Source organism: Lates calcarifer, linkage group LG10, assembly GCF_001640805.2.
Source record: "Lates calcarifer isolate ASB-BC8 linkage group LG10, TLL_Latcal_v3, whole genome shotgun sequence".
In the NCBI taxonomy this organism is placed as follows: Eukaryota; Metazoa; Chordata; class Actinopteri; family Centropomidae; genus Lates; species Lates calcarifer.
This window is the reverse complement of record NC_066842.1, coordinates 26,355,088-26,499,266: the sequence shown is the minus strand read 5'-3', so window position 1 is coordinate 26,499,266 and position 144,179 is coordinate 26,355,088. Positions and strand designations below refer to the sequence as shown.

Here is a 144,179-nt window from a genome sequence, read left to right as displayed (position 1 = left end):
TGGTTGTGGTGTGTAAACAGGACATATTGTGTTTAAGTGTCCCTTTCTTTCTCTGTGTATTTCAGCGTCTGGCTCTGTTAACCCTGTTTTATTTTGAAGAATGTGTTTTCTATCACCAACTGATTTTGACAGAAAAGTTACTCCTGATTAAAACTGCTCTAAAACCTGTTTGAAGTGAAAACTGTTGAACTGTGAATCCATGTCTTCTATGTGCTGTGGAGACAGTTTGTAGCAGGATTTTGACAAAAAGGTAAGTCAAGAGTTTGATAAACAGCACAAATGTTTACAAATCACAATATATATATAACATCAAAGAGGAAATGAAAGAGGCCACACACAGAGACAGTATCTTTCTCAGCTGTTACAGTAATACTTACCATTTGTATCTGCAACTTTGAAATAAAAGCATCATATTTTTTTAGATGTTCAAATGTTTTCAGCCTATGGAAGCTCATTTCCACCGATATAAGAAAAAAACTGCTCACATTAAGTCAAAGAGATAGTAAGTCATAATCATGAGATGATACACTGAAATTGAGATAATAATTTGGAAAAGTCTGCATGCACTCCAGTGGCGCACCAAGCTGTCTCTCCAGCAATATTGTTATCCTAAATAAGGTAACCATGACACTGACAAGATGTTTCCAGCTGCTGTTCAATGAAGATTGCCACTTCAGCCACATCATTTTTATTCTGTCTACACAAGACCTGCTTCTCTTTTCAAGGGTGTGTTTGCTCCATATAATCCAGTGTGAATCAGCAAGCAAATTAAGTATTTCATCTGTTGTAAAGCCCTATTTAAAACAGTCTTCAATGTGCTCACGATCCATTTCACTGTCAAGTTAAATAGGAGAACTCACGCCAAAGAACTGCTACTTTGAGTGTTGTGTGAAAGTATTTTATAATTTTGACATTATCTCATAATTATGACTTCTTATCTCATAATTCCATTTTATTTCATAATTTGGACATTATCTCATGATTTCAATTTATCTCAGAATTTCGACATCATCTCATAATTACAATTTTTTAATCTCACAATTACGACATTATCTCATAATTCCGATTTATTATCTAGTAATTTTGACATTATCTCATGATTTCAGTTTATCTCATAATTTCGACATTATCTCATGATTTCAGTTTATCTCATAATTTCGACATCATCTCATATTATGATTTTTTAATCTCACAATTTCAACATTATCTCATAATTTCAATTTATTATCTCGTCATTTTGAATGATTATCTCAGAATTTTGATGTTATCTCATAATTATGACTTTTTATCTCATAATTTCGACATTATCTCATCATTTTGACTTATCTCATAAATTGGACTTCTTATCTCACAATTATGACTTTTTATCTCATAATTTTGACTTTTTATCTCACGATTTTTATCTTACGGTATTCTGTGTAGAAAAGGTAACAGAAACTGTGGGCCATATCCTCATGTTCCTCATTCCTGTGAGTCGGCCACTCTGTCTGCAGGACATCAAAGACAAAAAAGTGAATCTACCTGATGTAACATTTGACCATCAAATACATTATTTTCACAATTTTGATGAAGAGCCACACTACAGTTAACATTGTCATAGACTAGCAAATAAGATTTTTGTCTGTTAAAAGACCGTGACAATGAAGAATGGCTGTCTTAAATCAAATTCAGGAAATACTCAACAAGGCCTAACAATAAGATTGGGAAGAGTAATTAATTGCTCCTTACTTAAGACATTTACATTCATGTCAACTATTACAATAACTGAACATTAGAAAATAACTGAATATAAGAAAAAGCTGTAGCAAAACGCTCTCCTGATGCAGGCACTCCTTTCACAACCCTGAACATTAGCATAGCTTTCAGCCTTCTGCCTGAGTCCAGCCCAATACATGTGAGTGGCAGGTAAATCAAGCAAATGTATGTGTCAAAAAGGCAGCCCACTGCCTAAAAATGCTGTAATGGCATCTAAAAATTGAAGTTTGCTAACAATATTTTTCAACACTCCACAGTGACAAGCTAAGTAGTGTTAGCATTAGCGAACCACGCAGTGCTAATAACCATGTCATGTCGAATCATGAAAAAATGACTGGCTGTAAAAATATAACACACGGTGGCTAACAACGTTATTAATTAAAACCAGTTCGTTGTATGTACTTACTTAGTTTCCATCACTTTCTCTTGCAACGGTCACGCTCACTCATCCAGCTCTGGTGGGGGGGTGGGGGTGTAGTCATGGGACTGTTGGAGTCTGGAAAGGGGTGTCCCTCCCTCACTTCTGACTAGGGATGACAGCTGTTTCAATCTTAGCTTAGCTCACATCAGGAACTTGGACTCATTACAGACCTCCAAAGCACTAATCAAGATCCACCTGTTCAACCTGGCATTTACATAACTACAACTTTATTTAATTTACTCATTTCTTTTTACTTTTTCTCTTTTCTTTTGTTATATTGTTAAGCGTCTTTGAGTGTCTTGAAAAGCGCTATAGAAATTTGATGTTTTATTGTTATTATTATTATTATTATTATTGTTATTATTTATTATTATATATTATTAATGTTAATAATAAGGTGGCAGTGCAAGTAATTTCTAATTATATCAGCAGGTGTTGAGTGGGGTTGTAGGTCAGACTCTACAGCTCCAGAGGCAGAAATACCTGCAGAAAGTGACAGAAGAGGAGACAGAGATGGAAGAGCACACAACTATGGGAAAGGGAAAATATTGAGTTAGTAACATATAACTTTGGATATGAATCCATACTGAACAGAGAGAGAGAGAGGGAGAATGAGAGAAAAGCTTTATGTGTCATGGGGAATCTCCCAGCAGTCTAGGCCTATTGCAGCATAACTAAGGGATGGTTCAAGCCTGAGCCAACCCTAAGTATAAGCTTCATCAAAAAGGAAAGTTTTAAGCCTACTCTTAAAGGTACACAGGGTGTCTGCCTCCCGGACAGAAATTGGGAGAAGGTTCCACAGTAGAGGAGCTTGATAACTGAAGGCTCTGCCTCCCATTCTACTCTTAGAAACTCTGGGAACCACCAGTAAACCAGCATTCTGGGAGCGCAGTGTCCTAGTGGGATTGTAGGAAACTATGAGATCTGTACAGTATGATGGTGCCTGACCATTAAGGGCTTTGTAGGTGAGGAGGAGGATTTTCTATTCTGGATTTGACTGGGAGCCGATGTAGAGAGGCTAACACAGGAGAAATATAGTCTCTTTTCCTAGTTCCTGGCAGTAATCGTGCTGCTGCCTGGAAGTAACAATTGCATGGACTAGTTTTTCTTCATCCTTTTGAGACAGAAAATGTCTACTTTGGCAATATTACACAGGTGAAAGAAGGCAGTCCTAGAAGTTTGTTTTATATGTGAGCTAAAGGACATTTCCTGGCCAAAGATAACTCCAAGATTCTTTACAGTAGAGCTGGGAGCCAGGGTAATGCTGTCTAATGTAACTACATCATTAGAAAAATGTATTTTTCTGACATGTGGGACCAATTACAATGACTTCAGTTTTGTCTGAGTTCAATAGTAAAAAATTGCTTGTCATCCAAGTTTTAATGTCCCTAAGGCATGCCTGAAGTTTGGCTAACTGATTGGTTTCGTTAGGCTTCATTGACAGATGTGCTATTATCTGCATAACAATGGAAATTTATGGAGTGATTCCTGATAATGTTGCCCAAGGGAAGCATATACGAAGTGAAGAGAATTGGTCCAAGCACCGACCCTTGTGGAAGTCCATATCTAACAGCTGTTTTGCAACTTCTTTCTCCAGGATCTTAGAAATAAAGGGGAGGTTAGATATAAGTCTGTAGTTGGCTAGCATGTCTGGATCAAGAGTGGGTTTTTTTAGAAGAGGTTTGATTACAGCTACTTTATACAACTGTGGCATATAGCCTGTTAATAAGGACAGATTTAACATATCTAATACAGAACAGCTGACTCTATGGATGCTGTGTTGTGATATAAATCAGTGTTGGTTGAAGGCAGGATGTGATTAATTTTGTCTTTAATAGTAGAAATTTTATCATTAAAAAAGTTCATAAAATCATCACTGCTGAGGGTTATAGGGATGCATGGATCGACAGAGCTGTTACTCTGTCAGCCTGGCTACAGTGCTGAAAAGAAACCTGGGGTTGTTCTTATTATCATCTATTAATGATGAGTAATAGGCGCCTCTAGCATTACAGAGGGCCTCATTATATCTTTTAAGACTATCTTGCCAGGCTAAGCGGGATTCTTCTAGTTTGGTGGAATGCTACATTCTTTCAAGCCTACTTGTTATTATGCTATTTGTTTCAGTGTACAGGTTTGAGAGTTGAACCAAGGAGCTTGCATCTTGTCCTCATTTTTAGGGGGCGATATAGTCAAGTCAAGTCAAATTTTATTTATATAGCGCCAATTCACAACAGAAGTTATCTCGAGGCACTGTACATATAGAGCAGGTCTAGACCATAACACTATCAATAACACTAGTAAATGTTTTAATTATTGTCGCATCATGGGTTGAGCTGGATCATGGGAGCAGCAGGAGACTCTCCAGCTCTGGAGGCAGAACCCTGCAGTGAGAGACAGTAGCAGAAAGAGAGAGAAGCACAGCCTGGGCACTAATGTGCTTGAGGGAAGAACATACAGTTAAAGTGATGCAGTGATATTAAGACAGTTAATAGTAATCTCGTCGGCAGGACATCATGGACAACATTTACTAACTATTAATCTTAACTGATGCATTGAGACTGACCCAACCTGCCAAGGGAAAAATGGTATCCTGAAATAGGAACCAGAATAATATGCTAGTTAAAAGTTAAGGCATAAAGATGAGTTTTTAGTTTGGATTTAAAGGCCTCAACTGAGTCAGCCTGTCTAATATCAATAGGGAGGTTGTTCCAGAGGAAGGGGGCCTGATAGGGGCCTGATAGGCCCTGCAGCCTGCTGACTTCTTTTTGACTCTGGGGACAGATAGCAGCCCTGCACTCTGAGAACGCAGAGCACGGAAGGGAATGTAAGGGTTAAGAAGATCAGACAGGTATAAGGGGGCTAGCCCATTTAGAATTTTATAAGTCATTAAGAGAACTTTAAAGTCTGATCTAACATGAATAGGGAGCCAGTGAAGGGAGGTTAAAACCGGGGTAATATGGTCGAACCTTCTCAATTTGGTCAGCATTCTAGCTGCAGCATTCTGAACCAGACTAGCCATATAGTCTAAAGTAGTATGCAGGGAGTCTGCAACACTGTCTGTAAGATGATTAAGCTGGGAGGGAGTGGCTTCTGCTAAACTGAGATAGGGCACTGGACTTAGGTTAGTGGGAATCATTTTGAGGAGGGGGAGGATATGGTGCGAGTGCCCTCTATTGGAAAAAGCAGGTATTTTCTCTATTTGCCATATATGGTAAAAAAAAAAAAACCTTTGCATAAATCATCAACTATATGCATGAAAAAAGGATAAAATATGCTAGACATTAAAATCCAAACACAAAAAATGTGTATGGGTGCTTCAAAGGGTTAAAGCCAAGAAGGAAATGGAGAATGAATTGGTATCAAAGCAGGAAAACCAAGTATAATTCCAAAAAATGTATCTATCTGTATATACCAGTTGGAAGATTCACCCCAAAGAGAAAATGTGATGAATTCAACTTGAATGTCAAATGTCAGCTGAATGTCTTGTCACACTTTTTTTTTTTACTTTAAAGTGGCAGTAATTTATTTTCTATTTTATTTTCAAGTAGCAGAAAAGCTGAAAACACAGCACTGATTAACTGTATATAAAGTTCTTGAGACCTGTGAGTGAGACCTTCACAGGCTTCCATATATACAGTGGTATACAGTATATACAGACACCCCATGCATTTGTGAAATACTGCATTAAGAATCACTCTTAGGTCTTCAAGTGCAATTTCTTGTAGTACAGTCACAGCCAAACTACTAGACAAATCCTAAAAAAGCCATTAAAAACTTTAAAATTGATTGGTTCCATAAAAATACATAAGAAATTTTGAATATTGGGTCATTTTGGTACCGGTGATCCACTAATGAAGGTCATGCTTTTTATTAAAAGACACAGTATTTGTTGCCGTGCTACATGTCTATATAAAGCCAGCACATTTGTAAGTTCTTCAAAGACAAAAATGGCTAAAACAAGGAACCTAACGCAGGAAACACATTAGAAGATACAGATTCTCAGCCAGGAAGGGTACAGCTACTGCCAGATAGCCAGGAAGTGCAGATGTAGTCCTTCAGCAGTTGGATACACTCTGCAGAAATATAGACGAACCAACAGCTTGGAAGACAAACCAAGATCTGGGCGCCCGAGGGTTTCTTCAGCAGGAAATGACCGCATCCTGATCTGCATGTGCAGGGTAAACCACGGAATGACATCACAGGAGCTTCAGCAGCAGTGATCAAACCAAACTGGTGTCCAGTGTTCCACCCGCACTGTACGTGGCCAACTTTTAGATCGTGGCTTAAGGTCCTACAAGGTTGTCAAGAAGCCTTTGATCAATGAGAGACAGAGGTTAGCCCAGTGTTGTTGGGTCCAAGCACACAAGAACTGGACAGCCAGGAACTGGAAGAAGATTCTTGGGTCAGATGAGTCCAGTTTCCAGCTTTATCCTCCTCCTGATAATGTGAGGGTACGCAGAAGGCCAGGTGAAGCATTATCTCCAGCATGTACAGTACATGGTTTGGGGATGCAGGAGTGCTGCTGGTGTTGGTCATCTCACTGTCTGTGATGGCACATTGAACTCTGCCAAATATTGTGTCATTTTCGAAACCCACATGCTCCCTTCTGCACGTGCACTGTTCCGTCGAAGTCAAAACTGGATGTTTCAACAAGATAATGCCCCTCACCACACATCCAGGTAGAACTTGGCTGCAGGATTCCTTTCAGAATCCAGTAATGCCAGTGAATACCAGCAAAAAAACTCTCAGGACCAGGGTGGAGAGGCTTTTGTCATCTTCTCCAATTAGGAGTTGAATGATTGGGTGCTTTGGATCTAACACCACAGGATGTATGATGCAGAGGTTTTCACCTCTCCTCAGATGGCCTCCAACATGGATCAGACTGGTGACAGATTCAAACTCAGGTGAGAGGGAACACAGGCTTATCCGACTGGAGAAGTGTGTACTCTTCAGGGAAACTCTGTTGTTGTGCAGGTCATAGAATGCAGTTCTCAACCTCAGTACGGTAATTTCTGGACTATAAGCCGCTACTTTTTTCACACGCTTTGAAGCTTAAACAACGATGCAGCTAATTTATAGATTTTTACGGGCTAACGAGCTTAATATTATAGATAAGTGTGGCCTGTATATGTACTTTTTTTTTTCTTTTTAATTTTAGTGGGTGCGGCTTATAGTCAGGTGCGCTCAATAGTCTGGAAAGTATGGTATATTCAAGGGGCTTAGAGGGAGGAGGTTGTGATGTCAGCAGGAGTATAACATGAAGGACTATTCTATGTGACTATGTGACCACAGAATGCTGGTTTCCTCCACTCAAAGGCAACTTTCTTGGGGGCAATAGGAGGCTGTATGGGCCACTGATCCGATGGTAAGTGTAGGAAGGGAGGTCCTGTGGTCCAGCGATGTGGCACTACTAGTTCCAGCAGCCATACCTCTGGTAAGGTCATCTGCTGGTTTCAAGGAGAATGAAACATACTTCCAATCTGCCGGGTTAGTCCAAGATCTCTATTAGTTGCTTTGCGACAAAGATTTTGTAGCGACAGGTCTCTGAGTGGATCCAGGAAAGCACAGTGGTGGAATCTGACCAAAGGACTGTGTGACTGAGCGGAAAGGTTTGTTCTGAATGGAGCAGTTGGGATAAGCTGGGCTCCAGAGAAGGCAGCACACAATTCAAGGTGAGGCACTGTAAGCTGACATTTGGTTGCTACTCTGGAGCAGGCCATGACAAAGACCAGGTGACACTGGCCTTTCTTATCCACCTCCCTCAGATAAGCCACAGAGCCATATGGGATCATACTGACTAGCTAGGACTTTGTATACATTCCTGAGGATCAAGGAGGAGTACTTTACTGGTCAGTACTTGTAAGCAAGGCTGTCTGTAGAACAGTGCCACACCAGGGTTCCACCTTGAGGTTCTGAGTGGTTTCAACCATAGCTCTGAAGAAGCAGATCAGGCACTGGGGGGTAGGTGCTGAATGACTGCAGGATTGTTGCTGGCCCATTGATGGATCTCAAACCCACCTGAGGCCAGGTTCTTGGCCTCATGGGCTGAGGGAAGACTGTGTAGACAATTGCCCACATAGGAGGATTGGGGGACAGCCTGGAGAATGTCTTCATTACCTGGTTGTGAATTCTGAACATGATGCTGTAGGGCATAAATGGCAAAACAGGCACTGCTGGTGGACTCTGCTTCAGCCTCCAGCAAGGTTGCAAAATCAACAACATTGTATGAGGTTCCAGCTTAGCCAGAAGGCTCACATATTCTATCTCCACTTGTTGCTGCAGCCAGCGCATGGGAGTAAGGATATGGGCTGTTGGCATAGGAGAGAGAAAGTTGTCAAGCAGAATCTAGCTTCAGGTGATCCAGCAAGATATGATATTTAAGGTTGATGATATTTGAGGTTCCTTTGGGGATAGGAGGTTATGAAGGGCCATCTAAAGCATTGTAAATTCCTGTGGGTCATCATGAATTAAATCAGAAAATGAAGGTCCTTTGTGGCATGACCTGAATGAAGCAGTCTGGTACACAGGTAAGATGACAAGTGGCACCTTTGTTTGCTGTTACAGATGAGGATGGAAGGAAGCAGCGGGTTGTGAAGGCGGAAGCTATGGGGGTATGCCAGCTGGAGTTTGAGTGGGTGTTGTGCCTGTAGGTTAGAGAAGGAAAGGACACCAGCAGTAGCTGATATAGTTTGAGCTTGAGGTTCAGGGGCATCAGGTAAGGAAACTACAAGTTGGGGGGCTGAGGAGGAGGCTGAGCTACAGGCTGAGTCACAACAGTGGGTGCAGCCAAGAAGACAGAGGAGGCAGCAGGCAGGGGAAAGTTTGGCACTAAGCTGGGAAGGAGGTAACAACAGTGCCAGATAGCATATCTGGTTGTGGTAAGGAGCTGACCTGTGTGGGGGAGTTATTCACTTGATACAGCATCCAGGAGGGGGGAGGCACACATGAGGGAACACTAGCCAAGGCACTAGGAAGACCAGCATCTATGGGTTGCTGGCATGGAGATGTGTGGCACTGCATGGTACATAGTGTTTTGTGAAGGTGTCACACGGGGGGCAGCAGAATGCCCTAGGCCAGGGGTGGGCAATTAATTTTTGTAAGATGCCACATAAGACTGGGACTGTTGTGGAGGGCCAGTGCAATAGGATGAACTCGTTTTTGTTCAATATGAATTACAGCTCTCTATAAAAACCAACATATTGTATGAATAGTGCAAGAATAGATGTTACAATTAGGCTATAAAAATGAAATTGAAAAAAACATTGTAAAAACACCAACATATCATTATTTAATCAACATTCACAAATGCAATTTTGAAAATGTGCATTTCAAAGATATTTCAAAGACCAGCATTAAATTAACTTTATACAAAAAAGTTATAAGCACTATTTTGTATGTAGTTTAATTACCTCATTTTCTGCTGCTTTTCAGTTCTTTTTATTGTTCAGTGAGTGAAATTTAGTCTCTGTTGGGCTTCAACAAGTGAAGTCAGGCTGAATGTCTGAAGTGGATATGCGAAGGACAGCTGACAGGTGCTCATCTGTGAGAGAGGATCTGTACCTGGATTTGTTGAACTTCATCACTGAGAATGTTTGTTCACATATGTAGATAGATCCAAAGACAACCAGCATCAGTGAAGCTGTGTTCTTCCTGAAGTCTACAACTATCTGCACTGTCTTCACGGAATTAAACTCCAGGTTGTTTTTATTGCACCACATGAACAGCTGGTCAGTCTCCCTCCTGTAGGCAAACTCATCCCCCCCAGAGATGAGCCCAATGAGGGTGGTGTCATCAGCAAACTTCAGGAGCTTGACAGACTGGTGACTGGAGGTGCAACTGTTGGCGTATAGGGAGAAGGAGGGAGAGAACACAGCCTTGAGGGGAGCCGGTGCACACACATGCTGCCAACAGGAAGTCTGTGATCCACCTGCAGATGCAACACCAAGCTGAGACTGTACCAGAGCTGTGTCCTGTCCACCTTGATGCATGGCACTGAATGTGGAAAGCAGGTGAGACAGAGACCAGGAGTCACAACACTTCTGCTGACACCTGGGAGGAGACACAGGGGAAGACAGAAAAGGAACAAAACACAGGAATCAAAGATTCAAAGAGATTCAAAGAGTTTTTATTGTCAATTTCTCTATACTGGACATACAGAGGAATCAAAAAAACGTTTCTCTCTTCCTAGTTACATAATAAATATAAAAAGTATAAAGGTATAAAAGTATAAAAAAGTAACAAGTGTAGCAAAAATAATAGACAAAGTATAAAGTGGTGGTAGTGCAAAGACAAGTAATGTGCCGATTTATCATCATTAGGGAAACTTAAGGTCCAACGTTAACCCATGACACATTTCATATTTTTGTTGCACTGGCCCCTGCTAAATCTGTGAACCAAAAAAAAAAAAAAAAGCAGCTTCATACAGCTCTATTATATATGGAGTCAACTGTTTGATTGTGTCATACAGTATAAGTAATTAGAAATTTAATTAGGCAAATGAAGATATATATTAATCTGAGCCAGAAAACAGCATCAGACTAAGAGTTTCTCAAATGCAGTACGTGCTGATCACACTTTTTAATAACCTACAGTCAAAAAAGTTCAAATAACAAAAAGAGGGAGAAAAAAGAAAATTATATTATACATACATATTATACATATAACAGAAGTATCACAGTAACTTCAAGCCTGAACTACATCAGCTTATATTCATATTTGATATAATTTACATTTACTGCAGCACTTACACGTTTGATAAACACAGGGTTCTGGGACTTTTTTGCCTCATATAAGACTAGAACTGTTAAGTCAGTGATTCAGCTGCTGTTCGTTCTTCAGACCACCAGACGTCACTATTCTGCTGCATCTGAAGCTTTTTCAGTGGAATACTCCTTTATTCATCCTGTGACCCCTAGTATGTGTGTTAGTGTGGCGATCCGAGGGAGACTGTATGAAAAGCAGCCAGACAACGCCACCCTGGGAATTTCACCCAGAGAATTATGGACTGGTGACGGTAGAGCCTGTAAGGTGCCCAGGCCCGTCCTACAGATAGGTAGGGGACGTGGTTCCAGGGGAGGAAAAAAAAAAACTTTATTACAAAGAAATAACCAAAACACTAAAAACCACCACACACGCACTGTAACAACGTTTTTTTTTGGGGGGGCTAATCAGGGCTGAAGGAGGTGCCAGGCTGTTGTGGCTGTGTATGGTTCTTCCACACGCTACTGAGGCTCCTGTTTGTTAAATGAATAAATTGTTAAATTGCCAATATGTCTTGTTTCTTCAAACTTCAATCAGAGAGAGAGAGAGAGAGAGAGAGAGAGGTATTTGGGTTGGCCTGATTTATAGTACAAGGAAGAAAAGCAGGCAGGGAGTGTAATTGAAAGAAAGATTGAGGATGGAAGGAGGAGGATGAAGAAAGTAAAGTGATGATGCAGGAGAAAAGGGGGACTGGGGAACTCTGGTTTGTTGTTTTTTCTATCTGTAGAGTTATTTGAGGCTGTGGGTATTCTACTGTGTGCATGTACATGTTTGCTTGGGGTTTGATGTTACTGGCAGAGTCTTTTAAAACCATGGGAGGATTCTTTATTTGATTGAATACAAACCCTGTCTATTTCTGTATCCACAAATGAACAGTGAGGAGAGAAGGGATGGCTGCTCCTTCACCCTCCTCACTCCCTACTGACTGACAAGCTCATTAACTGGTTATCTCAGAAAAAGGATGGTAGGTGGGCTTGCAGACACTAAAAAACACTTGTAACAGGTTCAGGCTGGAACTTGGTCACTATTTATGTGTTAAAGCCCCAGCCCAACTGAACTTGTAATGCAAAATTTGAGACCCAACTTGTGAGTTCACCAGACTACTGTACTTTGACATTTCCCCTGTTTTTCTCTTCTCTGAGTATTTGATATCTGCTTGATATGTGCAAATGTTTGGCACAGTCAGAGGGAGGAAGGAAAAATGTAATTATGTTTGAAAGTAACCAAACTCAAACCAACCCTCAGCAAAGCACTGTGTGTTTAGGTTTCAGGTTGGATTCCATCACTGCAACAAAATTCTAGAGAAATGTGGGTGAATTTATGGTAGAGAATTAGATACAATGAACCTGTGTTCAGCAGTTTCAAGACAAAATATTGCATTGTCTGCCTTAAAGTTAGATTTTATCATCATTTAGTCACTCTCCTCTTAATCCTCCTCTTCATCCTCTTGCTTCATCTTCGCTTTAGATGTGTCACATTCCTGGCCAATAATGTTGTAGCTGAAGTCAAATTTCAGTTTTCTTAACACATTTGACATAAAAAATGTACAATATTAAAGATTTAATTTAATATTTGCAAAGACATTGAGACAGCACTAATGTGTCTGGATCACAAGAAGCTGCTTACATAGGCTGTTGCACACATAAGCATTTCTTATGGATGTGCCAAATGATGCACATCCATTGAAATTCAGTTTTTTTTATAAAGCAATCAAATGGTACAGAAATGTATCTAAAGGAATCATTCTGAATTTGGGAAACCATTAACAAGACTTGGATGAGGATCAAATGAAAGCAAAATGCTTTTTAATTTCAGTCATGAGGAAATCATGAATAATCATGACCTATAACCGTCTGCTGCTGGGATCCTATGGGAGCTTTCCCAATCCCAAGGTTCCTAGTTTGATCCCTGCTTCAGACACTGAAATGTCACTGCACTTTCTGCTGTAGAAACTATTCTGCTATGAAAATGTTTCACTTTTTAAGCTTTTTACTGTTTTGCTAATTCAACTGTTTGCAACTGTTTATGCCTTTATGCTATTTTGCGATTTACAACAATTTTGCAATTGTACTATCACTGCAATTGCTTTTACTACCAGGCCCTACACTGTGGACTTCAGTGGCAAGATTGGTAACGCGGCTGCCTACCAAGCCAAGGTCTCATGTTCAAGCCCTGACCCAAACAAATATCAAAAACCCCTCCTGAGAAAAGAAATAATGACAGTAACGATAAAAATAATACTTATTGTTATGCATATTTTGCTATTTATACAATTTTGCAATTTTACTGCCACTACAATTCATTGTAGCACCACACAATATCCTGTGGTCTTACGTGGCGCAATGGGTAGATCAGTTGCCTATAAATCATGAGGTTGCTGGTTTGAGTCCAGCAGTGGACGGGTGGTTATAGCTTTTTAAAAAACAGTATTACTAATATGAATAAAGATTTGAAGAGCAATAGTGTGGATGATGGAAGCACATTTTCTACAGGAAATACAAATTATCTAGTTAATAAAAAAAATCATATAAAATCATACAAGCATAGGATCAAAAAGTTGAATACATTCCTGAAAGTCCAGCAGAAGCTGAACCTTTTCATACCTGAATGATGTATGTAGCATAAAGCGTGCAGGACTAGTTAGGGACCGAAAAAGGTATGGAAAAATAATAATAAAGGAAAGAAGAACAATTAAAAGTGAAAAAAAGAAAGAAAAACAAGAACCATACAAAATATACAGAATATACAAAAAATTACAGAATATTACACAAAATACACATTGTGTATTGTATTGTATTTGCTTTTGGTTTACTCAGACTGTAGAATGAGCAAGCACAACAGTTTGACAGCCCAGTCCAATGTTGTGCTAGACAAGGCAGATCTGTCTCCAATATGCCTACCTTCTGGATTTACATTACATGGTGATTTGCAGAATCATCCTGCCATTCTGCCTTGTTTTCTTTTTAGGGTTTCTACAATAATGAAAAGCTCTCCATACATTTCACTTTGACTGGGTAAGCTGATGAACTGTAGATAGATAGATTGTGACCCATGATGCTAAGACACAGACACTCAGACACACATACATACATAAAAAGGCAAATACACTGTGTAGTGTGTGGTTTATAGCCCCTAAAAATAGTCCTCACTACAGATATGACGCTGTCTGTGATGATGAAACATCAAAAATACTCTTGCATAGATGAAGAAAAACCTGGGTAATGTCAGAATCATACAGGGAATTGAATTATGTTCTATTTCATATCCTGAACATGATTAAATATCATCAAGGACTTGTGTAAAATTATTTAAACTGTCATAAAATATTGTAATGAAATAAACTGAATTGAATAGTCTCTTCGGTTGGGGTGCTGGTGGAACATCAACCAAACTGTCCAGACATAACCTTGGGTTTAAGAAGACGTTAAGAAATACAGGTGGAAAACACAGGTTGGATATAATGTAAGATGTCATGTAATTATCAGTCCTAAGTGAAAGGTGGGCAATAAGTAGCTCCTTGTCAGTCAGGTTTTTAATTCTGAAGTGTGGTCCCTGTTTCTCAAGCTGACTGCCTGGTTGACTGGTTGACATAATCAATCCAATGTAATCCTCTGCCATCAGCTTTATAAAAGTATGCCACTGGGATTAAGGATGTTCCTCATCCCCTGCATCTGTGTATTTGTTTGTGGATATGTATTGTCATACATTACTAACTGCAGATCAAACCAAACCTTCTACCAAACCAACTGGTGTCACTCTGATGGGAGTAAGGATATTAAGGCCAGCTGGTCCAAACCTTGTGCATATGTCTGAGGGGGTGTTCTGAGATTAAATAAAGAGCAGTAGACCCCAGACCCCAGACCCCAGTCTCATATGGAAAAAACATGGGATTTGATGTCACAGAGGCCAAAGCACATACAGCACAGTGTTTTCTTTTGGTCTGCACTAGACTGTCTATTTAATATGAAAGTAAAAATGCTTCCCAGCAAGCTAACATGTCTTCAGCAGATCAAACATTTAAACAACACGAAGAGATCAGAGGTGTTTTTAGAGACCATTCCTCTCTTGGAATAGAGATGCTCCTGTTTGTCATTGTCTGTATCTGTATCTGATAAATGTACCTTTTCATAGGTAAAATGGTTGATGCAGATTTACTTCCTATCCCTGTGTATTTCCTGCTCCTGTGATTGTCTGCTGTGCCCTGATGTGTTGCACCTGTGTCTGATTGTCTAACTCTGTCTTACAGTATTTAGTCTGTGTGCTCCCTGCACTCTGTACCAGTTCATCTTCATTCTCTGTAGCAAGTGTTCCAACCTTTCCTGATGATAGGTCTCTTGTGTGACCTCTTGACAGTTTTTTGACCCTGCCTTAGCCCTTTTTGATTTGTCTGCCTGTTTCTGATTGTTGTTGGACTGAGCTATTTTTCCCAGTCCCTGAAGTTTTGGAACCCTGTTTTGTCTCTTGTGCATTTGAGTCCCTGCCTTGTGGTTACCAGTCATTACACTGTCAAAGATAACACACATGCAATGACATGGAGTTGGATGTAGCCAAACAACACAAATGTGTAGCTACGTGCCTAAACCATTTAGAAAATTTTAACCTGTAGAGCAGAGCAGCAGTGATATCCAAGCCTGAGAGACATACATGAATGGATCAGTTTAGTGGTGCAGCAACAGTACTAATACATCCATCCATTACCTATACCGCTTATTTGTTAAGGGTCTGGGGGCTGGAGCCTATCCTAGCTGTCATTGGGCAAAAAGCGGGGTACATCCTGTACAGAGTGCCAGTCCATCGCAGGGACAACATATACAGACAAACAACCATTCACACTCACATTCACACCTATGGGCAGTTTAGAGTCACTAATTAACCTAATGTGCATGTGTTTGATCTGTGAGTACCCAGAGGGAACCAACACAGGAACAGGGAGAACATGCAAACTCCACACAGAAAAGCCCCAGGCAAACCAGGGCTAGAATCTTCTTTGTGTGAGGTAAGAGCACCACTGTGTCACCCGGTACTAATACAGCTATGTTGTTCTATTAAGTTGTTCTTTAAAATTTCATTAATTTTAAAGAACAACTTAATACTCCCTTTTAGCTTGAACATCAACCCTTTCACAAGTTAAAAAAGATTTCTTTTACTATTATGTTTTTAGGAACTTAAGGCTCTGTGGTATTAACTAAAAATTAATAATTTGATTAGGTTTGTTTTTATGCTGATAGTAGTAGTAGTAGTAAAAATTAATTTTGGAATATTATATTGAACAAAAGCTACAAAAAAATATTTCAACATTAAATCTTCTTAGCAAAAAGTGATTGACTTGATAGATACTTGTCACTACTTTAAAGTTTGTCTTGTTCACTTTTGGATAACACACATGTATCAACAGGCTAAGCAGGGTATTCCAGACATCCCTCTCCAACATTTTCCAGGGCTGTGGTCAAATAGTCAAAAAAATCTCCTTTCCTAACCACTTTTCCTTGACCAAGATGGAAAATGTCATGAGTTCAAGGAAAGACATGAAGGAGAATTGATAAAGACTTAGGAAAAGAGAACTGCAGTATTTAGAGAATCCGACTGCACTTATGCTGCATTCCATTTACCTCCGAGGTCGGAACTCAAAACTGGGAGTGATGTCACTCACAAGATAATGGTGTTCCAATTGAGAAGTCAGAAAAGCATGGATGCTCACAGAGCCTTTTATAGTTGCTCTGTCAGAGTACAGACAACTTCAAAACAAATATGCACTTCACCTGGAGAATACCTCAGTTGTTAACATTTGATTTTAATGTAAACACTTGAACGCCATGAACGTTAACCATTTCAAACGTATTCTGGACAAGCCAATGTTATTGCTAACAATTGTTATTGTAACAACTGATATTGCTAACAATTGTTTGCTAACAATTGTTATTGTAACAACTGTTATTGTAACAATTGTTAGCAAACAATTGTTAGCAATATCAGTTGATATCAATGCTCTGCATGGTATTTTGCACATCCAGTTGAAATTTCCGACTTGGAATTGGAAAATGCTGACTTCCAAGTCCAAATGGAGCGCAGCATTACACTAGGCGTTTTTTTAAGTGACAAACTCAGTGCTGTAGGCTGCAATTCAATAAGGTTTCCTGTCCAATACTAATAATATAATAACATGAAAGGAATATACAAGTTAAAAAAAAAGTTGAACAATTCATTGTTAAGAAGAAGTAAGATTGGATTGCATGTTATGGCAGTACCTAGTAATTCAGACAAGACTTTAGCTACACAGGCCCCAAAAGGCCTGAACAGAGGTACACTCCCAGAGTCCTGTAGGTTGACCTTCATCTCCTGATAGCTGAGCAGGCCCTTGTCATCATACAGGTCCCCAATGACATTAATACCTTTCAACAACCATGGTTTAAAGTGGCTTGTTTCCAATCTGTACGTTCATATTGTGCCACAAGCGGGCATCATTGTGCCATTTTATGTTCACCTTCAAGTCTTTCTCAACGACCCTGAAATTCCTGATTGTGTTGGCAATAATAGGGCCACAGTGCAACATACAATATTTATCTTTAATGCCAGAAAATAAGATGTCTTCCAATCTCCTAGGGTGAACTAGGTTCTTCTCTAAAGATTTCCATGAGACAGATGAGCAGCTGTCGAGCCAAGCCATGACAGGGCGTAGGTGGAAGGACTGGGATTGGGGAGGGCGAGCCCGTCCTGCTCTTCCACTAAAAACTTAAGTTTTGGATGGCCGTTATTCCAAACATACCAACATAACAGTTTATCAATTTTAACACAGTAGTCTGGAGAGGGAGAGAGCAGAATCATCATACTCAAGAAATTAATGCAAGGCAAAATGTTCATTTCAACGAGGCAACGAGGCAGGTAGCCTGGTCCAATTTGCAAGATCATGTTCAACTTCCTTAAAAATTTTTTAATAGTTGCTCTTCACTATTTTCTGAAGCAAAGGGTGTATCTGTATGCCCAAGTATGTGATTTGGTTTACTAAGGGAATTTGGCTTAATATTTTGACATTTCAGCTTCATTTCAGCTTCATTTAGAAACATCAGAGCTGACTTTGCTCAATTGATCTTAAATCTTGACCGTTGTTTGAAATCCTCAAAAGCCACTAATAGAGAGTTAATAGAGCTTCCTATGTCCGTCATATATATGAGGATATCGTCCGCAAAAGCTGACAGGGTGTGAGAAGTCTGTCTGATTCGAATAGGAGACATGACTGAATTTTGCCTAAGGTGCTGAGCAAATGGTTCGAGAGAAAGAATGAACAGGCCCAGGGAGAGACCACAGCCCTGTCTCGTACCACGGAAAATGGGAAAGGGTCTGGAATTCAATCTGTTTGTGCTGACCATGGCCAAGGGGTTTGCATACAAAACCTGTACCATCCTGATAAAAGCTTCACCTAATTGAAATTTTTGTAATACAGCCCACAAATATTCCCACTCGACCCTGTCAAAAAGCTTTGGCAGTGTTGAGTGACAGAATAGGACATGGCACATGAAGCTGTTTGGATTCTTCTATTACATGCATTAAACGCCTGATGTTATCTGCAGCAAGATGGCCCTTCATAAACCCAGCTTGGTCGGTGTGAATAAACTTATCCATATAACGCTCCAGGCGCAATGCCAGCAACTTGGAGTAGATTTTCAGATCTGAATTTATCAAGGATATGGGTCTGTAGTTAGAGCATTGTGACAGGTGTTGTCCTTCTTTGGTAACAATGAAATTAAAGCCACATTGGTGTTCGTGAAATGCACCTTTCTCTAAAGCAGTCTGAATGGAGCTCAGAAAAAACAGTCAGACAAGGTCCCATAAGTGCAAGAGCACTTCAGGTGGGATCCCATCAGGACCCGGAGATTTCCCTCTTATCATCTTACTCAGTGCAACTTTTAATTCCTGCAAAGTTACCGGACGACCCAGGTCTGCTGCCTCTTCTCCTTGTAGGGTGGGTTGATCCACCCCTTGCAAAAAATTGTTAAACACTTATGGGTCAAAGCTGCCAGACGACATATATAAGTTCTCGTAGTACGTCTGGAAGGTGTTATTTATTTCTGCTGGATTAGAAACCAGGCCTTTAGTAGGGTGATGTATTGAGTCAATGGACGCCTTTGATTCACACTGTTTTAATTTTAGAGCCAGAAGTCTTCTGGGTTTACTTCCGTTAAAATTATAATTTTGCCTGGTTCTGTGTATGATGAATTCCGCTTGTCTCTGTAGTTAATCGTTCAGCTCTTGTCTCTTTAAAACAGTAACCAGTAGTGTAGCCTGAGAAAGGACAAACAGCTCTTGGTGTCATAGTTAGTATGGAACAGCTAGATGTCCATAACAAACAGAACAGATCTTACGATAAAACCCGGGCCGTAAAAACTCTCGCCTTATCTTCAGGTGCCGGCACTCTCCTCCCGCACAGTCTCGCACTCCTGCCTCATCACCTCCATTTGTTGACGAGCTGCTGCCCACGTTGTCGAGACCCCATGTTGAGACCTTTGTAGAAACTCCTCTGCATCCACCCGAGTAGAGAAGCTGCGTTGCTCACCGTCCAGGATGATCTTCAAAGTGGCGGGATAAATCATGAAAGATGAGATGCCCTTTTCTGTTAGAGACTTCTGTATGTCCACAAATGCTTTCCGACGTTGGCTCGTGTGGGTACTGTAGTCAGCATAGAAACGCAGCAACCTGCTGGCATCTTGTATTGGTGCCTCCCGGGTGCCGTTCAGTATGGCGTTGTGGTCTCTGTGCCAAAGCAGCCGCAGTATCATGGTCTGTAGGATGTGCCCTTTCACATGTAAATATGATGAGCTCTCTCTATCTCGATAGTTTTATTACTGAGTAAGGGTATTCACTTGGGAAGCATTTCTTGGAGAAAAGTGATTGCGTTGTTGCTCTCTCTGCCTGTACTGATTCCTGTGATCCGAACATTGTTTCTCCGGTTGTGGTCCTCTAACAGGGTGCTGGTGGTGTTGTCTAATACCTGACGTTTCATGGTCCACGTGTCGGCTTGTACCCTTTCAACTTTGGACATCAGGCCCCGAACAACATCCATATGGGCAACTAAGTCTCTCTGAAGTTTCTTGACGGTGTCGTTACCACTCCCCACGGCGCTGGTAATAGCGCGGGTAACAACCGTCTCCAACTGGTCACGCTGTTTGGCTAGGGCTAACGAGATAGTTTCTTCTATGTTAGCATCAGTAACCAGTGAGCTGTTAGCATCTTGTTGTTTATGCTTCGCCGGGGGGATTTTGGTCGGCGAGTCAAATAGTTTCTTCTGGCTTGACATCCTATATGGTTCTCACTACCAAATATAACGCTGCCGAGGTCTTAGAGATCAAACTATCAGTAAAAGTGGGGATATCACACGGGAGCTCTAGAGTCTTCCATTGTGTTTGCCGGTCACGTGACCTCCCGAGAAAATACATTTTAATTAATTTTTTTAGAGAGGGGAAGTATTTTAAGAAATTTTGGATTGTGTCACAAGCATAAAAGAGAAGCTCTGTTGCATCTACATGTATAGTGCTTGACAAATTTATTAGACCACCACCCAATGTAAGGTTTATGCCACAGCTGCCCTGAATTAACAGCATTGGTAATTACCAAAATCATTTTTTATGTTTCTGTAATGGTTAATACACCACTATGTAGAAGCTCTTTAACCAAAATGATATTTTTAATACTAAAATGTAATTATTGTTATCCATGAATTTACAAATTTACTGTTTTACAAAAAAGCAGACAAAATAGTAAAGCACATTATTATTTCTTGATTAAGATGTCAAATTATAGTTATTTACTGGCTAAGTATGCTTTGGAGTCAATTGCTGAGACTGGTACTTACAAAATGTGCCAAGGAAGAGGCAGGAAACAAAAGTTAACTGAAGCAGATGTCAGACACCTCAAGATTTTAAGTACTAGAGACAGAAGGAAGACCACTGCTGAACTTCATGCAGAGATGAATGTTTCTAGATCAGATTCTGAGAAAGTCTCCAGAATGACCATAAGCAGACAACTGACAGAACAAGGCTTAAAGGTAAGAATAGCTGCTACGAAGCCATTAGCCAGAAACGCCTCAGATTTGCCAGGGAGCACAAACACTGGTCTGTAGATGACTGGAGGAAGGCACTCTGGACGGACGAGACCAAGTTTGAACTTTTCGGTCAGCATTATCATGTTTATGTCCGCAGAAAAGCTGGATAACGTTTTGATTCCAAATGCATTGCACCCACAGTGAAACACGGTGGAGTATGGGCTTCCATTTGTGGAAACGGTGAAAATTGACGGTATCATGAACAAGACCACGTCGACCACAACATCTTAGTGCATCATGGAATCCCTTCTGGGCTGAATCTGATTGATCGTGTGTTCATATACCAAGACAATGACCCCAAGCAAGTCTGTGGGAACAGCTAGAAACCATTTGGAACTCCATAACAATTTAGTTGTTTCAGTTTATTTGCCAAATAAATAACAATAACATTTTTAGTTTTAAACGAGTTTTTGAAAGATTTCTAAAATATCTATATTTTCTCATTTTTATGACAGGTGGTCTAATTAATTTGTTAAGAACTGTATGTGATCTGCTGTGGCGTAACTGCAACAGTTTGTCACTTTAAATGCTGTTGCTGTAAGGAATTATGGGATGGCATTTACTCCTCTCCTTTCGTGAAGGAAGGTCCATTGTATCCTATGCTAAAGGAGATAAGATAGGAAGCACTAGTGCCCCTTACCTTAACATTTATAGAATTCGACCAGCTCTTATCATTTCACTCATTTAGGAACCCTCCTGCGCAAAAAGGACTATTTGACCGCTCCTCCTGGGGGATCCCAAGGCATTCCCTGGACTGATGCAATATATAATCTCTCCAGTGAGTTCTAGGTCTACCTTATGTCTGCTAACAGTTGGTTGTGCCCAGAAAACTTCCAAAAGAAGCCGTCCAGGAAGCATCCTAACCAGATGTCCAAACCACCTCAAATGGCTCCTTTCAACATGAAGGAGCACTGGCTCTACTCCCTCTGGATGTCTGCGCTCCTCACTTCTCTACAGCTGAGCCCAGACAGCCTGTGGAAGAAACTCATTGCCTGTATCCGCAATCTCATTCTTTTGGTGTTTATTTTAGGTAACTGATGATTTATATTTGCTGGAATGAACTGCAGTGCATACGCTATATCAGAATACAGAAGGTCATAAACACATATGATCCATGTTTTCAGCAGACGAATGCAAACAACAAGACTAGTAATGGTTTTTGATATTCACAAGTAATAAGCTAATAAACATGATACTTTTATTACCTCTTCATTTTCCTGAGAGCAAAGTGAACACCAGAAACACCAGAAAACATCCAGGCCCGGAGTGACCAATAGGGAGAACCAGGACAATTCCCAGTGGGCTAGGCTGGTTGTGTGTTTCTCTATAGACAGTAATGTTCTCCAACAGCCAAACAGTAGGCTTGGTCCGGGACATCTGTGTCCAAACATAAGCATGGGTTCCTCAATCAGGTTTGATCCTTGAGTTGATCCCTCTGCCATGAGACAGAGAAGATGCGATACATGACAGAAAAGGTCTAATATGATGGACAATAAAAAGAGCAAAGGCGGTGCTGAGAAAGTCAGACTTTAAAAAAGGAAAGCTTCAGAAGGCAATGTGGCCAAATACGCCAAACTGAATACATTTTTTTTTTTGTGTGTGTGTGTGTGTTATCAACACAAGCCCAAAGCACACAGTAAATGCACTGGGTGGAGATGATGACACAGGTAAGCTAGCAGTATGAGCTCAAGATGCCAGATGTGCAAAACAAAACATAACATATAACATAAAAACCACTGTTCAAGTTTATGAATCAAGTCAATGTACTGTTTGGTGTCATATAGTCTAATTTATAGGATAAAAAGTTCTTTGCAAATAGTATGTTGCAAGAACTAAGTGTGAAACTTAACCTTGTAGCCCCTCAGCAGCAGACCCTCAACCAGTTTGCTAGTGAGAGTAAGGTGAAGCCACCAAACACGAGCAATGAGCCGAGGACTCCAGAGTGGGCAGGTAGGATTCAATCAATGTTCATATTATAAAGAATACGGTCTCAACCTGTTCTGTAGGAAAAGTGGCCAGAGCACAATAGTTATGATAACTATGAATAGTTATCATAACTATTAAGAGAGCATCCGCAGGTATCTTGAATGGCCACAGATACCACAGATACCAACACATTCTGACCAGTCACCATGACTATTATAACAGCATTGTGTTGGAGGAACTGATCTAATAAACAGTCCTATGTAGGCAGTGATCAGTGTTTGTCAGACTGCTGAAGAAGAGAGTTTCTCATTTTCTTCCAACTCTGGCAGTCCTTACTGTTTGATGTTTGTTGAGCTGGTCAGCTATTTGCTAAAACACAGGTGGTGGTAACATGTACCAGGTCCGTCTACACAACCTGACACATTCTCACTCTGGTTTTGAAGTAAAAAGATAAAACAACAGAGTCTGAGCAAGAAAGAAGAAAAGAAGGTGATGAGAGATGAATAATACATCTGTAAGAAAAAACTGAAATAGGTCAGCATTATACAGTATCTGTGTAAAGCTGCAGGACCTTTCCATCTGTATAGAGAAAGTATCTGATCAAGCATCCTCACGCTAAGTCAACACATCTGTCACTCCCTTTACGTCATATCCTCATCTATCTGTCTCCCTCCAGCCATCCACCCTCCTCCCTGCAGCCACCCATATGCCTCTTTCAATCCCTCTCTGTGCTCAGCTCCACCCCCATTCCAAGTCCAACCACTTCTCTCCCCACCAGTCTGCCAAATGGCATGTTCTTCCACTTACTGCAGTACAAAGGTGGACTGAACCATTGCGCATGTGGTGGGTGGGTGGCAGCAGGAAGGAGTGCTGCAGAGAAAGAGGGAGAGAAAGAGAGAGAGAGAGAGAGAGGCAGCACTATCCTCTCCTGCTCTAATACCTTAGTCCTGTCTCTGTGTGTTGATGCTCTTCACATATACAGTCTGACATTTAAAGGCTATGAATGAATTTCAAGAGATATTTGTTGTAAAGTCAGGACACCAGCGATTGGATGTCAACTTCAATTTGACTCTGTTCTGGTAAGAGAAGTAATTTTTAGTTTAGTTTGAGTTGCTTGTGTTCTATATGATTTGGTTTTAGATTGTTAAAGCTGTAGTGTGCTCTGTGTGTGATGGACAGATCATATTATAAATGATTATTTATTGAGTTCTGGCACATCAATTATCTTTGGATATGACATATTTCAAGATTTTGGAGGACAACCAAATATTTAAAATCATTATAGAGTTTTTCTTTTTATGATTTATATATGTGTAATTCCAGACTGAGAACTTTTGAACAACAGCTATGTACACAGATTGCATTTTATGTACTGCAGAGAAAAAAACACTGACAAACATTTGAAGACAGTGAGTTTAGAGTCCTTAACAAGGTGCAAAATAAATGGGGACAATCTATTAATAACAAGCAGGAAGCATGAAGCCTATTCAGCAGGATTGGTTGCCAACAGCATTATGTAATCAATGCACACACACAAATGCAAATGCATTTCTCATATCACATTCTTTTTCTTTCAATATGTATACTCCTTTTAAAAACATGAGTATTGTACAATGGCTTTACAATGGGTGCTTCTGCAGTTACTGTGGACTCATTTGCTGTGTAACATAGACATCACTGTCAACTCTTCCATAGAGTTGTGGCAAAGCCTCTTATATTGTAATGAATGTAAAGTCACACAAAGTGTACATCTATCAGTGTATTATTTCCCTCACAAAATGTTGTAGAATGGCATTTAAAAGAAACTATTAAGTGTTGATTGACCCAAAAACATCAACAGTTGGCCAACAAGTCCTCCAAACTGTGCCACCTTCCAAAACCTCTCATATAGGACTGTATAGATGGCAATGTCTTTTTGAATTGTGTTATGTATTACGACACAAAAAACAAAACGACGAGACAACAAACGCTGAATACAGGACAATGGGACGGCAATGTCTGTCAGTAAGCCAGCTGGCCCATTGTTTTGATCCAGACTGAAACATGTTGACATCTACCAGGTGGATTGGTACAAGTGCTGTTAGAGCTAATCATGGTCTCCATAGTACTATTTCTCTCAGGATGACTGTAGTATACAAAAATTCAAGTCATTCGACTTTAACTTTGGTTTAAACATCAGCATGTAATTCTGTCTCTGTGAGCATGTTACATGATCAAACACAGTCTCACAAAGCTGCTAACATGGCTGCAGACTCTTAGGTAGGACAGCGCAGAGAAGACAGGAAATGGGGAGAGAGAGTAGGGGAATGATACACAGTAAAGGTCCGGCCAGATTGGGAGTTAAACCAGGGACCAGCTGCACAGGGCATGGAGGCCCATGTGATACGAGCCCTAACTAGTCTAGTCTAGTCTTTTTTGATCTAGTGCCCTTGTCATTAAAACAATATTGCTTGATGTCAGGAGCCTTCCAAAACCATTACAAATTACCATTACAAAATTAATTTCATTTACACTGATAAGATTAGGAAAAAATCAGGTTATGGTTAAAAAAGTAATGTTAACTGCAATGGGGGGTTTGCAGCACTAAAAACAGCACCACTTCTGCCATTGTCCCTGACAGACAACAGTTATAATTCACACAGCCACTTTAAGTCTTTGTCAGATAAATTAACAACACATCAAGGTTTGGTTTAAGGCATTTTATGAAATGATATACGTAAGGTGATATAATAAAATGAATGTGTAAATAGTGTAAAATAGAAGCTTTGTTGCTTTAACATGGAAAAAGTTGGCATGGTCCCTTAAAACCAGCTGATAACGGATATTTCATCATGCTGCTGTACCAGAGTGCAGCTTTCTTCTGCTCTGATTTGAAACAGGAGACTGCATTGTACCTATGTGTGTGTGAGTGTATGCATGAGGTTTCTTCCTGCTGTAGATAGGAACATAATGAATTATTAATCCTGTCTAAAAGACTGGGCTGACTCTGAAGCTTTCTCTTCAGCTTCGTCTTCCTCATGGGTTTGAGCATGGCTGTTTTTGTCTTTCTGCTCACACAGTTTATCATATCAGTTTCTTTCCTAACTCAATAGGTTGAAAGGATTGTCATGAAAACAGACTGCCTGCCAAATAAGAAGTGTAGCTTCTCAAAGCATGAAATTATGATTAATTATCCATCCACTAGATTGGACATCATGCATCACTGGCTATATTTCAACTACATTTCATACTATTGCTGTGATTTTTGTGATTTTGTTGTTCTTGAAAATACTTAATCTGCAGTATCTATTTTGTCTGTGAATCAACTGCTTTAAGTTGTTGTTTTTATAACAAAATAAAACAAAAATAAAATTATGTGCAGATTAGTTCCAATCATGAAAGCAACAGTTAGTGTCTTTTATATTTTGTAGAGCTCAAGTACAGCACACGATAGAGAGGCCTACAGGATAGCGGTGCAAATACCACCTGTGTCAAATGAGAATGATGCTAATGGCAGTGATGATGAATGGCTGCCAGAACAAGAAGTACTGACAAATGCTAGCAGTGGTGTGTTGCAGGGAGTGACAGCTCTCACTCTGTGATGATCTTTGTTGGGTGTGTGCAGTAGGGACAGTGATGTTATAGAGAACGGGCCTGAAATAGAAAAATACAAGTTGATATGAACACTAAGACTGTGTCTGTAATCACTGAGCATTTCACAATGACACACACACAAACATGGTGACAGTGGAGCTGAGGATGTTGAGGGAACTGAGGATGCTGAGAATCTAAGGTGTCAGGAGCAAGATTCAGTATTTTGCATTGCGCTGAACAGTATTAAAATATGTGGACGCATTAGTTTTTAACATTATTAGAAATTCATATTATTTTATAATTTTTAACATAATATATAATTATATTGATTTGTTTGTTAAATACATAGGTCTTCAACTGACAATTGAAATGCATGCAGTCCACTTGAGTGGACATGTGAGAAACTCCTTGAAATTTGTTTCAAATATTTTTATTCATGCCTAAAGAAGAGTAAAAACACTTAGAGACATAAAATCCTGACTGAGGATTTCATAATTCATGCATGAAAGAGTTAAATTAACTACGGTGATTTGTAGATCATGAATTGAAGACACGAATCATGAAGCACATAACTATACAACTTTGTAATGTTTATTAACGCAGTTCAGAATCTATAATTTTATTACTGTAGTTTTTGAAGAAAAACAGTATGAAATACACCTTTAAATATAACCACATCAACAAAGTGTCTACAGTGTCAAAATTACCATATCAAACACTAACATGTAACAACAAACTGGACTAAACATTTATCAGTAACGTAACTGGCATTTATTGCTGGTTACCTCACATTGTGTTAAATTGTACTTAAAAGGCTTTAGAGATAAGAATTCAAACTGGACAGCACAGCAGTAAATACAGTACAAGACATATTTAAGGGTTAGGGTTTATTTTAGTGGCTGCCATTGTTTTATGTTTCTGTAATAAAATTCTGTAGGGCCCAGCTAATCACACAGTATGTACTTAAACATGTATATTCCAATTTCTGATTAAACCAGCACAGAAAACAAAGCTACAACATTATCCTACTAAATAAACTCAGATTAACTTAGTTTCAAGCTTCCCAAAGCTGTTCACCGTTCTCAGAGCTGCTGAGAGAAAATGGCAAAAACTGATTTAAAGAGCAGATAGAGAGCAGTCACCTCTATCTTGTCTCATTTATAACCATTGCATATGCACAAAATGGGACCCGAAATAGGTAATGAATTGAAGACAAGTTGTATGATGATGCCTTTAACAAATTTAGTTTAACATATAATGGTTCCTCAAAAGGCTTGCTGGTTCTTACTTAGACCTTAGACAACTCAAGTACCACTATATCATGAAAGTAAATCAGCCATTTCCTAGTACTAAGATCATGAGGTGGTAGCCATCTTTGCACTAGGAGTTTTTTGGCAGCTGTGAGGCTGCTCAGCAACAGTTTGCGCTGTCACTTATATGCAGTTGAGAATCATCATTAAGAAGAAGTAAGATTGGATTGCGTGTTATGGTGGTACCTAGTAATTCAGACAAGACTTTGGCTACCCGGCCCCAAAAGGCCTGAACAGAGGGACACTCCCACATCATGTGTCTGTAAACTCCTATAGTGTTAAGTTGGCACATAGTACAGTTTGGACTTGGTATCAGTTTTATCCTAAACCTAGTGATAGGTGTATAATAGAGTCTGTGACACACTTTAAAATGAATAATTTGTTGGTTCAGATTCTTGGAGGCAAGAAAGATGTTCTCCCAAACCTTGCTCCAGGAAATGTCATCTTCTTTCAGATCAAAGTCTCTCTGCCATGCTCTGAGCATCAATAGAGTCTCTCATTGTCCGGATAATTCAGAGTAGATTTTCGATACAAAGCCCCTGCGGGGAAGGAAGTTTATCCAGTCTATCAGATGGCTGTATAGGAAGCTTAGCCCCCACTGGTCACACCATATGCTTTAAGTGCTGATCTTATTTGCAAATAATAAAAAGAGGAAGAGTCCTGTAGGTTGAAGCGGACCTTCAAATCCTGATAGTTAAGCACACCCTTGTCATCATACAGGACCCTGATAACATTAATACCTTTCAATGACCATGGTTTAAAGTCAAGTGGCTTGTTCCCAATCCGTATGTTCATATTGTGCCTACAAGGGGGCACATTATGCCATTCTAAGTTCACCTTCAAGTATTTCTCAATGACCTCAAAATTCCTGATTGTGTTGGCAATAATAGGGCACCAGTGCAACATACAATATTTATCTTTTATGACAGAAAATAAGATGTCAGCACAAACCGTGTGTTGAGTGACAGAATAGCACATGGCACGCGAAAGCTGTTTGGATTCTTCTATTACACGCCCTTCATAAACCCAGCTTGGTCAGTGTGAATTAACTTAACGCTCCAGGCGCAATGCCAGCAACTTGGAGTAGATTTTCAGATCCGAATTTATCAAGGATATGGGTCTGTAGTCAGAGTATTTCAACTGGGTCCTTGTCCTTCTTTGGTAACAATGAAATTAAAGCCACATTGGTGTTCGTGAAATGCACCTTTCTCTAAAGCAGTCTGAATGGAGCTCAGAAAAAAACGGTCAGAGAAGGTCCCAGAAGTGCAAGAGCACTTCAGGCGGGATCCCATCAGGACCCGGAGATTTCCCTCTTATTATCTTACTCAGTGCAACTTTTAATTCCTGCAAAGTTACCGGACGGCCCAGGTCTGCTGCCTCTTCTCCTTGTAGGGTGGGTTGATCCACCCCTTGCAAAAAACACTTATGGGTCAAAGCTGCCAGACAACATATATATAAGTTCTCGTAGTATGTCTGGAAGGTGTTATTTATCTCTGCTGGATTAGAAACCAGGCCTTTAGTAGGGTGATGTATTGAGTCAATGGACGCCTTTGATTCACACTGTTTTAATTTTAGAGCCAGAAGTCTGCTGGGTTTACTTCCGTTACAATAATGATTTTGCCTGGTTCTATGTGTATGATGAATTCCGCTCGTCTCTGTAGTAAATCATTCAGCTCTCGTCTAACAACCTGCAGCTCGTCACTGACTGTGTTAGAATAGGTCCTCTTAAGAGCCTTCTCCAAAGCATTTCTCCTCTAATTCTTTGATCCTAAGATTCCTAACCTTTTTCATATGCGATGCATATGATATTGTGAAATCACGTATAAAACCCTTTGTTACCATCCACACCAACCTAGCGTCCTCGATGGAGCCTATATTTTCTTGGAGAAATGTGGACACTTTAGTTCTAATTTCAGAGACTAATGTAGTGTCATTTAGAAGTGAGGTGTTGAAACGCCTCTCTCTTTTTTGGATTTGAAGCTGAGATCAGTGCCAAGAACTAATGGGTTGTGGTTGGCCAGTGTGGCTGGGAGAAATTTAACAGATGTTGTGCAAACCTTTCAAACCACGCGACAACAGAAAATAGAACGACTTATGATATGCAGAGAAACAAGTATAATCTCGACTGCCCAGGTTTTGTGACTGCCAAACATCAAAAAGGCCTAAGTTGTCTATCATTGTATTCAGAGCCGTAGAGGCTGACTGCTGATTATGTGTAAATGAGCTTGTAGGTCTGTCTAAATCAAGAATACAGACCGCATTCATGTCTCCTCCCAGAACTAATTCATATTCTGGAAGATTCAATAATTAGGCAGACAACTTTAGTGTGCATAGACTTCAATTGCAGGATTTATTCTTAACAACAAGCATCACACTTTATAATCACAGGTAATTTATAACAAAACAACCCCCATTATGTGTCTCATAAAAATGTTTACATTGTACCACATATACTAAGTTAGCAATTACCAAATAAGTCTGTAGCATCATAGTCAACAATCTCCATTTTTTCACACACACACACACACACACACACACACACACACAACAAAAACACAGCTCTAACCCTCAAAACAAATTTATATAGACTTGTCCCATGTTCTGGGATACATACATGCATTACTGAGGAATATTACACACGCAGTATGAAAACTTTTGAAAAGGTTTGAGCTGTCACTTGAGAAAGCATCATGCCAAAAACAAAAGAAATCAGTTTGGACTTGAAAAAAAGAATTGTTGATGCTCACAAAGCAGGAGAAGGATATATAAAGTTATCACAGCATTTCCAAGTGTCAACAACTGGAGTGAGAAGTATCATCAAGAAAGTCAAAGAGAGCCACACATAACAGAACAAACCTGGCAGAGGTAGGAAGCGAAAGATCCTGGACCCTGGAAAGAAAACTAGCGAGAGACATGTCCAAAGACCCCAGAACAACTGCCAAGACGCTAGTGAATGGCTTAGCCAAGTTGGGAATTGTAGTCTCAAAGAAGACAATGACTAGAGCTCTACACAAGAATGGACTGCTAGGTTACAGACCAAGAAAAACACTTCTGCAGAAGAGACACCTTCAAGCCAGACTGAAGTATGCTGAGGACAATCTAGAGAAAGATTATGCACACTGGAAGCATGTCCTTTGGTCAGATGAGACAAAACTAGAGCTCACTGGCCATAGAGACATTGCTTATGTTTGGAGAAAGAAGGGAAAGGCATAGAATCATCAGAACCATCCCCACAGTGAAACACAGTAGTGGGAGTATTATACTGTGGGGATGCTTCAGTGCGTCTGGAACTGGGAATCTCGTCAAGGTGGAAGGAATCATGAAGAAAGAAGGATATGTGAAAATTTTGAAAGAAAACCTTAAGCAGTCAGCAGCAAAACTGGGTTTGGGTCATTGCTTTGTCTTCCAACACGACAACGAACCAAAACATACGGGGCGGCTCAGGAGGTAGAGCAGTTGCCCACCAATACAAAGGTCTGTGGTTCGATTCCTGGCTCCTCCAGTCTGCATGCCAAAGTATCCTTGGGCAAGATTGGGCAAAATTACCTCTGATGTGTGTCATCGGTGTGCGAATGTGTGTGTCTGTGCAGAGTGTTGTATGAATGTGTGTGTGAATGGGTGAATGTGATCTGTAGTGTGAAGCGCTTTGAGTGGTTGAAAAGACTAGAAAAGCGCTATATAAGTCCATCTATACAGTCCATTTACCATATGTCGCTCCTGGTGAAGAGCTACTCCCAGAAGACCAAAGTGAATGTTATTGACTGACTTGAATCCCATTGAAAATCTGTGGGGCAAACTAAAGATGAAGGTCTATGTCAGAAGGCCATCAAATGTCTTGAGAGAATTGCCAAAGAAGAATGGACTGGGATTCCTCAGGAGATGTGTTAGAGACTTTCTGAAAACTACAACAAATGACTGCAGGCTGATATCCAGCAAAAAGGATACACAACTGACTATTAGCATCAGGCATCAGGCTAATAATTTTGACCCTGGTAGTTTTTGGTTTTTGTGGAATAATTTTGTTTCTGTGTGAAAAGTAAGTAAGTAAGTAAAATAATTTAAGCATCCAAAATAATTCTAGGATGTTTGAAAAAGCTATATTAAAATTTCTTTCCTCATTCTAACAGCACTTGGGAAATATTTTCGGGGGGGTGTAATAATTTCATCCTTGTCTGTAACCATTAAAATAAGTTTTAAATACACTGATTTTGTTGATATGTGTTTCTTGTAATTGTTAAAATAATTACTTTAATCATTAACATAATTTAAATAATAGTGATGATGCACTGAAGTTGTGTCCCACAACATGCACGCAACCCTGTTACCGAAACCTATTTAGCATGGCAGATTAAGAGGAAAAAACAGTGAGTCACATAACACAGAGGAAATAACATCACCAGGCCATATGCTAACACCATGGGTAGATCAAAGGTAAGTCCTCTCTTCTATTTTTGATATTTTTCCAATCTTTTCAGCCTTGATTGAGTGTGTCACTCTAACCAACACAACCCTGTTAGTCATATTATCAGAATAAGACAAATTAATTCAAAGTTTTCTTTATTTAGTAATATAACTAAGTCTGCCCTTGATGCGAACTGTAACATTACAGCTAGCATCTATTCCTAACATTAGCATTGATTTTCAACCCTGTTACTTGCAACCCTGTTACTGTAATTAGAGTTACAGGGTTGCACTACAGTAACAGGGTTGCATCTCCTTCATTCAGAAGGGACAATCTATTATCTATAGTAAAATTAATTTTAAAGAGTATGGTCTAGACCTGCTCTATATGAAAAGTGCCTTGAGATGACTTTTGTTGTGATTCGGCACTATATAAATAAAATTTAATTTAATTTAATAATTTAGCATAATTTACTTGTTTTAAATGTATTACCATATTTTCCAGAATATACATTGCCATTTTTCTTTTATTGCCACCAGGTAGTATAAGTATGTCAATGTTGCAATAACTACCTAAATGACACTATTAACTGAACTCAGCTGTTTTTAAGTTTTCATGTTCAGATTATTTACAACAGACACTACAACTCCACTCTACACACTCCACTAAGCACTGAAAAAAATGATATTTTGGACTAACCTTAAAAAATGCTGTAATTTGTTACACCTGGATTTATTAGTTTTTCTGAGGTTATATTTATATTTGTACTGTAAAACTGTAAATTTTGATTAAATATCAAACTTTTCATTTAGCCAGAGACAAAAATTTACATTCACACAAAGTAACAAGATCATTTATTTTAAAGACCATACACCATTTTTTACTTTGTTACAAATCAATTTTTTAATTTGGAAACTTAATATTAGTTATTACATCTAAGTCTAGTTTTTACTTTAGAATAAACTAAAATTGCTGTTATTTTGTTACAAGCAATATTATTAACTTTTCTCAACTTAAACTTTTGAATCAGTACAAAAAATTAATCTTAAGCAATATATTTTTTAAATCACATGCCTAAGTGTTAATTAAAATAAATGAATTAACATAAATAAAGACAAGAATATTCTCTTTAAAAGACCTGCATATTTATTGTGAAGTTTTTTTAAAAATGCGTCACATTTTCTACTATGTTCAAAAAATAAACAAATACAAGATGAGGCCGAACAGCATGGCACATGCATGTGCAACTGATTGCAACTCATTAAGGACTTCCACACCTTCAGTGACAATCCGAATGTCCTGTGGTAAATGTAGTCAGTTGATGCAATAAATTCTTCAGTGCTGCTATACTGACATCGAAACATGAGTCCTCCTGCTACAAAATTTGTAGTTCTTGGGGTATTGAGGTACTTATCCATGATCAGTGTATTTCTTACAATGGATAGCGATGAGCAACAAGGTAAAGTGGTAAAAGCATGCTAAATTCAGCGTACATTTAAACTGATACAGATTCTTTAGGTGCCTAAATTACATTTTGGTGTTAACCCTGTCCACTGCAGTACGTTGCTTATGATCCCGCACTAGTACCCTGATGTTCTCCTACAGGAGATGGTGGCCTCCTGGAGGTAACTGACTGACTATGGTTAAATACCTCAAATAAGTCCACATCAAATAAAATAAACTATCCCTTTAAGTGATTAATGGAATTAATGGCTTATCAAGGCATTGTATGCCTTGATAAGGCTGCTCCATTTTTTCCCCAAGGTACATAATGAGGCATTTTAGCAGACACTGTCTGTTAAGATTCGTCTCGAGGCTCTAGGTAAGAGAGCAAACACAATGTTAATATTTTTGTGATATGAGGCAAACTTAGATGTACTGAGCAAGTACATACCTGATCAAGAAGTCTGAGTATATTGCGAGTCTTCACTCTGATAACTTCTCCCTGGTTTCTGATGAACTTGCTGTGGTGCTTGTCCAAGGAAGATAGGAGTCGTGCTCAATTAGTTAGTAGAAGTTAATAATTACTAATTTAGATCATATCTAAAACTACACGAAAGGATAAAAAGAGTAAAGTCACCATATAAAGTAAGGTATCCTTAGTAGCAAAGCAGAAAATCTAGTGGCAGAAAATCTAGATTTAAAAACAATAGTCTACAGGACACAGAAAACAGCTTTGGTCTTGATGGAAACGGCATAAATTACGTAACACTCAACCTCAAAAATGAAGCACTTGACTGTTATTGAATTAACTAATGAAAAATGGTGCATGTCAAATGGACTCAACAGTGAGATTTGACTGGTGAACTGCCTCTGCTAAATTATCTTTTTGTTTGTTATGTTACTTCAAAGGTAAATGTGTCCACAAACATATGGCCAGCTCTCTCTCTCTGTGTGTGTGTGCGTGTGCATGCCACTACCATAAGAGCTTGGTCCCGCTCATAGCAAAAACATGCAGACACATATTATGTTATTGTTGTTATAGTTAATGGCTGGTGATGTCTATTTTGCTGCAGCTGAAATGTTTAAGTGACAATATATTTATGTTTTTATGTTTCTTTGAGGCATTGTGATCTTGGCAAAAAAAAAGAGCTACCAAAGCAAAATTGAATAGGGAGTTGCAGAAACTACAGGATCAGTTGAGGAAAGCTGAACAACAAGCAGAAAAATACAAAAAGCAGCTCCAACGATTGAAAAAGGACCATCCATCTCCAAGTTGCTTCGGCAAATCTCTGGCACATCCTTGAGGAGAACCTTGCTGTTCCATACAGTAGTAGCTGAAGAAGTGTACCAAGTACGCATTCTCAAAGAGAGAGAGAGTGACAGACAAGTAATTGCAGGAATAGTCACCAACAAAATCCTGAAGAAGTACAGGCTGCAGAGATTTGGATTTTCAAGGAGGTGGAGAAAACCTGGAAATGAAAATGTGAGGGAATTGCTGCCACGCTGAGATAAACAGTGAGATTGTTCTTTTCACATGATGATGTCAGCAGGATCACAACTGGAAAAAAACAAACAGTGACAAAAGAAAAGAGGAAAATGCAGAAAGGATTACGGGTGGATTCAATGAAGAATCTGCATTTGAAGTTCTTGGCTGAGCAGACCAACGTCTGTCTATCATACTCACTGTTCTGCACATTTTGCCCCTACTGGGCTGTGCATCCAACACTGGCAGATTGTGAAACATGTATGTGCAAACAGCATGAAAATCTAGGCTTTATTGCCAAAAAGCTTCACCAGATGCACATCGAGACATCCAATTTGGAGAGCCTGACCCAAGCCATCACATTTGACACCACAAGAAAACAATGTATGTATGGGGAATGTGAGGAATGCAGCACTAACACCTATACACTCACAAGCCACTACAGAGCCACCGATCACGTCACCTACCTTCAGTGGGCCACTGTGGACAAAGAGCATAAAAATGGTCCTGGAACAGCCTCAAAAATCATTTAAAAAAACGAATTTGAATGTTCCCAACAAGAGTTGGTGGAAACATTTGGCATTTTGCTCCAGAAGTACAGGCGCCATCTCTATAACATAAGGCAGCAATATGCTTTCTCGGTCCACACACACAGTACAAGCAACGTGGTCATTTCTACCTCTTTTGTACTGAAATTTTCAAGAAGGGGTTTACAAGAGGAACCTGGAACTATTTCGAGGCTAGCCATGGCAAAGGTGCCCCAGATGGTGTGGGTGGCACATTGGAGAGGAGGGCCGACAGGCTTGTCAGCCAAGGGGTTGATATTCCCTCAACATTATCGCCATACCAAGCCCTGAATGATGGACAATCAAAGGTGAAATTGTTTTACATTCAGGAGCAAGGTGTGGAGGATGCAGTGAAAGAAATGCTAGCTGACCTTCCAGCCGTACCGTCCACAAGGGTCCACCAGGTGGTCATTCTTTCACCTGGCAAGTTTCTCTAATGCCGTCAGCTGCATGTGCTCTGCCACAGGGAATCTGGAGTGTGATTGCCAAAAAAACAGGTACTTCAGCTTTAATCCCACACATAATCACACATAAGATCCCATACAAAGCACACCAGAAGAAATGCAATGGCACAGTCCAGAGAATGTGGGGAAATGGTGTGCCCTGGTGTACGACCACACAATCTACCCAAGCATCATCCAGGAGGTGAATGAGACCCACTGTCAGGTGAAATGTATGCACAGTAGTGGGGGAAAATCGTTTTTCTGGCCACTGAGAGATGATCTTCATTGGTATCCCTTCGAGGATGTGCTGACCCTCATTCCTCCCTGAGAGATGGTAAAAGGTAAATGGACTGTACTTATATATCGCTTTTCTAGTCGTATTGACCACTATGCGTCACATTCACCCATTCACACAGCACTTGCACTACTACAAACCGTTCTAGTACATTCACACACCAATGTTACAAACATCGGAGGCAACGTGGGGTTCAGTATCTTGGCCAAGGATACCACGGCACGGACTGGAGGAGCCGGGAATCGCTGACCTTCCAATTAGTGGGCGACCCGCTCTAACTCCTGACCCACAGCAGAATGTTACCTCATGCCACATGGCCATTTAAAGAGCAGTATGGGATACTCTGGCCAGCCACAAAAATAAAACCTGGACATCAGCTTTCTCCAGTATTGATCAGTTCATGACTATTTTTGATATCCTCATTCATTTTAATGCAAGATGTTGCTACTGTAATACCATTTTTCATGTTTGCTATTAATATTTGATCAGATCCAGTTTGTGTCTTGTTGAGATGTTTATGTAGTATTCCTGCTCACTGATCTTTATTGAAAATATGTTATATATTTACAGGTAGTTATAGTTACAGCTATATAAAAGAAAACGCAGCGAACCTAATATTTCAAATAAAAAAACAATTGAATGATAGGCATTGCAGGTTGATATATGGCATAAAATGTTATTAAACAACTTTCCTGTGGTCCTGAGTATTCATTTGTCACATTTATGTTATGATCTACAATCAAAAGTAATGTATCCACTCAACCCTGTTACTTTGCACAACTCTAATTTCAACCCTGTTACCATATCATTTTTATTAAAATAATCTTAAATGATTTTCCGAAACTCATGAGGGTTTGACCTGTTGTCCCTCTAACAGTTTGAACGATTTGATGCATAACAGATTTGAGCAATTATTTGAAATTCAATACTGAAATTAGTAAAAAAAAAAAAATTCACAACACATAAAACAAATAAAACATCTCATAAAACGTGTACCTTTGATGCTTGAGCTGGACGAATCAAATTATTTGATGGTTTATTACATAGTTTTCTTAAATACATGACAGAAAATTATGAAATAAAAGGATTTTTCAAAAGTTTTGATGCCTAAATTGTCCTCCAATTCTGGAATGACCCATCTAGCAACAACATGAACTAATGTTGGCAGCAGCTTGTTTAACGGCCCCCTTTGCTGCTTCGTATTGCTGACATCTGTTCCTGTGTTTTGCTTGCACCACACAGAGAGAAAATGTGCACTTGGGCAGAAACATTAGTTCACAGTCTCTATGAAGTAAAACATAAATCTTCTCCCACCCCCAACCAAATAAAAGTTAGTAAAATAAAAATTGGTTGATTCTCTTAAAAAAAGTGTTGACTATGCTTGGTTGATTCTTTTTAAAAAAGTGTCAACTATGCTTACCATTTCGACTAATCTAATCACAGTACATATTTTAGTGCACATCCCTAAAAAATTCCCATCTCAATTTCTCAAATTCCAGATTGACATCTTGAAATATGTTTATCTGTCTGACCAGTATTTCAGAGCACAATATATTAAAAGTGTGGGGCCCATCGAAGCAGCAAATTATTACATTTGACTTGTTCATTCAAAAATTACTTAAGCAGTTATCAAGTCCTATTATCAAAGTAGATGTCAAGTCATTTGCTGTTGAACTAATGAAATATAAATCCAGTTGTTTGGGGTGGTTGGCTGGCTGTGGAAACAAACAAACCTTCAACGCAAATCAAGTTAATACAATAAATCACCCTCACTAATTCACACACAGACACACACACACACACACACACAGACGTGCTGGGAGGTGTTGGAGCTCTAAATAATGTTAAGTAACAATATTATGTTCATTTGGAGATCATTTTATTCAAGAATTTGATATTACATTAAACAGACATGAAATCTGCTATTGTTGTGTTTTTACAAAAATTACAGAAACAAAAACCGAGGGCACTTCTGTATCAACCCCGACCTCTGGGATAAAAATAGCGGCTGACAACGTTATGAAAACAACCACCATCCTACTGTTTCTGAAGCTGCACAAGAACCACCTCTGGCTCCTGGGACAGAGAAGTAAAGTCAGCATTTTCACTGTAATTGGTAAGTCTGTTACTGAAAATGTGCTTGTTTTGGCTATGTTTCTGCTCTGTACTTAGCTAAAAACTGCTAACATTTATGGAGTTGCTATCGGTAGCATGGAAGACATTCAAAGGTTCTCTGGTTGTTAATATCATATCATGTTTGCAAAGGCAAAGTAATTTTATTAAGTAAATTGCCATCTTCCATATTAGAGTTAAGAAAATCAATCATAGGCTAATTGGCTACAAATGCTATTACTGCTAACATTAGCACGCTAAAACGTATTGGCTTTAAAGATAGGATAACTAATGCAACTGGACTACCAGCCACTAGCTATTCCAACCGTCACTATTTCAAATTAACTGCCATCTAATCAGTCTGTGGCTTGTAAATAAGGCAGTGGACCAAGGGGAGATTTTGTGTATCTAGATGACCCCCACCCCACAAGACATTGTCAGAGGAATAGAGGAACTTGATATATCTACGTACAAGGCACATTCACTTAAGGCCAGACTTTAAAAGACACATCCTTTCATAAAATTTAAAAAAGCACATACTTAGTATACGTTGATGATCTGACAGCTGAGGAAATTCTTAATGAAGTTGCCACCTCCTCCTCTTCCCCCTCATCCCCATCATCTGACAGTGAAGCAGAGGGCAATGAGGCAGACACAGCAAGGTCAAGTCACAAAAAACACATCATCACAAAAGATAGTTCTCAGCTATTATGTCATGCAGCTCTCACACAAATAGACATCATTTGGAACACAGCAAAAACTTCACCAAAGCTCCCTTGGCCAAAAGACCTGACACTTGAGAGTGCTCTAAATATGGTACCAGTCCAGCTTTTTAACTTTGTTGCATGGACATGTGGTATTTCAATGGAACTGTCAGACAGTGAGCGTGTTGAGGTCATGTTAGAAGACAGCAGGAAGATAGTCTCTACCTGTCAGGACATCATTACCTTGAGCACCAAGACGTGGCTCATGCCAAAACAGTGTTCTCTGGCAGTTCTGCACATGACTGACTCAGCACAACTGATTGACTGTTGAATGGTCTTGGCCACTGCTAGTCCACTGCAAGTCCAAAATGAGAGCTGGGACACTGGGTCGGATGTCATTAACAAGACCTAAAATTAGGCTAAGGGCGAGCGCTATCTTTACACTTAATAAATGTCGACAAATGCACTGATCAAAACTGATGTGGACAAGCAGGTGATCAGGGAATTCAACAAGCTGACCAGCTGGATAGTGTCCACCTAAAATCAACCTGAAGAGCCTGTGCCTACAGTCTACTGAGGAAAGATACACTTATGCTGAAAGAAATGGTAAGTCACACAGCCCTAATGATATTCAGCTGAGTTGTCCATGATAGACGTCAGCTTGGCCAACATCCTCCTCTCACCCACCTCCTCAGTGTCCTCCCTGTCCTCTGACCCACGCTCCCACCACTGCATAAAGATGCAGAGCGAGCAGAGTCATATAAGTCCTATCAGTGACCTCACACCGAGACCTCAGTCTCTCAGTAGTGAGTCTGCTTTTTAGTTTTTTTTGAGATTCTTTTTTTGGTACCAGTATTTACTCATTATGATGACTTGTCCAGATCGTCCTAGAACACCACACGTATGACTCTATAGCGCTTTTCTAGTCTTTTCGACCACTCAAAGCGCTTTACACTACAGATCACATTCACCCCATTCACACACATTCACACAACACATGTTCTATATATATATATATATATATATATAAATGTGCTTTCTAAACACATTCACACACCGATATGACACACATCGGAGGCATCGATTTGGGGTTCAGTATCTTGCCCAAGGATACTTCGGCATGCAGACTGGAGGAGCCGGGAACCGAACCACCAACCTTCTGATTGGTGGGTGACTGCTCTACTCCTGAGCCGCCCCGCTGTGTCGTCTGAGAACTTCTGGAGATGGCAACTGTCCATGTTTTTTCTGAAGTCTGACATGTACAGGGTGAATAGGGGAGGGGACAGTACTGTACCCTTTGGGACCCCCGTGTTGCAGACCACCACTATCAGACACACAGTTGCGAGGTGGTGAGGTAGTTGGTGGTCCAAGCAGCCCAGTTATAGTCCACTCCAGCTCCTTCGAGCTCCCCCCTGAGCAGAGATAGTTGGATGGTGTTGAATGCACTGGAGAAGTCGAAGAAGGTGACTCTCACAGTGCTTGCAGTGTTGCAGGCAATTCCAGGTCTGTAGGCAAACTGCAGGGGATCCATCACATCACTCACCAGGTGTCGGAGGTGGCTCAGGACAATCCTCTCCATTGTCTTCATCAGGTGAGAGGTTAGGACTACTGGCCTGAAGTGTTTCAGCTGTTGTTAGCTGTTGTACAGGATGTTTTCCACAGGAGCGGAACTCTCTCCAGACGGAGGCTCAAGTTGAAGATGTGCAGAAAAACCCCACAGAGCTGATCTGAACAGTTCTTGAGCAGTCTGGCACTGATGCCATCAGGGCCCGTAGCCTTCCTCGCCTTGATCATCCTCAACTCCCTCCTCACCTGGTCAAATGTGATGGAGAGGCAGGGAGGGGGAGTGACCCCTGCTGTGAGTGGTGTGTGGAGTGTGAAGGGGGGTGGAGTGGGGTGTTGAAGGTGACAAAGGAGGGGAGGTGTGAACTAGAAGTGCCATTAGGTCTGGGATTGTGTGGGTGGGGGTGGGGACAGGGACAGAGACACAGTCAAATCTGTTAAAAAACAGGTTCAGTTTGTTTTCCCATTCTCTGTCGCCAGATTCTGGGCCTTGTCCACTGTCCTTGATGTGTCCACAGATGGTATTTAGGCCTCTCCAGACCTCTCTGGTGTTGTTCCCCTGAAGGTGCTCCTCTAGCTTCCTCCTGTAGCTGTCCTTGCCCCTTCATATCTCCCTCCTCAGCTCCTTCTGCACCCTCTTCATCTCCTCCTTATTCCCAGTTTTAAAAACCTGCTTCTTCTCGTTCAACAGGGTTTTTAATTCTGGGGTTACCCAGGGTTTGTTGTTGGAGAAACATAAGCACCTCCTTTGTAGGCACAGTGTTCTCCACACAGAAGTTTATGTAGTATGTGATGCAGGTTGTCAGACTTCCAATGTCCTCCACCATGTGGACCACACAGCACCTCCCAATCCGTGGTGTCAAAGCAGTCCCTCAGAGCCATACTGGCCTCCTCAGTCCTCTCCTCACATACCTTTTGGTAGGTGGTTGTTTGTTTACCATGGGTATGTAGGCAGGGATGAGATGCACCAGGTTGTGGTCAGATCAGCCCAGTGGTTGGAGGAGTGAAGAGCTGTATGCATCCTTGATGTTTACATACAGCAAGTCCAATGTCTTGTTGTCTCTGGTGTGGAGCCTGGGGGTGTGATGTCTGGAGTTATAATACGACAGTGTGCAGGAGCTGGCAGGCCGCAGTGTCATCAGCTGAGGGGGAGATGTACGCAGTTATAGGTATAACATGCAAGAACTCCCTTGGGATGTAACTAACTGCTAGCAGCTCAATGTCCCTGTTGCAGAACTGCTTCTTTACCCTGATGTGACCTGGGTTGCACCATCATTCACAAACATCACAGTGCTCCCTCCTCTCTTCTTACTGCTCTCCTTGGCTTTCCTGTCTGCTCTCATGAGCTGAAACCTGTCCAATAAAATGTGCAAGTCCAGAGGGACTTCTTTCAGCCATGGTTAGCGCCGTAAGCTCTTCCATCTTTGCGGGGAGAGATCTCATGTTCCCCATGATGACAGAAGGTATACAAGGTTTATACCTTCTTTTCTTTTCCAGCACTTAACTCCAGCTCTGCAGCCCCTTTTTCTTCTACTTAGCTCCACAGGGATCTCTGGTCTTGTTCCCAAGATACCTTTGTGTTGCTCAGTGCTAACAACTGATACCGGGTGTGAACAATGGAGCTGTGGCTGAAAAGGTCTCAGATGCCGTTTCAAAGAGTCCAAGCAGTAAAAAACACATATTCCTAACCTCGCCAGTTGTACATCTATAGGAGTAAACTTCCAACCGAGGTTGATGACAAAAAAGATGCGACAAAGTACAAAAACACATAAAAACAATGGGAAACACTTGGAGCTACTGTAACTAGCAGCTGACCATGACCTGCGCCATCTTGAAGGAAGGAACATCCTCCTTGAACCAAAGCAGTTGGGCTTTAAGAGCAGCCACTGAAACCACTCTGCTGTCTGTGACACCCAATCCTTTCCCCACAGGGGTTCTCCAAGGAACGACACTGGGACCCGTTCTCTTTACAATATACCTCACATCCTTGGGTCCAAATATTTGCTTGCATGGCTTCTCATATCACTGCTATGCACCCAACTATATCTCACACTCTGCACAGATTTTGGTTTGTTTCTCAGACATATCTACATAACTGAGGGTACACCACCTTCAACTAAACCTCTTGGTGGGAACAAATAGGTGTTACTGGTTATCAAGAGTAGTAAGACTATTAATTTTAAAAATAGGACTATTAAGTGACTAATAATATTCTATATTAATAGGATTTAATTTACATTAAGTCCACCTTGGGGCACCAGATAGCCACTTCATTAAATCAGTCTCAAAATACACTAATTTTGAGTCTTGATTAATATTTCAATTAATAACTACAACCAAATTACCATCAGTACTTAGATGTTGAAGGATTTGGAGTTTTGCAGCGTAGAGGTTGGCAATACTCAAAACATTAAAAAGGAACAGCAAATCAAAAGTATTTATTTGAACAAATACCAAATGAAATAAAACAAACTCTAACCTAGTCTACCAACTATGCACATGTGTGAATATATACTGTGTGTCTGAGGAAACAATGGCAAGATGGCTGACTTAAGTTCTTTTTTCTTAAGCCACATGGCTTAAAACAAAGGAACTGTAACCAAGATGGCAGAATAAAAGGTGGCCAACCACATGTCATGTGGGGGAGGTTAACAAAGAAGCATTCTTTTGTCTAAGGCTAGGTTAGAAGGTGTCAGGAAAAGGAACAGGTTACAAGTGCAGCAAGACGTGAAATGTACCTACATGTGCAAAAATGTAACAATCAGTAACCTGACTATAACAGACAGAACAGCGCTCAAGTAATACATTGAATTAAATTTACTGCAGAGTTTAAAGGCCTATGCTTAGCCAAGCTGTACTATGCAAGGTAATGTAAACTAGGCCCAGTAATGTTAACAGGTCCAGGGGGAAAAAGATGCGTTTTGGTGTGCTGCTCACAAAGTCCTGTTGTTGCCGTTGAAGTCCATTAAAACAGCAGTTGTCCTGGCTGTGTGGTTTCAGTGTCGTTGTCCTTTGTTCTCCTTGCAGAGTTAGCTGGCTGATGCTAACTCTCTCTCAGGCTCCTTTTTCTTGAGAACCCAGCTGGCAGTGTCAGGCCGAGACTAAAGGCAGGACTCAGACGCAGAGATGACGTTAATGAAACAGACTTATTTTCAACCAAAGTTCTCTCACTTGAGTGACAAAGAAACAAAGGCTATAAAATTTTCCTAGGGCGGATAAGAAAACAAAAACAAAAAGTTACTCTCAAAAAAGGAGGAAAAAACAAATGAACGGTGGCTAATAAAGTTAGAACAAATCAAAAATCACTCACAGAGGAGGCAAACAAAAGGCTATGAAAGGATTTAACAAAAATCGCTATAACAACTATGAAAGTACTCTAAGGCTAAGGCAAGAAACTGAGATATCAAAATTTACAAACAAACAAACAAAAAAAAAACTCACTCTTACAGAGGAACAATGGCTTACTGGAGGCAACACTGTGGCTGTGGATTCAAGGCTGGAGGTGAGTCAGGTGAATGGACAAAGACACTCTGGCATAAGACAAAGGAGACACAGACTATTTAAACACGCAGAGGTAATGGGAAACAGGTGGAGACAATGAGTAATCAGGACACACAGGTGACACATGAGGAAGGGCAAGTGCTCTGAAACGAGAGGAGAGTAAATCCTTCAAAATAAAACAGGAAATGACAAGACCAAAATCCCAAGACAAGACAAACCTCACCGCAGTGTGACAGGCAGACCTTGTGTCGTATCTGCTGGTGCTTGATCATAAATCTTTTGGTAGGCTCTTGCATTGCTACCAAAGTTCAGTCCAGTGCAGGCTTGTGCTTCAGAAAGGCCTCATGGAGGTCAAAGAGCAGAAGTGAGAAGAGCAGAGCTCAACTCCTTGTGTGAGGAGTTTGCTGAGAAGAGACAGAGACTTCTTGAGAAGACTTTTGAGAAGACTTTTGGAGAGAAGGGTGCTTCCCCTTTTGTATGGCCAGGTGATATCACAGAATATGGCCATGCAGTGACCAATTGCATCTGGAGTTGGAGATTTCTCACCTAGATGTGAAAAGATGTAATATGCTGGGAGACTGCATTCAATGGCTCTCCTTTGTCTGTGAAACAAAGGAAACCATTTGGTCTTATCCTCCATTTTGAATGGGCTGAATCACAACACTCTCTAAGATTGAACTCTTAGTTATCCCAGCCAATCATCTTTTCCATCATAATATCAACATCAAATCTCCTCTTCTTCTCTCACACCAGCCAAGGTAATGAGAAACCATGGTGAGCAGCTCTTCTTCTCTGACCATGTTGCATGTGTCTCTCAGACATGCCACTTCAGACTAAACAACATAAGAAAAAACAGGTCTTACCTATCTCAGTACACCACCCAGCTCACTTTGACTACTGTAGTGAGCCTTACTTCATACACAATGAAACCCTTACAGATGGCCCAAAATGCAGCGGTGCATCTGGTCTCTGATCAGTCTAAGAGGTCACATGTCACTCTGCTGCTCATTGACCTCCTCTGGCTAAACATGGCCACCTGAACCTAATGATACCTATAGACTTCTGGGTCTGCACCATCTACTTGAACTCAGTCACGCAAGCTTATGCTCCTCAGCCACTGTGTTTCTCCAAGGATTGTTGTCTGACATCACCACCCCTGCACAAAAGGCATTCTTAGTCCAGACTGTTCTGGTTTGTGGTTCCCCAATGGTGGAACCAACTCCTAAATAGTATGAGAGCAGGAGCGTCCCTCTCTATCTTCAACAATCTCTCTAACACATGCTGGACTAGCACTTACCATGCACTTTTGGTGCACTTCTTCACTGGGAGCTCTGCTCCTCCTCTCTGCTCTGTTCCTGCCGGCAGATGAACACCTACTTGAAGCATTTAGATCTTTACATATTTAAACTAGATTTTTTGCTTTCTTTCTTTATTCATGATGTGGTTAAAAGGGGCAGTAAGGTTTTCACGTAAGATATAAGTTGAACACTCAGTTATGAGCAAGTAAATAGACTAGTCCATTGGTCAATTAGTCTGTCAGTCGGTTGATCTGTTTGTCAATCCAATACTTAAAAGCTTTCACTCTTTAAATGTTCAGGCTTGTTTACTGAACAGTCACAGGGACAAAAAAGGCATAACGTAGTAACCTTCAGGTAAGCCTGAAGTGTGATCACATGCTCACTTGCCAGTTTTGTCAGATAAGTCTAACAAATGAAAAGAGAAAGTGGAAATCACATGTTAGTGAAAATTAAAATCCCAGTTGTTGTTGACCTCAGCTAGTGAGATGTTTAAGGAGATGAAGAGTAGACAGCTGTCTGATTGAATGAGAGTGAATGTGTCAAATAGTTTAAAAAGACATTAAATGAGTGGGAAGGTTTCCCTTTCTGTTTTCTATCCTGTGTAAAAAAGTACACACAAAGCTGTCAAAGTAACCTGCAGTAGTATTAGAGTTATCTAGGGTACAGCAGAGGGGATAGAGGCAGGACATGGTAAAACTTAACAAACAGCTGTACAAGTAGAGCAATAAATTCAGTGGCCATCACCCCAGCCACTAATGGTTTACTGCTGTTAGCCTAATGGAGTAAAGGTCTGTCTTCATCAAGGGCCTCAGAGGTAGAAGAAACCACACAACCACACAAGACAGACAGTGCATTTCTTTATGTATCACTTTAATCTATTTTAGCTTAGATAAACAAAGCAGAAAATCATTGGGAATAGCATTTTACCAAATGGTACATCTGAATCAAGTGAGCACAGATACAATGGTAACGTCTGTATCACAGAGTCTAATTGTAATCTAACACTGCACTTCAATGCTTGTAGTCTTTGTAATTCTGAAATCAAAGTCTCTGCTGTGCTCTCACTTCTTAAATCTCATTGGATAAATGCATTAACTAGCGCACTTGTGGCCACATGTGGATACATACTGTTTTAAAATAAAATAAATATGACATGACTGAGACTGAAATTATAATTCCCAGTTTATTCAATTCAATTCAGTTAAATTCAATTCAATTCAATTTTATTTATATAGTGCCGAATCACAACAAAAGTAATCTCAAGGCACTTTTCATTTAGAGCAGGTCTAGGCCGTACTCTTTATATTATGATATTTATAGAGAGAGACCCAACAAATCCCGCCATGAGCAAGCACTAGGCTTTTCTAATTATCTACTCTATATACAACAGGTGATATTACCTTCCTTCTGTGGCTGTGTCCCAGTTTGTTATCAGGTACTGTTGGATATATTACACATATCTTGGTCTCTAACCGTCCTGCAGTGTTGTTGATGATGATTCAAAGTGAAATAATGAAAACCAGGTACAAAGTCCATTTCAGGCAGGACACTCACATCAAGGTTTATACTGTTTATTTCGACAATAATGTTCATGTGATGTTTTGACTGTGTCTCAGATTTCTGACTCCTAAAACAGTGTAGTTTCAAATTTCAACACTTTACCTTGGACAGTTTTTATGTGGTGTGTTTCTGAAGTAGAAAATTTTTCCATGAAAATTGTTATATAACAATTCAAGGTCAATTCAGTTCAACTCAGTTTTATTTATATAGCGCCAAATCACAACAGAAGTTATCTCAAGGCACTTTTCATATAGAGAAGGTGTAGACTGTTCTCTTTATATTATTATATGTACAAAGAGATACTGTCTATTATCTCATTCTCATTCACTATTCACCTCCATTGTGCGCTGACTCTGATTCTGTAATTTTGATTCTGTCTTTTGCAGTCTCTGAGATTTGTTTGGGCAGAGTGAGAGATAGAGCAGAGCAGGCTGCAGTCATTGTCACAGCTTGGTTTGGAGTGTCATCAGGAGGTGCAGGTCACCACAGGGGTGTCGTTATGGGGGTTTGTGCAGCAGTGGTGTCTGTCAGGGTTCTGAATGGATTTCTTAAAAGATGTGAATCTGGCATGCCAAACCTAAAACAGGGTGTTAAGAATCTCTTTAAAAGGATGGTGACTGTTGATAAGACTATTGGATAAGTTTGGTGAGATGTGCAGACCCAAACCAACAGTGAATTGATCTTACTAAAAAGTTGTTGTGTGTATACCCAAGGCCTAATACATTCTCTTTGCCATAAAACTCTACTGTTCCAGTGACACTGGGTGAACTGCCTTACCATCAGCTAGTAGCTTCTGATGGGGGGGAATCAATGGACCTGTCAATTTCCTCATGTTCTTTCAGATATTTAAAAAAGGACTTGTTATTCCTCCCTTGTCACAAGTAGCCTGACACTAATATTACATTTTGTGTACCCCAGGAAAATACCAGTTCTCGTCAATGTGATCCTACACCCTGCGCCGACATGAAATAGAGCCCTCAGCCTCCCTTCCTATTTGTGTTGTCTCAGAGGTGAACGGGTCATATCCACCATATTGATGTTTTCTTTGCCAGGAAGCCAGTCAGTCTCCTGACCAAGAAAAAGACTCAGCTCTTCCCTGCACTGCATATATTCTCTGTCTGTTAGGGGACAAACAAGTGATTGAATTTTTGGGATTTACCCCACTGTACCCCAGAAACACATGCTGAACCATGAAACACACATCATATTGTTGAATAACAGTGAAATGCAAACATTGACGTGGGCATACCCCGAGAATAGCTACAACACAAATTTAAAATATGTTGCTGCAGAATTAGTTACATTATTGCCAGTAAAACAATGACATCAATATTCATTAATTTTATTGGGGTAAATATTAAAAATTCATCAAACAGGTTTGATAACTACAGAACAGACGCCTGTTAACATCATATGACATGTGTTGCAAGCAGGTGAATCATATAAGATTTTTAATCCATGTGGTGTTCCATTATTGTATCTCTTTCTCTCTGTCATTTGAGAATAAATTAACCTGTTTTTCTGCTTTCAGGAGTGACAGTTGAAGACAAGATTTGACTGGACTGTAGAGTCACCACCAGCACCACAACAACTAAAACTAGAAACTGAGACAGACACACAGTGCTAGATGTTCCATCTTGAGCTAATTTATGTTATGAATACCTGCTCTTACCTAGCAAAATTTCAATTGAAGAATTGAAATTCAAACTGCAGGTTTATCTCTCAATACCAGACTAGACATAACTAACGAGTCAAACACAAGAACTGTTGTAAAATCAGGTTTTAACATAGCAGACTTAGTAAGCCAAGATGGCTGACCCCTACCAAAACAACATGTACCAACAGCAAGGGGGTGACAACTTTGGGACATACAGAGAAGGTGATGGTCATGATGGATATGGTTACCGAGCAGACTACCCTCCCCAGGAAGAGGATGCAGCAAGTGATGTGACTGAAGGACACGATGAAGAGGATCAGATGTACGAAGGAGAATACCAAGGGATACCACATCCTGATGAGGTGAAGGCTGCACAGAGAGCTGCACGGTGAGACACAGTAGATTTTTTCTTTTTGTTCATGTGTAAATCAGAAACCATAGAAACTGTGCAGCAGCATTGCTCCAGACTGTGGTGTCACATTCTTAGTCCTCTAACTTTGGCCCCAACCAACCCAAGGTTGGAAAGAGACTGAAATAGAGAGAGTGAGTTCATACAGTGTGTTTGCTGACCTTGGTCTGTCTCACATGAAAGAATCCAACATGGATTGAATGTGTGGTAGATGTGTCCTGTAAGCTTGTCTCCTGTATGAAATGATTGTATTCTCACTGCATTTACAAACTTTGATAACTTGGTCATAGTCACGTCTCTCACCAGTTCTTGACTGTGTAGTTGCTCTGGCAGTTGTATTCAAATTTGCTCTTTATAAAATGTTCTAATGATGTTGTTATAAATTATCTTGGTCATTTTAATTAATATGAAAACCATGAATGTTGCCTGGTGTCACTCAGTCATTTGGTAGAGTGAGTTTCTGTCAGCACCCCAACTCCAGTTCATTTCCAGCATCCTTACCTCAGACCTTCCCTCTAAAACCTGACTCCTAAGGCCCCAGATCTCAGCTTATCTGTAGACACACTTTCATTCCATACCAGGAGTTTTGTATTTTCAACCCATATTCTAAAAACCCCATATATTTGACTTTACAGGTAACCAGTATGCAAACCACACTTCTGGGGCTAATGACTGTTCTCACTGTACTGTACAATTTTGAGGTGCTTGAGTATTTCCACTATTTCTACTTTATACATCTTCTCTTCTACATTCCAGCTAATAATATTGTATGTTTTAGTCCACTACATTTGCCTGGCAAGTATAGTCACCAGTTATTTTCATCATTAAGATTAAAAAAGGTTCCCAGCCCTTTCGGCTTGTGATGTTGGATGTAGTTTGGGCACCTTGTCATATTTCAGATGTCTCTGACTTGTTAGCAGTTTTACTAAAGAAAGATCCCCTATTCAATTTCATTAAGTTTCAATTAAATACCAGTTTGAATCTCAAAGAGGTAAGAAGAGAAAAATCCAAAAAATCAACAGAAAATCATCACAGGGGGCTGTTTTACTGCTGAAGATTCAGTTCTTTCTCCGAGTTCTTTATCCAAAGCTTTGATTGACAAACAGCTGCACACATGCACAGAAAAATCAATGACTGATCAAGTTATTAAATCACACATTTGTAGGTCACCAGTGTTTGCAAGCCACTCAGAACCCATGCAAGTGAAACAAAAGTTGTTAAGTGGCTGTGGAGACAGTTGGATTAATTAAAATAAGAGCTTATCTGTTCAGTCAGATGAGTGTGAGAAATCCATTGACCTGACAAAGCAGAAACACAAATCTTTCAGCTGGAGGTATTCACACATTCACACTTTCTTACAATTTTCATGGCTTCTCTATCTGTGTTCCAGGGCAAAAGGTCAAGCAGCCAGAGATGCAGTCTCTGAACTGGAGGAGTTATCTGAACAGTATGAGGACATAATGGAAGACTGTGGTCATGGGAAGTTCCAGTGGACGCTCTTCATGGTGCTCGGTCTGGCATTAATGGCAGATGGAGTTGAATGTTATGTGGTTGCTTTTGTTCTACCATCTGCAGAAAAGGATCTGTGTCTGTCCAACGCAGAGAAAGGAATGTTGGGTAAGAACTTTATTTAGATTTATTGTTGATAACAGTGTGGTTTCTGCTTTGTGATTGGACTGTCATTGTCCAGTCACATTAAGGTGAAAAAACAGGGTCAAAATTTCTACCTGTAATTTGAGGGGGAACTTTGAGCCTTGAGTTTTACAGTTTCCTGTTCAGTATCTGTACACACATGTTGACAAAGCACAAAAAATATGTAACCTCACCAGTGGAATTATCTGTGAATATCACTTTACGAGCTCAACATTTTTTTTATCCTAATCTGAGCCCATATTTGTGTGGCTGATATTCACCACATGAGGTATCCAGACCAGTAGTTGTAGACCAGAAAAATCAGAAAATTAATTAATTCTCAGTTTATTACTGTCAGAGTCAGACAGACAAAACTGGACCCACAGAGCAGACCAGAGACAGTAGGATGAGGTGAGGCGGTTTATTCACAACAATAAGTGAAGGCAGGCAGAAGTACAAAATCGCAAGGCAAAAACTGAGTCTCAAGAAACAAACTTGGTCAAAATCACGAAGAACTAATCACAGGGAAAACACCGGAAAGCTACACACTAGGATGCAGACAATCTGACAAAGACACACTGGGGAGACAGGCTTATATACACAGGAGGGGAGGAGATAATGAGACACAGGTGAAATCAATGGGGCAATCACACACAGGGGAAGACAAGACACCTAAAATGAACACAAACAGGAAGTAAGGAAAACCAAAAGAATAAAACAGGAATCAAAACAAACTACACAGTAAAGGGACTGACAATAACACAGCTTTATTTCTCATTTTCCTTCATTACATGAAGACCACAGAATTTAACAGACTTGCTGATATAAAATTGTAATTTTATACAAATGACTTACAAATGATATAAAATTGTAATTTTATATCAGCAAGGCCACTCTCCAAGGGAAATCAGCAAACAAACTGGATACTCAAGATGTGGTATTCAAGCTGTTATGAAGAAATGTGAAGACTCAGGAGAGGTCAAGGAAAAAAAGGACTGGAAGGCTATCAGATGAGACTCTGGCTTTACTTGAGAATTTATGGTACATTCAATTCAATTCAATTTTATTTATATAGCGCTATATCACAACAAAAGTCATCTCAAGGCACTTTTCATATAGAGCATGTCTAGACCGATACTCTTTGAAATAGGTATTTACAGAGAGAGATCCAACAGATCCCACCATGAGCAGCACTAGGCGACAGTGGCAAGGAAAAACGTCCATTAAGAGGCAGAAACCTCGAGCAGAACCGGACTCCGGGTGGGCGGCCATCTGCCTCGACCGGTTGGGTTAAGAAAGGGGGCAGGGGGTAAAGAATAACGAGAGAAGAACATAGCATAACACAGGTTCCATATAAGATGTAAGGTGATGCCACTAATACAGTAAGAGTAATGATAATAATAATAATTAAAGTATTAACTGCTGACGTAGCAATAAAACTAGAAGCAGTATAAGTAATTTGCTAATTCTAGCAGCAGGTGTTGAGTGGAGTTGTAGGAGCAGCAGGAGACTTGTCATCACAGATCAGACTCTACAGCTCCAGAGGCAGAAATACCTGCAGAGAGAGACAGAAGACGGAGAGAGAGACGGAAGAGCACAATACTACAGGAAAGGGGAGATACTGAGTTAGTAACATGTATTTATGGGATATGAATCCATACTGATGGAGAGAGAGGAGAGAGAGGAGAGAGAGAGAGAGAGAGAGAGAACCTTGGTGCATCATGGGAGATCTCCCGGCAGTCTATAGCAGCATGACTAAGGGATGGTTCAAGCCTGAGCCAACCCTAACTATAAGCTTTATCAAAAAGGAAAGCTTTAAGCTTACTCTTAAAGGTACACAGGGTGTCTGTCTCCTGGACTGGCCTTCTGGGAGTGCACTGTCCTAGTGGGATTGTAAGGGACTATGGGATCTTTAAGGTATGATGGTGCCTGACCATTAAGGGCTTTGTAAGTGAGGAGGAGGCTTTTGAATTCTATTCTGTTGCTCTGATTTGGTTGCTACTCTCTATATTTATTGTTTCAGTAGTCAAATGCCTTTCATCAGTCACAAACACACACAGCCAAGGGAAAGTCAGTGATTTCCTTCAAGCTTTTATGTAAATCTTCACATTACTCCTGCAGTCTAATTAGCTAATGGGCACAAAGGAGGCAGGAATGAATCAGCTTGTTGGATGGGGAGTGTCAAGTCCATTTCATTTATACAGCACCAAATCAGAGAGACATTATCTCAGGCCTCTATTTATATAGAGCAATTCTGAACCATACTCTTTATAATGTTATTTACAGAGAACCAACATTCCCCTATGAGCAGTACTTAGTGATGAAAAAAATGTCCTTTTAACAAGTATGTCTGTGTAGGTTCTCAGTCATCCAGGTCATGGTAGCCTTAAGTGCAGAGTCGAAGGCAAATGGTTCTTCTTTTATGTTCCTTGAAGACGTTTTCACCTCTCATCCAAAAGACTTCGGTTAAAATGGGAGGAGCAGAGAGCTGAGTGCTGCAGCACTGCTGATGCTGGGGGCTGGAGGAGCAATCCCAGCTGACATTGGGTGAGAGGTGGGGCACACCCTGGACAGGTCACCAGTCTATCACAGGGAAATAACATACAGTGGCAAGAAAAAGTATGTGAACCTTTTGGAACTAATTGGTTTTCTGCATTAATTTGTCATAAAATGTGATCTGATCGTCATCAAAGTCAAGGGTATTGACAAATATAATGTGCCTAAAATAATAACAATAATGTTTTTATTGAGAGCAACCATAAAAACGTCATAGTGCTTAGTGGAAAAAGTATGTGAATCCTTGAATTAATGACCTCAAAAAAGCTAAGTGGAGTCAGGTCTTAGCATACCCGGAGTCTTGTTAAGAAAATTAAGAAAGGTGTGGCCTAGAACTACTTTGACTGATAAAAACTTTTTGAGTTTGCTCTGCACAAGAAGAATACGCTTATGTGAGCCATGCTTCACCAAAAAGTTTTCAGAGGATCTACGATCAAGAATTGTTGATTTACATAAAGCTGGAAAGGGTTATAAAGTCATTTCAAAGACTTTAGAAATTCACCAGTCTACAGTTAGGAAAACAATCTACAAATGGAGACACTTTGGGACTGTGGCTACTCTACCAAGAAGTGGGCGCCCAGTCAAAATGACCCCAAGAGCACAATGAAGACCCATCAATGAGGTAAAGAAACAACTCAGAGTGACAGCCAAAGATTTGAAGGCATCATTGGAAGCTGGCTAACATCTGTGTTCATGAGTCTACAGCATGTAAAACATTGAACAAGCAGGGTGTCTATGGCAGGACACCATGAAGGAAGCTGCTGCTTACTAAAAAGAACATTGCTGCACGCCTGAAGTTTGTGAAAGAGCACATTGACACTCCACAGCAGTATTGGCAAAATGTTTTGTGGACTGATGAAACTAAGATTGAACTATTTGGAAAGAACACGCAGCACTACATCTGGTGTAAAAAGGGCACTGCACATCATCATGAAAACATCATTTTTGCTTTGCTGCATCAGGGCCTGGTCAGCTTGCAATCACTGAGGAGAAGATGAATTCCCAAGTGTATAAAAAATTCTTCAGTATACAACAGAATGGCTTCAGAAAAACAAAATCTGCCTTATGACAAATTAATTTCAGAAAATCATGAAATTCAGAAAGGTTCACATACTTTTTCTTGCTACTGTATAATAACTGATTAAAAAGTTGGTTGTTGGCTGAGTTGTCTGTACACCACAGCTCAGATCAGTATGTCTGTATTTACTACCATGGATAATCATGTGAAAAGTAATTTAAAGTAAAGAGGGGGCCTTAATAGATCTCTACTGGAACATGAACACATTACATTGACTGCTACATTACACTGAATTAACATCTGGTACTTTTCAGTTTGTATTTATGTTTATCATCAGCCAGTCTCTGCAAGACCTTGTCTCTCCCTCTGCAAACAGTTGACTCAGCAGCAGACAGGGTGGAGGGTGTAGCAGAGAAACAAATCAAGGATATTGTCTTCCCAACTGTCTCTCTCTCTTTTGTTACCATCTGTCCATCTTCACCCTCTTATGTCATGCTGTCTAATGTTTCCCTTCTCCCTTTTCTGTTTGTCTATCCAATTTTACTGCGATCAGACAGATAGACTGACCTCATTCTTGGGAATGAGGGATCAAACTGAATAGATTTTGATTCTGACTTGAATTCATCTAAGATTGATCTGAGTTCCCACATATCTGCACTGTTTTCCTCTCTACCTCACCTCTCTCTCTCTTGGTCTCTTTCTCCTCCTCCTACACCATCTTTTCCTTTTCTTTTGTTCAGCCTGTCTTACACTCACCCCCATTCTCCCACCTCTCCTCAGTTTGATCCAGAGCAGCGTTTCTGCCAAGTCTGTGTTTGTGTTCAGCAGACACAGTTAGCGATATCGATATGCTGTCCTGACCTTGGAAAGAGCTGTAGCACTGCTCTAGATTCCAGGGACACAGTTACAGAAAATACACATTATAGCTATCCTTACTATGGCTAGGCCTAAGGATTTGATTCATGCACATGTATTTAACATTATGTGTTTTGTACAGTATATGCGGATATGATTAGTCACACAGTCAGCTCTCCCCTGTAGCATGACCATCTGCATACTGGGGTGTAATGATGCCATTGTGCCAGTATCTGGCACCAGTCAGGGTTATACTGGGTGAAGACAGAAACACCATGTTGATTTTTTTTTTAGGTCTAATTCAGCTGATTGTGACACACTCTCTCATCCTTAACTGTATGATAATTTTTTGTCTAATTGAAATCGACATTATTTAATAAATTGCATAAACCATCAAAAATATGAATATGAACAAACACAAAAGAGTTTTTCTCTTATATTTAAGTCCAACCAGAAGAGGAACACACCCCCTTCATGATCATCAAGCCAATAGCAATTAGCATGCAGCTAATATGCAAACTGGGGAAAAACCTCTTACCTCTTCTCTTTACCTTGTTTAGCCATAAGTTACAAATCTTCTTCACCAGACTAATATCTAATAATTTTATTATTAATATGAGAACCCACAGGTAATCTCTGTTTCTCTGTGCAGGTCTGATCGTCTTTGTGAGCATGATGGTGGGAGCATTCCTGTGGGGTGGTCTGGCAGACAAAGTTGGCCGTCGGCGCTGTCTGACTGTGGCATTAGCTATAAACTGTGTCTTTGCCTTCCTGTCTTCATTTGCCCAAAGCTACGGCTTCTTCCTCTTCTTCAGGCTGCTGTCTGGCATTGGGTAACAATCACAAACACACACTTGTCCTTTAGGTGGTAGGTGATACAGTAGATCGATTGTTTCCATTTTAATTGTTTTTACAGACACATTATCATTAAATGTTATGAATTATAAGCATATGATTTCTATCTGTAAAACATTACAACAAAATGCATTTTGTACATTTTGTAATGCATTATGAATCAGGTATTAGTCATAATTCATATGAGAGATACATTTGTCACAAAAAGAGAGAAAAGAAAAAAAGGTCAAGCTTTACTTACAAGCTGTTTGACTACTGAGCATGTCATTTATTGATGAACTAACCCAAAGACATAGACCACAGTCTCTTGATAACCCTTGCTGATGAAGGGTACTTACTTTGTCTGTTGTGAAACAAAAAGGCCCTGCCCACCAGGTCATCCGATATTTAAAAAAAGTCACCAAAACTGAAACTTGTGTAAATATGAGAAGCCATTTCCATTTCCTGCAGCAGTGGAAACAAATGAAGCCTTGAAAGTTAATGCAAACAGTTTCCATAGGTGTCGCAACCACACCCACTGTCTTCAAACTGTGTTACTCTGATGCATCATTCTCAAGGAAAGTTTTAATCAAAAGCAACTGGACTTAGTTATAGTCTAGAAGATGTTTCACCTCTCATCCAAGAGGCTTCATCAGTTCGTGTTCGCAGCTGACCAGGCTGGGACTGGTTGTATGTTGGTATGTTGGTATGGTATGTTGGACCACCAACATACCATACCAACATACCAACATACAACCAGTCCCAGCCTGGTCAGCTGGGAACACGAACTGATGAAGCCTCTTGGATGAGAGGTGAAATGTCTTCTACACCACAACTGTGTCCAGTTGCTTTCGATTAAAACTTTCCTTGAGATAACTATGACCTGGAGGAATGAGAATATTCACAGGCCTGATGCATCATTGGGACAAACACTGTACTGCAGGAAGTAGTTCTGTATATTACTGTCAGAACAGAGAAACAAAGGTTAATCCTACAGCAGATAATGAGCCAGACAGCTCACGTGATGGAGGATCAGCACAGTCTCCAGACTTAAATGGAAGTGGGTCACATCAAGAAATCCTACCAGTGGTTAGAGAAGTGCAAAGCCCCTGAGACAGTCCAGAACATGGGGCATAAGATGCAAGATGGGACAGCATACACTGAGAGACATAACCAAGTGGCTAGGATAGAGTACAGCAACATCTGTGCTGATGGATCAGAAGTCCCCAAATCCTGATGGGTCACACCACCAAAAGTGGTTGAGAACAACAGAGCTAAGATCCTGTGAGACTTCAAGTTCCAGACTGACAAACAGCTGCTGGCTAACTAAGCAGACAGAGTGGTAGTTGACAAGCAGAAGCGGGCAGTAGTGATAGGGATCCCAGCCGACGGGAACATCAGAGAGAAGGATCACAAGAAGATCGAGCAGTACCAAGGGCTGAAAGAACAGCTGCAACAGATGTAGAAGGTGAAGGTGAAGGTCCAAAGTGGTCCCTTTGGCACTGGGGGCTGTGACCCCTAAACAGGGAGAGTGGTTCCAGCAGATTCCAGGTACAACATCTGAGGAGATACTCAGAAGAACCCTCAGAACCTGGTAGAGGACCTGGGATTGAGGAAAACATACACACATGTGGAAAGCTTGTAAAATTTCAGATGTTTAAAATGTTAATGTCCTGATGGGCTAAAGTTTCATACTATATTTTTTTCATAAAACAGTCAAATTTTGATATTTTAAGTCTAATCCTACATCTGAGGATCAGACTCTGATGCCCGGGCTATAGATATTTTTTCCTCTTTTAACCTTTAAAACTTATTTTCACCAGGATTTCTGGGTAATTTGAGTTTCCTTCACTGCTGTTTAGAGCCACCACTATGTCACATTTCCTATTGCAGCATCATTTGTATCAGAGGATATCATCAATGCAGCTCTTTGATATAGAGATCATGCAACAAATCAAGCTCCACACAGTCCATATGCAGAGTTAGGTTCATGCTTTATTACACACAGTGTTCCTCTACACTTCCACAGCCACACTTATAAAGGAGGTCACACACTGAGCACAGCACATAAAGTGGTACTCAGACACTAACACAACCACCTTCACTGCCTCAGAGGGAGAAGTAACACTCTCTGCTGCAGTAACACATCTGTGTGTTCGTGGCTTATCCTTCACTTTACTTTCAAATTTCACATTTTTAAATTATTTGTTGTAATTACAGTTCTCTTCTTACTCTTTCATTCTGTCTCTGTGTTCTCAGCATTGGTGGAACAGTGCCGATCGTGTACTCATACTTCTCTGAGTTTCTTCAGATGGACAAGAGAGGAGAGCATCTGTCCTGGTTGTGTATGTTCTGGATGATTGGTGGTATCTATGCTTCATTCACTGCCTGGGGCATCATTCCCAGATATGGTGAGAACTTCGATTAAGCATTATGTAGACAGTTATCATAGAGTACTATACAGCATTCATTAATGTCTAATATTCAGTTTTGAGATTGTACATCATACCATCAAATACTGTAGCTGAACCTGAAGCAGAGAAAAATCCCTGTGATTGTGGATTATAGTTATATCTTGCAATAATATAGTACAGCTTGCAGTAAGAACGGAGGGATAAAGAGCTGCATCTGCTTCCTGCAGTCACTCAGAGAAAAACCCTGCTCCTTACAAACATGTAACATTTTACTGATGCTACAGAGCAGTGGGGAGCAACAACTGCAGGAGATGTGGCCTTGTGTGTAACATGGGGGGATGAGTAAAATAGTAAGCCAGCAATTTACTGACATTAAACATGCATACGCATAACTTAAGACATTCAGTTATTCTTAGGAAATATTAAAGTTTCACTCAACTCCTTTGTTCCTTATCTTGTATACAATAAATTCAAATACCTTTTTCAATCTTTAATTCGTTTTGCTAAATATATTTTCATGTAACATCTCTATTTTCTTAAATTGCTAAGTTTAACAAATTGAACTGCTTTTTTTTTTTTTTTTTTAGATTTTTTTCTTTAGACTTAACAATTGTTCTGTTTCATGCATTGCAAAAATGTTGCTAACAAATTACTCACAAAAACTGAGGCAGGATTTTCCAGCAACTTATTTGTTGATGTGTTGTTCATGTAATACAGCTTGTCTTCAGTTGATGCCACACTACTGTAGTCTGTGACCCATCAGCCTCTGACCTCTGACCTGTAGTAATGCTGCTTTCAAGTTATTCTATGTGCATCGTACATCAAACATTACTAATATATTTACTTTATGTATTATTAATAAATTTATATTATTTTCACTGCACTATACTGCTACAGCTTCTATAATTGCTGCAGCTTAGCCACCCATGGATCAGGTGTTACACAGAAGCTTTGTTTTTCTGTTACTACACTGAGTGAAATAAAAACACAAGAAAAACAGCTATTAACTAAACATGCCAATCACTATTAGCACAAAACTTTTGCAACATGCAAGGAATTGGTCCTATATTAAAAAATAAACACATATATTTACTTTCCAAAAATTAAAATGAGTCCTCAGCCAGGCTGTATTTACCTTGAACTTATGGATGTATTTTACTATACTCTCATGCATACACACAGACACAAACTAGCACAATTTGTGTCTTTTGGATAAATGACCTGCAATAGTATCATATGTCAACAAGAATCTATGTCTGCAATAAAAACACACGGGTAGTTTCCAGTTTATTAGTGTTGAAGAAAACTCTCAAGTCCTTAATTCAAGGAGTGCTGTAGTGTAGTGTAGTATTTATTAGCATTCTAGAGTCTGCTGACACACAGAGTGACAGAAATAACACGGGAAGGTGTGATGAACAGCAGGATCAGGAAAGGACCTTGGTTTTACATAGTGCTGCCAGTAGTGATTGCAGACATTATTTAATTATCAAGTCCTTACAAACTGACAAGTGTTTTATCTTCCTCATTAGCTACACCCAGACTGTATTGTGTATTGTGTGTCAGGGTCAGGGCAATCCTGCTGTCGATGAAGGCACCTGCAGCAGTGTGACTGGCCTGTTGCAATTCCTCATCTTGACAATTTACATTCTTATGTTTGTTTGAGGCTTGTTCATTGATTGTTTGATCTCAAATATTCCATCGGTCATTTTTTAACAGCCCTGCACAGGTTATTTCATTTCATTTTGACCTCTTAATAGACAAACATTTAAAACCCAGACAATTTACTGATCCTAAAAAGATTCTTAGTGTATACTGACAAACTGACATACACCCAAATCAGAGAGTATGCACAAAAAATTCTTAGTGTGTTGTTGATGGATACTATACAAAAAGAATTACCAACCTGAAGTCATTTTGCTTCCTGTTTGTGAAGTTTAACCTGTACTGACATTTGATGGAAACTTGACTCTCAGATATTAGTGACAGTTTCTGTATAAATCAGTTGTGTATGTTTTTTAATACTAACAGTATACTATTTTGATTAGTATGTGCTGGACAGTATCAGTATAAGAATTAGTATGTAGCATGGATTTGGGACAAATCTGAACTTTGCCCTCTACACCATGTACATATGTCTTACCATCAGCCATCCCATTGTGATTCTGGCAACTTAGACCCTAATTAATGTTATTTAAATTTTGTGTCCAGTGACCTCAAATAGCTCCCTGTCTGCTTGTTTTCAACCTGAGCAGAGGTCTAATCATCTACAAGTCAAAACACCTGTGGGCTGTGGAGGACTTTTCATTTTCAGCTTTGAAGCAAGTTCCACATACCCACAATGTCTTTCTGTTACCAGGCTTCACTGAGCTGAGTCTAACAGCTGTCAGCTGTCCTGGATGAGCTGCACCATGAAGCAGGTTACATCTAGTATGGTTCAGTTAACTCTGAGTTTACCTCTCAGCTGTGAGAGAGGACGAGTTCATGAGAAGCAGCGTCATCATTAATAGAATATTTAACACTGATATCTGTAGGTACATGTGGTTATAGTGACAACAGGAAGTGAAATGCAAAAGAAGTCTAAGGGTGTTTAACAGAGGGAGTCTTTTTCTTTTTGGCTGATGAAAAGGCCCAGGTCATGTGAGTGTTTGATCTGCTGAAGCAGAAAAGAGAGAGAGAAGGAGAACAGTCGTTTGCCTCTCATCAGTCAGTCTGAGATGTTCAGTAAAAATCAATCAAAGTGAATTATTTTCATGATGAAAGACATCAGAGGGTTTAGTTTTCATTTCATAGTCTCCTCATGTTGTTCTTAGCTGCACTGACGGAATAAGAGTAAAAGCACCAACACTGTCAGGAATCTTTATTCAGTAAGAAGTTAACCACTGTTGTAAAACTGAGGACCCAGGAAGTTACCTGCCTGACTCCAAATCCTGCCTCATAGTACAGGCCTCAGGTTTCTCTACAACAGACTTTTTGGTGTGGCCACAGTAATCCACAGTCCTGAAACACAAGGTGTCTGAATGGAGCTTTTAAATCAGCTGACTATATTCTACATTGTACTGTATTGTGAATGTCAAGGGAATGACTGGCGGCAAAAAAAGATTGTCATAAGCTTGAAATGTTTGTGTGTGTGTGCACAGGCTGGGGTTTCAGTATGGGCACAGAGTTCCAGTTCCACAGCTGGCGGGTATTTGTCCTGGTTGCGGCTCTTCCTGCCATCACCTCTCTGGTCGGACTCTCTTTCATGCCTGAGAGTCCTCGCTTCCTCCTGGAGGTGAGACTGTAGACATGTTCAGCTCTCACTGCTGCTAACTGATGGAGGCTACTGGGGGGAGTCAAATACATGCGTGCACAATATGTAAAGGACACAAACAAACTGTGTGCATGCTTGTATGTGTGTGTGTTTGTATCTGTGTTTCCGTGTGTTGAGCAGAATGCCAAGCATGATGAGGCATGGATGATCCTGAAGCAGGTTCATGACACCAACTGGAGGGCCAAGGGACAGCCAGAAAAAGTCTTTACTGTGAGTACCTGAAAGTAACACAATACTAATATGTTCAGATATAAAAAGCAGCACAGAGAGAGAAAAGACACAAGTAACACCCAGACTTTTACAGTAACACACTGCCATAATGACACACAAGGTGAAAACAATACCAACCACACTGCTTGTAGTAATGGACCACTAACATCACTTGTCAATACTGTGGACACACACACACACACACACACACACACACACACACACACATTTACCTCAGATCTGGTGATTAAATTATTGTTGCCAAAATGTACCTCATCAAGAACATCATCAGATATTAACTCAGTACTTGTGTTTTCAGTTGGGCAGGAGCAGCAGTGTGACAGACAGTAAACTTTCTTAAAATGACCGAACCACCAAGCTAACTGTGATGGAGGTAGAGACAGTGAAGGAAATGAAGGGTAGAGCAACAGCAGACTGAGTGAAGCCAGGCATCTCTGGTGTCTGACTGTCAACAGTCTGAGAAACACTCCTACTATGACCAAGATACCAACTGGTACTCTCCTGACTGTGGAAATGTTCTCAGTGACAACATCATATCACAGCACTGAAGCTCATGCCAGGGAATTTTCTGAATGGCAGATAGTCTACATGGAAATAAGAAACAGTCAAATCTCTGTATTGAACAGCTACATCTGTTTTGACTGGCAAACTGAGCCAGGTATAAGGCTGTACACAACTCCACTTTTTAGATATCTCATCTGAATTACTTGATTTCATTGAGATTAGGGAAGGAAACATTTAAAAGCTTTCACTGGAATTTCAATCTGACAAAAAGGTGCAGGAGGTGAATTAAAGGGTGGGAAATCAAAAGACAAAATCTCAGACTGATGTTAAAAGAAACTGTTATGTTCAGGAGATGTTACCTTGACAAAGATCAGATGTTCTTTCACATTTTCTTTCTCTTTGACCATTGCAGGTGACTCACATTAAGGCTCCTAAAACAGCAGAGGATGAGTTTATTGAGATTCAGAGTGCAACAGGAACAGCTGTACAGCGATGGGCTGTACGCTCACTAACACTCTGCAGACAGGTATGTAGCTAGTGTGTGGTTCAGACCTGGGGGGTGGGGATATTTGGGTTTGCTTTTGTTCTCTTGTTGAATCTGCTACCATAACAGTAGTGTTTTTTGTTAACATATTCTTTGATTATAAGTTATTTTATTTCACATTTCATGTGACATTAAAGTTACTGTGTAGAAGTTGATAGGATCAGATTTTGTGGTCCTCAGTGGTATGTAGCAACATCTGGCATCAGCCTATGATCAGGCTATCACCCAGTTCATAGAAAAGACAGGAATGTATTCCCTGAACTGCACCAAGGTAAAAGTACTAAGAATTACGACCTGAACCCCCATCCTCTCTTCAGCCTCCCCAACATTCTGTGATAAGAAGTGGATACAGAACTCTTCCTCCCAAGCCAGGGTCAAAGGTCAAATGGCCTGATCAGGAGAATCTATTCAAATGGACCACAGTTCATTTGGAATTTATGAATAAACACTCTCCAAATCTTCATTCTATGCAACAAACGTCTCTGCATTAAACTTTCAACTGTTACTTTATCAAGAAAGTAACCTGAAAACATTATGTCACATTCCAGGCAAACCTTGCCACATTTCTCCTTAGCTTCAAACTATATGAAATAATTGTCTGTCCATTTTGTAAAGCAAACCATTTTATGTAGTTGTTTACAAGTAATTCATTGAAAATCAGAATTTTCTACGATGTTGCTAAGCTAATAATGTGAGGAATTAATTCACACGTCTGCCATTGAACCATATTGCCATCTACTGACCATGTCTAATATAAGCATAACTAAATAAGTTAGGCAATGTTTTTCAGGTATTTTAATCACACGATTATTCTTCATGTCTTGTAATGCCACTCATTTATTACTAATGATGAACACAATTTATTCTTTTGCACTTATCAGTTAATCAATAGTCATGTGAGTACAATGAATCATGATTGGCCGAGTCCACCTCACTCCGCCTTTAAACCTGACAATATGATCAAAAAAATAAAAACTGGTGCGCACAAAAGAAAAACGCCTTTGATTGAAATCAGTTCCAAGCTACACAGCCACTCGCCATTGCGCTTTAATTTTCTTTGTTCCTTTGTTCTCTCTCCACCATGTGCACCGCAAATAACTTTTTCTTTTGTCTATGCGCGTAAGTATTCTTTCTTTATTCCTCAAACCAAGCAACGTCAAGTTAAGCCAAAGGAACAAAAGTATCCGAATACCTATAACCTATTTTTCGATAATAATGTGTTTTTATCCTGAAGATTTTTTGACAGTTTTAGAGTTGTGGCCGACACCAACCTCCTCTAAAGTTATCCAGAAAATGTTAACTAAAACTGAACTGCAACTCGGCAGAACACCGGCAGAATCCGTCACCGTGTAAAGCAGAGGCACGGCTTCCACCTGGATCCAGCTTTTCCTATGGTTACCACCGCAACCTCAGCTGTCTGCATTACAGCAATGTGTCATTCTCGAACGAGCCGGCTCTAAGAGCAGATTCTTTGTAGCGAACGAAAAAAGCCGACTCCTGTCAAGGAGAGCCGAATCTCCAGCTGCTCGTGCTCAGCCCTGCTGAGAATCTATGCAGGCAGGTGCAGAACTTTTTTATTTTGATGGCCACAGCATGTGGCCAATCACATGCGAGGACAGACTAGGACCATACCAGACGCTCCGAAGACAGCGAGTGTTCAGTTGTTCATTTAAAGGTTTGACTGAAATGTTAAACAATAGTAGCAGTGTATTTTTTGTAATAAAAAAAATACATAGAAATAAAGCTTTTATGAAAACACTGAATAAAAAGTTGCTCACCAACACACAAACCATTCATAATTGCTAAATTAGGCTAAAATAGAAGGCCCCCGAGTGCAACTAAATGAAGAGCCATTTGGGAGCCATAAGAGCCTTCTAAGAGCGAGCCAAAAGCTGAATCTTTGAAAACAGCCAGACCTCCCATCACTCACAGTAGGCCGATCCTAACATTCTGCTTGTGACAAGGGTTGATGATAAAATAAGTAAACTTTAATTTTCGCCATCGATAGTGTTGTATATTGGATAGTGATGGTGTGAAGATGATGAAGAGGTCTCCGCTGACACTGTCTTGCTTGTATAAAGAAGTTTATTACAAAGAAGTCCAGCATCAAATCAAGCACCACGGTCGCCTGTGAGAGGATCTGAGCCAATATGGATCTCTCTCTCTAAACATCAGTATATTTAGGTTAGTTGTCTTCATGTTCTGTAGTGAGACGTCTGTATCTCACTCAATGACCTCACTTTTCCAAGAAACAGAGAGGAGGGAGGGAAGGCCCCTCTCTCTAACACTTAAATGTTTATGTCCGTGGCTGTTAACTTAAACATGACCCCAAAAAATAGAAACCATATATGGGACTTCAGATACTACAATAGACATCTCAAAATTCGGTACAAATAGATTATAGTTACAGACTAAAACTACTTGCTTCCACCATATCACTCTGCTCATCTTATCTGCTGTTAGTTCACCATGCTAATTTGATTATCCTTCCATTTCTGTTTTATTTTTATTTCACGTTTTCACTCTACCTATATTCACCTTAGTAATCAATAGATTTTAAATACACATATAGACCCAGCAGTTTTGTGTGTTCCTGTGCAACGGTGAGTCGGATCCCTGAGTCGAGAAATCATGATCTTAAATATCAGACTGGTTAAAATTTACGGTGTGGATATTAATATTGATTACATTAAAGCATGAAATAATTCTGTGTTGTCCTCCCTGAGGACTGGTCCCCCATACGAGTATGATAATTTTGGATTTGTCTAAAATGTTGCTACTGGTAAATTTTCTAAATACATGAGTTAGTTTCATGACTTCTTGGATGGATGAAACATAAGTCATTAGAAAAACTCAAAATGCTACTCAGTTTAAAATGGTCACACAAGGCCTTTTTCCTGAAACTATGAGCTGAGGTTTTCTCACTATAACAACATGGTTTAGAGACAGATCTGTAGGATTAATGAATATGTAAACTTAGAATCTGTGTAACTGTGAAATATACCCTTATCTGAAGAGAGAGAGCAGAGAGTCAGTAGCACTAAACCTAGAGGGACTTGGTTCTTGGTTCACTGCTGTATGTCTGTTTGTCCCAGGTGTTGAGGAATGTAGCGTCGCTCCTGTCTGCAGAGCTGCGCTTTGTTACACTCCTCATGGCCATAATCTGGTTCTGCATGGCTTTCAGGTCAGTTCATGTCGTGTATGTGATAAAGGATCTGCAATCTTTCTGTTTGGGCTGAAGTTACATTCTGGCACCTTTTATTGACTCAGTCCTCTCTAAATCTTCATTTTGTCGCAGTTACTATGGTCTGTCTGTTTGGTTCCCTGACATGATCAAACACCTTCAGTATGAGGAGTACAGGTCCAAAGTCAAGGTAAGGTGAACAACACTAAATGCAACTCATATTAACACACAACATAACAACAACAAAGATTGTAATCTTAAATGATACGTGTATTTGTTTGAATTGACAGTTTGGTCCAATTGAAATCAAGTTTAGTCATTAAAATTTAAATTATTGTTTTTGTTTTTAATGTTTTATGTAGTTCTTTATCATTAAAAGGAGAAGAAATGTATGTGGTACCAGAAATGCTCCTTTTTGTCTCAGCTGGCTGGACAGGTGTGTTGGTGGGATGCTGGAATGCCAGTGTTACTTCATACAGAAAAAAGGGAGGTGGAGGCTATTGTCTTTGTACAGAGATCCTTCACACCTTCTAGTGTAGCTCTGTTGAAAACAGGAGGGATTTGTGACCTGCATTGTTTGCTTTAAAGATGGATTCTCCCCTTGTTCAGTTTTTTTCTTGGTGAATGTGTACTGTTGATGTGCTGGGTCTGATTGGCACTCCAATCTTTTACTTTTGTTTATACAAGAAAAACCCCAACAGAAAGTAATTTTAATCTCCCTTGGTTTACATCAGGTCTGGACCTTTTCATGAGTCAAGCATTTCCAGTATTGAGTGTTGTGCATCCGGGCAACGAGAGTGCAGGGCATATGTTATGCCAGTATCCTCCAAAATATGAAGCCGTAGGCTACACAAAGCTTGACAATTTATGAAATCAAACAGTGGTATGTGCATTGGTGCTTGAAGATGATACAAGTATTTTTGTCAAAATGCATAACCGTTGTTATAACACTAACCAACTAAGTCCCTAGAATTTGTGTAACTTAACCAAACTACAGCAGCTAGTCCCTCCAAAGTCCACTGTCTGACCCTAAAGCTCCCAGGTTGGGTTCTCAGGGGTACAGGCTTCAGTTTATGTAGAGAAACACTGAAGGCAGTGAGTATGTACCAGAGCTGGCATCAGCAGCAGTTGGATGTATGGGTTTGTACAACTTTGTGCTACTGGCATACAACTATGGTAAACCCTGAGGGCAAAGCATACGCACAGTGAGCTTTTATTTCTTATTCAAGTGAGTTTGTAACACTATCTAAGGTTGTATATGCTTCCATTCAGGGAGTTAGTTTGGTAGTATACACGAGCAGGGTGAGCATGTCATGTCAGACTTTAGAGTGCAGTATATTAGTGTTTCCTGGAGGCAGTACGTACCAGTGTAAACTCAGTTTGTATCAAACTCTCAAAAGTATCAGTAGAAAAGATGAGTTTGTTCCAGCACTAGACAAGAAGGAGTCAGAAGCAGTAAAGCTAATGCGGGTCTTTGTTCAAAGTGTGGCTCTGTGTTGTGTAACATGCTGCTGTCTGGATCAGTGTGAATCTGTCCTGCCTCAGGAAGATCCTGTATAACGTTGTTGTAGGAAGATCCTGTACAACAATGCTGATGTTGTATGGGGAGATCAAATTGGCTGTTCTCCATCTGCACGGACAGATTCCTAACAGTATTCGAATTAAGGCAAAACCAGGGGGTATCATTTCCATATGAGGACACGGGAACACAGAGCAGAAATGCTTGCTGTTGAATTCCAGACTTTAACAACAAGGAAATGTGATTTATGTTGTTTTGTCTCCTCTAGCTGTTCCATAATGAAAAAGTGGTGAACTTCCATTTTAATTTTTCTTTGGAGAACCAGATCCATAAAGAAGGGGAATACATCAATGACAAGTAAGTATCACTGTGCCACCTTCAGGACACAAAACAGACAGATTTAATGCAGAGGTATGTGTGCAGATACTGTATGTTAATATGTGTCAGTTTTAGTTAAAAATGTGACTGCAAATAAAACAACTGTGAAATAAAAGAAATCCTCTGTCTTTACCGACTAGTTCCGATCACATAGTCAACACAGAAATCAAAAAATCTACAACATGTCCATGAAAATATTTAATTTCTTTCTATGTAAACAAACTATATGTTTGATACAGTGGTGTATTGTCCGAGTTTTAGATTAGGATATTTATGTTTTTGGTTACATAACGTAAAATGATATTGTATGACCACTTGGTTCTCATTTTTCTCTATTGTATTTATTATGATTTTAGTGAAGGAACTGTACTTTCTGTTGCATCTTGATTTTTTGATTGAGTTGAAACATCTGTACCTCTTTACATAATGATGGAACAACAGTACTGACATTATTAGCTTTTAGGAATTAGTGTGAGGGCTGGTATAGACAGTCACAGCCTCAGGTTTGTAGACAACAGCACAACTTAACACTAGCTGTTTAGTGTTATTATTAGTCAGTCATTTCATTCTTGGTTATGTTGTTATCAGACACTATCATGCTGTGTTTTTATGTACATGTTGTGACCTGGAACTCATAAAAAACATAAGCTAAATCACTTCACTGCATATGTTAATGGTCAGAACAAAAACCCATCTAATGGCATTGGCCCCTTTTACACAGCCTGTTCAAGGTAGGAATGTTGTGTCATTATTCTGCCTCGTTGTTCTGTTTAAATGGAATAAAGGCAGAATTGGGGTGGGGGTGTGTCTTGTTGTCCCACCTTTAGACCATTAGAGGAGGTAGTCACAGAGCTGAATCAACATCTGTGTAAAATAGGGAGCCAACACTGTTGTCACACCTCTGATTCCACTGTACCAACATGCAGTTTAAAAACATACACTGGGGCGGTATTATGATATCTTTGTTTGGTCCAGTGGAAACAAGAAAAAGTGCCATAATCAAGGGTCTTCAAACGTATATAATGCAGTGTCTGTGTGAAAGGGGCTAAAGTGAAGACAGTAAACATTGAAAGGTTGAAGACATCACAGTTTTATTTTATCACTATTTATGGATACTGTAAACTGTTTTATTTTGTATACATACATATCCCAGAGGTTTACTATCCATGTGGGTGAAGTTGGTAAAGATGCATCCCACGATTTTGTTACAGTACTCCCAAACCCCACAAGTTCCTCTTAGCTCAGTCTTTTAAAACTCACCTGTGTATGAAAGTGTATGCAGCTGTGGAAGGACAGAAGCCCTAGGTCCCCCCACACATGATCATTGGCTTTGCTTGAGAGGATTGAGCCTACACACAACAGTGTTACCTGAGGTTTTACAGTTCACCACGTTCAAGTTTTATTTACATAGCCCGATATCACAAATCACAAATGTGCCTCAGGGGGCCTAACAGTCAACACATGCAGTAGATATTGTGTGTAATATAGAATCAAGCATGTGGTAGATTTACAGTATGGGCAGTCATGATGGCAACATTATAGATTGTAAACACGTGGTCCATCATGGTCTATCTTTCTTTTCCTTTTGGGGTTCCACTTGAGGAGTTGTCCTGTGATGTTTGACAGTGGTTTGCAGAGTGTATGCCCTCTCCATCTCCATCTCATTGGAGAATCGCTTTCTCTGCTGTCTGTTGCTCAGTATGTGCCACAGTTCTTTGTTGCTGATGGTATTAGGCCATTGGATCTTGAGGATCTGTCGCAGGCAGGTGTTAATGAATGTTTGTATTTTTTTGTTTGAGGTAGCAGTGGTCCTCCATGTCTCTGTGCTGTAAAGTAGGACTGACTTATGACTGACTTGACATTGATGTTGAATATCCTGATCCTGGGTGTGATCAAGGTCTCTTTAGCTCCAAATATTCCTTAGTTGGAGAAAAGTTATTCTGGCCTTGCCTATCCTGTCTCTCACACCAGATTTCTGTCCCACCATTCTTATCCACTATGCTGCTCAGGTTGCTGAAGTTGTCTGTCTCCTCTAGCACTTTGCCTTCTACTATGATGGATGATGTTCTAGCAGCATTGATCTTCAGGACCTTGCTTTTTCCTTGGTGCGCATCATCTTCTTCATGGCCTGAGTATAACAACAACTCTCCTGAGGCAAGATGGCTATGGCCAGATTCATTCCATCTTGATTAGCTAATTCTGAGTTTGGCAGGAAGGTAATTCCTTATCTCATTAGCTACTTGTGCAGTGTTTCCAGCTTCATTCATGTTCTGATGGTAGTGACAGGTTGGTGGTTGGAAGATAGCTTTTGTGTGTTTCTGGCTTTTACTGCCCAGCATTATAGGTCCTCCTGGTGGAAGGTCCATCTTTTCTCATGGGTGAGATTTCTTGGTTTACTTCTGTTGACGCATCTGTAGCCTTCAGGTTTTTACAGGGAAAGGTAGCTAGCCCTTCACTCAACCCTCCTCTTTTCTCATTCAGGCTTGGCAGAGTTACACAAGTCAATTCTCATTCTATTGTGTTTCATTGTTTTTTTATACCCATAGTCAGGCAAGGAAGTTCTCCTACTGACAGAACAGGGTGTGACGTATGCTGCCTATTTTATTCAGACAATGTCTTTTTATACCTGTCAGTGTATATTCATGAATCCCAGGATAAGCTTTTTTCAAGGTGAAACAACTCAGGATGTGTCTTTGACTGAGTTCACCTACAATGAATCTTGCTGTTTTTATTCAGTTTATGTTTTTCAGATGACTTTGCATACATTCACAACTTAGCATTTCTCTACAGTGCAGCTCTGCACCAACTTCTAACAGCTGCATGCACTTCTGTACCCAGCTGAATCTCAAAATGAGAGAAAAATTAGGAACCTGGGGTTGTAATTAGATTCTTTAATAAAATGAGGGCATGTATCTTCAAGGACACTTCACCTCTGCAAGAGAGTTTTCAGGTGCAGATATACAGTATATTACAGTACTGTATATTATATAACTTCTATGCTTTTTACAGAATCAAAAAAAGACTTGATGGGCTTTAACTTTTAATCAACATATAATAGGGCTGTCACTGAATATATAATACTGCCATGGAGATCATTCCACCATTTTGACTCCAACACACTATCTACAAGTAAGGCAGTTTCCATGGCAGTATCATCAGTGGTTGCCATCTTGGATTTAACAGAATGTAGCCCATTTTGTCCATTCTGATTCTGTGCTGCCACAGCAATAGAAGTGAGAGTCCATGTTTTCTTTGTCTGTTGGTTGGTTTGTGTGTGTGCCCCATCCCATCCCCATAGGTTCATCAGTATAGAGATGAAGTCAGTGAAGTTTGAGGACTCACTGTTTGAAGACTGTCGACTTTGAGGATATCAAGTCTACAGACACAGTGTTTGAGAGCTGCACCATCCGCTCCACTGTCTTCTATAACACAGGTAGGTTCAGGAGGAACAGGGGGTTTCAGAAGAACTATAGCTCCATGTAGATACAGAAAATAAGAGTGAATGCAGGTTAGATGTTAAGTGTTTGGTAGATTCAAAAACTCTATTCACAGGGACAAATACCAGCCCATCACTGTTCACTGTGGAGTTACATAGGCCAAAATTGAACCAAAACATGTGTTCACTGGCTTGTACTACCTACTGGATTTTGGAGATATCCTAAGGTCATCAATGTATTATCAAAAACTTCACAGTCCACATTCTGTGCAAAATAGAATTCAAAAATTTATCTGGACCTAAAAATGAAGCGTCAGCAGTCAAATCAAGTGGATGTTTTCCAGAGTTAGTCTTAGTAAAACCCTGGACAATGTTTCCATGTTGAGCTGTGGTGGACGTGATGTAACAAAAAGATGGACTTTCATACTATAAAGGCTGTAACTCTAGAGGTGTCTACTTGATTTGTCTAACTCAGATCACTGACTCAGATGAACTTTTGAACATATTTTTGCAGCTTCTGTCTCCTGTCACTTGTATTGACATGCAGTAGGAAAGGATCTGTAGGCTGGTAAGCATATGGGCACCTGACTGTTGTTTCAAGTCAGACTTGAAAAAATTATGAACATAGACAGCAGCTGCCATCTCGGTCTGTGCTGATATTGTAGTTGCTCTTTCAATTAATCATACAGGTTTTGTGGATGACAAAAAAGCTTTTGTTGTAACATTTTCAGTGACTTTGAGCATTGTACCCAAGGCTGTCAGGTTTTTGAGTGTTCATGTCTCAAGTGTTGCAGATAAATTTTATGGTCAGTGCTCCTCCAACACTAACCAGCTGCCTAGCTCCAATAGTCCATGCTTATTTTAGAAATGTGCTGCAGTGTGGGTCAGTGCCGGGATGTACGTTTGTAAGTATGTATGTAAGTTTTTTTCTGGCTGCGGCTCAGGAGGTAGAGCGGTTGGCCACCAAGCAGAAGGTTGGTGCTTCGATCCCTGGCTTCTCCAGTCCACATGCCGAAGCATCCTTGGGGAAGACACTGAACCCCAAAAATCTCCCCTGACTCCCACTTACTTGTGTGTATAGAATAAGTGCTGTATGAATGTTTGTGTGAAAGGGTGAACGTGACCTGTGACCATTACACCTGTAGAGTGAAGCACTTTGACTGGTCGATCTGACTAGAAAAGCGCAATATAAGTTCAGTCCATTTACCATTTACCATTCCCCTCTGTATATGACAGGTACAGACCTGTAGGTCTATTGGTGCATTCTTATTAATATGTATTCTCCACTGTTGAGTGTTCCACTTTATCAAGTAGAAGTAGAACATAATGCTATATTATCCTGCCAAAATATTAAGCTGCAGGCCACCTAAAGCTGAAAACATTTTTCCCAAGTTATAATTGTGTTGATCCCATGTGTATTTTTACAAGTAAATAAACAAAACACGAGAAACTTGCATGTACACTCTGTTAGTTTATTAAGAACACCTAACTAAAACTAAAGTTGATACAACAGTCATGCAGGAAATCCTCCTTCATGAAAATTATAATGTTCAGCCTTTGGTGAGGCTATTAAAGAGTTGTTGATTCAAATCTGTGTTATTTTAGACACAGAGGCAGCATCATATTGGACTGAGGTTCCACAGGTGTTATCCAATCCACCACACAGTCCTAGGAAGCTGGGTTTAGGGACTGTCTCAAATGTGCAGACTAAAGGGCAGAGGCAGCCTTTCAAAAACTTTTTAAAAGCTTTCTCAGACATTTCAAACAAATTAAATTTTCATCATCGATATAAAGAGACAGAGACAGAGTAGCTCTGTGTTACACCTCTTTTTATAGCACTAAGCTAATACGATGGGTCTTGATACTCTTCAGATAATACAAAGAAAACAGGACAAGACACAAACACACAACACAATTTACAAAACAATGATACAGTAAAATGACCATAACACTCAATCATAAGTACCAGATTGATTGATGGCTGTTCCCTTAAAAACAGCTTGAGTTTGATTTGATCCCAGTCATGATCTGAAGAATGAAAATAATTATTTCCAACAATAAATTAGAAAACTCTGACAGATGTTGTGTGCCATGGTCTCCCTGTTCTCTGTAGATCTGTGGGAGGAGAAGTTCATCAACTGTAAGATGGAAAACACCACCTTTGAGCACAACAAACATAGCTGCTACCTGGACACTGTTGAGGAAAATGACGTTCTTATTTACCTGGTCAGCTTCCTGGGCAGTCTGGCGGTGTTACCAGGCAACATCATCTCAGCCCTCTTCATGGAGAAGATCGGCAGGGTCAAGATCATAGGTGATTTTTGGAAGTTTTACAAATGAGCAACTTTCCAAGTATGCTGTTGCAGTGTTGTGGTGGCATCAGTGTGTACCTGTGTGTACTGTAGGTCTGTGGTTGTTAACACCATAATTATCATATGATTTTAGAACACTTCATTACATGCTGCACCAGTTTCCTGCTGGATTTTCCTTCACACATTAGTAGCTTGTGGGTTCTTTTGCTTTGAACAATCTGACTTGAATTCTGTGGACTGAGCAGGTGAGTGGTAATAGCTGACATAAATTATCCTTTATGTAATAGCCAGTCCAGCTCTTTCATTCACAGTTACACTCAAAGTCATAAAGGACAGTTCACCTCCGTGCTTTAGAATCTCAGTGCATCAGCATGCTTATTAAAAACCCAGAGTCCACTTCTGCCACATATGTTTCAGTTGTAGCCCATGTGCAGTTCTGTACACACAGTCTACACTGCAGAGCAGTAATATACTGGTCACAACTGAAATACCAGGGTTTTAATTGATGTTCATTGTGCTGTGATGAATAATATTATCTTTACTGGACAAGATAATGTCATTTAGGGCATCAGTCAAATCAAGATTCTGAATTCCTCTTTCATAATTAGAATTTCTCAAGTTAAAATTCTGACATACTTGTTAAAATTGTAGCAATAAAGACAGAGAAGACTTAGACCCAAACTCAGTGGTTGACTGCAGTAAAGGAGCTGTAATGGCTGACGGGTGGTCTGGCTGACAGACAAGTAGGCAGCTTGCAGAACAAGATAAAAAAAAAATAGATGCTCCAAACACAGGTAACAAATCCACTGGAGAAAACAGACTGACCAGCAATGAAATGATAATGGCGGGTGTATATACAGACTGAGATGATGAAGCAGCTGATTTCAGATGCATGAGTGTGGAAGCACATGTGCTTGAGGATTGAAGACAGGTGAGCAGATAGAAACAGGAAAAAGTCCAAGCTCATCTTGTGGATGGATGGAGAATGGCAGATCTGAAGAGGATGAAGGAAGGAACAGAGGGAGCAGATCATCACATCACTATCTCATATTGCTGACTAAGCATGGCATAATTTTAAACTGAATGTTTTTATCATTGTAAATTGTCATCAGTTTATTTCTCTCCCTTTGTGAAACGGGTGTGGGTGCTCATTTTTGAAAATGTGTTGTACAGATATGTTGGCAGTTATTTAAAATGAAACAATGAGGATTCTGTGATCTCTACAGGTGGCTCCATGCTCATCTCAGCAGGCTGTACCTTCTTCCTGTTTCTGAGCTTTAGCCAATCAGCGATCATTGCCCTGCAGTGTCTTTTCTGTGGTGTCAGCGTAGCTGCATGGAATGGCATTGAGGTGGTGACTGTGGAGCTATACCCTACGTCTAAAAGGTACCAACATTTACTGTTACAGTTGTGTTGATAATCCTTATTGTAAAATTGTATGTGTCAGATGAAGACAGGAAACTGTGTTAGTGCACAAACTTATTGTACAAACTTTGTCAACATCATAAAAATGTCAAATTTAAACATCAAAATACTGGTTATGGTGACAGTTTCAGTGTTCTCCTAAAGCCCATGTCTCTCTCTCTGACTTTATCTCCATTTCTCAGGGCCACAGCGTTCGGTGTGTTGAACGCTCTGTGTAAGCTAGCAGCTGTCCTCGGCAGCACAGTATTCACCAGCTTTGTGGGCATCACCAAAATCGTCCCCATCCTGCTGTCCTTCACTGCGCTGATGTGCGGTGGCCTGTTGGCTCTCAAATTACCTGACACACAGGAGAAAATCCTCCAGTGAGGTCACTGGGTGGGGGCATGGGTGGGGTGGGAGGGTCAGTCTCAAAGTGGCTGCTTAATGTTTGAAGCAGTTTGAAATGATTTTGACTTTGAAATAACGGAAATAACTCACGCCTATTACATTTAAAATACCAAGGTCTTATTTCTTTCTTTCTTTTCATTTAGTACGGGCTCTACAGAGAGACAGGGGTGGGTCTATCCACTCATGAGTTTAGTGTTTTAGTGGCAGGCTACAAGTGTCAATGTTCAGAAATGAGTCTGATTCTGAGTTTATTTCAGATTTTTTAAAAACTGATCCTTTAATGGTGCAATGAATCTATTAATACTGCATTTAAAGTTATTTTGTGTAAATCCAACTTGAAGTTTAAATCATATGATCTAACTGGTTGTCATATTCTCTGCTTCTTGTCTTTCTCCAAGTAGTTCCATGCATGATGGGGAGTAATGTCAGATAAAATGTTTTCCGTCACTGGCAGCAGGTTTAACAAATAACCACCGGTGTGTTGAACTTGTGAAAGAGGCTTGTTGAAGTTTTGGAAGTTCCCCTCTGCTTGATGTCATCAGCAGCTCTGACACACTCAGTGTCCTGCAGTATAGAAACCAGGGAATCCAACTAGCAACATCAAATAGTCCTGTAAACTCAGCACTACACCATCATTCAAACACATAGGTATCACCAGACCCCTTTTACTGGGGCACATGCCCAGCTTTGTCGACTTCTAAACCAGTTAACTGATTGTGAGGCTGTTGGACTTGAAATTATACCATAAACTATTTTTATAGTTACCTCTCACACTCACACAGCACACTGGTACACCATGGAACCTAAATCACATCAAACTGATGAAATCAACTTCTTTGACTCTTTTTTGAAGAACACAAGTAAAATACACCCAAGGACTTCAGTTCATTTTGTGCAACTTAGTTCTGAGGAAAAATTAAAATCTTAACTTGCTTCCAGCAACCAGCAGCCACAGTGACAGAGTACTACCCACTTCTTTCTTTCAGCAGATCAATCAAAGAGCAGTTGGGAGAAGGAGTGAACTTGGAGCAGGGAAGTAAGTCTGAAAAAAACAGAAAAAACATTGGTTCCAGGACTTTGTCTAGGAGCAGAGACAGGTAGCCTGAGCAGAGAATTTGGACATGGCAGGCAAAGAAGGAGGGGAAACCGTTTTAGCATGGAATGTGGTTTGGCCTGACAGAGGCCTTTGATTAACATGCTTGAGGTGTGAGTGAGATGAGGGTGGGCATGTAGCCCCGGTCAACAGCTTTTTAAATTTTAAGTTAATTCCACAAATGTAGGGCAGAAAAGTAAACAATTTAATCTTGGGGATGGAATAGCGAATGCAATGAAGCTGTACAGGGTCAGGACATTGATTGAGGGGAATGAGAGACCATGTGAGGTATGGAAAACTTTGAAGCAATTCCGACCTGTCATGTGAGATGTGAGAGTTTGGGGAGTGACACTGCTCAGGATGGCATCTTGTGAAGCAGTGACTAATGTCCCAACTGTGAGGTTAGTTTAAGATGGTGGCTAAAAACAGTGGGACTGGAGTCAGTAGAGGGTCTGCGGTAAGTACCAATTGTCTGAATTTAGCATTATGTCCAGATGATGCAATAGTCCTTTGTTGATGATATCCACCACAGCGATGTTGTCGGAGTAGATGGTGATTTCTTCTTAGACTGTTCATGCCGCCAAAAGATGGCTGTCACAATGACTGGGTATATTGGTAGGAACTGGTGCTGCAGTTAGTTCCTTTTCTTTGCTTCGTCTATTGTAATGTGGTTGTGCGAGGATGGTACGGAAGCAACTAAGAAATTAAGGTGAGAAAAGACGAATTGACCTTGAGGGATGATATGGATGGCGTAGTTGTGGTGACCTAGCAGCAAGATTAGGTAACGCTTGATGCATCTATGGATTGTAAGAAAACTTGACATGATTAAGGAAATCAGATGGATTTTCTCGGTAGGCCGGGATGCTTGGAATGAGATAGAACTGACAGTGATGCCAAGAAATTGCAAAAAAGTGCTGGGACCTCCATTTTCTATGAGAGAGGAACTCGTAGTTCTTGAAACATGGAAGTCAAAAAGTTAAGACCATATGAAGGGAGTGAAGTGAAGTGCCTTGAGATGACTTTTGCTGTGATTTGGCGCTATATAAATAAAAATTGAATTAAATTGTAGATGATGGCATAGCAGTGAGAAAGTTACCCATACTTCAAAGTAGCAAGTGCCCTGCCAGAGGATGCTAAAAAAAAACCTGTAATCGGGAGAATGGGAAGGACTTTAAAGGCAAATTCTGACTTGGACGACTCAGCTCTAGGCCCACGAGGTGGATGAGATATGGCATGGACAGTTGTTGTATACTGTATGGAGAATTCTGAGCTAGGGATGACACTACTGATGCCTAGGATGGCAGAGGTAAGCTGTCCAAGTTTGAGGTAAGCGTTTTCTTGTGAGTCTGATGCAGGTCTTATGAAAACAGAGTCACAGGGGAGAGAGACTAATGAGGTGTGCTTAAATGCTTCCAGTGCAGAAATGGGAAGAGTTTTAACTCATTTAACTCCAGTGATTTTTGGTAAACGGTGTGTGATTTTTCTCTCCACATTTCACAGCAGTTTTTTTTTAACATCTCATTGCCTCAAACTAACACTGCAGTGGCATTAGTTGAAGTGAAACAACTACTTATTTGTGTATTGAAGCCCAACATTTGGTCTGTTGTGCTGTATGTTTTGCATGAGTATGATCACCTCCTCCTGTACTGGGTTTCATCAGGACAGTGAACGTATCATCACTCATTTGGTTTGACTTACACAGACTATATGTGTGTACTGTAATGGTGTATACTTGTTTTTCAGTCTCTGTCTGACTCTGCCTTTCACCATCTGTGGGCTGAACACATCAACCTGTAATGAGCATTTATAATTACACTCACCATTTTATAAAGTAACTGAAAAATAAAGGACAAATTAATCAATAAGAAAATACTATAAATGTGACCCAGGATTAAAGTGAAACTTGATTTACCCTTCAACCCTGTCTCCTAGAAATAATCATCCTATACAACTAAACTATAAGAGTAAATGCATTTTGTAAGAAATGTGACCATGATTTGATCATGTCATGAAGGTTTGTTGTTAATTTGTGTGTTTTGTGCTTACTTGTTTGAACTACATGAGAAAGATCCTTCTCTGCTGGTGTTTGCTTTGACCAAACTTTAGCTGAAAATGTTTACTATGTCACTTGATGCTGGGAGACTCATCAGTTCTTTATTTATCAGATCATTATTATTAGCAGTTTCAGTAACATTCTTTTCAAGTTAATATTTTGTAAATAACAGGTTCCGTAACATGCTTTTCTGAGAGAGCATGCTGGCAGCCACATGGCATAAACTATAAAGCAAATGTTTCATGTACAAAACTCAACCTGGATTAAAAAGAAAATGTTTCAGTCTTATGAAAGCTGACAGATTGTTGTCAGAAAGAAATATGTTACTGCAAAAACTGATGAAATGGGGAATGTGAGATTTTTTTTGTTACCAATGGATACAACCTGGATAACCTTTTCGCCAGTATCATGTAAAAGTAGACAAAAATTCTAAATATCAACAAATCCATAAAGTAGAAGTTATATGATGTGTTTTCTTAATATATAAAAATTCACTGCTTGCAAATCACCAAAATTAGCCCAGGTCTAATCGTGTATGATTGTCTATGAAAGTATTGATACTAATATATGTTTTTGTTGGTTTGATATACAGTGTTGGAGATGGCTCATGAATAGTGTGTCTGTTAATGAATTCATGTCTTTATTTATTTGGACCTGTTGTCTGACTTAATTTCTGTCTGTTACTGTGTGCATTTGTGGTTGTGACAAGTCAGATCAATAAAATTAGTTCATCAGTGCACTGACATCTGTCTACGTTCGTGTCTGGTAAAACTATATAGTTATAGTGTAGTGGTGCATTTAAACGGAAGATTAAGGGCCCAAAGCTGATCTGATTATGACACCATAGCACATCAAATAACATGTATTTAACCCTTGTGCACCCCTCCAGAAAATTATGATGTTTTAACCTTGCTGCAAAAAATGATTAGTTCCTAAAAAGTGCTATAAAAATATTATATATCAATGTTTTTTCTCACTTTCACTGCACTAAATGTTTTGTCCAACTTCAGTCCTGATCATAACTATTAAATTTACATGTATTTCTCAAATAATTTTAACTCTTTAATGCCATTTTGGGAGGATTAACCCACACGTTTTAAATGATAAAAACACAAAATATGAAAGATTTTCCATTATACTAAGTGCAAAATGGATTTTTTTTTTTTTGGGGGGGGGGGGATCATCACACCCTTGGATATATCAATAATTGACAACTTTGATTTAATGTATTATTATTTTTTGAGCAAATAATAATACTCGCTGCAAAAAATGTTCAATTAATATATGTCAATATTTTTTTCAGTTTCACTGCACTAAATCTTTTGACCAACTTCAGTCCTGATCATAACTATTACATGTATTTCTTAGATAATCTTGACCCTTTAATGCCATTTTTGGAATATTAACCCAGAGGACAGCAGGACAGCAGTCAGAGCTCTCTCTTCATTTGTGCTGAAGAAATGACTAACCAAGCAAGCTGTATGCACTTATAAGTTTGCAGCAACAGCACCTGAGTAAACATGCTGTACTGGAAACCAAAACGTAATGTATATGCACTAGTATCAGAGCACTTCTTTAATCTTTGACCTTTTGACTTTGATTGATCTCTCTTTTTTTCTTTTTTTCTTTTTACAAGTACTGTAGTGTGTATGGGGGTTGTATTGGTGTTTGTGTGTATGTGTGTGTGTGTGTGGTGGGGTGGGGGGTAGGGGGTGAAAATGTGGTCTGTGGGCATAAGAAAGATAGAGAGAGAGACAGGGATGTTCAAAATATGATGAGCACTGAAGAAATGATGAAAAGATGAAACTTTCTGTTTCCCTGTACACACACACATATACCACAATTTACCATCAATACCAACACACCCAGACCATTTTAGTTGCAATCATGTATTCTGTTACCAAGCAATAGTCAGAAATACAACAGAAAAAGGCCTCAGTGAAACAGCATATAATGGAGCCCTCAACCAAAATGACATCATATAATGGATAATTGAAAAAAGCCAAAAGCTTAGATTGAAAAGGTAGTCATGTGTAAAACACTGTTTTATGCTAAAATTAGAGTAGGATAAAAAATGTATCTAATAATGGGAGTCAATGGTGCAAAAAATGTCCAGAGGGTAAAAGGTGGAACTTTTCCTTCTACACAGTGTGTTATAGCCCTATTATTAGATCGAAGGTTGAATTTTAAATTTTGATAGAAAAACTGAAATCCTTGCCACTAACAGGGGCAAAATTATTGAGTAGTTTCAACTGAAAAAAAAAAAAAATGTACAGAGGGACTCACAAGGTTAATCATAAACACAATAGCACATTCACCAAGTGGTCAACAGAGTTTAACCATCAGGAACAAAACTACAGAACACTGCACTGGCTGATGTGTGTTTGTATTTCTGTGACTATGATGCCATCTCTATTGTTATATTATATTACAGAGATATATAATTTACTCTCTGACAGTTTAGGATAGTTTAGATTTATAAGAATGTGGATTTTATTTAGTCTCAAAGCACTGTTCTAAAATCAGTTAGCAGCAAGTGTCTGTCAACATCATGACGGTTATAGTGGTGGTGATGGTGAAGAGGGGGGTCTGAAAGAATGGTAGATGATGAGTGCAATGATATTCAAAGAGTCCAAAGACATGCAGGTTATGCAGTTTGACTCTAAATTGTCTGTAGGTGTGAATGTGAGTGTGAATGGTTGTTTGTCTCTATGTCTTATCTACACTTGCCTCGCCTCTGAGTTGTGCTATTGAGTTTGTGGTTTGAGTTCTTGACACATACATATTGTACTGTATTGTACTTAGCAGGTACAGAAGGTCAAAGCTGACCCAGGACTGTTCATAACAGATACAATTTATAGGACTAGCTTTATGACATATAACTGTTACTATAGAAATGAAGATGCTCAACTGTACTCTCCATTTTGTCTTCCCTGTTTAATTCCTGTGAACTCTCTGGTTTCTCTTCATCAGTAGCTCCAAGTTTCTGACATTTTTCTTGGGAGATCAGTCACAGCTCGCAGCTCGCTCTCTATGCCTGAATCTGACTGTTGAACCAGTCCAGGATCTCTTGTTTGTTCTGGTGCAGCCATTTGATGTTAGCTTTAGTCCTCTCCACTGCCTGCTTCACAGCCAATGTGGCAGAGCCAAATCCGACTGCACTGTTCTCCTCCACAAACTCCTCCAGCTGGCAGTGGAAACATGGGGAAACAGTTCAGACAGCAGTTTGACATTTGTAAGGTAATCAGGACTTAGTAATGAGATGTAGTTCACCTGCTGTAGCTCAGCCTCTGTGGAGAACCGTGCTGTGACCTCACTGATCATAGAGGCAAAGGAGAAAGAGCCCACACCATATCTGGAAAAAAACAAACAAACAAAAAAACAAAAACAAAAACCAAGAACTGACCCTGATTCTGATTTAAAGAGCAGCTTATACTTTAGCCTGAACAAGGTTAGGGTTACCTAACCACCTTCACACATTCATAAACACTGGCTTAACACTGGGAAAACTAAAGGGATGATCAAAAATGCTGTGAGAGTGGAAGATGGTTAAAAACTACATTTCTTGGCAATACAATCTCTGCTGAACTTAAAAATAATGTTTTATTTGTGGGAAAATAATGTTTACAAAATAACAATGTCTGTCTCATCAGAGATTTTACAGGAGGCTGTAAAATATGAAATCTGGAGTTTCATGAGATGCTGTGCCGTGGTTTAACACAGTTAACATCAGTTTCCACATCAGTTGTGGAAACTGTGTTTTCTTTGTCACAGTTCAGTTTGGTAGTTTGACTGATGCATTTAATGCATTAGAGAAAATAACACCATGAATGGCCTGTTTATGGTCATGTCACAGCATTTCAATTGGATTTAAGTCCGGGCTTTGACTAGCCCACTCCAAAACCTTCATTTTGTATTTTTTTTTTTTTTTTGAGAACAGAACTGAACTTGCGGATCATTGTCCTTCTGCGTAACCCAAGTGCGCTTGGGCTTAAGGTCACAAACTGATGGCCGGACATTCTCTTTTAGGATTTTCTTGGTAGAGAGCAGAATTCATGGTTCCATCAATTACGGGAAGTCATCCAGTTCCTGAAGCAGCAAAGCAGCCCCAGACCATCACACTACCACCACCATGTTCGACTGTCAGTATGATGTTCTTTTTCAAAATGCTGTGTCAGTTTTATGCCAGGTGTAACGGTTGCACACCTTCCAAAAAGTTCCACTTTTGTCTCATCAGTCCACAGAATATTTTCCCAAAAGTCATGGGGATCATCAAGATGTTTTTTGGAAAATGTGAGACGGGCCTTTGTGTTCTTTTTGGTCAGCAGTGGTTTTCGCCTTGAAACTCTCCCATGAATGCCATTTTTGCCCAGTTTCTTCCTTATTGTTCAATCATGAACACTGACCTTAACTGAGGCAAGTGAGGTCTGCAGCGTTTTAGATGTTGCTCTTGGTTCTTTTGTGACCTCCTGGATGAGTCCCAAAGCCTTAGAGATGGCTTTGTAACCCTTTCCAGACTGACAGATGTCAGTGACTTTGTTTCTCATCTGTTCTTGAATTCCTTTAGATAGGGGCATGATGTGTTGCTTTTTGAGATGGTTTAGCCTACTTTATGTTGTCAGACAGGTTCTATTTAAGTGATTTCTTGATTCTACAGGTCTGGCGTGGGTGTGTCTGGCTAGTGAAATTGAACTCAGCTTTCCAAAAAAATGTGGTTAATCACAGTTAAATCATGATTTAACAAGGGGAGCAATTACTTTTTCACACAGGGCCAGGTTGCTTTGGATGAAATGAAATCACCACTTAAAAACTGCTTTTTGTATTTACTCAGGTTATCTTTGTCTGATATTAAAATTTGAGTGTGACAAATGTGCAAAAAAATAAGTATTTGTAAGGGGGGAAATACTTTTTCACAGTACTGTAAGCTCACTTCTTTTCTCCACACATGCAGATTTTAGTCATTTTCAAACCTGCACTTAGTCCTGAGTGTAATACTCACTGTGTGAACATGTACTCCCACTGTTTCCTGACAAAGTCCCATGCCAGACTGTGTCCCACTCTGTTGCTGGCGACTGATGTGATGACAGAAGTGGCGTCCTGCTTACGAATCATAGCTGGGTTTAAGGTGTAAGACAGATACCTGTTAGAACAGAAGAGACAGACAATAACTGTTCTTTCTCCATTGGCTCTTACCCATCATCTTTTAAACAGGTAAAAATCTGTCATTGGCAGAAAAAAAACTAATAAGATTAAATGTAAAAATAGCTGCCAAAATTTGCATTAATTTTAAGCTAACATTTATTCTCCATGTACATTCATATCACATACAGTATTTTAACAGCACTGTAAAGACTTTCTTGTGTAAATCTATGATATCCAGCTGTGCTCTCATCAAGCGCTTTAGTAGGAACACGTGTACACCAGCTTATTCATGCAGCGAGCCAATCAGGAGTGCAATGTACAGTGGTGCTTGAAAGTTTGTGAACCCTTTAGAATTTTCTCTAATTCTTCATATATATGACAAAAAACATCATTGGATTTTCACAATGAAAAGTAGATTAAGAGAATCCAATTAAACAAATTAGACTAAAATATTATGTTTGATCATTTATTTATTGAGCAAAATGACCCAGTATTACACATCTGTAAGTGGCAAAAGTATGTGAACCTCTAGGCTCAGCAGTTAATATGAAGGTGCAAATAGAGTGAGGTGTTTTCAATCAATTAGGTGTGACTGGATGCCCTGTTTTATAGAAAATAAAAAAAAACAAACAAACAAAAAAAACAGGGAACTAGCAAGCTCTGATCTTCACAACACATGCTTATGGAGGTGTATCATGGCACAAATAAAGGAAATTTCTGAGGACCTCAGAAAAAGAGTTGTTATATCTTTCACCCGTTATGTTACTTAATGTAACAATAATGTTCCGGACTATGATGTTACGTTAACTGTTCATTAGCATAGCAGCGTGACTACATGGTGCATGGCTATCACAATAACATCCTTAGGTGAAAAGGTTATCCAGCATACATTGGGGATTCTCCACTACGGATTGCATAGTAACCCAAAATACACAACATCTCCTCCCCTCTTACAATGGATGTACTGCAGGAACAAGTGAATGACTTTTCAAATTCTTATGTCTTCACTGTAAAACAACATTAACAATATCAATAACATTTCCCCTTCTCTTTTAACTGTATACTGTTATAACAACAACTTATATAACTTATAACTTCTTTTATTTTATTTTATTTTTTTAACTCTTGTGCTAACCTGGGAGTGAGGGTAGACTACCTCAGCTCCCCATGACCCATGGGGATTATTCTAATTTAGACGAACAGGAGGCCGCCTCTCTCTGGTGGGGTATTGGCGGTCTATAGGAACATCAGTCTCTGTGGTCTCTAATGAAGAGTCTACTTCTGGTGTTGATGTAACATAAGATGTCTCAGTCTCTTTTCCAGTTACATCCGCAACTGGAACTGCTGTCTCTGATGTGGTTGAGTTGAACTGAACATGTGCTGGTAGGTAAACTGATGAGTTGAGGTGTGCATCCTTGGGATATCTCAGAGACAGTCCTTGAGACACAGGTGAGATCTGTAAGAGTTGATCCACGTATCTTCTCCAAACACTATTGGCAGTTTGAACTGTATATGAGACTGGTCCAGTTTGTGCAATAACGGTTGCAGAAACCCACTTGGGTTCACCTCTGTAGTTCCTGGCCAGCACAGATTCTCCTGGGCTGAAAACTCTGTCCTTGGCCTGATGTTCTCTGTACACAATTTGTTTCTCCTGTTGTTTTTGCACAGTATCTTTCACTACTGAAGTTTTCAAAAGATCAAAGGTCGTGTGCAGCTCTCTATTAAACATCAGGCTGGCGGGAGATGTCTTTGTGGTTGCATGTGGACTGTTGCAGTAGTTTAGCAAAATTTATGCAGTCTCTGATACGGTGTTCATGATTTTGGATTCCCGCAAAGTCAATGTGCACACGGTGCCATGGATCCTGTGGGAACTCCCAGGGATGGAGAGGAGCCAGTGGCGGATTGTTTCTGACCTTGTGACAAGATGAACAGCTTTTAGCTATCTCTTCAATCTGTTTGTCCATGTTAGGCACCAAAAGTAACTTCTTGCTATTTCCTTCATTCTCACAATTCCACTGTGTCCGCATGAAGCTGCTGTAACACTTTTGTTTGGAGTGACAGGGGACTAATGACTCTCCTCCCCCACAGCAAACATCCTGACCGAACAGAAAGATCTGCCCGCTTTCCAAGGAAGGGCTTCATGTTTGCATCATCACCTGCAAGATTACCTTTAAAGTCCAAGACTGCAGACAATACTGGGTCATTTCTGGTTGCCTTTTTCACGTGTACAGTTGAAACAGGTGCTGTTTCTACTTCCCTGAAGCAGAAAATGTTGACAGTGTTTGAGGCAGGTTTTGTGACAGGAAGTGGTAATCTGGATAAACCATCTACATTACAATGAGAGTTTGACTTGCGATATGTCATATGAATGTCCTGACAACAGCAATGCCCACCTCTGTAGTTGTGACGCAGCAAGAGATGGTATTCCAGTGTAGGGTCCAAGGATGATCGTGAGAGGTCGGTGGTCAGTTAGGAGTGTAAACTTCCTACTGTACAAATACTGATGAAACTTCCTGACACCAAATACAATGCTCAAGGCCTCACATTCCAGTTGAGCATAATTAGTCTCTGCCTTGTTTAATGTTCTTGATGCAAAAGCAATCAGTTTTTCCTTGCCGTCTGGCAGTATGTAGGAAAGCACTGCCCTCACACCAAGGAGAGGCATCACAGGCAAGCTGAATTGGGAGCAATGGGTTGAAGTGAGTGAGAACTTTTTCCATGCTTCCTCTTTGTGAAGCAGGTTATGCAGTGGCTTCAGGAGTGACGCTAAGTTGGGTATAAAAAGTCCATAATAGTTCAATAGTCCTAAGAAAGACTTTAGCTGACTGACAGTTTGTGGTGGGGGTGCATCCACAATTGGTGTGATTTTTGATGGTGCAGTGTGCAGTCCTTTAGCATCAGTCACATGACCTAAGTATTCCACGGATGATTGAAAGAACTCACACTTCTGCTTACAGATTCTCAACCCGTATTCTTTCAAGTCTCTGCAGGGTTGTGTCCAAGTTGCGCAGATGTTCTTCATCATCTGCTCCTGTACACAAGATGTCATCCAGGTAACACTATACCCCAGGTAATCCACTCAGGATTTGATCCATAGCTTGCTGAAACAATGTTAGAGCTGATGTAATGCCGAACAGCAGTCTGCAGTTTCTAAAAAATCCCTTATGTGTATTGATTGACAACATTTCACATGACTGTTCTTCTACATGCATTTGCAAGTAAGCTTGGTTGAGATCTATTTTGCTGAACTTTTGTCCCCCACTCAGCCCAGCAAACAAGTCATCAATCACCAGAAGAGGATAATGCTCTGTTGTTAGTACAGGATTTACAGTGACCTTAAAGTCTTCTCCATCCTTTTTGGGAACCGGAATGATGGGCATGACCCACTCACTGGTTGTCTCAGGCACACCATTCTTGACTAGAGTGTTCAAGTCAGCTTCCACCTTCAGTCAAATGGCATATGGCACTGGTCTAGCTTTCATTAAACACTGGTTTGCTACCAGGTTTGGTATGCAGCTTCACTGTGATTTTTTTCATGCTGCCTAACTCTTCACGAAAAAAAAAACTCTTCTGCTTTTCCAGTATAGCCTGCAGCTGAGTGGAACTTTGTGACAGATTCCTTACTTCCTGCCAGTTGAGTCTGCTTGCCTTGAGCCACACACGCTGTCCATGAACTCAGTCTCTCTAGCAAAGAATGGTTATATAAGAAAAAGTTAATGTTTTAGAATGGCCAAGGCAAAGTCCGGACCTGAATCCAATCAAAATGTTGTGGAAGGACCTGAGGTGAGCAGTTCATGTGAGGAAACCCACCAGCATCCCAGAGGTGAAGTTGTTCTGTTCAGAGGAATGGGCTAAAATTTCTCCAAGCTGATCTGCAGGACTGATCAACAGTTACTAGAAACGTTTAGCTGCAATTGTTGCTGCACAAAGGGGTCACACCAGATACTGAAAGGTTCACATACTAATGCCACTCACAGATATGTTATATTGGATCATTTTCCTCAAAAAAACAAATGATCGAGTATACTATTTTTGTCTCATTTGTTTAATTGGGTTGTCCTTACCTACTCTTAGGACGTGTAAAAATCTGATTATATTTTAGATCATAGTTATGAAGACATATAGAAAATTCTGAAGAGTTCATAAATTTTCAGGCACCACTGTATAAAATCCTGCAGATCCAGGTCAGGAGCTTCACTTAATGTTCACATCAAACATCAGAATGGAGAAAAATGTGATCTCAGTGACTCTGACTGTAACAGTGGTTTGAGTTTTTCTGAAACTGCTGATCTCCTGGGAATTTCACACACAGCAGTCTCTAGAGTTATTACTCAGAATGGAGCCAAAAACAATTATCAACCAACAACTGCTACGGTCTGCGAACAGCTCGTTTGCAGCTCATCAGAAATACTGACTCTGAGGCCAAATTTGAGTAAATCAGATCACATCAGTTCCATTCTTACATCTTTGCACTCAGCTCCTTGTGAGTTTGAGAGCTGATTTTAAGATTTTGCTTATATCACTCAAGGCTTTACATGGTCCAGTTTCAAGTTATATGTTTTTTTTGTGTGTTACTCATGGTTTTACTGTTTTATTCAGAATTATGTTTAAATTCCTCATGTAACTTTATGTTGAAAAGAAATATGTATATTCATATAATAAAGTCAAATTATAAATATGACAAAGATAACACAGGCTTGTATCATTATTGTGGGATTGGGAGCTTCTCTAATTTACTGTAATTTCCGGACTATTGAGTGCACCTGACTGTAAGCCGCACCCACTAAATTTAAAAAGAAAAAAAAAAAGTACATATACAGGCTGCACTTGTCTATAAGCCACAGGTGTCTAAATGTTTTTGCAGCATAAAGCTCGTTAGCCTGTAAAAATCTATAAATTAGCATCATTGTTTAAGCCGCAAGTTTCAAAGTGTGTGAAAAAAGTAATGGCTTATAGTCCGGAAATTACGGTATATATTACATCACTACATTACCTTAGCAGATGGAACTATACACACCTTTCCAGCAGTGTTTTGTTTTTGGTACAGGCCAGTGCAGACATGAGTTTGCTGGCCTCGCTGGCAACTGAAGAACCCTGGAACTGCCACCAGCCAAACTCCCACTCTGCCTCACCGCCTGCCGCCATGGCACTGCAGTAAACTGCTGACCGCAAGTTGGGATCAATCCTGATGAGAGTTGCAATGACATGAAAACATTCTTTTTCAACATACAGTAAATGTGGATCTTTTTTGTGCCTCCTGAGACTGTGAAATGAATCAATCCAGGCTGTTTTTTGTTTGTTTTTTTAAACTACTCTTTGCGAGTATGTCTTCCACAGCTTCACCCAAGACTAGAGAACAACCTTGCGAAGGCACATTTTTTTCTCTTGCAAGTGCTGGACTCACTACCATCATGTTGCTAAGCACTGGAGCTGCTTGTCTTCACTGAACAGCACAATTTTGCTACATCAACAAAAATGTGCAGCCATCTGTAATTTGTAATAAAAACTGGCACGTTGTACAGTATGTAGGTATGTAATGCATGTATCACTACTAAAATAACCCAGGAGACATGTCTACATAGTGTTATGGTACCAAGCTAAACTAGGCCTGACAACATAACTAATCCCTCCTTCTAAGGCTTAACAAAGGCCTGCCTCTCCCTACGTGTTGTACAGACGTGAACGTGTTGGCCTGTTCTTACCTGGGTGAGTGTATGACTTTCCTAACCGCTTGTGTGTTTGGACCCACCCAGTGGCGGTTCATGTTCCTCAGGGATGGTGGGATCGACACAGTCGTACCTTTCAAAGTCTGCCCTGGTTCCAGTGGCCAGCCTGTTCTCCGATCCAGGATGTTCACTTTTATTTGAGTGTGAATAATTGAAAAGTGGTAGTGAATGTCTGTTTCAGTCCTTGCTCCTCTTGTGGCATCTGCCTCTTCCCGGTGGCATCTTTCCAAACACACTTTTTTCACCTGCCACCAATCTAGTTTGATGAGCCCCAAAACAACACACCCCTCCTCACGTGTGTATCAGCAGGTCCCTACCACTTAACCCAAACCACACCTACAGACCCCAGAGAAAGACTGAATCATAACATCCCTCCCCCATTAAAAAATAAAACACCCTCCAAAATAAATAAATCAGTAAATAGGTGACAGCCACACTATCACTTACTGGATTAATATTTCCCACACCACTATATAGACAACTTATGAAACCAACTTTATTTACAAGTAGATTTCTCTACACAATTCAGCAGCACCTGACACACCAATAGAGCCACCAAAATTGATTCTTCCTCTTGGAAAGAAAACACTACACGAGTGTGCAAAACTAAATCACCAACTGAGAGGTGGCTACTCAAGTAGGCTTCCCACTGGCATACGAGGAAGAGCATCAGCCAAGACGTTATCCTTCCCAGCCACATGCTGTACAACCAAGCTATACAGCTGCAACTCCAATACTCACCGAAACACCCTCTGAGGTTTTGAACTGAAAGATTGTGACAGATTGTGATCCGTATATACTATGACCTCTTGCCCTGAGTGAGACACGTACACCTCAAAGTGCTTGATGTCCAAAACAAGATCCAGAGTTTCCTGCTCAACAGTTGAATAAGCTTTCTGATGTTTATTCAGCTTTTTTGAGTAGTAAGCAACTGGTCTATCTAGTCCGGCTGCATCTGCTTGCAAGAGCACTGCTCCTACACCGATGTCACATGCATCCACTGCAAGTTTGAATGGTGTGTCAAAATTGGGTGCTAGCAACACAGGCTCACATGCCTGACATCCTTCTTGAGGAGGTTTGTTAGTAACTCAGTAACTGCAGCATAGTTTGGAACAAATTGCCTTTAAAAACCACAGATATCTTCTATCTTTGCATGCCTAGGCATCACCTTTCCCTGACCCACATGATGTCTGAGGTGGGTAACCTGCCCTTTTCCAAATTCACATTTTTGGTTTACAACAAACCCTGCCTCTAACAACCTCTCAAAGAGCAGTCGCAGCAAGCTTATGTTGCTGCCTGCCTTCTTAGCCTGACCACTAGGTTTATCACGTCATGAGTCCTCATGAATGATAAGGACATAATTATCAGCTGCTTCAGCAGTGGTTCAATCCCCAGCTAGTGGTTCCCCAGATAGTGGTTTGATCCCCAGCTTCTCCAGTCTGTGCTGAAGTATCCTTGGGCAAGATACTCAACCCTACATTTCCCCCAATGTGTGCATGGGTGTGCATGTGTTAGAGCGCTTTGTAGAATAGAGCAAGTGCTGTCTGAATGTGTGTGTGAATGGGTGAATGTGACACGCAGTGTAAAGTGCTTTGAGTGGTTGATACGACTAGAAAAGTGTTATATATGTACAAGTCCATTTACCATTTATTGTCCTCTTTAGATTTGAAGTGTACCAAAATTCACAACATCTGCTCTGGCTACTTAGCCTCCTCTGAAGCCTCTAATGCCAGATGCTCCATCAGTTTCTATAGCTTAGCCTTGTCAAGTTTAGCCAACCATGTGCAAATTACATAAGCCTCAAGGAACTCATCTTGCTCAAATTCTGCCATTTTAACATTGAATGCTTGGAACACCTGGGGGTGATATACCAAAGCACAGACGGCTATAGGTGAAGAAAAGTCACCCAAAATACAACATAACAATACAATACAACAAAAATGCTAATTAGCCACAACGCAAACAAATATACATCCAAACAGGATCTTCACACAAATGCACTAATACTACATGCCGATCAGCACAGCCAAATTACACCCAAAAGTCAAGTCTGAAGATACTGTATTTAGGGATGCTCCGATACCACTTTTTTCTAAACGATACAATACCGATACTTGGATCTGAGTACTTGTCGATACCGAGTACCGATATGAGTACTTATTAATGCCATTACACTTAGATTCATGTAGATTTACTTGAAAACATGTTTTATTTCAAATCATCAAATTATCAAATATTGTTTCATTCTCTGGCTGTAAGAAATTGCTGTGACTGACATTTGAACATTCCATTATATATGGTACTGCCACACATTTTACTCAAAGAGAAGCACTGTTAAAGTACTGTTATTGACATTTTAGCATTCAACTGCATATTTTTTATTTTCAAGGCAGGAGTAGACTAAGGCAGAATGTTTAAAATGTCCATCTATTTTCTTGCCACAGTATCAGCCACGCTCCTCTGTGCTAAAAGCCCCTTATTAACAGCCATCTGGAGGGTGTGTGCGACACACGGCAGGCTCGGGAGTCCAGTGTTGCTCATGGCTTTGATAATGTTTTTCGCATTATCATGTAGCATAACATGAACAGAACTTTTAGGGACCCCCCAAGTCTGAAGCATGTTATCAAACACACCTTCAATGGCTTGGCTGGTGTGCGAATCCCTAAACTGTTTTGCATGCAGGACGACTCTTCGCGGAGTAAAATCCTCATCAATGTGCTGTGCAGTTAAACTGATGAGGGACACTGGGCTAAGGCTGCTCGTCCAAATATCAGTATGCTGAGAAGACATCTAAATCCCATATTATCAACAACTGACAACGGCTGCAAAGTTGTTGCTGTTTGCCATTATTAGCAAACGCTTTGAACTCGGCGTTGTGTTGGTTTTTTAGATGTTTTATCAGAGCATAATTTGCAGTCCGCTTTACTTTAGTCACCATCATCCACTTTGAAATACCTCCACGCCGCCGACATTGCTCGTCACGTCACGCTGCCGTAAAGTGGTATTGGGCTGTGGTATCGGAACACTTTTACGAGTACAGGGTATCGGACCCGATACCCGATACTGGTATCCGTGTTGGTGCATCCCTAACTGTATTGCCTGTCAACGCCAGCTCATGAGGCTTCAAGCACACAATAGGCTGCTGTCAAAGTACAGCGCCATGGCAAATCGCATGTTACAGAGAAATACCACACTGCTGCCAGACACTGGCAAACAGATCAACATGCACAGCAAGGTGAGACAACAACAAGCAAAATGCACACAAGTGGGCGGGGGATGTGCAAGCAAGCAGTGTTCAACAGGCTCTTGCACCCCGTGCTCGTTGGGGGACCCGCAGCAGTGGGGTCCCCGCAGGTCATACAACGTGGTTCTGCGACTGCGTGACCGCTGGACACAGAATGAATGAGTCAGAAGTCCCTTACTGCCCCCATCAGGTGGCGCTATGACTATACCTGAATATTGGCATGCAGATGTGTTCAGGCCATGACACTTAGCAAACATGTCAAGTTTGGGGTAGATTGAACAGTGCATGCGGGACTTACAACAACTTCCTGTTTAACAGCGAAGAATCGAAATTCGCCATGGCGACACAGCAAGGGCATCCCATGCAGACTCTCAGTCACCATTATAATCTTAATGATTGTCTGACCACATTTGAGGTGAATCAGATCAACCCACTTGGATGAAACACACTATTTCCTGTAGCCAATAGGTGGTGCTATGATTATACCTGAATATTGGCATGTAGATGTTTACAGGCCATGATAGCTAGAAAATGTGAAGTTTGGGGTCGATAGGACAGTGCATACAGGAATTACAACAACTTCCTGTTTAACGGTGAAGCATTGAAAATTGCCATGGCGACACAGCACAGGTGTCCCATGAAGACTCACAGTTTTCACAATTCAGCACCATTATAATCTTAATGCTTCTCTGACCACATTTGAGGTGAATCAGCTCAACCTACTTAGATAAAACACATCATTTCCTGTTTCCAGTAGGTGGTGCTATGATTTTATCTGTATATTTGAATGTAGATGTGTTCAGGACAGGTCTGTTGTCAAACCTGTAAAATTCAGATCAGACAAAGTATGCATGAGTTACATCAGATTCCTTAGTGGCGAAGCATCGAAATTCACCACGGCACCACAGACACACCCTTTAGCGGAACATCAAAATTTTCACAATAAGCCATCATGAAGTCCTTAAGGCTTTCCTGACCAAGTCTAAAGTGGATCACATCAAAGTCTAAAAGCATTTCATTTCCTGTGCCCAGTAGGTGGCGCTATAATTTTTTGTAAATATTGACATGTGGGTGTGTTCATGTTGGGACCCTTATCACTGCTGTGAAATTTGGGGGTGAGTGAACAAAGCATGGCTGAGTTACAGCAACTTACACACAACTCGAGACTTTTTAGTGTGTCTCAGCATGTTACATCATGCCTCCTGAATTTCGTGGAGCCATTTTATGGTGCCAATGAACAAGACTATCAGATGTCAATTTTCACCAGGTCTGATGCGTGTGCAAAGTTTTGTGAGTTTTTGAGCATGTTTAGGCCCTCAAAAATGTGATTTTAGCATCACAAGAATAATTCTTACAATTACAATACGGCCTTCGCGCAAACTGCTTGGTCCCTAATAATAATAGTTATTCATATTGCACTGAATAACAGGCCATTTTCTGATCATCATGAACTACTGGATTTACAACATGAGAATGGGTTTGACACTGGAATTGATTTGCACTTCCGTTACAGCATTGCGTAGATAACTGATCATATTGTTTCACAGATGGGAAAAAATACCCTGCCAAAAAATCCAAGCCATAGAGGGTAAAATTTCTATTCTCATTGACAAATTGACTAGCCTGGGATCTACAACCACACAAATTGTGTACCTCAAATATCAAACAGACAAGAACTGTGATCCACATTTCATGTTTCTTGATTGATTGAACTTCTGAACTCTTCTGATACTACAGTACCTGTTGAAATGCCTCGAATCACATGGCTTTGATGACGCATACTTGAGGAAGCATTTCGTTGCGTTTGCAAGTGATGGTGCAAGCGTGGGGGGAAGATTTGGCATAGCAAAACAACTGTCAGAGCAATATCCCAATATTTTGACTTGGTATTGCCTAAGTCATTGGCTAGAGCTTGCAGTGGGTGACGCTGTGTTGGACATCAGTGGTGTAAACCACTTTGACAGTCAATCACCCCAAAACCAAAGAGAGCTGAGAGTATGCTGTCGAATTGCAACAGCAAGTGGGAAAAATTGGCTGTATATTAAATAAGAGATGGGTGGCTAGCTTCTTTTACACAGTGTCTACTGTTTGGCATAATTTTGAATCATTATGTGCTCATTTTACCTTTGCAAAAACAGATTAGAAACAATCGGTCTCTGATAGGAACCTGTATGAAGGTCTTTTAAAGCGACTGATTCCAAAGCAATTCATTTTAGACTTGGCATTTATGCCAGTGCCACGGCAAACTGATCAACCATAGCATTCGGTTCATTGATGGAATGGGAGAACGACCCAGATTATGTGTGAATCTAGGTCTATGATATGTGGTTTTGAGAAAGAAGCAATGCAGCACACATTATAATTGTTGCTGGTGGTGTTGATTTTTGCAATTGATTAGTTATAGTTTCCCATCCTTACCTGGCAAGCTTTTAAGCCTTTTGTATGAGCGTGTGTGTGGTATTCCTTTGGACAATGCCATAAAAACAGTGTCCTCCCCACTCAAAAAATCCCCACTACACCACTGCACACAGTGATAGAACACTGAGCAAAATGCACAATGCACAAACACACACGGGTAGCTTAGCCTTACTGAGCTAACAGCATACAATCACCTTGATTGTTGAGACCTCAACCTAAGCACACACCACAACGGAATAAAACATGCGAACAATACTTGCAGATGCCAGACGAGTCCCCAATTTGTTACAGTGCTAAGCTAACCTAGCCTCGATGACATAATCCCTCCTTCTAAGACTAGCCCAACACCTAACAACACCCAACACTTGGCCATACGTGTTGTAGAGATGTGAACATGTTGGCCTGTTCTTACCTGGGTGATCAAGTGTATGACTTTCCTAACTGGAGGGGGTTGTGTGTTCAGACTCACCCAGTATGGTGTTCGTGTTCCCCAGGGATGGCAGAGTTGTATGTATCAGTAGGTCCCTACAACTTAACCCAAACCACACCTACAGACTGAATCATAACAATAGCAAATGAAGGTATTGTCTAGTTGGAGTACCATTGCTAATTTGACTTGGATTCTGACATACATCCATACATTAAGGCTTCTAGACCTCAAATGTGAGCAAATATCTACTGCTAAACTATCTAAATATCTAAGTGACACTACTGGTTGGAGGCAGCTCAGTCATTTGTATCATCATGGTTTTCTTGCATTGCCAAGGTGTATTGTTCTCTAGCACAATGTTATCTCATCAAGTCACTGATACCAAACATTTTAGCTCAGAGCCACTGATGACTTTGACGTGAGGATAAAACTTCATGAGCTTACCAATCAGACTGGCCTAGGTTATGAACATCATAGCATATTTGCATTTTCTAGGAGATCTCTGACAGAGAATATGAACCTGGCATAATTATTATAATTGGCATAGTATGTGCCATTTAAAAATCAACAGTCAAATGATATATAAAATAGACCAACAGATTTTCTTGAGGGCTGTCCATCCATTGTTTGAACCATGTAGTGGTCAAGTCCTGGCATTCTGTTACTCCGGTCCTGCAGGCCATACGGATAGCATTCACCTGGTTATACCTGCAGGAAGTGACAAACATGTTAAAAGGTTAAAGGCTGGTGCATCTACAACACTTGAAAACTCAGGGGATCATCAAATCACTTGGATTCATCCGGTGTGGACCATGAATATCAGTACAAAATATATTTGTATCCATCCACCTAATAACTGTTGAGATATTTCAGTCAGGGAAAAAATGGGGGACCAACCCACTGACCCACAGACCAACTGACTTACATTACCATCCCTAGAGCCACACTGCTAGAATGGTTAAAAGTAGAAAGACAGAGAATCATTGTTTGATTGTCTGTCCAAACTGATTAAGACACAGACAATCTTCACTTGTGTTAAGTTACTTTTCACACACAATACGAGGGTGTGGTCTTGTCTGTCCTTCCTGAAATCCATGATGAGTTTTTTTGTTTTCTGGACATTAAGTGTCAGGTTGTTTGCTGAGCACCAGAGGGACAGTTTCTCTACCTCAGCCCTATATACCATCTCATCTCCATCAGAGATGAGCCCAACCGCGGTGGTATCATCTGCATACTTGATGGTGGGTTGGCGTGCAGTCATAGGTATACAGGGCATACAGTAGGGGGCTCAGCACGCAGCCCTGAGGGGAGCCAGTGCTGAGTGTGAGTGTTGAGAAGAGGTGGGGGCCGAGTCTGACAGATTGTAGGTGGTGTGTGAGGAAGTGTTTAATCCAGATGCAGATGGGGAGGGGGATCTGTCGTTGCAGCAGTTTGGTGATTAAAATGTCTGGAATGATTGTGTTGAACGCTGAGCTGTAATTCACAAAAAGCATCCTCACATAGCTCTTTCGGTTTTCGAGATGACTTTCGAGGAAGTGTTTGCTGGTGTGTGGTGGACTCAAAGCGGGCAAAGAAGTTGTTAAGCTCCTCTGCCAGTGTACTGCTGCTGCTGTTGCTGGAGGATGTGGGGCTCTGGCCTCTGTAATTGGTTAAGGTCTGGAAACCCCTCCACATCTGTTGTGGGTTGTTTTCCATCAGATAGCCCTCTGTCTTCTTCTTGTAGGCCTCCATTGCCTGTTGGATGCCTCTCCTCAGGTTGGCTCTGGCAGTGCTGTACAGTGAGCTGTCCCTTGTCCTGAAGGCTGAGTTGCGCTCTCTGATCAGGGCCTGGACTTCACTTGTCATCCAGGGTTTCCTGTTTGGAAAAACCTGGATGCGTTTGTTGACTGTCATGTTTTCTACACAGCACTTGATGTAGAAAAGGACAGTCTCTGTGTGTGTCTCAAGGTCCTGATGTTCGAAGATGTTCCATTCTGTGCACACAAAGCAGTCCTGTAGCTGGAGGAGAGCATTTTAGGCCAGGTTTTGATGGTTTGGGTGCTTGGTTTTGATTGCTTTCTGAGGGGGGTGTAGGCCGGGATGAGGAGCAGTGAGAGATGGTCGGATTGTCCTAGGTGGGGGAGGGGGGTCGCTCTATAAGCATGCTTAATGTCAGAATATACATGATCAAGTGTCCTTTCCCTCCTGCTTGGACATTTGACATGCTGGTGGAATTTGGGGAGTACAGTCCTTAAGCATGCTTGGTTAAAATCCCCTGCGATGATGTGGACGCCGTCAGGATGATTCCTCTGTTGTTTATTTATGATGTCTTGAAGGTGGCTTAGCACTGAACTAATGTTAGCATCTGGCGGGATGTAGACAGCAGTAACAATGACCACTGAGAGCCAGAACAGAGTAAATCCACTGAAGAGCTGTGCCAACTTCTCCAAGGAACAACCTACCTGCGAAGTATGAATGAAAAACCATGTCCAAGTGTACAGTATTGTGCAAAAGTTTTAGGTACTTGAGATGTTTTTACTCTTATCCTTCATCAGTACCATCACAGAGGTGTCTGATCAGTCCCAGATTAAATCTGCAGTAGGACAATTAGTCCAAACACAGTCAGCATCTTAAAGAACTGTCCTTAGAGATAAGAACAAGGAATCCGCAGTAGTGCCTGATCTCAACATCACAGAGTCAGTCTGGGATCATATGAAGAGACAGAGGACACTGAGACAGCCTGAATCTACAGAAGAAGATAGGCAACTTCTCCAAGATGCTGGAACAAACTGCCTACAGTTGAGGACAAAATTATTAGCCCCCCTATGAAATTTAAAGTTTTTTTCAAAATTTTCCTAAGTGCTTTTTTAACACAGCAAGGAGTTTCCAACATACTAGTTTTCTTTAGAAAGCATAAATTATTTCTATTTGCACACAATATCAAAACTATTTCAGAAAAGACAAAAATTACCAGGGTCAATATTATTACCCCCCTTAAGAATTTACCTTTTTATTGAGCCAGTGTTGTGCAATGATGTGCTTTAACTTTGTAATGCTCAAAGCTTGTAAAATCACATTAAAACTGAGGGTTATCTCCCAATTTTCATGCAGTATAAAAACTTTTGAAAAGGTTTGAGCTGTCACTTGAGAAAGCATCATGCCAAAAACAAAAGAAATCAGTTTAGACTTGAGAAAAAGAATTGTTGATGCTCACAAACCAGGAGAATGATATACAAAGTTATCACAGCATTTCCAAGTGTCAAGAACTGGAGTGAGAAGTATTATCAAGAAATCCAAAGAGAGCCACACAGTACAGAACAAGCCTGACAGAGGTAGGAAGTGAAAGATTTCAAAGACCCTGGAAAGAAAACTAGTGAGAGAAGTGTCTAAAGACCCCAGAACAACTGCCAAGACACTAGTGAATGGCTTAGCCAAGTCGGGAATTGTAGAAGACAATGACTAGAGCTCTGCACAGGCATGGACTGCGAGGTTGCAGACCAAGAAAAACTCTGCAGGAGAGACACCTTCAAGCCAGACTGAATTGTGTTAAAGACAACCTGGAGAAAGATTATGCATATTGGAAGCATGTCCTTTGGTCAGATGAGACAAAACTAGAGCTCTTTGACCATAGAGATGTTGCTTATGTTTGGAGAAAGAAGGGAGAGGCGTATAACCCAAAGAACACTGTCCCCACAGTGAAACACAGTGGTGGGAGTATTATGGTGTGAGGATCCTTCAATGCGTCTGGAACTGGGAATCTCATCAACGTAATCGTGGAGAAACAAGGGTATGTGAAGATACTGAAAGAAAACCTTAAGCAGTCAGCAGCAAAACTGTGTCTGGGTCATCGCTTTGTCTTCCAACATGACAACGACCCAAAACATACATCGCTCTTGGTGAAGAACTACTTCCAGAGGACCAAAGTAAATGTTATTGATTGGCCTGCACAAAGCCCTGACTTGAATCCCATTGAAGGTCCATGATGAAGGTCCATGCCAGAAGGCCATCAAATATGGAGGAGCTTGAGAGATTTGCCAAAGAAGAATGGGCTGGGATTCCTCAGGAGACAAGTCAGAGACTTTCAGGCTGTTATCCAGCAACAATTGACTATTAGCATAGGGTGAGCTAATAATTTTGACCATAATATCTTTTGGTTTTTGGGGAATAATTTCATCTCTGTGTGCAAATTAAAATAATGTAAGCATTCAAAATAAAACTAGGATATTTGAAAAAGCTGTGTTAAAAATTCTTTACTCTGTTTAACAGCACTTGGGAAACACTTTTAAAACAATGAAATTTTCATAGGGGGGCTAAAAATGTCATCCTTATCTGTTAGTACAGGTGTACTGAGGAGAACTAGAGCTATTTTGGGGGTATAATAGGAAATACTGATCTGATTTTTTTTTTCAGTTTGATCCACTGTGCACAAGGCTAATTGATTAATTTAAATTAATCATTGGATTATTTTTTGACAGCACCCTCCCTTTACCTTTACTGCCTAAAACTTTTGCACAGTGCTGTATCTCAGGGAATTGGTTCTATTTTAAAGGCAAAAAGTGGTCTCTCCAAATTTTTTCTCTCCACTTTTGTCTCTCTCCTCTTCTGTCACTTTCTGAACATATTTCTCCCTCTGGACCCAAAGAGTCTGATCTGTGATGACAAGCTGCCTGCTGCTCCAACAATCCTGCTCAACACACTGCTACCATTGTTGCTATGTAAATAAAATTGACTTGACTAAAATTTTCCCACTGTACTGATTTAAGATTTAACATATGCATTTAAAACATAGTAATTAGATTTATATTCAGAAATTTTAGGAAAGCAGAGGCAGACAATTTTCTGTCTTTGACTAAATAAATGCCTGCATCCAGTAGGAATGATGGGCTGGTGGTGACCTGTGGCAATGTCACAAAGTAGCATGGTGCCAGTGTCATCGAAAACCATCTCCTCTAACTGCAGCCCTGTGACAGTTATACTGAAAGTCTGAATGCCTGGGTCAGGGGCCTGGTCAGCTAACATACAGCCATAGTCAAGTCCTGGGTGTAGGGGCCCCACAGTTGCAGACAAGGTTGGCTTTACCAGCAACATGCTCTATGTCTGTAATAAAGTCCCAGATGTAGAAGCGATATTGCTGCAGACCACAGCTCGGCCCCCCTGGCAATGACAAATGTCAGTGGCTTATGGTGTACCACACAGTACACAAACACACAGTAGTCCACAGTGTGTTGGCTTTCAGGGCCTCATACAGGCTGCATGAATTGAGCAGCTTGAGGAAGAAAGCAGTGGTAAAAGTTGACCATGCCGGGGAATGAATCCCCATCAGTTTGTGTGCCACAAACGTTGTGTTGATGAGTGTGATCAGTCATCCTACCATCAGGTTAACAACAAAAATGACAATAATAATGAAAATAATAATACTGACTTTGCTTAGAATCTTATTTGTGTATCACCTTTCATGAAAAGATGTAGCCCAAAGTGATAAAACAGGATTAAAAACAATGTCTCAACATTGCCTCTGTAATGTCTTGTTCTTTTTCTTTTATAGACTTTTCAGTGTTGTGTGTAAGTATATACTCACTGGTCAGTGAGTCTGTCAGGAATATGGGTCCAGTTTGATGTCATGTTCTTGAAGTACAGGAAGAGGGGAGTCACCAGCTTCTTTATGTAGTCCTGAAAGTATTATGCAGAGATGAGTAGAGAATGCTGGTTTATTTGTAGACACTGCTTTGCCTTTTACCATGATTAACTGACTAATCATGGTTTTGTAAATGAACACACGAGTGAGCCATTTGAAGGATCCATGCTCTTGGCTTGAGACACTAAAATCATACAATAGCAAATCTTGGTCACTGACTCTGGTACTGTGGTGTACCTGCATAGGCTGATAGACTTCAGTACAGTCCAGCATAAGGTAGTAATAGTGTAGATTATCCAGAGCAGATTGCCAGGGTATGTACTCTGTCTCCATCAACAAGTAGGAGGTTGTCTTCAGAGCGAGAGTAGTGGAGACCAGCTGAGCCCTGCAAAGAGAAGAGATACACATGACTTAGGTTAGATATCCATCCATTATCAATACTACTTATCCGTTAAGGGTTGGGGTAGAGGCGGGGTACACCCAGGACAGATCACCAGTCAGGAGTAAGTGTTGGCAATACACACACACTGTAGTGTGAAAGACAAAAGGCTGTACAGAACCTAGTCATTAACAATGTACTGCTTTGTCTGTATTTCTGCACAATGAGCAGTAAAATAATAGGAAAGAAAGTGGTAATTTACACTGAGCTTTTATTCTAGTGTGGTTTAGGTTACAGTTACTACTTAATTTAGGTTAGGGGACCTTTTCTCCTTTTGCTTAGTATAGATGAGAGTCATGATTCCTGTGGCTGCTAGAGGGCTTGAACTTCGACATCATTTTGGGCATTTGTTTAAACAGCTAACTCTGTTATTTTTCATGGTTTCAATACAAGATACATCAGACTGCCATGAAATTTGTTCAGCACATTCAGGCTCATAGGGGCCTTGATTTTACCCACTGACCTCATCCAGGACCTTTATGCTAAAATTTCACTTTAGACCCACTACTAGTCACTCTCTCAAAATAGGAGTGAGTCAGTATTCAGTAAATCTTTTCTAATTGCTTTGCTCATAATCCCCAATTTTTTCCTTTTCGTAGGGTGGGTATACTTGATACCAGGTCCTTTCTGTGTTTCACCATGGTGAAAGAAGTATGTCTCTTGGTTTTATGTTTGTTCTGACTCAGACACTAAACTGACCTACCTGGCCAGATTGAAAGCATCATCCATAAGCTGGGCTCTGTTTATCACCGGTATAACCTATGGCAAACGGGATACGAAATACAAACAGTTATTATACATCTCTGAATATACTCTCTCTGAAAAAAAAAACAATGGAGGAAAAGCTAAAGAGGGCAGGAAGAAAAACTAAACCTGAGGAACACACGGTCCTGCCTCCATCAGACAGTAAAATCTGAAACATTTCTGAGCCTGTGTACCTGGTGTTCTGAGTTAAGCTGAGTGATGAGGCGTTCCCAGTTTCCATGGTCATAGTTCACTCTGTAATATCCAGTTATATTAATGTTGGCCAGAACCCACAAACTATCATTGCACATCTCCAAGTTTACAGCTGATAGAAGACAAGAAAGGCAAACATAAACGATCTTTTAAAAAACTTGATTAATAGTTAACCTGATGTGAAACCTGAAATCATATGTGCAAGTAATTTAGTCATTTGAATTACAGTGTTTAGCAAATTGTGTGATTGTGTAACACACTGGTGCTTATTTTGTTTTATTAGTTTTACAGTTAATTACACACGTTTTTATCAGCATTACATATCGCTTTAACATTATTACACACCTTCCTTTTCCATCAGCCACCAGATATCTCTCTGGACCTCACCAGACTTCATCCACCTAACAGGAATTAGCCACTCATAGCTGGGGGAAGCCATACATGAAGTGTTTATTCATGATGAAGAAAAAACAAATGGTTATTTCTGTGTATTGTCACATACATCAAATCAGCTGTTTTACAGCATCTACGTATGATGGTTACATTAAAATTAAATTAAAGTTAGTTTGAGTCACTCACTCAGTCACTTGAGTTATAAGCCCTGCAGTTACACATATTCTGTAGTGAAATTTTAGAGTGTTGCATACTTGTAAGGTGATTTGACTTTGATATTAGACTCTGGATCCAGCAGAAAGTACTTCTGGGAAACCTTTCCAGTGGTAGTATCTATGGTAACCACAGGGAAGCCCATCTGGAGCACCCAGCAGTTCATGATGTCATTAACTGGACGAGGAAGTGAAACATTATTGGCTTCCACTGCCTGTTGACAAAGGTTACAGAAAGTATCTATTTAAAAAGAAAATAATTATTTAAAAAGTCCAACATCATCAACATTTGTCTGGTTTAGGGCATTTTTATTATATAATACACTGCATGAATATGTCAAAAACAACATACAGATTCAGATCATACTGAGCTGACCACATCTTTGCACTCTGGTGACCACAGTGATGGATCCAAACCAGGTGCAGCTACGAGCAACATGGATGAAAGGCTGAAAACATTATTGGTATGAAGACTACAGCACCAACAGGTGGAGCTGGGTCAAGCTTCAATATTGACCAATTACATGAGCTCCTCTCATCCCCTTTAATATCATCAACAGGTGCCCTGTGTCTGTGTCACTTAGAAAGAAAACCACAGCCGCCCAGACTCACCATTTAACTTGTATAATACTCTCTGATGATGTTTAAAAACATATATTATTACATGCAGATGATTTAGCTGATCAGCTCTGACATCTGACATCTTATCACCTAAACTAATGGTGTTTCTACAAGGCTTTAACAAAGCATCATATGCAATAGTAGTTAAATGTAATACAAAATCTGTGACCTTCTAGTAACATTATTGGAAATAAAAATCAGCAACCTTCCATCTTACCATTTGTAGATGGTTCCATAAGTCATTCCCTACTGTGTTACTATAAGCAAAGTGACTGAGGTATCTCTAGAGACAAAAGGAAAGGGGGAAAGGAAATGTTTCATTACTATGGCTGAATGATAGTTAATACAGTAATTCATCTACACAACTTATTTTATCACACCAAACTGTATAGTATGTTATGTTAACTGTACAGTAGTTATGCCAAATGAACATACACTGAGTCCCTGGACAAAGACTGGCTCTGACAAAAAATCAGACAGCATCCTCAGCACTGCTGCACCCTGAGGAGCCACAGATACACAGAGAGAGAAATTAATTAATTAATCTGTCAATCAATCAGTTTAACACAATATATGTACAATATAATGTACAGCAGTTGAAGAAATGCCAGTAATCGCAGTGATTAAATGTTGCTTTTCTGGCTTTTGTTGTATACTGTGTCTGAATTCTTCATGCTATAATGTGTTATACTGTACATATAATATGCTCTGTGTACCTTACTGTATGAGATGACATCAAACTGCTCACTAATCTGGTCTGGGAGGATGATACTGTCTTCTTTAGAAGACAAAGGATGAGAGGAAGTCAAGGCATCGACTGCAAACACTCTGTGGACCTCATCAAGTATTATCAAGTCTTTCTGAAGGAAACACACAGAAAGGTATAAGAATCTGTCATACCATGTGAAAAGTGTTGTTAAGAGGGTAGAGAGTGTTGTGACTAAATACATGGAGCAGTGTGTTCTCACCACGTTCCATGCGGGTTCAGCGTGGTCTGCTCCCAAGTACGACACATATGAAGCAAAGCCCTCATTCAGCCAGACCTCATTCCACCACTGCAAGGTCACCAGGTTACCAAACCACTGCACCACAGATGACATTTGTTGACTTTTCAATCATTAAAGCAATCCAAATAATATCAAATAAGTCAATAAATAAATTTTAAAAAATTCACCATGTGTGCTAATTCATGAGCAATGATGGTTGCGGTGGTCTCTTTATTTCTGTTGGAGGAGGTCAAAGGGTCATAGAGAAGCTTAGTCTCTCTGTACGTCACCAAACCCCAGTTCTCCATAGCACCAAAGTAGAAGTCTGGTAGAGCGATTTGATCTGTGAGGCAGACAGCAGGTTTAGGTGCATTGCTCTTTAATTTTTTTTTACTTCAGTTCAGTATTGATCATAAACTGGAGAAGCCTGTGTAGTTTGCGGATTCCATAGATTTTAATCAACATGAACGAGCTGCAGGTGTTCTGATTACGAAGCGTGGAGTAACCAATTTAACTGGACACCTGTTACGTTGGTATTTGTTTGCCATTTTCAATTAATATGCCTCCATTGCAACAGTACTAAAGCCTCAGGGCCCATTTTATTAGAAGGGCTTTATTACAGTTGGCTGAGTGACACAAGCAGCTCTTGTGTAATGAAAATAAATCAGAATAGGTGAATTTCATGTTTCACTTAACCTTAATGTTGAACATGTAAACTTTTAGAGACAGAGAGAGGGAGGGACACCACTAATAAGCAAGACATTTAACAAACAGAGAGAGCACAGAGAGCTAATGAAAGAAGAGCTCAGTTAAACAGAGGAGCAGAAACAGTCAAAATGTTGATTTTCACCCACATACTTGCAATTATTCTTCAATTATTCTACATCCTCAAACTGCCCTGCCCATCCACACACCCGTTCCCTCTTATCATCAGCCCTGTAATCACCTGAGCCCTAACCACCTGCTCCTCATGCATTAATCAGCCCAGCAGCCTATGTATACCTGGGCTGCGGTTGAAAACTTATAAACAACAACCACAAACTGACCACGGTTCCTTCAATGGAAAATGTTAATTTGACTGCACTTACACTCTACTTTAAAAACTGAGGAAGATGAACAGAAATGATGCAGGGACATAAAAAGTGACTCTAAGCTGGTAGTAAACAGTAGAGGACAAACAGGAACAAAATGAATGAACTGAGTGAGGGGATCACAGCAACTACCATAAGGGAGGTAAGGGTAACTAACTGGGACAGGGCAGGTAATCACAGAAGGCAAGAAACACATCCCACCTCAGCAAAGGGTGAAAAATAGAACTTTCCCTCCAATTAGACTCACCTGACTTGCTCAGAGGGTAGGAGATGTTATAGTACAACTGGAAGAAATCTAGTACAGGTCCAGTCACATTGAGGGCGTAATGTCCCTGTCCCTGCTCGATGGCCGTCCTGCGAGCCCAGATACGAATCTGAAAACACGACAGGAAACTCTTACCTGTATCACGTGTTCTCATGCTTAAAAGTGATGTGTTCTTATTTTTATAGGATAAACTTAAAGGAAAAACCTGAAAAACAACTCGCAGGGCCAGGGGATTGGGCGGTCAAAACATATCACAATGCTCCTGAAAGATCATTGTGTTTGTGTTTTGACCTTCAGGGTCACCTAAAAAGCACTTAACATTTTTCATGCATAGTCACACTTTTTAGATGAAAGCATTAGAAAATGCTTGTTATGGTTTTTGACATGTTAATATCAGAATATTTTCTTACAGACCAGTAGTTTAAGGAATAGCACAGATTTGAAGGCTTAAATGAAAGAATGAATGAATTTGACAGGATGGAATGTAGTTCCATGTCACCAATGACCCGAGCTTGCATGTAAGGGTTAAATAGATCTAGCCTACATCTCTCAAAATTAACCTTAAGAATTACATACTGCCAAGACAAGTGGTTAGCCAAGAAATGCTAGTAGCTAGCCTTGGATTCTAGTGGCCAGCCTAGGATTGCTAATGATTAGCAGTGGGTTATATAGCCACAGGGTGTCAGGTAAAGAGCATGGGTTACCAGGCTTGTCGAATGAATAGCCAATGGCTCAGTGAGTGGACAGCTCACCTCAGACACTGTGTGTCAGTTGCCACAGATGGCCTGTCAGTGACTAAATCATAGTCTGAATTTTGATACTTTCTCTGCACCATATCCTCATGTTGTCTCTTACTTGCTATGTTGTTTTATGTTTAATAGTCTTGTATATTGTCTGACGGCCTAATAAAATATTAAGAAAAATTTGAGTTGTATTCCATAAAGCAGTGGCTCACAAACCTTTGTTCCACTGTAGAGGCTGGAAAAAATCAATTCCTGACTTAGTTGCATTTCTGTGAATTGGTAACAACACTAGAGAAAGGATCCGCATTGAATTTAATTGAAATTTCATTGTGAGAAGAATAATGAGCTGCACATTTCTTTTCACCATGTTTCTGATTAGTTTCTGATGCAAAATGCAAGTTAAATTTTGCATGAACTGCCAACTTCACACAAAAAAAACTTGAACACATTTTCTCAGTGAGCATCATCTGTTTTCTTTTACTCTTCTTTTACTGCAGTGTAGAAACATAATGTAATCTGTGTTTGATAGGCAGGCTCCAGCTCCAGCTCCAGTGCAACCCTTACAGATAAGTGGTATAGATAATGGACGGGTGGATGTGTTTGACAGGTCATAATGTCGTGTTCAATTTGCTTTACCTAAAGCACAACCCCCCACCCCCCCACAACACAACATCAAAGTGATGAAGATAGACCATCAGTAATGTCATAGACATTTACCAGAGTGTCTCCTTGTGAATAACTGAGGTGTGTGTAGTCAGAGATGATGATGGCCAGAAGATAGGTTGACATTTTCTTGGTGGGCTCAAACTTGGTCTTTGTCACAGCAATTCCATCAATAGTAGTGTTAACAATTTCTGAAAAGAGCACAGACACACAGTTGAACCGACTCAAACAACTGGATTTAAGTTAAAATGACACATTTACATTTTGGAAAAAAGATTCTAGGAGAATTATAACTGTTACCTCAGACAGCAGATTCTGAGATTACTTTTCCAGATGTTGACCTCATTCTCTGAAATGTTTTCCTCATTTAATATGAACATCTGATGTGTAAAATTATGCACACCAAAAAGCCACAACTTTAAAACCAGTTGCAGCACATAGTGTATTCAGAAAGTACATGGACATGTTTAAACTATGACTCAGTTATCTTTTTAATCTGGTCTAAAACTAACAGCATAGGTGACATTCTCAATCACCTGAGAAGGAGTTACTCTCCTTTTTCTCTTTACATTTCACACTGATGCTTGAGCATCACACTCATCAAATGTTTGCTGTCAAATACCCTGTTTACTGACAAGTTTTGCATAGATCTAAATGCAGATGTCACTTGAGTCACAATGAACCCTCTTTCACAGTCACTTAAATCTTTTCCTCTGTCCATCTTGATGCAAAATCAGAACCACCTGAGCCTGCCCAGCGTTTTTACACATCACAAAGCATGCTAGATGTTGACTGCTTAATTGTACCATGTGTGGAAGCATCTACATTTGTTATGTTGCAGCATCAGCTCTGCTAAGTGGCGCACTATGCAGCGGTTGCGTATGTAAATTTGCCGAAGTAAAAAAATAAAATAAAATAAATAAATAAAAAAGAACTTTAATCAGGAGACTATCCTCCCAAAAACAAGCGGATCAGTCATTTCAGAACATATCCCAAGATAAAATTTGTAGTAATTATTACTGTAGGGTGCAAAGGAGAAATAGATAGCTGAAGCCACAGAGTCTGCAGGAGGGTGGATGGATGGACCAACATAATGTCAGTATCATGGGAGAGTGCTGTTAATTTCCTACTGACAGTCAATGTTTCCCCACTAACCTTAACTGTAGCCACATAAAATCAGAAAACACTTTCTATTTTGGAAACATGCTTATATGTCATTCTGGAAGGCATGGACCAACAACGTATTGTGTTGTCTCATTTGAATTTTGATGCATGCATACACTTACCTTTCTCCATGCCATTGGACAGGGCTACAGTTCCAGGAGGGTGAATGAGAGTAATATAGAAAACAGCTTTCATTGCTGGCTCATCGAAACAAGGGAAGACTTTTCTGGCGTGAGTTGGATGCATCTGAGAGGTTGCAACAATCCTGTGAATGATCAGAACACCATAAAAGCAAAAACTAATGAAATTATGGATATAGTGTGACACCGAATGAAGGACTCACTTCCGGACCCCATCTTCTTGATATTCACTCCTATAAAAACCTGCTAAGTCATCAGCTAGTTCTCCAGTGAACTCAGTGTACAGCTGATACTTCTGTCCCTGAGTTAATTTATTGTTCAGCTGGGTGATGAGATACTGGGTCTTAGGCTGCATCCAGGAGGACACAATACTGGGAGCAGACCCACCACCTGGACAAGAAGTAGAAAAGAAAAAAAAAAAAAAACGTTAAAGTACAAGTAAGTATTAACCAGAGACATTAGGCAGGTGTTTTCATCACTGATGAACAGTAAACTGCTGTAAAATGTTTATAATGCAGTAAGAATATATATGTAACATAAAATCAAATTGAACTGCTCCTTTAAAAATCATTTTTTATTTCTTTATTTGTTTGTTTTGGTGACAATTGGCTGAAATCTAAAAGCAACAAGTCTGAAACAGCTGATTCTACCTTTAAAACAACACAATGCTGAGTCTGTTTGTTAATTTTGCAATAGAGTTATGCAAATGACAAGTGTGGTAGAAGTGGTAAATAACCTTAACTACAAAATAAGTGTGAAACATGAATATTGAGGAGATGACTCTCTCACTCTGTTTGTGAAGTGTACCTGAAGCGATGAGACTGACAATGTGTGCATTGTTCAGTTTGGTGTAGCTGAGTTTGTTGGAGTGGATCAGGATCAGTTCTGTTTCATCCACACACTCAAACTCCACAGTGGAGTGTCCTGGTGAATGCATGGAAACAGCAAATACAGACTAATCATAAAACAAAGAAATCATAATCTCTCTAAAAACTAGAAGATAAAAGCAGTTGAAACAGTACATCATAGATGGTGCATTAAGATACAGAAAAATAAACTCCATTAATATTTTAAATTAGAAATGTTGGAATCCAGAAATGAGCTTAAGTAGAGGTGGATATGTAGATGTGTAGAAGTGAGTAACTCGTCATCATCTAAAAAATGATTTTAGTTCTCATTTATCAGTCATCTGATTAATCTTCATAAATTATTGTTGGGAGATCATGGTATGTTATATTATGATGCACTGATGTACATTGTTTTATGTGAGGTCATTTGGGTCGGGAGCCATTTAGAATTTTTTTCACATATTTGCATTATGTCATATATTTATTATGTTTTTTGTTCAAGTCTGTGCTCTGTGCTTCACCTGGCGACAAATACAACAAAAACAGTTGTCCTTAGGACAAGTACACTGAAGCTGAGACAGAATTATTTTTAATTTCTGTATTTCTTTGTTTATTAATCCACATCCCGCATCCCCCTGTGCCATTCATTCTGCCTTCACCTGCCTGCATCCCTCCTGCCTCCTCTGTCCTTGTCACCTCTCACCTTTCCCTCATCTTCATCTCCATTAGAAGAACAACCTTTTCCCAGCCTCTGAGTCTGTTTTTTTAGTCCAGTAACAACAAGACTTTTGTTAGTGTTTTTAACACTAAACCGCAAATGTGACAGTGCAGATGTGTTTCAGAGATTTGTCCCCATTGGCTGATGAGTTTTTGAGTGACAGCTCAGCGCCCACTCACTACTGGATTCCTTCAAAATTAATAATGTATGTACTGATCAGACGTTGATCAGATATATGTCATATACATGTCTGACAACACCAGAACTTAAACCTGCAGGGTACAGAATTTTCATACAGATAAAAATGAATTGTTACTTTTTACCTTACACCATATCTTCTCTCTCGACTGCTCTAATGCTCAAACAGTCACTCTGTGATTTTAACAAAATGTTTACTAAGCAGGAGCTGAACCAGTAACTACATATATAATATAAACTGAACAGACGAAGAACAGATATGTGAAAAGCCAATGATCCTGGCAGGAGCAGATAACAATACTGAAAGGCCACCAGGGAGCAGTAAGACGCCACTGTGAGATGACATAAAGCTTTTACCAAGTTTCATTTAGCCTTACCCCACACAGACACACACACGCTAACTTTTCACCACGTGCACAAACACTCCAGCCCAATAGAAGAAAGTCAGGAAAAGAATCTATTGTTTTTTACCTTTTCCACCAATAATCTAGGCAATGAGAGACCACAGTTAAATTCAAGTCATGACTGAAAACTAAATGCCATCAGCAGAAGCATAAAGAATGTATATTTCCCCAGAACATCTAATCTTACAGACCTTTCTATAAGGGGAGATTGCTCTACTGGAGGTTGCTGAGACACAAAAAGTGACAGAGGAGTACGCAGTAAATAAGCAGCACAGTTAATCACCTGTAAAGATGTAGAGGCCGGTGTTTGGGTCAGGCCTGAGACGAGGCCACAGGGTGATGTTGTAAGAGACAGGGACCAAAGCAGTGGGCAGCCGATAGCTAAGTGGAATAAACACAAGGACCACTGAATACATAGCAACACACATTACACTGGCATGCAGGGTATACAATCTACTGTGAAACCAGTGTATTTCAGAGACCAGTCTGACTCCATCATGTATCATCATTCATATTTTTTAGAAAAATCCCATACTGTGAGTATCTTGTGGGGATTTTTTTTTTTTAGGGATGCTCTGATACCACTTTTTTTCAAACAGATACGATACCGATACCTGGATCTTAGTGCTTGCCGATACCGAGTACCGATACGAGTACTTATTAATGCCATTACACTTCATAGATTTACTTGAAAACATGTTTTATTTTCATCAGATATTGTTTCATTCTCTGGCTGTAAGAAATTGTTGTGACTGACATTTGAACATTTCATTATATATGACACTGTCACACATTATACTCAAATAGAAGTACTGTTAAAGTACTGTTATTGACATTTTAGCATTCAACTGCATCTTTTTTTAACAAACAGAATATCTTCAAGGCAGGAGTAGGCTAAGGCAGAATGTTTAAAATGTCCAACTATTTTCCATCTGACTGCCACAGCATCAGCCACGCTCCTGCTGTGCTAAAAGCCCCTCATTAACAGCCAGCTAGCTGGAGGGTGCAACACACGGCAGGCTCGGGAGTCCAGCATCACTCATGGCTTTGATCGTGTTTTTTGCATTATCATGTAGCACAACATGAACAGAACTTTTAGGGACCCCCATGTCTGAAGCATGTCATCCAGCACACCTAAACTGTTTTGCATGCAGGACGACTCTTCGCGGATTAAAATCCTCGTCAATCTGCTGTGCAGTTAAACTGATGAGGGACACCGGGCTAACGCTGTTCGTCCAAATATCAGTGGTGAAGCTGAGGGCCGAAATGTCCTGCAACAGGCTGCAGATGTGCCTCTTCACAAAGTCGTGTAGGTTTGGCAACACTGTCAGTGATGTGGTGTCGGGTAGGGGTCTCATACCTCAGCTCCAGTACGCTGAGAAGACGTCTAAATCCCATATTATCAACAACCGACAATGGCTGGTCATCAAGAGCAATGTACTGGGTCAGAGCCTCTGTTATTTTCACTGCACGTGGGTTGTCTCTTAACATCTTCTCCCTCTTCTCCAGAGTTTGCTGCAAAGTTGGTTGTTGCTGTTTGCCATTATTAGCAAACGCTTTGAACTCGGTGTCGTGTTGGTTTTTTAGATGTTTTATCAGAGCATAATTTGCAGTCTGCTTTACTTTAGTCACCATCATCCACTTTGAAATACCTCCACACCGCCAACATTGCTCCTCCTAGCTCTCAATTAGCACCTGACCCTCCAAGTGAAGGTCACGCTGCCGTAAAGTGGTATCGGGCTGGGCCTGTGGTGGTACACTTTTACGAGTATGAGTACAGGAACAGGGTATCGGACCCGATACCCGATAATGGTATCGGTATCGGTGCATCCCTATTTTTTTATCGCCAAGCCCAAGTATGTAGGTCTCACATTTACTAAACTTATCATCATCCTCTGATAAAAGTCCAACATAAGTAACATATGTAACATAAGTTTTGCCTTCAAAACAGCCCATATGAATGTTAGTGTGAGACTGTGGTCATTGTTAAATAAACATATTTTGGTTAAAGCTGTAGAGAACCTCTGTGGTCAGGGTTAAATGAAGTCATCATTGATGTTGGCGGGAAACATAGAATATGAACTCTAGTCTGTGCTGTAACACCATCTACTGACAGGCAGCTGTCATAATTCACAGGTCACTGTTAAAGACGTATGTGAATATATGAACAATAATGTTTTTCTGGTGAGGGCTGTCTCTGACTGCAATTGGTGATGTTCCCCATTACATCTCAAATTGGCATAACTTTTTAAACTTTTAACTGAAATATTTCAGTCTCTCACATGCCTCCACATTTCTCTTCACATTCACTTTATAATGCCTTTATTCCCATCAAATCAATACAATGTTTAATGATACTTTATGTCAGTTTAGGTGTGAGTTAATGTGCTGATCCATCCTTCAACAACGACTGGTGAACAACCATAGATAACATAATCCTGTACAATGACTGAAACACAACAACTTATTAATGTAATTACATATTACACATATCATAGTCTAATCTACAGTCCGTCCACCCATCCACCAGCTGTACTGCTTATCAAATTCTGATGCTATTGACAAAAAACCTCTGTAGGTGCTGTGGTTCAGCCAGTTTAGCTTTAACATAGAGTTTCAGTGTGTGTTTCACCAACTTCATTTCACACCATTTTTCCACTGTCTTGTGAGCCACACTGGATCTGTCTATATTATTACCCTCCCAAGACACACAGGTGTCAGACGTTTGGTGAAACCAGTGTCCTACCTGTCCCACGGAGCTGTGAAATAGTCTCCTGTCAGGGCAAGAGTCCACAAAGTAACAATGGTTGCTACGGAGACCAGGGCTAAGACCACAAACAGAATGCACAGCCTGCTGACTCTGCAGCATTTCCCCATGGCCTAACAAACAGCAGACGGCGGACAGATTCCCACAGATGGATCACAGGTGAATCACTGAGAGGAAATCCACCAGCTGACTGACTGAAACTATAATGTCTGGTTTATCAGGTCTCTGACCTTCTGCAGAAGTAACTGTCACCTTTTAACTGCTGTACCACACTACCCTGCACACCTCCTTTAACACACACACACACACACACACACACACACACACACACACACACACACACACACAGGGATGTGTGATGAATTATTTACAGTAATATTTGGAGGACATTATAAAATGTGATGTTATGTGGTTATAAAAACCTGGCTGATAAGAGTAGAAGTGGGTATGAAATTTACAGTTTTATTGTCTTTGTCTCACAGTGTTCATGGGTCAAACATTTAGTGCTGCAATTTCAGAACATAAAAGCACATTTATGAGGGAACATAATCAGTCAGTGCAGATAATAACTGGATATGGGAACATTAACATTAACCAAAAATACATACATACAACAGTCAATTCTTAATAGATGTGTTATTTTCAGTCTCAAATCTAAAAATGTTCAGTGTCAGCACAAGCTGGACAGATAGATGAACCCTATCACAGTTCTTTTGCTCATTCAGAGTTACATGCTGATAGCAGCCAGTCATCATAATAAGAAAAAATATAAAACTCTTGCAAATTCTGAACAATAAATAAAAGAATGTCTTCAAACTGGATGTTATTGAATGTCTTCAATAACATCCAGTTTTATCAGTATCATTAAGTAATATTCTGTATTAGGACAAGAAATATCTTAAACATTAATTCTTAATAAGGAGGGGCTGTGTTAAAAAAAAAAAACATTTTAAGGGGTGAATATTAAATACAGAGGAAAAATATGGTGTAAAAATACAGTTTCTTTCAGTCAGTTCATTTTGATGTGAGGCCAAAGAGGACACGTTTATGTGCTGGCTTAGATTTAAAACATAGTCAGTTAATGCTGTGATTACAAGATGACTAAATAATTATCCCAAAATTACCAGAAAACATTTTGTGAGAACAGGCTTTAAAAGCATTGACACTCTTTTCTGATCATCACTAAACTGTTATTTTGTCATTTCAAGGATTAAAGTAGATTATATTTAAAACTGATATGAAAAATAAAAAAACCTCTTTATTCAAGTCCTCTCTGGCCCTGTATCCAACTTTAATTATCAAAATTAATTTGTACATTTCAACTTTCAAGGATATCAAATACATTGTTATTCTAACTTAATTTTAACCACACAGAGGTACAGTACAACAAAGGCTTAGCAAGCAAAGTTGTGTTAAATCTTCTCTTCCTCAAAGCAAAATTTATTTTGATGAAAAAAGAACATTTTGAAAATGTGTGAAATAAATAAAGCTCTAGAACACTGGCTTCGTTTCATCCCTGAACCAATTCAGAACATTCTGCTTGTTCTCTGCAATCCATTTTATGTTGGCGGTGGTTCTCTCAATGGACTGATCCACTGCCAGGGTACCAGAGCCGAAACCCACCTCAGCATTATCTTCCTTGAACTGCTTCAGCTGTCACAACAAACAAAACATAAAATGAGCATGTTGTTGGGGGAAGTGATGCAGTCTGACGTCAGTCAGCACAAATCTGTCAAGCTTTATGTTATCACATGGCACATATGGTGGATGATTTACTGCTCTGAAGATCATTTTTCATACAATAGCTTCTTGATTTCAGATTGAGGTATGCAAAAAGAACGGTCTTCATTTCAAGCTATTAACTATTAGATTTTACCCCACAACCCACAGGACCCAAAGGATCCACTGACACCACAGGACAAACCTCAGAGGTCCTGGTCCATGCCCTGATGGATTAGAGTAGCATGAGGGGAAGGTGTGCAATGTAAGACTGTGTGTTGCATAACAATTCACCTCTCAACAATAATTTCACAGATTTCCAGCAACTGCTTCATTTCTGAGGAGTGAAAATGATGAGCTAATATGATAAGGTGGGAAAGGGTGAAATCCATGTTGGTCACAACAGTTGAGTGTCTATGAATGATTCTACTCTCTGGAGGTTCTAATTAAGTGTAGACAAAACTTCTTGTGTATTAAACCTTTGAATTCATTGAAATCAGTTGAGAGAAGTATACGTAATAGTAATTTTCATTCAGAAAAACTGTGGCTCCCATGTTTACTCATATTTGTTTACAGGTCTGTTTTGGGCGGCTGTCGCTGAGGGGGTAGAGTGGTCGCCCACCAACCAGAAGGTCAGTGGTTCAATCCTTGGCTCCTCCAGTCCGCACGTCAAAGTATCATTGGGCAACATACTGAACCTGGTCATTAAAAATTATTCTGAATCTGACTCTTTGCATTAAATGAAAAACTCCACTAAAGTGAGTTGAGACATTAAATTGATTCTAAAGTTGTAGACTTGGACTGGTGCCTGGTCACTGGTGCCTTGAGACCAGAATATGACTTAAGACTTGGTCTCACCTGATGTTATCCACATCTGATAGAGTATCATAACAAAATGAACCAATCTGGAATCACACTCTAAAAGTCTTAAAAGATGAAAATCTCTCAAAGTAGAAATAAATCTGTATGAGATTCTGTGTAAAAATGGGCAAAAGTCATTTAATAAAAACTGTGAAAAGATTTGAAACAAATGTTTAGACTGTCTCACCTGTTGAAGCTCAAATTCAGTGGAAAAACGTTTAGTGACTCCATTGATGAGGTTGGAGAAAGAGAATGATCCACCACCATACCTGTGAGAGAAAACCAAGACATGATGGATCAGGACCAGTTTACAGCAGCAGCTGTTCACAGGACAGTGAACTTTTATTGAAGAATCCTCTTTCTGATCACTGAGAGAGTCAGCTGTGACATTAACTGAATTTCTACAAGACACAGTCAATTGAAGGAACTGTGACAAAGACTTTTTTTTTTTACCATCTGTTGTAAATATATACATCTTTTACTTATATATTTTAAGATTGACTTGACTTCAGTTCAGTAAAGATATACCTGGTAAAACTGTTGTCCTGGTCAGATTAGAAGACAGGTAGGGAAACAAGACGATAAGCACAGGACATCAGCTGGAGTTAAGATGACTTTGACTACATTTTGCCTTCAGAGCTCTGTTAAGGTCTTAATGGAGAGTAGAGTAACCAACTGCTCTGGCTTGAAACTGTTTTTCCTCTCTACTTACTTTTACACTGGTTGTCTTGAAGGTCAAACTTACAAAGAAAGTCAGACCAAATTACTTTATGCCCATCTGTCAAAGATTCTGTGTGTGAAGTTAAAATAAAGAGGATCTATGAAACATCTGATACTGCTTGTTGCACTATTTGTCCAAAAGATAAAAATCTACATTAGAATAACAGAAACTACCAGTGAAAAAATTCATGTAGCCTACTGGTTTAATGCATCTATGAAGAAATTATTCTCAGCACCATGTTACACTCAGACTCCAGTTTATGAGTCAAGATCAAAGGTCATCTGAGATAATCTGAATTATACTTGACATGCTCAGTCAATAAAAGATGACTGATAATAAACCTGACTGTAAAACTGTCTATCTGCTATTATACGATTATGTAAAATGAATCTTTTAAAATGTAACTGTGCTTGTGTTACCCAACACACCATATATCTGCAACAACCTTTTACTCAGAGCTGTAAAGCCTATTTCAGTGATTTTTACATTGCCAATATGTAATGTTGAGCAGACTTTTAAAAACTTTACAGATGACATGTGTCAATGCAATTCAGTGACGTTAGCAATAAAAAACGTTTGTGTTGTACTCACTGAGTGAAAATGTATGACCATCGAGCCCTGACAAAGTCCCATGCCAGAGACTGACCAATCACATTGTTAGCTATGTAGACAATGGTGGAGGTGGCATCCTGCTTTCGGATCATTTTTGGATCCAGAGTGTACTCTAGGTACCTGAGAGGGAAAAGCGGGACAGATGGCAGGGTTTATGTGTGTACTGGTCAGTAATTGTCAATTATACTGTACAGCTGCATGTACAAAGTTGTCTGTGAGCTGACCTGTTGAGCAGCCAGGGCTGCTTAGTGCAGGCCAGGGCAGAACGGAGTTTGTCAGCTTCAGTAGCAATGGTGGCATTCTTAAACTGTGACCAAGCAAACTCCCACTCATTAGCGCCACTTGCTGCAATGGCATTACAGTACACAGTGGAACGTAGGTTGGGGTGGATCCTGAAGAAAGACAACATCACCACAGATAATGCAGAAGGTTTCACTTTAAGAACAATAAATAGTGGTTAAAGTAAGGGATAAGACATATGTTACACTCACTGATTGTTGTTTGTGTCCATCCATTGTTTGAACCATGTCTTGGCCAGATTTTGGCATTCCTCGAGGCCTGTCCTGCAGGCCAGGCTGATAGCATTCACCTGGTTGTACCTCAAGGAAGGAGAAACGGGGAGACAAAGAGTATTAACAGGAGCCTGAGAGGAAATTGTGAAGAGTATGGGAACAAAGGAAGGAGGAATAAGATGAAGTAAAACAGAGGTGTCTGTTGTGGTCTTTATTCTAACAGGCTAAGAAGTAAGCTTTATTCCTCTCTAAATAAAACCATACTTAAGACTAATCTAAACAGCACCTGGTCTCTTCACAGTTAGCTGTGCAATGGTCAACATTATTTGTAAAATGCATCATACATAACAGTAATAAACTGAAAATATTTTGCACTGTATTACAATATGTTGTTCAGTTATGACAATTTCAGAAAGGAGGATGAAACATTTAATATACGTTTTACTGCTAAAGTGTTTTCATTGTTAAATATTGTACCTCTTTAATGTAATGAACAACACTGGGTACATTTCCTTACACAATGGAACAAAGCCCTGTTTCCTGAAAGTATCCCAATGCAAAAATGATTTCACTAAGATGACCTAAAGGATTGACTCTTGGCTAACTTGTAATGGGTCAAAAATAATTTTAATCTTTGTTTTGCAGTTGCAAAACAGTTATGTGACTTTCTACAGGACAATTGTTTATTTGAGGATTTTCAGTCAGGATTGCATCACATTACAGAGACAGGCACTTGTGAAAGCTTGTCTCTGTACTTATCTTGTTAGATTTTAGTGCAGCTTTTGGTATGATTGACCATCACATCCTTTTATGGAGACTGGAGCATTTTATTGGCATTAAAGGAATCGCACTAAACTGGTTTAAGTCTAATCTATCTGATTAGGCTTCAGTTTGTACATGTTGATGGCAATTCCTCAATGTACACAAAAGTTAGACATGGAGTTCAACAAGGTTCAGTGCTTGGAGCAATTCTTTTCACTTTGTATATGCTTCCCTTGGGCAACAATATCAGGAATAACTCCATAAACTTCCATTGTTATGCAGATGATACACAACTATATTTGGCAATGAAGCCTATTGAAACCAATCAGTTAGCCAAACTTCAGGCATGCCTTAGGGAAATTAAGACTTGGATGACCAGCATCTTTCTACTATTGAACTACTTCGTCCCAAACACATCAGAAATACATTTTCTAATGATGCAGTTATGCTAGATGGCATTGCCCTGGTCTCCAGCTCCAGTCCTTTAGCTCCCACATAAAACAAACTTCAAGGACTGACTTCTTTCACCAGCATAATATTACCAAAAACAGAAAGACAGACATTTTCTGTCTCAAAAGGATGCTGAAAACTAGTCTGTGCATTTGTTACTTCCAGGCTGGACTACTGTAATTCATTATTATCAGGCTTCCCCAACAAGTCTCTAAAGACTCAGCAGTTGGACCAAAATTCTGCAGCCACAACTTTGGTCCTAGAAGCAGACACCCTCTGCACTTTTAAGAGTAGGCTTAAAACTTTCCTTTTTGCTAAAGCTTATTGTTAGGGTTGACTCAGGCATGCTTGCATCATCCTTTAGTTGCTGCTTGCTGCTATAGGCCTAGACTGCTGGGGGATTTTCCATGATGCACTGAACTTCTTTCTCCACTCTCTGTCTGTCTCTCTGTCTCTCTCAGTATGGATTCAAATCCCATAAATACATGTTACTAACTTGATGTCTTCCCTTTCCTGTAGTTTCATCTCTCTATCTCCTCTTCTGTCACTTTCTGCAGGTATTTCTTCCTCCAGAGCTGTAGAGTCTGATCTGTGATTACTGCTACTATTGCATTTACAACCTTAATTGTCATTACTATTATGACCTCTTTTGTATTATTGATACCACTTTACATTTTTTGGAATCTGCATTATGCTATATTACTATATATATATATATATATATATATTATATCTATATTTTACTATATTGCTTAATTTCCCTGAGGGAGTCACCCCAAAGGGATCAATAAAGTGTGTCTAAGTCTAAGTCTATTCTCCTGTCACTATTTTCTACTCCCCTCTCTCCCTTTCCCTCTCTCTCTCTTTTTCTCAAGGCAAGGCTGCCCACCCTGAGTCTGGTTCTTCTCAAGGTTTCTGCCTCTTAAAAGGAAGTTTTTACTTGCTACTGTCGCCTAGTGTTTGCTCAAGGTGGGAACTGTTGGGTCTCTCTCTGTAATTATAATAATCTAAAGAGTGTGGTCTAAGCCTGTTCTATATGAAAAGTGCCTTGAGATGACTTCTGTTGTGATTCAGCACTATATGAATAAAACTGAACTGAATTGAATTGAATTGGATGCACTGGGGAAATGGGATCTTGCTCATAATGTAGTGAGGGTTTCATCCAGGTTTTCCTGAATGTTTTCCTGTATGCTGACATTTGTTTCACATTAAAATGAACCCATACTGCTGTGTGAACTCATGGAACAAGAGATAAACTCTATTTAAAGTGTAACACTGGCCATCTTCTCTTTACTCACTGGTCCATGTGTCCATCAGGTACTTTGCTCCAGTTTTCAGTCAAAGTCTTGTAGTAGTTAAACAGAGGGGTGACCTGTTTCCTCAGATAATCCTAAAAACAGAGTACAGAGCAAAGGAAATCATTTCAACATTATTATTATACTGTTATTATAGTCATTGAAGTAAGTCATATGTGTTTTGGCTCTTTAGATTTGTATCCTGTAATGTTTGGCTGAGAGAAAGACAGACAGAAGCACCTGCATGGGCCCGTAAACCTCACTGCGGTCAAACATGAGGTAGAAGAAGTCCAGGTTGTTCAGGGCTGACTCCCAGGGCATATATTCTCTCTCCTTGTCCAAGTACTTGGTGGTGTTGAGGGCCAGCACTGTAGAGATGATCTTTGCTCTTTGGGGTTACAAGATTGTGAAAATCAGTGCGATATCTGAATGGGTTCTACATCTGTTCAACATTTATTCATAGTTTTACTAAAGAGGATGTTGCTACCTGGATCTTTAATAAAGTCTTTTTGGATTACTGAAGGTAACAAACAAGTCAAACAGTTTCTTCTCCATCTGATCCATGATGGTTGTCTTCATTACTGTCATCAACTATATGTGATAGTGTATCAGCAGGAATTACCTGGCCAGGTTGAAGGCATCATCTACCAACTGAGCTCTGTTGATCACTGGAATAAGCTTGAAAAACAAGATTAACAGCCCTGTTATTCCTCCTCCTAACATTTCAGATCAAGAAGCATGTTCACAGGAAGGCAGCAGTCATGTATTACTCTTAATTCACTTAATTCCAGCATGTATCAGACAGCTGTGTCCTACCTGATGATTGGTGCTCAGACCATTGAGCAGTCTGCCCCAGTTTTCTTCATCATAGTTGACTCTGTAGTAGCCCACAACATTGAGGTTGGCCAGCACCCACTCAGTCCCTAATGCCTTCATCGCATCATTTGTGGCTGCAGAGGACAGGGAGGTCAGAGTCAGTCACTGTTGTCATGCATTAAGAAAATTTAAGATTCTAAATTCATTCTATTCTTATTCACTATTCAGTGTTTGCTCATTATTTGTCTTCTGGAAGTGATTTCCTGCAGACTAATCAAACAACAACAAGGATGGCTTTATTGTATGAAATGTCAAAGCAAAGACACAAGTAGACACAAATTCACTCTCCCCTTTGTATGATTCTTATGTTTGATACACACCTATGAAATCTCATAAACTTCAGATAAAGGAGGAAAATGGAGGGAGACTGGAAACAAATAACAAAGGCCTGACCATGAGGACTCCTTCTAAGTGGCACTAAAAGTTCCTCACTGGTGTATTGGACTAAGTGCAACAGGACCACATGTTGGTAAACATTGAGAGATAATGGAAAAGGAGCTGATGCTGGATAGCCACTAGCAACATGAAGACAGGGAAAAAGAAATGGTTCCAGTTGAAAGTAAATCAGAATATAGGGAGGGACAGGAAGATGTTGAATCTTATCTTGAGAGACTGCAAACAAAGCGGCTGATGAAAAGATGGTCAGTGTGTTTCTGATGGTAATAAGAGCAAAAGTCTTCTGGAAAACCTGATCTCACCAGAGAATCTCAGAGTTTCTCAAAGTTTCTCTAATCAAGGCCCTCAGCCAACATTACAAACCAGAACCTCTCATCATGTGATTCAGATTTCAGAAAAGAAACCAGGAGGATGAACAGGAGGTAAAACAGAGATCAAGGTAATGTCCATGAACACCTGTGATACAACATTGTCAGTGGAACACATTAGAGTCACCTGATTTCCCCCTTAGCCAATAAGGTGACTGGACAGCTCCAGTCTTCATCCATTTGATTGGAACGATCCACTCATAGCTAGATAGAAATAAAAATAAAAATAGAAAAAATAAAGTTTTGGCATGTGTAAATACCTATTTTAAAGAGTATATTCTAGACCTCTGTATGAAAAGTGCCCTGAGATGACTTTTGTTGTATTTCAGTGCTATATAAATAAAATTTAATTGAATTGATTATGTTAGTGAAAATGTTAGAAATAATGATAGTAGTGTAGAAAGTGATGTTAACCATAAAGTCAGTGGTAATAATGGTAAAGAGTATCAGTGATGTTATGGACAACATATAAGGAAAGAGCAACAGAAAGGTGATGTACATACTTGAAGGGAGATGGAGCTGTGACTTCAGAGTCGGGATCCAGGAGAAAGTGTTTCTGGGATACGACCCCAGTTTTAGTATCTATGGTAACCACAGGAAAGCCCATCTGCAGCACCCAGGTGTTCATGATGTTATGGACAGTGTCAGGGAGTTCAGTACCATTAGCATCTACAGCCTGTGGAAAAATTATGTTCACAGTGGGTCGGAGTGTCCTGGATATCCTTGTGCACAAACACTAAATGTAAAGTATCTATAGAAGAGGACAAACCATCTGTAAATGTTTCCATAGGTCTGTGTAGACTGCATTGCCAAACGCAAATTCAGATAGGTAGGTCTGCAGGAAGGAAAGAGAAAACAGAGAGATGTTATTTTTTCTGGAGGAGTTTCTGCTTAGTTTGCTGAATGAGGAGAAGTGGAGTGAAATCATTTTCATATTAATCCCCACCCCCACCCCCCCACCCCAAAAAAAGTATGCAAATGAAATTGAAAAGATGTTCTGTTTGTACTGCAGTTCAAAAGCCTCCGTTCTACCCCAGCATCCACATGTTGGCTCTTAGCCTAAGTTTCCTACTCCCCTCACTCCCCCCACTCTCCACACTCCTCACATTACTGTCACTCACCTCACTTTTTTCCAGCCATGTACAACAATCCGATAACTGTGTAAGATAAGAAGTTTTTGTGTTTTAGTGAATATTGTGAGTCTCAGTGAGGTCCTTACCCTGAGTCCCATTGTGAAGACCTCTTCAGTTAGGAAATCTGACAACATCCTCAGAACAGATGCTCCCTGAGAATGAACAAACTCATTTGAAATGTTTTTCAAGATCAACTGAAGGATCTGTGTTTAAGAGATACTGTGATGCATCAATACAGAATTTAAAAGAAAAATAGCCAGAACCTGGGTTGATTGATTTTAGGAAAGATGAGATAAGTGTTCTGCTGCTGTTCAGGTCTGTATGTGTGTGTGTGTGTGTGTGTGTGTGTGTTACCTTGCTGTATGAGATGGCATCAAACAGCTCACTGATCTGTGCGGGTTTCTGGATGTCCTCTTCTTTAGAGGACAGCGGGTGAGAGGAGGCCAGGGCATCGACAGCAAACACCCTGTGCACGTCACCGAGCACAATAAGGTCTTTCTGTCATGAGACAAACCAGACAGCATGTCAATACTCCACCAGTCACTGTCACCATCATCTGTCATTCAACTATTTAGACTTCGGGAGGAAAGTCCTCACCACATTCCAGTCTGGTTCAGCTTCGTGTGCTCCCAGGTACTCAACATAAGATGCAAAGCCTTCATTCAGCCACAAGTCATTCCACCACCTCAGGGTCACCAGATTACCAAACCACTAAAGAACAGCACGTAGAAAAGGTGTGAAAGCTGTGCTAAGAAAAAGTACAAATAAATAAGACATAAGCAGCGTCCTGCTGCCCATGTCATGAGTCCTTGGACAAGGCCTGGACTTCTGTTATGAGACATGACATATTTGAGATATAACATCCTAAAAACTCTCTGAACTCGACCTCGAGTTTGAAGCTAGAAGAACTTCTCTTTCAAGGTTATGAAGAATTATTACTGAATTTAAACCTAAGCTAATAACAACATTCAGAAGTGACCACCATGTAACAGACAGTGTGATTGCAGTGCTGAAACCTAACCATGTGAGCCAGTTCATGAGCAATGATGGTAGCAATCCTTTGTTTGTTGGAGTTGGAGGAGAACTCTTTATCATAGAGCAGCGCTGTCTCTCTGTATGTGATCAGACCCCAGTTCTCCATGGCTCCAGCATTAAAGTCTGGGAGAGCAATCTGATCTGCATTGGGACAGAGAATGTTTGTGATTTATTACTGCAGCGAGTTAAACTGTGACACAGAGAGGACTGCCCAGAATAAGGACTTGAGCATATAAGGGTGCTGTAAAAAAAAAATAATAAAAAAAAATTCAAGGAAATGTACTGCATGAGCCAGCCAACATGAGATGAAGACAGATTACAGCTATCACAAAAGACTTTATAACAAGTTATTAGTTTTATCTGTATGTGATCTCTGATCCTCTTCCCAAATCCTGTCGTAAAAATTCAGACTGAAAGATACAAGCATCCTTGTGATTAGCACAAAAGTCATCAATAAATCAATCAATAAATGAAAAGAGTCAACATGAGCGTTTTATATGGTTTTCAAAAAGCCTGATGCAACTGTTTTTCTGGAAGTGGCTGCCAACGTCTCAGTCTATAACCATAAAAGCACACATGATGGTAATAACTTGACTGCAATAACTACTGACCACTGAGGTTACATCAGAGGATTACGTGTCATCAGTGGTTGGTATACTGCATGTACACTCATGGAGAAGAAAATGAAAAGTATTCAGGCAACAAATTCGATAGGCACATTCAAAAAGGAGGGTATGAAAAAAAACTATTCCCTCAGAGAAAAAAGCCTTGTACCCATCTGGCTGTACATGTACAGAGGGTTTGTAATGGTGCTTTATTAATGGGTTAAGTAAAGGAAAATTCTGGTATTTTTCAACTGTGTCTTACTCTGAACTGTGAATATGGGTCATACTAACTGACACTAACTAACACTCTGTTCTCAGACTCAAATAGAAAAACAGGTACATCAGGGAAATTAGAGGAAGCCTCCTAAAACTTTCCAAAGGCATTTTATATAAATCATTTCAAATGTATGTAAAGACAGAGAGCAGTGTGTGGCAGACTGACCAGATTTGGGCAGAGGGTAGCTGGAGTTGTAGTATTTCTCAAAGAACTTCAGGATGGGTCCAGTTTTGTTGAGGGCATACTCTCCTTGTCCAGCAGCAATAGCAGGCTTCCGGGCAAAGATACGGATCTAAACCCACATCACACAGTACACATTACTAAACAAAGATATCACACACATCACACAGTACACATTATTAAACACAGATATCACACATTACACAGGGTTAGGGTTAGGATTATCAGAAACCATAGAGCCTGTGTAGTTTTAAATTGACATCCTCTCTTTAACTGCATGCTTTTATGCTAGTATGTGTACATTTTTAATAGATGTAAAGCATCTTTAAAATTATTCTATAGTTTGTAGAATAATGAGACAATCCAGCTGGTGCTTCTCTCCGAACAATACTCATTAATTACGGTGACGTCACTTGGCTGAGTACTTGATGTAAAAGGACTATGGTAGATACCTGGGAAAATGGCTGATGATTAGAAACTCAATTTTAAAGATATCACAAAAAACTGTGCTGTCTGGAACTATTTTGTTAGTAAACTCTCTATACACAATCACACAATGATTTAAATGGATCATTTCAGATCTAAACACTATATGTGACCTATTTAGTATCATTTAAAGTAAAATAATCTGAACCAATGTGAGTTCATGGATCTGCGCTGTTGTGACACATAACTTTTCTTTAGTAAGCTGGCTGAGAAATCAGTGTCAGCCCAAGTGTCAGCCCATTTAACCCAAACACACAGGTTTCAGTCATGTACCATCTAAACAGGTGAGTTTATCAAACCCACTGATGTTAATGTCAACCAGTGCTTTTTGTGGTCAGTGTCTCAGCTTCTACTATTTAACTTTTTTCAAAGGTGGAGTCTGTCAGCTTACACCACACTTAGCTCAGTAACAAGAAACACCTGGACACAAAATGTATCAAACAGTCTGTGCTGTCAGTGAGTGAAATTGTTAACTTTCCATACAAAACGGTGAAGAAGTCTGAACACTTGAAAAGTCCTGTGATTTTGATGCTGAACCCAGACCTCTGAGTATCCAGTAAAATCATGGAAGAGACAACATTTCTTTGAGGGGTCAATTACCCAAACTCCATCTATGGTATTATTGATGAAGTCAAAGTCGCTGACGATGAATGCCAGCAGGTAGGTGGACATTTTCTCAGTTGGCTCAAAAACTGTCTTCTGCACATGTTGGTTATCGATGGTGACAGGACTTGATTCTGTAAAAGAGAATGGTTAGAACATGTTTTTGATTTTCATTATTTCTATTGCTGTTCAGGGTGACAAAGTTTACTTTCAACTTTTCAAGAGTCCATTACACTTTAACATCCTGCTGTCTTAGTTCACTCCTAAACATTCAGTTATATCTACTTGTAAAACAAAAAGTCCAGTACTTTATTCTTAATACATTCAACTGCTTATGTCTGAATCTGTGAAAATAATTCTCTCCAATTGTCATGAAAATGCAACTAACCTTTTTCCTCTCCATTGGACAGGGCTACAGTTCCACGGTCATGGATCAGAGTGATATAGAAAATAGCTTTCATTGCTGGCTCGTCGAAACAGGGGAAAGCCTTCCTGGCATCTGTTGGCTGCATCTGAGTGGTCGCAACAACCCTGACAGGAAAGACAGATGACAGATAAAGCCTGGTGTTTAAAGAAACAACTCAACATTTTTGAATTTGTTTCTGTACTTGTTTTGTTAGATCTCAGTGCTGCTTTTGATACTACTGACCATCACATCCTTTTACAGAGACTGGAGCACTTTATTGGCATTAAAGGAACGGCACTAAACTGGTTTAAGTCCTATCTATTTGATAGGCTTCAGTTTGTACATGTTAACAACTACTCCTCCATGTACACAAAAGTTAGACATGGAGTTCCACAAGGGTCAGTGCTTGGACCCATCCTCTTCACTTTGTATATGCTTGCCTTGGGCAATATTATCAGGAAACACTCCATAAAGTTCCATTGTTATGCAGATGATACACAGCTTTATTGTCAATGGAGCCTAATGAAACCAATCAGCTAGCCAAACTCCAGGCTTGCCTTAGGGACATTAAAACTTGGATGAGAAGCAATTTTTTACTATTGAACTCAGATAAAACTGAAGTCACTGTAATTGGTCCTGAACACATCAGAAATAAATTTTCTAATGATGTAGTTCCATTAGAAGGCATTGCCCTGGCTCCAGCTCCACTGTAAAGAATCTGGGAGTTATCTTTGACCAAGATATCTTTAACTCACACATAAAACAAACTTCTAGGACTGACTTCTTTCACCTAATAATATCGTAATATCGCCAAAATTAGACATTTTCTGTCTCAAAAAGATGCAGAAAAACTAGTCCATGCATTTGTTACTTCCAGGCTGGACTACTGTAATTCATTATTATCAGGCTGCCCCAACAAGTCTCTAAAGACTCTGCAGTTGATCAAAAATGCTGCAGCACGATTATTGACAGGAAATAGGAAAAGAGACCATATTTCTCCTGTTAGCTTCTCTACATTGATTCCCAGTCAAATCCAGAATAGAATTCAAAATCCTCCTCCTCACTTACAAAGCCCTTAATGGTCAGGCACCATCCTATCTTAAAGAGCTTATAGTTCCCTATAATCACACTAGAACATTGCACTCCCAGATTGCTGGTTTACTGGTGGTTCCCAGAGTTTCTAAGAGTAGAATGGGAGGCAGAGCCTTCAGTTACCAGGCTCCTCTACTGTTGGTTAACAGCTGAAATAGAAATGTGAATATGAATCACAAAATCTAGCTGAGGTGGAGACTACCTCAGCAATTAGCAAGACTCAAAATGTAAATAAGACAGTTTTGGAGTTGATCAAGTTGTTGTTGTTTTTTTTTTTTAAGCTGTGCTGAAGTTAGCACAAAGCATGTCTCTAGATAAATCTCCTTGTCTCCCAATCTCAGTTCCTTTAAGTCCAGTGAAAATTAATTTGGAGCATTTCTTATTTCTTATCATTAGCTAGGTTTCTAAACTTTCAGGACTCACTTTTGCTCTAGTTATGTTTCAAGGTGTGTTATCTGACATTAAATACTACATACTTTTTCACTCCATCCTCCATGTATTCACTCCTGTAGAAGCCTCCCAGGTCATCAGCCAGCTCTCCAGTGAATTTGGTGTAGAGGTGGTACCTGTGGCCCGTCATAAGTTTGCCATCCAGCTGCAGGACCAGGTACTGAGTCACACTCTGGAGCCAGGAGACCTTGATTAGAGGAACTCTGACTCCACTATTGACTGAGGTGAGCCTTGCCAAGTGGCCGTTTTCCAGTATGGTGTAGTTCAGTTTACTGGAGTGGATAAGAATCAGGTCAGTCTCTTCGGTGGTCTCAAACTCCACAGTGGACTCACCTGAAACAGCATGAAATACATTTTGATCAGGAGTAGTAAGAAACTTTTACTCAATCCATTTTCTCAAATTACAACTTCCTGAAAGCAGTGACTGACAAAGATGATGGCAGGGTTTAAATCTGAATCCAAGCTTTAATTATTTATATCATTCGTTGTATGGCTGAGTCACCTTGATCTGACCCATTAAAAAGAAACAATGTCCAAACCTCAGCACTTACACACATCAGTGAGCTTTTTTTCTTTGTTCTATTTGAAAAGGCTTTAAGTCCAGAAGAACCAAAAACAAAGGTAAGAAAGCTTTCTGAAAAAGTAAAGAAGATTTTGTGCATGTGTGACCTGCAGTGTCAGGAACCACTGATATCTACTATATAAAGTATTATATCTATCAAATCAGAATAAAGCCATCTGTGATCCAGTGAAAATCACGGATCTCCAAATATGGTGTCCAGAATTCACCAAAGTAAGACTTCAGATGAGTAGATCTCTGCTCAAATGACCAGAAAATATCATTCAGAAATTTGTCTGTGTAAACTAGTGGCGTAGAGACTATGGCTAACTCTCCTTTATACTCCCTGGTTAGAAGTTGTACAGTTTATTGTAGATAAAAGTTTAATGACATTACTAAACTTGTTGGACTTCTCTTCAATAGAGAAGAATTGAATTCACAAACAAATGTATTTGCAAAGTTACTGAGTCAGGGTCAGAGGTCAAGATACACTGTAATCCAACATCCTGTAAGCAGAAAGTTTCTTTATGTTTCTTCATTATCATTAATCCTCCGTCAGTCTTATCTGCATCCCTTTTCCTCTCAGGGGAATGCTGCCAAACTCCTGCTGACAGAGGCAGGCAGACCTAGACCTGGATACAGGTGAATGCAGCAACCTTGTATGAAAGAAAACCACCTGGCACCAGAGGATAAGATATAACACTCATAAAGCCTTACCAGTAAAGATATAGAGTCCAGTTGTCAGATCTGGAGTCAGTCGTGGCCACAGGGTGAGATTATAGTGGTCTGGCACCAGGTTCTTTGGCAGTCGATACTTGTCCCATGGTTCATTGGATGGAGCAAGTGTAGTAACAGGGGGTTTGGATGTTGTTCCTCCATCCGTTGGTGAGACTTGATTATTATTTTTGGCCTTTTCCTCTGAGTAAACAACAGACAGAGCTATGATAGTTGCCAGAGCTCCTGCACACAGGATAATAGAAACTATCCCAACAGGTTTACTGATGTAGAAACCTTTCCCCATGTCATCTGCCTGCACCACAGCCCCACACTAAGACAGATGCAGAGGTGGAGGGTGAACTTTTATATGAAACCATGGGTAGCATCTTCCCTCCCATTCACTGTAACAGGTAATACATTAACAGTGAGATTGTAAATTCCCACCTCACCTGGTGAAGACAGCACAGGCTCTGTCACACTGATAATTACTGACTTTTAACTCTGAATATAAAAGCTCAGAACAGAAGGTACACAGGGATAACAAAGGTTTTCAGAAGTTAATCAGAAAAAGAATGATAATCAGTTTATCTTAATGTAAAAGTTCTTCCCTTTCATCCAAAATGCAGTTTGGCTTTCTGCATTTTGTCACTGGGATATTTGAAATGTGAGCCTTTCTAACCGAAGGAATGACTGTGTAAATCACACCCACACTTTACAGAGAAATAGCTTTCAAAGGGGTAGTTGACATTTTGGAAAATATGGTTATTTGTTTTCCTCAGGCACTTTTTAACACACAGAGTACCCCTTCATTTTTCAAAAACAGACATGTAATGATTTACATTTAGCAGAAACCATGATGTCTCTCTAACCTCAACCATCATGCTTCTGTCACCTAACCCTAAAAACAGATGGACCTCTGGATACAAACCCCGGTATCTGCTGTGACAGTCACTCCTGGTGACTCCACAGCTGTGAATAAATGTAACACTTAATTCATTCAAAAATATGCTACAGCAGAAAACACTGGACGTCTGCACATCTGACCATGTGCCTGTATGTGACAAGTTGGGGGTAAGTGTGTCTTGTTTCTAAGAGCTGGATGAGAGGATACCAACCTGCTTGTGTGGTAAATATGCAACTTGAGCCAGCAGCTGTTAGCTTAGCGCCAAGACTGGAAACAGGGACAGGTCACTCTCTGCCACAATGTTTTCATGTCATGTTGTAGTTGTCGTATATGTAGAGATAGGAATTGCATCATGATGCCCATCTTGGTGATGGGCCCACATTAAATTTATGCACCACCGATGACACATTGCATGCTGTCCCTCATGCCCCCATAGTATTATATACCCCTCCACCCCCTCCAACAACCAACACAGATGTACTTCCATTATTTCTCTGATAACCATCTGAGAAATTTTCTCTTTGCTGGTTTAGTTCAGATAACACAAGCTGCTGTCATCTACAGGAAATGAATCCTAATTTTATCAATGTATTTCTAATTTTTCTTGGCTTAGCCTTTGAAAAACCTTTGTAAATTAAATCATAAAATGTAAACTTCACTTCAGATTGCTGTATTCCCTTTGTATAGTAATCAAACATCAGAAAGCTGCTTATACTTTATCTTTAAAAGCTACATTTGCATACTTTACCACTATACAAATGGTTTTCTGTTGGTTGTTGAAATGGTAAAGCACAGCATTTGATTCATTATATTTCTTACTAAGCAAGTGAAAATAATGTTGTTCCTTCCATTCTCCATATCTCTGAGTGGTTTATCTCATGTTCTGATCTATAGTTAAATTTTAACAGAGGGGCAGTTTACCATAATCCTATAATTTTATGAACATCATTTTATTGTCACACAGCCATTAGAGGGGCGAGACGTTATGACACTGTTTGGTTCTTGTGTTGTAACAGCTGGTGTGAGCACTTTAGCAGGGATGTGGATGATGCAGGTGATTGAAGGTATGACAATCACAGCCTGTTATCATTTAAAACAGTTAGCTGCCAGCTGGTTAGCATGGTGGAGTATTTAGCAGCTGAAAACCCAAATATTAAATCAATGGAGACCAAACCATAGTTAAACAGAGAGTTTGAATGTACATTCAATTCAATTCAATTCAATTTTATTTATATAGCGCCATATCACAACAACAGTCATCTCAAGGCACTTTTCATATAGAGCAGGTCTAGACCGTACTCTTTAAAATAGGTATTTACAGAGAGAGACCCAACAAATCCCACCATGAGCAAGCACTAGGCGACAGTGGCAAGGAAAAACTTCCTTTAAGAGGCAGAAACCTCGAGCTGGACTGGACTCAGGGTGGGCGGCCTTCTGCCTCGACCGGTTGGGTTAAGAAGGAGAGAGAGAGGGGGAGAGGGGGGGAGAGGGGGTAGAGAATAGCGAAAGAAGGAACATAGCATAACACAGGTTCCATATCAGATGTAAGATGAGGCCAGTAATACAGCAGTAGTAATGATAGTAGTGATAATTCATCAGCATTCATCAGCAAAAATATATTTTAAACTAAAGCTCAGCTGTTAACCAGGTGACCATGATTTCAACAACTGTGGGTTAAACCAGAGGACAAAACCAAAAACAGAGACAGAAGACTTAGAAAGAGGCATCTCGGTCTCAGTGTCAGTTTGGATTTTATTTCGTGATGTTTTCCACCTCCACGCCTCCACAACCTCATATATATTTTCTGTATCAGAGTATAAATTTCTGCTAACTTATACAAACTGACCAAAAGTTTATTAAAGTTCTACACAATTAAAACTGATTTACTTTGTTCTCTAACAAATCAAAGTTCTAATAAACAATTTAATCATGTTTATTGAGGAGTATCTCCAAAAAGTCAACTCCCTGTAGATGTTTGTATCATCCACTATGTTACTCTGATTTATAAATGACACTCACAGATATTCTGCTTCCTTCACCTCAACAACACAATAACCTAAAGCCTTAGCCATAGCCCATAGCTCTTATTGTGGTGACAGTGAGGAACACACTGGGGTCAGCTGCAGTTCAATGTCCTCTTCAGGCCCTAAAGGACAATAAAATACAGGTACCTGTTAAAATGTGCAGCATTTCCTCAGATGTGAGAAAGATGTGGAAATGTTAAATGTACAATAAAGCAGAGGAACAGATATGAGCAGTGGTTAAAGGTTTATCTCCCATGACTCAAACTCTCCTTTAAGATAGATTGCATTATCAAAACCTTCCATGAACAGTATGTACAACACCTCATGGGGTTTTAATAGTTTCATAAGCTGTTGATGAGGGCATTTGATATGATATTGGAGTTTATAATAGAATCCAGTTAGTGAGACAACAAAGGGTCTATAAAATATCACCTTGGCTATTGTGATCCTATCTCTGGCCTTGTGTTTATCTCTGTAATATCCTGATAAAAGACTTTGATTGTCAGGTCAAAGGAAAGACCTGAAAGAGTTCAGTGACTATGCAGAAGTTAAAGTTTTATTAGTAACCATGAGAGAGAGATTGTGATAATCCAATATTTTTCAAACTACATTTAAACAGAGGTGGTTGATTATAAAGGATTAGGCTGGATTTACTCTGTGTTTAGAGCTTTCCTTCCTCAGTGGATGGAGTTTCCTCAGTTATGAAGAACCCTATGAGATGTAAAGCTCATAAAAAAGCTGGTAAAGCCTCAGACTGTATCACATGGTCCTCTGTCGAGGATTTGGCTGAAACTGAGAAATCCAGTAAGAAGACCTTGGGGGAATGGGGGATCCTGGAGTAGTAATGAGGAGGTGGTGGTCTGGGATGGTCTGTCACGAAGTGCTGCTCATGGGGGGAACTGTTGGGACAAGTGACAAATTAAGGAGTACAGTCTAGACCTGCTCTACATGAAAACTGCTCTGTCATCTCCCTGGTTGTTTCAGCAGTATCCTCTCAGAGACTCTGCAGTGACAGGGCAGGAGTCTGTGTCTCTGTACTTGTCACTGTGGGTTGATAAGAGTCTGTCAGGTGTTGGACTCCTCTCTCTACTCTCAGCATCCCTCTCCACCTAAAATGAGCACAGACTAACCTGTTCTTCTGTTTGAGGTCAGTTCCCAGGGCTTAGTTTCGGTCCAGCTTTAGCGAGGCCTCACTCTTCTTCAGCAGGATGGAAGAGGTTGCAGAGACTAAGAGACTGACTAAGAGAATAAGAGGCTAAGGTGATGGGGTTCTCTGTTGGCTGCTCATTGTCTTCACTGTGTGATGTTTGGATCTTTGAATTTATTTTTACTAGTCATTATGTGAGAGAAAAAAATCATCTGCACTGGACTTTAACAGCATTAGGGTAGTACTAGTTTTCACCAGCAGGTGACAGTAGCAGCTCTGTATTGTCTGGCTGCACAGGAGCAGAGAAGAAGAACACCTAACAGGGAGGCCAGCACTTCCTGTTAGGTAGTAACATGCTAACTACCTGCTCTCAGGACTAGTTTAAAGACAGTTGGTTGTGATGTTCAGCTAGTTAACACCTTATCTGAAACATTCTGGGAAATGTGAACTCACTGAACACATTCAAGGTGAAGATTCATCCTCACATTCACACGTCTTATCTTCTGCTGGCATGGGAATTTACATATGACTGTGACAGTATGATCACTTTCACCTGACAAAATCCTCAATACAATTTTTATTTAGGAGTTATCTTAGTTGTTGAAAAGACGGTGGCAAGCTTGGGTTAAAGGTAATGAGTCAGCGAAGCGTAGCCAACATTAGTCTTTAATTTTAATAATTCAGCATGGACACTCAATAGTCATCACTTACCCACATTTCCATCAGAGTGCAACATTTTAAACTAAAAAGAGAATAACAGCCATGTAATATAACATAAAGAAAAGGGAACATAAATGCTCAACTAAACCAGGGCATAACTTTTTAAGGTGATTTACTGTCCAGAAGACCAATCCGCAAAGTATGCTGGAAACTATGCTCTCCTAGCCTCTCCCCAGCATGCTACAATATAAAACTATGAGGACCCAGTTCCACAACAGCAGTAGTAAAGTGAATAAAGAAGTAAAAATAATGATAAGTATGACCAGATGTATTCTCTGCCAACAAAGCTGGTTCCAAAGCCATAGGAATTTTGATGGGAGGAAATGTGAAAGTCAGGTGATGTAGTTATGGCAAAGAGAGAAGTCAATGAGTCGTAATGTAACATATGGGACTTTAACACAGAAGTCTGCTGTTCATATCCCAAACCAGGGGCGTTGCTTGACATAAAGCTCTATTGGGGGACCTCCCCGCAAATCCAGCCCAGCCCTCACATTTGAGTAGAAATACATCTATTCTTTTCCTGTCAGTATGCAGTAATTACCTGAATTAGTGCAATGATAAATATAGCTGTTGAAAATTAATCGTGGCATTTTTACTGGGGCACAGCTCATTTATTCTGGGGCACGTGCCCCAACCCTATGGTGTAAACCTACTTCTGCCTCTGAAAAGGGCTGAATACTAATTTCACAACTTTAAGTGGAACAGCTAAGACAAAGCTGGGGAATCCTTTCCCTTAAATTTCCACTTAACTCTCAGGTCTGAAGCTGTGAATCAGAAGACAAGTTCGTTTGTTGTGGTTACAACTGTAAATTCAGATTTTTCCGACAAACGTGAAGGCAGCATGGTGCCTCTCTGGTCACCATAGCAACAGGACGCAGAAGTCGGTTAGTAACCGGACTATATCGGTGTGTGTGAGTAGGTAAAGGTCGGTGTGAGTGCGGACAGGAGGATGCCTTTACTTGTGACAGATTATTCCTGGACTCAGACTGAAACCACGGTTTATATCCACGTGCCTTTAAAAGGGACGGCTGCCGGGAAGGTGGACGTCGTGTCTACAGACGAATACCTAAAGGTACAGTCAGCTAATGGTCAGTAAGATGTCAGCTAACAGTCAGTACCATGTCAGCTAACAGTCAATAACATGTCTGACTGAGGCACACAGCTCAGGTCTTCAGGCCTCAGCAACACTACAGATTTTCCAGCTGTGTAATTAAGCACAGAGAAATGTCTTCTCAGGTGCATTTCCCACCGTACCTGTTCGAAGCTTTCCTCTTTGAACCTGTGAATGATGACAGGAGCTCAGCTAAGATTAGAGAGGGAGAGGCGGTCATCAGTCTGTCAAAGACAACCAACAACATGTGGAGACACCTGATGAGAGATACAGGTGAGAACCATCTGCCTTCTTCTCCAGTAGTGATTTATTTTCTGATGGCTCGGCCAATAAGAGCAGGTCTGAGGTCAGTAGAGACTCTGACATCACACATCCATCATTAAACACGATAATATCAGTAACAGAAATAAATGCATTAAAAAAGAGATCATTACAACAGTCACTGTTCAAACAGCCTCTGACAGCAAATGAAAACATTGTTATAGTTGAAATTAATCCTGTGCAGTCACAATAATCAGCAAAATTAATAAAGACACAAAGACACTCCTTAGAGCAGCTCTGGTATTTTCTGCTTATTAAAATGTTGTGTTCTGTTTTAGAAAAGAAGATCTGTTCATTTTTATCAGCTGCCACTGAATGTATTGAGGCTTCCTGTGGTGCTCTGTGAGGGGGGGTCAGGTGGTCTGCTAGGTGGACTCTGACCAAACAAAAGTGTGCTGTGAACAACAGACTTAACTACTACAGTATTATCATGCACTCAGGAGGAAGCAGCGTCCTCATGCTCATCCTGGCTAATGGATTAATGAACTAATTGACTGGACATTAATAAACGTATTCATTCATCAAATATATACAGATATATCTCTGGATTTCCTGAGAGCTTCTCGATAATATTTTACATCCTTCAGAAAGTCTGATTTTGCTCTAATTCAGTCTTGGTAACAGGAGATTAATTGTTGCTTATTATTGATATCAATGGAAACAACATGTTTAGGGAAAACAGGTTTTATTATTCACAAGTAAAAACATCACTATTATTAATATTACTGAGATCAGAGGTCACAGTGGTCTTAGGATTTAATGAGAACTTCCTTTAATGTGAAGAAGACATGAAGCCAAAACATCCAACTGCTCTGTTGTGAGGTGAACATTTAAAGCTTCATATACAACTAACCTACTGTCATGAATCACTGTGTTTCAGATGATAAAATAAAAAAGATGCAGGTCAGAGAAAGAGCTCTGTTAAAATACCAGGAGAAACTTTGTTCAGAGTCCAGATCCAAGGCAGAGAAACAGCGAGCTGAGAGAAAATATGCACTGGAGACAATGATGAAGGTAAAATACTCCACAGACTCCACAGGCCACAGATCACACCACCACCAACTGTCTCTGATATGTGTTTTACCTGATGTCAGCTTGAACAGGAGGAAAGACACAGCATCCAGAGGATTAAGGACACTGAGCGACAGAGGACCACGACAGAGATGGAAACATGGCAGCTGAGACAGAAACAAAGAGCAGAGGAAAAATCTCAAGGAAAACTCCACAGGGACGATCAAAACAAACTGAGAGCAGAGAAACAGCCACAGGGACATTCAGGTGAACAACTGTCAGACTGGGTTTGTAGTTCACAGTGTGATTAGATGAGCTCCTGCTGTAGGTGGTCACGGTGTGTTCATGAACATGTTCTTGTGTTTAGGTCAAAGTGACAGGAAACAACCAGCAGACTTGCCTGCTCCAAGAACCAGTAGAAACATTCAAGTCACATTCACTCCACGAGTTTTCCCAACAGCCCTCAGGGAATCCAGAGCAGCAGAGGAGGAGGAGGTGAGACGCAGTCATCCTTGTTGTTGCGCAACAGTGAGAAAAATGTGGTGAGATCTTCTGCAGGAAGTATGGCAGGAAGATATTACATTCAGCTCTGAAATCAGATCTGTGCAGCACCTCCTGGGCCTTAACTTTGACAATGTTCTGTCTGAATGTGGTCTGTGTGGTATTTACAGCTGGGACGTGCTGGTAACCCACACATCACTCTTTTTCAATGACAGACACTTAGAAAACAGTCCTGTGTTATCTTTTATCTGAAGCTTGAATGCATCTCATGCTTTGAGTATAATTCACAGTATATTTGCACCTTTAATATTTGAACCAACCAGTGGCTGAGAAAACAAGCTGAAGCCAGACGTGCAGTAAATGCAGATGTTGAAGAGCTGGGGGACCTGAAGGAGGAGGACAGAAACCCCGAGTGGTTAAAGAACAAAGGAGAGTAAGTCAAGTCTGTTCTCAGCTATTTAACAACACTTTGTTTTTTTAAAGCCATAAAATGACTGAAGTGACTCTTTCAGTAAATGTTTTATGACTGGAGATTACCTGAGTGCAGTGAACGCCTATAACTTGGCCATCAGGCAAAACAAGAGGATCCCAGCTCTGTATTCAAACAGGGCTGCATGTCATCTGAAGTTAGGAAACCTTCACAAGGCTATTGAGGATTCCTCTCAGGTCAGTGTACAATCTAATCGTTGTCCTCTCTTCTCCATGTTACACTGAATTAAAGTGCCACTGTGTGTGTTGGTGTCATAAAACCTGGACATTGTGTAGAAGTGAAGAAGTATATTGCAAACAGCCATGCAGACCTTACAAATAGAGGAGTATCTAAACATGTTAAAGGATGAAATCAGTGGTTATCCCATGAACAAACTCTGTCTGACACACTGACACAGGTTCATCTGTGTACCTGCTGCACCCACCATGATTTTCACTGTCAGTCAGGCAGTTTGATGTTAAAGTTCATTAAATGTGAAAGGAACATTTTTATCGTGAAGCTGGTTTAGGTGGAGTTAAGTTTACTGGCTTTATATATATTTTTTGGTAGTTAATCTATCACAGTTAACATCATGATCAGTATAGGTGTAGTACGTATAGGTACCTATAGGCAGTGGTGGGCTGTCAGGGCCAGCAAGGCCTTCTCTGCTGGCCTAAACACTGGAGCAATCACAGAATTACATTTATATATATGTTTTTCCCATTAATACTATATATATATTAAGTTGTTCCTAATAGTCTATTCTCTTACTCATCTCATAGCTTTCCTCTTGGTTGCGCTGCTTCCAATACAGTCTGTTTATGTTAGAGCTTTTATCCAATCAGATTTCAGCATTGTGTTGCCAAGTTAACAGAAATCTGCCTATTGCTATGGAGGCTAATGCTGAAAGTCGAGTCTGCAGTTTTAATTCGCTTTAGGGCTGAGAATGTCTGCTCGGCAGAATCTGTATTTTGATTTGTCTACAAATAATCAGCAGTTTCAGTGAATAAAATGCATTTTACCTATATTTTATTGTTTACGTCTTTGTCATTTTATTATTAGTTAACATTGATGCTTCTGCTGGAGATGATGTGTGTGGCACAGCTGTGGCTACAGTGTTTGGAGGCCTAAAGAATTGTGTTAATTGGGATTTTATAGCATTACTTATGCCGTTTATTCTGATTACATGACATGCTTGTCTGTGATGCAAAGTTCTGTTATACTGTGTTTCTGTATATTGTTGATGGTTTCTATAACTGTGACATTATAATGATGGTTTTAAGAGGTGGGTTAATTCAGGTAGGACACCAGTGAAGGCCTTCAGTTATAGCAGAGACCATTTCAGACTGTAGTTACTCCTGGTTACTCCTGGTGTCAGAATACTCAAACATGTACACAGTAACATGTTTCTCCACTGTCCCACTGTATCACCACATTTGGCAGGAGTCTATGTGTACTTCAGTTAGTGAGTCAGGCTGATAGTGAAGCTGTGGGAAGCTCTTCTGTAGGTTTTATGTACAGAGGCAGTAAATATTTCCCTGTTTTTTCTGCAGGCTCTGGATCTGTTGATTCCACCAGTTGCTGCTAATGCAGCTGCCAGAGCCAGAGCCAGTGTCCGCAGAGGATCCGCTTTCTGTCGGCTACAGTTATATGCTGAAGGTCTGAACAGCAACACTTTGTCTTTCTGATTCAGTATACTGTCATACAAGTTGGTATTTTATATTTGGATTGTATATATTGTATACTCTCACGTACTCCTACCTGCTGTGTGCTGTCAGCTGATCTCTTTGAGTCTGTTTCTCAGGGTTACAGGACTACCAGGCTGCTCTGAAGATCGACCCTCACAATGAAGCGTTGCAGACAGACACACAGAGAATACAAGACATTATTCAAGGCTCTGCAGCTAAGACACACTGAGACAGAAAACATAGCTTGTTATGATCCCTGCTGCAGTGAAAGACTGGCTCCAAACCTGCTGACTTACTTTAATATGGAAAAGCTGCATTAGCTACAGACATGAAACAGAAATGAGAAGGTGTCTGTGTGTAACTGCAGATTAAGATATAAAGCAGAGTGCCCCCCCCCCCCCCCCCCCATGGTCAAATGTTGTACCTCCTAAGATCAGTCATTCTACTTTGAGTATGAACATTTATACACAGGTAAAGGAAGAAAAGTGGTCAGTGTTGTAAGATGTCTGGCCACAGTAGTTTTTTGTACTAACGTTTGCCAATGTATTTTCTGTCCATTTGAAAACGTCTTAATAAAAGGTGGTTGACTACATTTTTGCAGGTTTGTCATTTAAAACTAGAGGTTCTGAATTACACTCTCAGTGACAGGAGTCTGATTAGCCATACAGTTTAAATAAAACTGTAACATGAAGTTTGGGGCAGATTGGACAGTGCATGTGGGAGTTACAACAACTTCCTGTTTAATGGCAAAGCATTGAAATTCGCCACGGAGCCACAGACATGCCCTTTAACATCAAAATTTTCACAATAAGACAACATGAAGTCCTTAAGGTTTTCCTGACCCAAGTCCAAAGTGGATCATGTCAACCTGCTAGTAACAGGACTTCAAAGTCTAAAACATGTCATTTCCTGTGTCCAGTAGGTGGCGCTATAACTTTTTGTGAATATTGACATGTGGGTGTGTTCATGTTGAGACCCCTATCAACACTGAAATTTGGGGGTGATTGAACAAAGCATGGCTGAGTTACAGCAACTTAAATGCAATTTCCTGTTTCATGGCAAGTCATCGAAATTTGAGGTGCTGCCACGGCCACAACCTTTGACATCGACAAAATCTTTTAATAACTTTAAATCACAAAGGCCTTGAGAGTATCCTGACCAAGTTTGAGGTCAATATGATAAAATCTGTAGGAGTTTGATCAAATTCAACGTCCCCAAATGGCGATAAATCATCAAAATTTGTGCAATAAAATCAAAATGGCCAACTTCCTGTACGTTTAAGGCCATGATGTCAAGAGACTTTTTGGTGTGTCTCGGCATGTTACATAATGCCTCCAAATTTCGTTCACCTCAGACAAACTAAGCCCAATGGCAAGGGGTTTTTGAATATGTCCAAGGGGGCGCTATGGAGCCATTTTGCCACTCCCATAAGCAAGACCCATGTAGATGTGTTCAGGGCAGGGCTCTTATCAAACACGTCAAGTTTGGGGCAGATCAGACCATTTTTGCATGAGTTACAGCCACTTCCTGGTTAATGGTGAAACATCGAAATTCGCCATGCCGCCACAGACACACCGTTCGACGCAACGTCAAAATTTTCACGATAATGCATCATGATCAAATCTGAAGTGGATCACATCAACCTGCTAGTAACAGGATGTCAAAGTCTAAAACATGTCATTTTCTGTTGCCAATAGGTGGCACTATAACTTTTTATGAATACTGACATGGGTGTGTTCATGTTGGAACCCTTATCAACACTGTGAAATTTAGGGCAGATTGAACAAAGTATGGCAGAGTTACAGCAACTTAAACCCAACTTTCTGTTTCATGGCAAGGCATTGAAATTTGAGGTGCCACCACGGCCATGCCCTTCAACACAAACAAAATCTTTTAATAATTTTTAATCTCAAAGGCCTTGAGAGTATCCTGACCAAGTTTGAGGTCAAAATGATATGATAAAAACTTTAGGAGTTTGATCAAATACAATGTCCCCAAATGCCAAAAAATGGCCAAAATTTTCAAATTAAAATTGAAATGGCCGACCTCCTGTAGGTTTGAGCCTATGATGCCAAGAGACTTTTTGGTGCGAATTTTGTTCACCTCGGACAAACTAAGCCCAATGGCAAGGGGGTTTTGTCCAAGGGGGCGCTATGGAGCTGTTTATTGCACCAATGAACGAGACCCCTATCAGATGTCAATTTTCACCAGGTCTGATGTGTGTGCAAAGTTTCATGAGTTTTTGAGCATGTTTAGGCCCTCAAAAATGCAATTTTAGTGTTACTGGAATCACAGTAATTCCTACTGTTACAATAGGGCCTTCACACGCTAGTGCTTGGGCCCTAATGAGAGGGTGTGATTGATTGCTTTGTGACCATAGCTATGTCATGCTGCTCCATTATTAGTTGTGATCAAATAGCAACTGATCACTCCATCTTGCGTACAATTGCTTGAGTAAAAGTTTATTAACATTGGTTGTTTTATGTTTTCTCAGGTTCAGCAGGTGTTGCAGGTCACAGGAACGAGCAATTCTGAAACAGAATCTCTAGACGCACTGTTAAGATGACCCTTTAGTGGATTGCAGTGAACAAAAGACTGGTGAATGCTTCCACAACAATTTAATTACGTCTGTAGAACTCCCCTCTCTTCCAGGTGGAGCCAAGTACTACTGCACCCACCAGCAGCACTACCACATCTTAACATGTTCAATAAATACAGTATATCATAGAGTCAACAAATATTTGCTACCAAATACACAAATGCACCATGTAAAATGTTCTGTGCAAACATCACTAATAAAATGTATAGTGCTGCTATTAATGTGCATAATGTGGAATCTGTGTGTAAAAACAATGTAGAACACCGTAGTTTTCTCTGGTCCCCTACCCAATCTAACCAGTGATGACATGTATAGCCACATGTCTTCAGGCCAGGAGACAGAGTTATAGTCCTACACGCTTCTCTGTGCCTCCTTTAGAACAGTCAACACCCCCCAACCCCCACCAAACCTTGTTTTGGCTTATGGTATTAATATTGAACATGTAACAGTCTTCTCACAGAATACTCTTTTATCAGATCACTTTTTAATCACTTTTTTTCATATTTCTGGATTATGTATCAACAGGCAAAAATGTCCTAACTAGAAATCTTTCTGACAGTGCAGTAGTCGAATTCAAGGAAATGATTCCCTCTGCCCTAAATCCAATAGCACATCTCAATTTAACAGAAGATACTCCCTCCCATCTTTATCATCTTGTAGACAACATTGCAGGCTACATACAACTTTAGACTCTATTGTCAGCAATAAAGCAAAAGATGCTAGCTCCATGGTTTAACTCTCGAACCCGTACAATAAAACAAATATCACGCAGGCTTGAAAGAATATGGCGTACCATCAAACTGGAGGAATCCCACATAGCCTCAAAACGTGAGGCTAAAAGAGCTGCCTATTACTCATCATTAATAGAGGAAAATAAAAACTACCCCAGGTTTATTTTCAGCACAGTAGCCAGGCTGACAGAGAGTCACAGCTCTATAAATCCATATATTCCTATAACCCTCAGCAGTGATGATTTTATTAACTTTTTTAATGATAAAACTTTTACTATTAGACACTAAATTCATCACATCCTGCCTTCAACCAGCACTGATTTATCTCAAAACACAGGATTCTAGGTACAGCTGTGAAACCTGACCTAGACTGTTTTTCTCCCATTGACCTCCACCAATTAACCTCTATCTAAATCTTCAGACTGCTTCTCAGACCCCATCCCAACTGGTTGGTTAAGGAAGCTCTGCGCTTAATTTGCAATTCTGTATTGAATATGTCAAATCTGTCCTTATTAACAGGCTATACATATACAGTCGTATAAAGCAGCTGAAATCAAGCCTCTTCTGAAAAAGCCTACTCTCGATCCAGACATATTAGCCAACTATAGACCTATATCTAACCTCCCCTTTCTTTCTAAGATCCTGGAGAAAGCAGTTGCAAAACAGCTGTGTGACTTTCTAGGAGGATTTAAAGTC

General features: G+C 40.0%; 5 protein-coding genes across 7 annotated transcripts in view; 2 read left to right on the top strand and 3 right to left on the bottom strand.

The window, feature by feature from the left end:
* Window positions 1–9,196, bottom strand: part of LOC108890402 (anoctamin-1) — a 141,195-nt gene extending 131,999 nt beyond the window's left edge. The window contains exons 1-3 of the mRNA XM_051073353.1: window positions 9,068–9,196; window positions 8,739–8,820; window positions 8,195–8,484 (exon numbers count right to left, since the gene is read on the bottom strand). Coding sequence (XP_050929310.1) covers window positions 8,195–8,484; window positions 8,739–8,820; window positions 9,068–9,196 — 501 coding nt within the window. The remainder of the gene's footprint in view (window positions 1–8,194; window positions 8,485–8,738; window positions 8,821–9,067) is intronic.
* Window positions 9,197–23,857: 14,661 nt separating this feature from the next.
* LOC108902259 (synaptic vesicle glycoprotein 2B-like) lies at window positions 23,858–79,702 on the top strand. Its single transcript, XM_018704027.1, is given in 17 exon segments — window positions 23,858–24,034; window positions 38,422–38,586; window positions 48,740–49,253; window positions 50,665–50,891; window positions 55,988–56,168; window positions 58,429–58,580; window positions 61,721–61,854; window positions 62,014–62,103; window positions 63,041–63,154; window positions 66,268–66,356; window positions 66,471–66,546; window positions 68,144–68,232; window positions 71,552–71,609; window positions 71,611–71,686; window positions 73,803–74,003; window positions 75,228–75,387; window positions 75,609–79,702. Coding segments are annotated over 15 exon segments (2,067 nt in total). The 5' UTR covers window positions 23,858–24,034; window positions 38,422–38,586; window positions 48,740–49,017; the 3' UTR covers window positions 75,793–79,702.
* A 1,130-nt stretch (window positions 79,703–80,832) lies between these two features.
* Window positions 80,833–114,392, bottom strand: LOC108902266 (aminopeptidase N). Its single transcript, XM_018704038.2, has 23 exons — window positions 114,122–114,392; window positions 111,659–111,756; window positions 110,015–110,131; window positions 109,411–109,597; window positions 109,190–109,332; window positions 107,958–108,094; window positions 106,480–106,606; window positions 105,330–105,484; window positions 105,124–105,237; window positions 104,872–105,015; window positions 104,591–104,656; window positions 104,373–104,438; window positions 103,577–103,749; window positions 103,275–103,354; window positions 102,911–103,041; window positions 102,676–102,731; window positions 101,771–101,918; window positions 101,477–101,568; window positions 96,517–96,627; window positions 89,119–89,286; window positions 83,959–84,099; window positions 82,233–82,314; window positions 80,833–82,146 (listed from the first exon to the last, which is right to left on the bottom strand). Exons 1-23 carry the CDS (start codon window positions 114,250–114,252, stop codon window positions 81,991–81,993), a joined length of 2,823 nt encoding a protein of 940 aa, XP_018559554.1. The 5' UTR covers window positions 114,253–114,392; the 3' UTR covers window positions 80,833–81,990.
* Window positions 114,393–114,584: 192 nt separating this feature from the next.
* Window positions 114,585–130,604, bottom strand: LOC108902272 (aminopeptidase N). The gene is made up of 21 exons (XM_018704049.2): window positions 130,258–130,604; window positions 129,008–129,314; window positions 127,422–127,564; window positions 127,031–127,167; window positions 125,930–126,056; window positions 124,869–125,023; window positions 124,445–124,558; window positions 124,202–124,345; window positions 123,934–123,999; window positions 123,484–123,549; window positions 123,218–123,390; window positions 122,842–122,918; window positions 121,891–122,024; window positions 121,697–121,752; window positions 121,315–121,462; window positions 121,078–121,169; window positions 118,547–118,654; window positions 118,280–118,447; window positions 118,035–118,175; window positions 116,910–116,991; window positions 114,585–115,795 (listed from the first exon to the last, which is right to left on the bottom strand). Exons 1-21 carry the CDS (start codon window positions 130,559–130,561, stop codon window positions 115,634–115,636), a joined length of 2,904 nt encoding a protein of 967 aa, XP_018559565.1. The 5' UTR covers window positions 130,562–130,604; the 3' UTR covers window positions 114,585–115,633.
* Window positions 130,605–135,911: 5,307 nt separating this feature from the next.
* LOC108902238 (dynein axonemal assembly factor 4) lies at window positions 135,912–140,548 on the top strand. Of its 3 annotated transcripts, none has more exons than XM_018704001.2 (9): window positions 135,912–136,124; window positions 136,289–136,436; window positions 137,365–137,498; window positions 137,579–137,762; window positions 137,863–137,990; window positions 138,320–138,429; window positions 138,569–138,662; window positions 140,019–140,124; window positions 140,270–140,548. In XM_018704001.2, the coding sequence occupies exons 1-9, from the start codon at window positions 136,002–136,004 to the stop codon at window positions 140,380–140,382; spliced, it is 1,140 nt and encodes a 379-aa protein (XP_018559517.1). In that variant the 5' UTR covers window positions 135,912–136,001; the 3' UTR covers window positions 140,383–140,548. The 3 variants fall into 3 exon arrangements, with proteins under 3 accessions (XP_018559517.1, XP_018559516.1, XP_018559520.1); XM_018704000.2 differs by having other exon boundaries at window positions 138,509–138,662; XM_018704004.2 differs by having other exon boundaries at window positions 136,081–136,140; window positions 138,509–138,662.
* Window positions 140,549–144,179: the final 3,631 nt, after the last annotated feature.

Bases quoted from the DNA above. Each gene is read 5' to 3' on its own strand.
- LOC108902238 (XM_018704000.2), top strand. From the start codon at position 136,002: ATGCCTTTACTTGTGACAGATTATTCCTGGACTCAGACTGAAACCACG. The intron at 137,499-137,578 runs GTAAAATACTCC...ACCTGATGTCAG, and splicing joins CACTGGAGACAATGATGAAG to CTTGAACAGGAGGAAAGACA. The intron at 138,430-138,508 runs GTAAGTCAAGTC...TGACTCTTTCAG, and splicing joins TGGTTAAAGAACAAAGGAGA to TAAATGTTTTATGACTGGAG.
- LOC108902266 (XM_018704038.2), bottom strand. From the start codon at position 114,252: ATGGGGAAATGCTGCAGAGTCAGCAGGCTGTGCATTCTGTTTGTGGTC. The intron at 109,333-109,410 runs GTGAGTCCTTCA...GATCATTCACAG, and splicing joins CAAGAAGATGGGGTCCGGAA to GATTGTTGCAACCTCTCAGA. The intron at 84,100-89,118 runs GTGTGTATAGTT...CTGTTCTAACAG, and splicing joins AACAAAACACTGCTGGAAAG to GTATCTGTCTTACACCTTAA.
- LOC108902272 (XM_018704049.2), bottom strand. From the start codon at position 130,561: ATGGGGAAAGGTTTCTACATCAGTAAACCTGTTGGGATAGTTTCTATT. The intron at 124,559-124,868 runs GTTAGGTTTCAG...GCTGTTCTTTAG, and splicing joins CTCATGAACTGGCTCACATG to TGGTTTGGTAATCTGGTGAC. The intron at 118,176-118,279 runs GTCAGCTCACAG...TTTCCCTCTCAG, and splicing joins CAGCCCTGGCTGCTCAACAG to GTACCTAGAGTACACTCTGG.